Source organism: Pholcus phalangioides, unplaced genomic scaffold (assembly GCF_987345545.1).
Source record: "Pholcus phalangioides strain wild (caught in Gottingen) unplaced genomic scaffold, Ppha-v1.0 ptg000042l_1, whole genome shotgun sequence".
In the NCBI taxonomy this organism is placed as follows: Eukaryota; Metazoa; Arthropoda; class Arachnida; order Araneae; family Pholcidae; genus Pholcus; species Pholcus phalangioides.
The window spans coordinates 25,974,369-26,118,547 of NW_028301628.1; the positions used below are offsets into that span (position 1 = coordinate 25,974,369).

General features: G+C 35.7%; 2 protein-coding genes across 5 annotated transcripts; both read left to right on the forward strand.

The window, feature by feature from the left end:
* Positions 1 to 18,819: 18,819 nt before the first annotated feature.
* On the forward strand, positions 18,820 to 92,570 carry LOC149064699 (uncharacterized). 4 transcript variants are annotated; one of them, XM_089255218.1, is made up of 15 exons: positions 18,838 to 19,288; positions 57,755 to 57,823; positions 61,494 to 61,697; positions 62,951 to 63,042; positions 63,593 to 63,773; positions 66,748 to 66,858; positions 70,205 to 70,441; positions 70,626 to 70,877; positions 73,633 to 73,937; positions 78,373 to 78,557; positions 79,408 to 79,588; positions 80,139 to 80,243; positions 82,735 to 84,971; positions 88,617 to 88,849; positions 91,962 to 92,570. In XM_089255218.1, coding segments are annotated over exons 2-15 (4,362 nt in total). In that variant the 5' UTR covers positions 18,838 to 19,288; positions 57,755 to 57,786; the 3' UTR covers positions 91,964 to 92,570. The 4 variants fall into 4 exon arrangements, with proteins under 4 accessions (XP_089111346.1, XP_089111344.1, XP_089111345.1 ...); XM_089255219.1 differs by lacking the exon at positions 18,838 to 19,288 and adding an exon at positions 51,279 to 51,483; XM_089255220.1 differs by lacking the exon at positions 66,748 to 66,858 and having other exon boundaries at positions 18,820 to 19,288.
* A 7,917-nt stretch (positions 92,571 to 100,487) lies between these two features.
* Positions 100,488 to 117,406, forward strand: Pop1 (POP1 ribonuclease P/MRP subunit). Its single transcript, XM_089255051.1, has 9 exons — positions 100,488 to 100,739; positions 101,825 to 101,909; positions 102,139 to 102,320; positions 105,168 to 105,401; positions 106,307 to 106,394; positions 107,381 to 108,526; positions 112,121 to 112,282; positions 113,246 to 113,317; positions 116,265 to 117,406. The coding sequence occupies exons 1-9, from the start codon at positions 100,590 to 100,592 to the stop codon at positions 117,359 to 117,361; spliced, it is 3,216 nt and encodes a 1,071-aa protein (XP_089111177.1). The 5' UTR covers positions 100,488 to 100,589; the 3' UTR covers positions 117,362 to 117,406.
* Positions 117,407 to 144,179: the final 26,773 nt, after the last annotated feature.

Here is a 144,179-nt window from a genome sequence, read left to right on the forward strand (position 1 = left end):
GAATTGAGAGAAGGCAGACATCTTCAGCTATAAATTGAGAGAAGGCAGACATCTTCGGCTATGAATTGAGAGAAGGCAGACATCTTCAGCTATAAATTGAGAGAAGGCAGACATCTTCAGCTGCGAATGGAGCGGAGGAAGGTGGATCCAGGGCGATTGTCAGAAAATCGACTTATTGTGTAAGTGCATTGGGCCATCCCGTGTTTTACGGGACAAATACACTTCTCTTATATTATTCAGCACTTGGGAAGGCGATTGCCTCTATCGTCCTTTCCTCCCCCCCCCCCCGCATGTGCAAGCATGAATGTGAACGAACAGTGCGCAAGCATGTGATAGCCACAAGAGTGACCTAGAGAGCAAGGGAACAGGTCATTGAGTGACCAGAAGTGTGTGTAAGCATAGGAGTGAACAAAAGAGTGAGCGAGGGATGAAAAGAGTTACCCCTAGAGAGTGTGAAAGTATGTGAGTGATCAAAAGAGGGGCTTAGAAACGGGGGCATATTTAGGATAGGGTCGGATTAAGCGAACTATAGCCCAGGTCGGCTAATTTGAGGAAGGAGGGGTTAAAAAAAAATAAAAACTAGAATGGGTAAACGGCGGCACAACAGTAAGTCCGCCTCTGGAGGTATCAAAAAATGTTAGCAAAATGATTTTGCCCCGGGGTCCCCGAACCCATGGAGACGGCCATATATATATAAGCCACAAAATGAAACCGTTTGTTCTACATTGTTAGGACAATAAAAGAAAACATCAAAACGATGGCATGATTTAAAGTATAAAAAAAATAGAACGTTTCAGTGCTTTGAATCGGAGAAACCAGAGCATTAGGTCTCTGGCTGATGTAATGACCGTAAAAAAAAAAAATGGCTGACGTAATAATGGCCGAACGAAGTACGTACGTATTAGGTTATAAGACAACAACAAATGAACACACACAGAAAATACGTATTCAAACAAACCAGATACTACATCAATTTTAACAGGATCTGACTGATTTGGAACAATCTTGCTTTTGAAAAAAAAATAAGCAACATGAGTCATGGCTTCTAAAATAAATATACTCTCATTGGTGTATAACTGATAGCCGTAATATGTAAATTAGTTAGGTTTTCTTCTTCTTCTTCTTCTGGTTCAAATAACTGGTCAACACCGACACGATCCGTGAGTGTGTAAATAGAAATAATAATAAAAAACGCTTTTCAAGTTGTTTCGTTGAGTTACGAGAATAGTCGTAAATTATCTATGAAAGAAAATAATTATTCTCGTATGTTATGAATGAGGTCTCTGTATGCATTTAGTGTTGGGAGAAAAAAAGTTAAACATAGCCGTTTAGTCGCCTATTTTACTTGCATAATTTCGGGTGTTGCCAATTTGAATAGCTTTTAAATATTTTTTTTGACGTTACTAAACTATGGAACTGAACAATAGAAAGTAAATGGAACTCTCAAACAATACTCGAAAATGTCTTTAGGCGACACAGTATCTAAAAATACGAAGGGTCAAATTTGGCCCACATTGCTTTAAAATGGTGTGTTTCGATTATTTCAAGGAGAACCTCGAAAATACAAAATATGCAAACTAATAGGATACATCGTTGAAAAGAGGCTAGTCCATGTACATATACAGGGTACATAGGAAAGTCTACACAGAAAACTTTCTTAATGAAGAAATATCTGTGTTTCAGGGGAGGAAAATTCATCTCTACTTTCACGGAGTCCCCGACGAGTCCCCGTGAGGGCAGAGCTCAATTTTTGCTTCCCTGAAACACCGATATCTCATCATTCAGCCAGTTTTCCGTGTCTGTTGTATTAACAGGGGAGAGTGACGTCTTTCTACATAAAAGACCCTTTATCCTGGAATAACTCACGAACCGTTGTAAGAAGCATCTTTCAATTAGAAAAATTATCCAAATAAAACTTGTGTGTGTAGACCTCAAATACGTCATTCATATTGCAACGGGGGTTGTATAGTTATTAAAATAAAAAATTAACTTTTCACTTGGTGACACACACTTTGACCTAAAAACCTAATAAAAACAGTTATTGTCCTGTCTCTGTCTCTCCTGGGCCCCTGACAAAAACAATTCCATGCGCAATATTCGCTGAAGATATTTGAATTCGTTAAAAAATGCTAACTATATAGACAGGAATACGGCTTTCAAATTCAAATTTATTGCTCTGGTCATAAAACCAACTGCAAAGTAACATGGTTTTGACGGACCCCAAGCAAAAAAATTTTCTGGTAAATTGTATTGAGCAGGAAATTAAAAATAATATAAAAATAATAGTTATGCCCCTCCCCCCACAAGGGTGCGGACTGACAGGGCTCCACCCCGGACGGCCCGAAACGGTTTTCATCAATATTTGTTTCTCACACTATAAATTCACTATGAAGCGATCCGTGATAAATCGGACCTGGGGGCATACCAAAGAACCCAGCTTGGGGAGGGGCAGGGGCTGCTGCTGGATGAGGGGGGGGGGGGGAGAAGGAATTAATAAAGTCATCACGAGTAGAGAATTGAGCTCATGCTCTGTCCAACTCTATTTTGGACGGTAACATGTACATAATGTTGTCATTTTCGTACTTGACATTGGCCATGATCAAAGTCCAACGATCATTTTTTGTTTAAAAATTACTCGTTACGCTATTTGACAAACAGAAAATTCAAAATTATTATGAACGACGAAATTATAGACGAAAAATTGAGCACCCCCTGTTCCAGAAAACTCCAGAAGGAGTCCAAAGGGGGCCAAAATTTCTAAAAATAGAAAATTTTATTCGAAATTCCTGAGTATAAAAGTTATTTCTTCAAAGATGGCAGTGCCGAGACATTAAAATTTATTTATAAATGACTCTCAAATGCACAAAAACCGACCCAATTAATCGCGGAAATCTTAGAAAACCATTAAATAGATTCAAGAAGCAAAAAAAAATGCTCAGATAATACATATCTTTTCTTTTTTTTTCGAGGAATTCTAAAGTTCCGCATCGTCGAAACTCTAGAATGTGTCTTGGGTACGAAAAGAAGCGCCGAGGGGGATGGATGATGTTGATGCCTTTCTTGTTCCTCGTGCCTCTAAAAGTCTGTCTTAAAAAGCAAGAAGAACCCAAGCAGAGCAATGATGCTTTCTTAACTTTCCGTTCCGCTAGAAGACAGTATGCACTGTATATGCCTTTTCTGAGTTATAACTGAAATTATCTGGCCGAGGACCTAAAAATAGAGCTTCCGTTTCTCTTCATAGGTTCTCTCTCTCTCTCCTCCCAACAAATTCTTCATATTCCGAGTGAGAAAAAAAAGATGAGATTATTGCAGTTACCACGTGCAATGCAAAACTTACGAATGTAACCAATGAATTGCCGTCCCAGTTTCTACTGAAAATGCTTGGAAGCTGCCTACGGTATTGCTAATGTATCTATGTACAAGGTTGTGTTGATGAGTCCAGGAACGGGATTCGAAACTTTTCAGGGGCCCCGATTTCATATATTTCGGGAGGAAAACGTTCTTATATGACTACGGAATAAACAAAAGTACTGGGAAAACACCTATACAAAAATAAGGGCTCACTAAACTGAAAATATGGATTCAGGGAGAGAAGTAATTTAAGAATTGATAAGATGAAATATTTTAAAACAACTGATGATAAAGTTATTTAAGAATTAGAGAAAGAAATACTATAATTTAAGAATTATACGGTTGTGTAATGAATCAATCATGAAGTCATCAATGAATCAATCATGAAGTCATCAATGAATCAATCATGAAGTCATCAATAAATCAATCATGAAGACATCAATGAATCAATCATGAAGGAATCAATGAAACTTCAGTTCAGTTCAACTAACTTCAGAATTAAAGAAAGAGATAATTTCAGAATTAAAGAAAGAGATAATTTCAGAATTAAAGAAAGAGATAATTTCAGAATTAAAGAAAGAGATAATTTCAGAATTAAAGAAAGAGATAATTTCAGAATTAAAGAAAGAGATAATTTCAGAATTAAAGAAAGAGATAATTTCAGAATTAAAGAAAGAGATAATTTCGGAATTAAAGAAAGAGATAATTTCAGAATTGGTGAAAGTTTAAACTTAATGAAATAAATTATTTTAGAATTGATGAGAGAGAAACAATTTTTCAGATTTAATGACAAAAATAATTCCACAACTATTCAAAGAAATAACTTAAGAATTTTATTTATCTATTCAAATATACCAAGCTACAGAAAAAAATCCATATACAATAAGGTAAGACATAGAAATGTAAATACAATAAAAGTCAAACTGGATAAAATGAAATGCAAAGATATAAAATACAAAAAATAAAAGCAAATACAAAGCAATACAAATACTTAAAACGAAAGCCTATATGAAACCACCGATCATTTAGAAATAAAAATAAAAAAAAGCACACGAGACCATTAAAATAAAATAAAAAATAAACAAAATCAAAGCAATTTATAGCAATCACGTGCAAATCATTTACAGAAGAAAAAATCGCTCATCAATCGGAGAGAGAGCTCTTCGAATTTTCCAATAGGAGTAGTAAATACAGTAGAACCTCGATTATCGGAACACATCGGGGGACCCAGTGTTGTCTTAAGACATGAGGGAACGGCCCGGGGGCCTGAAGAGAAAAGGGGTCTCCCAAAAATGAGATCTGGTTGAAATTTCCGAGAATTTGCCTGGTAGGGCCTCACAAAGATCACTTGGCCCGGGGGCCCATGATGCTCTTAAGACGGCCCCGTCGAGACCGAAGGGTCGATTTCGAAACTAGTAATTCGATAATAACGAAAAGGAAAATATTAAAATTCCTCATTAAATTATAACTTCCCTAAAAGTACTTCATCCACCAACGTCAACATCATAATAAAAACCTTATGTTATGCCAGTAACAGGAAAATTCAGAAATTAGTTGTCAATCGTGCAACCTGCATTTTACTTTGATTTGCATATTTCCAGTAATTTTCATCCTTACAGCGTCCTCTATGGACAAAAACGGTAACATTTATACATTTATTTCGTACCAAAAAAGAATCCCCCTTCGTGAGTATAACTTTATCTCGAAAATCGCATTCTCAAATATAAAAATTCTTTCAATTTTTTTAATTATTTACCAATTTATGGGGCACCCGGTATTTAAAATACACAGATTATGATACAAGCTAGATTGGATATCTTAGTAGACTTTCAACATCCCCATATTGCATCGAAATGTTTAATTCAACATGATTACATGATTAAAAGACGCAACTGCAGCTGAAACGTACGGCTATTAAAAACAATTTCAGAATTTATAGTAATGCAAGTTGTATTGCCTATTGTTGTCGTATTGTTATCCTATCATCCCCGTGGTGGTGATGATGATGATGACAATGCCTTCAATATCTATTGACATCGTTAACATGACATTGGAATTGATTATTGACAAATACTCATGATATTAATCGATCGAAAAAATCTGAACTTTGACAAATATCGATAACAATAGAACGTGGTTTTTTCTCCTCTTGATCGATTAGTTAGGTCGATCGGATGTGTAATAGTGTGTAGCTGGTAAATACATTTTTTATTGTTATTGTAAGAGTCTGAAATACCTTTTTTTTGGTGACTTGCTGACGTCACTGGATGGGATCACGATACAAGTTTTAGGGCAGGGGATCGTAACCTATGTGTCGCGATCCCAACTTAAGGCGCAGGGACTTCCGAGATAAGTCGCACTGATCTCGGCAGCCAGGGGTTCTTATGAATCGTGACCCAAACTTGATTCTTAAGCCGGGTTCTCCTAGGAGTAGAATTTCTGCGCTGTGTACAGCGTGAAAACGCTGATTGGTTAAAAACTTGAAATTCAGGTTTTTTTTTTACCAATCAGCATCTAGTACCAATCACCTTAGAGTAATAATGGTAGTATATCTTTAGTATATGGGTCGCACAAATCCAGTTACATACACACAGCCGAAGGGTTCTTATAAGCTATGTGCCACGACCCAAAGATGACTCGCAGAGTGATGATTTCCGAGATGGGTCACACAAATCCAGTTACAGCCAGGGATTCTTATGGGTCGTGACCAAAATTTGATTCGCTTGGGCTTTCGAAATGGGTCATACACAAATCCACTCACAATCCTGTTATAAATGCACTTATTTCAATAATTAAAAAAAAAGTAATATGCTTGTTGATTTTGGGTCGTGACTGAAAAAAATTAAGAAACACTGAATTAGGGACTTCAGTGAGGTTCATCCTTATCATATAGGCCTAGTGTAAGGCAGGGCCACCCTTACCAACAAGCGGGGCCCGGTGCGATAATAATTGCGGTGGTCTCCTCGACAGTACAAATAATTTTCTTTAATTTCTTACACAGTGGAACTCACCGGCACATTCCTAGATAGTGGGTATGACCCAACAAACTGGGGGAGGGCAGGGAGGGCTCCAGCCCTGGGATTAATTTTTTTCCTGTTTTTCAAAAAAATTTACTTTGGATTGGCCAGTGAAAAATTCTGGCTTTGGAACCAACTAGGGGCCCGGTTACACGATGTGGGGTCCCTGGCTGGCGCCGTAAGCCTCCCGTTTTTTTTTTCAACAACGGCAGTGGCGTTGGAATCAAGGGTGCTGAGAGTGCACCAACATTATTTTTTAGAGCGTGGCTGACCCCGTGGAATAGGGCTTTAATTTCACAACCTTTCAGTTGACAATCCCCTTTACAGAGTTTTTGGGCCCAATGGTTTATGTTATTATATAGTTCGCTTTTTTTTGTCTTATGTTATTGGGAATTGGGTTGTTACATGGAATGTTTGGTTTCATTCTTAAAAAGCTCTCTTCGTGTTTTCCCAAAGTCATTCTTTTGCTTTTCCGGGGCTTAGTTCGTCCTGGACTGGAGTATGCTGTACCGGGCCATCTTAAGAGCATCATGGGCCCCCGGGCCGAGTGATTTTTCTGAGGCTCTCCCTGAAAAATTTGCATGCTTACTCTCAAAAAAATTTCAACCAGATCTCATTTTGCGAGGCCCTTCTTCTCTCGAGGCCCTCCCCCCCCCCCCCCGACAGTGCCTGGGTGGGCACATTCGTTCAGACGGCACTGATGCTGTAAGGTTTTGACTTGAGACCACATACTTACAGAGGCATAGACATGGTTGGGGGGGGGGGGTGCAGAGAGGAGCTACGCGTGCCCTTGTGGCACGTGTCTTTAGCTATAAAGAAAGACTTCATTTCTTCAATATGTTTACATTGGAAGAACGTAGGTGTCGGAGACTGGGAGGAACATGATCGAATTATTTAAAATTTTTAACGGGATGGATAGGATGGACCCTGAATTATTAATATGCCGTCAAGCGACTGCTTCGACAAGGGGACATCAGTATCGATTGGTAAGAGACAACTCCAGGTTGTGGTGTCGCATGGACTTTTCACTAATAGGGTTATTATCTTATCTCCGGGGGTTTGTGAATTCTAACGCAAATGACACGTATAAAAAGAAATACGATAAAGATATTGAATTAAATGAAGAAGCTATACACATACTTAGATAAGACAACCATAAATTTTTTTTATGGACACTGTATTATGTTTTAACATGTGTATATAACTCTTTAGTTTTTATTACAGCATTCTTAATTTATTGTGTTGCTGTATTTCAGAAATATATGACATCCATATTTGTTATGGGAATTTTTTTTTCAGCCACCTCGTTGGGCATTTTGCCTGTTGTGGCCTTGTATTTATATAAAACTATTACACATAATGTAATCTCAATAGTACACGAAAATAAAGAACATTACAAGTTTTTTTTCAGTTGCAAATGTTCGATACGTGAATGTTTCTTAACATGACAAGCATCTCATCTGTAAAAAATGAATGTGGTGCGACAAATATGATTAACGATCTGATCTGTAATCAAGTACATTCCACACACTTAGCAGTTTTACACAATATCAGTGGTTTTTAATTCTTCCGTTTCTTAACTGTTAATGGTTCTCTGATGCGTTCTTCAAGTCTACCGAGTGTTTTCAGGAATGGCAGGGCTGTCTAAAGAGCATCATGCCCCCCCCCCACGGGCCAAATGATTTTTCTGAGGCCCTACGTGGTGAATTATAGGAAATTCCAACCACATTTCATTTTTGTGAGGCCCACTTTTCTCTTGAGGCCCCCGAGCCGTACCCGGGTGGGTCCTACCCATGCGTTAAGACGGCACTGGGCAATGGTCGTATACAAACAATGAACTTGAAGAACGCTTCAGTGCTGCATTAAAAACCTTCAGCAGTGTAAAACTGCACAGTGTATTGCAGTTAACTACGAATGAACTCGATTTCAGATTAGATGTTTGTTGTGTTACGCAAGGCTCACACATAGAACATAACTGGAAAAAAAGAAAAATAGAGTTTGCAATGTTCTTCTTTATTTTCATGCATCACTGAAAATATTATGTTTACCAGTTTTTTGAAAAAATATATTATTTTTTTATAAAATCCGGTCCTTCATTTCTGCTAACCCTGTACATTGCATAGATTTCGTAATGAAGAAATAAATGTAATTATTAGAAGACGACCATGAATGCAGTCTATGTGTCTCGAAAATAATCCAAAAACTAAAACATTATTTGAAATAAATAAATTTTATTCAAATCATTATTACATAAAAATATTTTCCGAGTATAAAAAAAGAAGAAAAAGAGTAAATAATCGAATGGTCATTTCAATGCCGTCTATCAAAATATGACCTCGAGAGCTTCCACGAACGAAACAAAACAAAATAACAATCGCGGACGTCTTGGTCTACGTCCTTAAAAAAATAAATAAAAATTCTGGCCTTTCACTGGTTGAGTTTTTCGGAAGTAATAATGGTCGTTATTATAATAATGGCTATATATAAATAAATAAATAAACGTGAAAGAAAATGGCCGCCGCAGCCGCCGTATTTCCTCTGTTTATTTATTTTTCTTCTTTCAAATCCTCGAAATGCCGGAAACTTGGCTGTAAAAAAAAAATAATAATTCAGCCAAGCGAAGCTATTTTTTTTTTTTTTAGAAAAATAAATAAAAATGGCTAATGTAAGAAAAAGCGAACGTTCACCTCTTTGGTGAAAAAATAAATAATAAATGAAAAAAAAAAAAAAAGCACGCACCCATGAAGCGGTTAAATCCGACGCCGACGGACGCCATATTGTCGATTTTTTGTGTTTTTTGTCTATCTCTTATTATTCTTCTCTTTTAGACCGGATTATCTCTTTCCCATTGCATTTCTTTTTTTACCTTTTTTGAAGATTGTAAAAATTCCTATTGGCAAGAAAGACTCTTTCTACCCCGTTTTTTTTTTAAGGGGATCATGGGTCATCAGGTGCAAGTGAAGCATTCGTGTGATTATGTCAGCCACATGATTACTAATCACCGCTTAGAATAGTATCGAGAACACACTTCTTTTCCATTATATAGGAAGGAACCGGAACAGGTTTCTTTTATCTTTTACCTGTGATGATTTTTTATTATTATTATTATTATTATTCGGGATTCCGTCTAATAAGAAATCATCATAAGCTATATGCATACGTATTTTTCCATGAGTATGTGAATAATGAGGAATTTTCACACATGAAAGAGCCATTTAATGTCGATTTCTGAGATATCTTTTCATCAATTTTCGATTCTTTATGCATTTGTTGAATATTACGAGCTTATAAAAATAATCTCAAGATATGATTTCATTCTGCTTTTGAAAATGCATTGATTGACTCAATTTTTTTTTTTTTTTTGTGAAGAGCACTTATAAGAGGAGCCAAGAACCAAAGCCTCCTAAATGTAGTATCTAGAAGGTTTTGCAAGAATCTACTGTGCCATGCCGTAGTCAGGGCCGTCTCAATACCTCCATAGACCATTTTTCTGCGGTTCTCAACTTTGAGGCGCAAATGCGAGCCGATCTCCGCAATAAAAAGTCTCGCCACAGAGAGCATCAGGCCTACAAACAGTACAAGAATTCAGTCATTTCACTTCACTTCTGAAATATAGATGGCGGAACTGAAAAATCAAACACAACACTAGATACGCACTCAGACTGTTAGGTACACACACTTACACTTCCGGCACAACTCACTATATATTAAAGGCCATGGTGATAGACTTGAGTTGTGCTCGGTTTGAAAAAAAAAAAGAAGCTCCATAGACCACCAGGCAAAATGATATTTTGGACGTACGGCAGTTCATCCCCAAAATCCCAGTTTTCTCTGTGCATTCATATTTCGCGGACGTGATAAACCTGTAACACACACAAAAAAAATAGCAATCATCTGTTCATCAATAATTTTGTAATCAACCTCTCTACCATTGTCGTTTAAAAACCGTTTCTTCAATTCTTTTAAATAAATTTTCTCCCTACTTTACGAGCCGAAAGTTTGAATCGCTTTTTTACCGTCTCAAGACCAACAGAGCACCTATACCAATGGTTATCTTCACAGAATTGATCAAATAAGTTCACCTAACTGTATCTGTGCAACATTTGTGAATCTAACAATCGTTTCTTATTATCTAACAATCAGTGTTTCTCAACCACCGGGCCCTGATACCATTCATACCGGGCCGCGAGTGATTAGCCGTTTCATTTTTCCTCATTCATGTTCCATTGGTCGTGTGCTTGACCGGGCCTTTGACTCACAAAAATGAATGAAACCGGGCCGCGGGCTTGAAAAGGTTGAGAACCATTGATTTAGGTTGAGAACCATTTAAATTGACATTTAGGACCTAAATGGTCAATTTTTAGGGGGGTGCTTTCTGCAGAATGTAGGACTTGGCAATGATCAGCCATCTGACTGGCACACACTCATTCTCATTGAAGTGCCTCACGGTACTTTAATTAAAGAATTCAAAATTTTCATGAAAAAATGTAATAGATTTGATATCGGCTGCCTTCAACTTTTCTTTGAGCTGAGATATTTTTGCGGGATTTTTTATATTTTTTTTCCATCAACTAACAGTTTTTCTTTCTATTGGTGGATGATGCTGAGACTGTTTCTATATTGTACTTCTTTGCTCTGCACAGTTCTGTCCTTCGTGATCTCCTCGGCAAGTGATTTTGTCCAACACTGCACTCTAAAGATATGAAGAAATGCAGTCCTAGAGCCCTCAGTAGGCATAGAGGACGTTAATATGTATCTGTTTGGGAGACATCTTGCTGGACTACAAATTTGCATTCTTACTCTCGAAAATCATAGTACCAAATATCATTATAACGGCACCCCCTATGCACTTGAGGCTCCTCGAGCAGTGCCCAGGTGAGTCTATGTGTCAAGATGGCACTGACCACTTGTTGTCTCCGAATGGACAAATTGTTTTTTACCTTTATGTTTCATATTTATAATTTTATTTATTTATTTTGTCTATTTATTTATTTATTTTATTTGTTTATTCATTATTTATTTTATTTGTTTATTCATTATTTATTTTATTTGTTTATTCATTATTTATTTTATTTATTATTTATTATTTATTTTATTTGTTTATTCATTATTTATTTTATTTGTTTATTCATTATTTATTTTATTTGTTTATTCATTATTTATTTTATTTGTTTATTCATTATTTATTTTATTTGTTTATTCATTATTTATTTTATTTGTTTATTCATTATTTATTTTATTTGTTTATTCATTATTTATTTTATTTATTATTTATTATTTATTTTATTTGTTTATTTATTTATTTATTGATGGGATAAAAGGGCTTAAAATATTTGATTGTAGAGAGATCTGATTGAAGAGGAAATGGGCAGAGGGTGTCCTAGGCGCTAAATACGAGCCCGGGCAAACCGTTTGGAAATCACAATCGAATGATTTTATATTATAAGAAGTTCCAATTTTTATTAATAAAAGGTAGAATCCGAGGATATGATGTCACTCTCCGCTATCCGTACAAAGGTTCTCAACGGCTGACCGGGTCTTCCACTCGAAAAAAAAATACTCAACAGGGCCGCGAACTTCCAAAGACTGAGAACCGCTGCCCTAGACCACTAGACTACAGGGGAAACGAACATCGCAATCTTTCCTTGGAGCTCGTGTGCACTAAACGGGACCGTAAATGGACGGTATTGTATGGACAGCGGAGAGTGACATCATCTTCGGATAAGTCGCCATCTGGTTGCATTGTCAGCTATTGTGAGCTTTGGCCTGAGTTAGGTCCGGCCGTCCATGTACGGTCCCGTTCAGTGCACAAGAGCTCCAAGGAAAGATTAAGAGGTTCTTTGCCTCTGTAGTCTAGTGGTTTAAGGCGTTCACCCGGAACGTGAAAGGAGGTGGGTTCGATTCTCCGCAGGGGCAGTTGAATTTTCTCTCTCTCCAAAATATATATCTTCGCATCAGCCAGCTGTTAAAACCTTTGAAAAGACAGAATATAAACAAGTTGTATTATTACTTTTGTATTGCTATATTACTTACCACACAAATAACAATACTTACTACGTGTACTGTATATGGAAGTAAATTTTACTTATCGATTTTATTTAAAATTTTGTAATTTAAGTGATCCCTTTGTAATTGTAAAGATGAAAGCATAATCAATTACAGATTCAAAAATGTTATGGAATTAAAGATGTTTAAAATACAGGGTGGACGAGAAGAGTCCTTGGCCCATTTTGTAAATTAATAACAAATTAACCAACTGTCATAAAAAAAAGTGCTGTTTGCACTAAAATACATCATGGCCAAAAAAATTTTTTTTGTTGTTGTTAAATCAAAAAAGAAGTTCAAATTTCACTCACAGGTGGCACTGTAAAACAGAAAACTCGACATAATACATAAAATGCAACGCAAACGTGCGTAATTAATGTTTATGGCAACTTGCGTTTATATAAACCTATCACATTTCAATATGAGCGCTATTTTTTAGCACGGGCTTCAGCTAAACTGATGAAAGGATGCTCATATATATTGAAATATGGTGGTTTTATGCGCAGGGCCGGATCTTGAATCCTGCGAATTGCACGGCTGCAGAAAGCGCCGACATTTTAGGGTGGCAATTGAAGGGTAAGGGTGATTTTTTATCACCAAATATCATTCGCTTACACTTGAAAAATGTCCAGAACTGACCCTGGTTTTATGTAAAACAAATTGTCATAAACATTAAGTTAATTATGTATTGTTTGTGTTGCGTTTTAATTGTTCTGTCGATTTTTTCGTTTTACAGTGCCACCTGTGAGTAAAATATTAATCTTTTTTTTTAATTTCTAAGAAAAAAGAACAACTCTAAACCAGGGGTAATTTTTTTCCACCCGTGGCATCCCTCTCCTAATCAAAGCTTATCCGCTACTCCCCAGAGCAGTTTAACAAAGGGATTCTTAGAAAAACCTGACGAAGGTTGGCGGCGAACAGTTAGAGAACCCCTGTTCCAGGCCATGATGAGTATTTTAGTGTAAACCGCACTCTTTTTCTTTTAATTTCAGTTTCTCGATATTGGTTTTTAAATCGTTTCCAGGACTACTCGTTCACTCTATATCAGGCATCTTCAACCCGTTGCTCGCGAGCACTACGGTGCTCTCTGAAGCCCCCAGAGTGCTCGATGCTCGTGTCCAATTTCGTGCGTACGAGCACTTGATCAACGTTCCAGATAAACACCTTGTACAAATTCTATTGAAGGATTCAAATCATTCTGATTTTACGCATTGGAATGTCAAACTTTCCGTGAAGGTGCTCTTCTTTTGACGATGGCTACAAGCAGTGCTCACGACTATAAAAAAAGGTTGGAGACCTCAGCTCAATATCATTGCAATAAATTTAAGTTATGAAATATCATCAAAATTAAACTTGAGATAAAAGAAGAAGGAAAAAATCTAGAAATTTTATTTACACATAAAAATCTTTAGAAAATATTCAGTCATTAAATAACAATACAATACTGTAATATAATGACTTTTTTTTCCCCGTCCAACAACCTTACCTATCCGATGGGAAAAGTAAATATACAGGTCAATATTTCCGAAATAGTTTTTTTATTCCGTCGTATTTGGGACACTTGTTTACGAATCGATCAATGATGTCACCGATTTAGAAAAAACTAAAAACATTTTTATGATCAAAAATAGATAGAAAATTATTTCTTCTCCTTTCTGTTTACTTTTCCCGGGTGGTGATAAAACGATGAAATAGTGATTGAAAAGTTGTAAAAGGAGAGCAAATATTAAATTTTATTTTTCTTCTTTCCTTAATCTCTTATATCTTTAGTTTACCCCACGACGTGACTTGGCATTTATTATTTTGCTCCTGTTTCCACAATTTTTTTTATTACATGGAAGATAAATGATAGTAAAAAAAAAAAAAATCTAATTTTTTTTCCCCAATATATTGCCCATATCTTCCTTAGTCACATTCCATGCCAATGACTAAACTTCATGACGTCACTGTTGTGATATCACCATTATCATGATTTTTTTTTTTTCTGTCTCCTCTGGTTCCTGGTCAAGGACAATGGACGTTCGTCATTGTAAGATAGCATTCAATTATATTGAAAAGAAAGGATATTTTTCACCCTGAAAACCTGCGCGAGAGAAAAAGTAAAAATCTTTATGACCGGTTTTGTACTATTTTTAATTATTTGTGTGAGTGTTTCATTTTCTTATGCAATCCATGGAGTAAAAGCCCCGAGAATCTGAAATTAACCGACGGTATTCATGTGATTGAATACAATCTTATAGAATAAAACCTCGCTAAACGATACTCGATATAACGGAGCACCTAGAGTGCTCGATGTTCGTGTCCGATCTCGCGCTCGCGAGTGCTTGAATTAAATACCTTGAGTACCGCGTACTTGAATTATAAATAACTATCAATTAAATACCTTGTACAAGTTGCTTTCAAGGATTAAAATCAACTTGACTTTTCTTGCATACGTATGTCAGACTTGCTGTAATGGTGCTCTTCTTTCGATGATGGGTACAGGCCACAGAGTAAGAATAATATCTTTAGTCTATGGTACAGGCAGTGCTCGTGACAATAGATAGACCAGGAAAAAAAGACCTCTGCTCTACAACGATATTTTTTCTTGGTCCCTAGAGTATCGTTATATCGAGGTTTCATTGTATTAAATAATTTTTTTTCTAGTAGGTTAATCATTGATATGTAATAGAGGAGAAGGTTCAAATATGAGCTAGAGCAGGGTGTTCTCAAACTGTGCGCCGCCAACATTTATCAGGACCACAGCCCTCACTGCGCCCCTTGACAAAGGTTTTTTAGAAAAGATTCTTTGTTATCTTGATCTGGGAAACGGCGAATAAGCGTTGATTAGGGGGAAAAGGGGCAACGCTGACCTGCTTCAATTGTTAATGTTATAACGATTACGGGGTTTACTTCACCAAGCACTAACTCTGGTCATATAGCTATATTGCAATTTACTGCCATTGAGAAGATGGGTTGGAAATGAAGGCGCTGTCTATCGGTGGTCGCCTCAAGCTCGTTAGGGTCTTAGGGAAAATATCTTATCTATATCTTCCCTCGGTTACAAAATATCATATAAGCAAGTTTGAAGCAATTAAAGATAGAATCATTTTTTTGGATATTTGAAATGGTTTGACGGCATCATTTATCATGCGCATATGTATTAATTAAATGCATGGTAAAACCATTTTCTTTTCTTTTGTGATACACAGAGTGAGGGGGGTTAAATTTTATTATTATAAGGTTTTTGTTGCTGAATTTTAATTTATTCCTTTGCGTTATTGAATTAGTTTCGAAATTGATTTTCCGAACACCCTTCGGTCCCGATGTGTTCGGATAGGCATTCACTTCAACTGTCCCGTCCCTGGATTCACGCAGTTAATTCTGAGGATCGACGTCGCGAGTGCGAGCCCACTCAGCACGAGGGATGAGTGAAGACGCATCTCGCATCTTTGGTTAAATAAAATTAGATCCTTTCGCTTCAGGAGGGGAAAAGCCGGTCTTGACCCTTTGGGTCAGTAAAATTAAAAGACTCTCCTAGTCGGAGACTCATCGTCTTCCCTAAAAGACGCTCTGTTAACATTTGCCGGGTGTATCAGGAACACCACAACGGAAAAACTCGTGTTAATAGGACTCTACAAGAGTCTGCGAAGATCGCAGACTAACTTATGTACACTTTCTACAACCCCGACTAGCGTCTCGCAATAATATACGCTGTTCGTGACAATGACTACGAGTCTGACTCGTAGTTACTGTCGACTGAAGCCGAAGTTTCTTGACCTCCTTCGGGAGAGACAGCTTCCAGCAGTGCAACGGTGACCCGTAGGCAGGCCTGAACTGCGCTCTCGATTAGCTCGGCCACAGTTCACGCACTCGGCATCGCCGTGGCAGCTTGTAGCCTTGTGCCTCTCTTCACGATGTGTTCGGATAATCGAGGTTCTACTGTATCTAGATATTCTTACTGTTCCATGAAGCCATAGCGTTTGTGAAGATAGATTTAGTTAAATTTTTGCTTTTCAGTTAGCGCCCTCTAGGAGCAAAGATTACGATGCCCATGCTCGGGTAAGTCAATTTGAGGAAGAAGCGGATGCCCGTGTCTGACCACGACCTCCTATGTAACCAGGTTATGGTCAAACATGGGTGACAGTTAAATCACATGCTTATAAAGTTGGAATTCACTAATTATTTATCATCACATGCTCAATAATAATTTTATGGTAATGTTCTAAGCAAAACTGGGCTACTTTTCACCACCGAAAAAATCATGTTAAATAACCCTAGAGTAGATTTTTACTTTCACGCTCAATTCAGCTCGCATAACTGATAATAATAATAACTGAATATGTGTCTTTTGTATGTGTGCGTATGTGTTGATAAAATAATACCAAATTTCATTCATATAAGTTGCTTTTTTCACATGTTAAAAGAGATGAGTTGCACTTTAGTGAATTTTGATAATTTTTTTTAAATTAAAGGCCAAAAAAAATCATTTTCCTGTCAGTTTCCGGTCGTGCTATGAGGTAACGCAATGAATTTCAAGTGGGTCAACAGTAGTTAAAATATTGCCAGAAATAACCATTATATTAGTGTTGGAGCAAAGTAACCCACTCATATGAGTTACTTTGCACCAATTAAAGAGAAAAAAATCATAAAAAAATTGGAAAAAAAAAATAATGTGATCCCTTTTTTTATTGCAACATTAGCAAATATGTAAAGTAATTTTTGAAATTGATGTTGATATATTCCCAGGTGATGTGATATACATATTTACTATGCCTAACATGGCCCCCACATCCTTGATCAGAGCCCTTAGGCTGGAATCTTTAGCGGGCTTTCAAACCAGACTTTTCACGAGCCCTTCTCCAGTGAATTTATAGTATGAAAATACAAAAAAAATGATAGTAATTGCTCCGGGCCCTAGGGCTGGAGCCCTGTCAGCCCCACTCTTGTGGGGGGATGTGCTATACCTAGCATGAGTTTTTCCTAATAAAAATCTCAAAAATGGTGAAGTTTTACAGTACTACTAAACCATACATGCACCTCGTCCATATTCCTCTGAGGCATGGGCGGAGATACCGGGGGGGGGGGGGGTATGGAGCAATGCCCCCCCCCAGGCGTCAAAGGTGGAGTCAACTGATCTAATGTATATACGTATATATGAATTGACATCATCATCATCGTGCTTCTTCAGACTTCCAAGTCTATCTCCGCCTACGCTCTGAGGAACTTCTAACGATTTGTACGTGTTAGAATGTGTGTGTCCGTGTTGAGAACCCAATGTGAAGTTTGTTTCTGTGTAACGCTTGTTATATTGCTGCCACATCTGCTATCTATTTTTTAGTCTGAGTACGTATGTAGTGTCGTGCGTGATTTTTTTTTAGAGTGCTACCATGTATTTTTCAAACACTGAATGAAGATTTTACTGTTGTAGGCCTGTTGCTCTCTGTGGCGAGACCTTTTAACAGGGAGATCGGCTCGTATTCTCACCTTGAAAAGTTGGGAACCACAGAAAACGAACTTCAGCCCACCACCACTGCGGCAATGGTGTAAGAAGTTCGAGTCGGTGTTACAGTACTGTATAACTATTCCCGCAACAAATTTTTTGTCATTAAAAAAAACATTTCGACTTTCTGAGCATTTCTGAGCTTACGCTACCGAATACATGAACTTTCCGAATTATTGAATTTTTACTTTTTCCTATTACTTTTGGGTCATCGGATACATTTCTGAGTTCACATAACACAGAACTTCGAAATTCAGTTTCTTAACTTTGGGTCTGCGGAGATGTCTGAAATGGTCCACAAGAAGACGAAAATTTTAAATTCTAATAAAATTACTCGCGTCGCGGAGCCCCTGTAACTATGCCCGGAGAACCCCCAGGATTTTGCAGAACTACGAACGATATCTTTGGGGGGAACCATAGGTCTCCCGATAAAAAAACACTGAGTGTTTTCCAATAAACAGTCGTGTTGTATTTTATAACATTTGTGTGTAAGGCCGGGATTACACTATAAAAGTTCGTTTACAAAACTTGAAAAATGCAACCAATAGGCGTGTCAGTTAAGTTCGCTCGAATGTAACAGATGTGTTTATTGGTTGAATTTTTATCAAAGTTTTATGGTGAAATACCAGCCTTAGGCCGGTATTACACTATAAAAGTTTGATAAAATCCCTTTTATGAAACTTGAAAAATCTAACCAATAAGATTATTGGCTACATTCTAGAAAATGCAAGCGGTGACCTTATTGGCTGCATTTTTAAAGTTTTATAAAAGGGCATTTATCAAATCTTTATAGTGTGATACCGGCCTAATGAATAAAAAAGTTTTTTTATATTATATACGGAAAAATTTGGCAGATATTTTGGCTGCTAAAAAAACTTTACCTTGGCGATATTTTGGCGTCCGGCAACAGACGGGCAGGCCCAGAAGATGACGTGATCTCGCAGAATGTAGCATGACTTTTCGGTGTGATGTAGCATAGGTTTTTTAATACAATACATAAGAGATTTCTTTCCAGTTTTTCACGTACCGCGAGAAAGAAGAAAGCGCCCTACAGCCGACCTTATTATTCTTTCTCTTTCTCTTTCACATTTTTTATTATTTTCACGCAGTTGAACGGAAATATTGTGTGTCTTGTGTGAGTCATCGTCGTAACGTCGAGCTTTTTTTTGTTTTTCCTTTTATTTAACATTATTTATTTTTATTTTATTTCTGCCTCTTGCTAAGGGATTTCCAAGACACAAGATAAGGACTTTTTTGTGAGTGAATCTTTTTCTCAATTCCGATTTTTCTGTGGAGAATCATCGGTTTGACAGCTCCAGCCCGAAATTGGATAATGTTCACTTAGTTCTAGATTGTGGTGGCAAGAACTTTTTTTTGGACAAGCAAAAGAAAGGTATTTAAACATTTTTTTTTTTTTTTTTAATTAATGCGTGTTTTACATTCGTGTAAAAATTTATATTGTATTGTGATAGTTTTAACAAAATTTTATTTTACTTTGAAAATTCTAAAATTCGTTATTTTCAAGATTGCAGAATGTATTATTACAGTCAGGGCCGCCCTTAAGGGGGTATACTATAGGTGCGGTCGCACGGGGGGGGGGGCATGGTTTCGGGGAGCGTACTTACGGTTATTTGAAGTGAAAAATATATATATACTGTATATATTATATGTTTTCTTTTTGTAATAGCAAACGTTCAACTGATTTGGTTCTGGAATTTCGGAATTAACACTTTCATCAGGCTTTGAAATATTTGTTTCATTAAATTTCCATTAATTTTGAATTTTCATCAATTCTGGGGATTTTTCTCTTATTTCTGAATTTTCACTACAGTTCTGGGAATTTTTCTCATTAAATCCGAATTTTCATCAATTCTGGAACTTTTCCCCCTCATTAAATCTGAATTTTCACCAATTCTGGAATTTTTCCCCCTCATTAAATCAGAATTTTCACCAATTCTGGAATTTTTTCCCCTCATTAAATCAGAATTTTCACCAATTCTGGAATTTTTTCCCCTCATTAAATCAGAATTTTCATCAATTCTGGAATTTTTTCTCTCATTAAATCAGAATTTCCATTGATGGATATATATTTTTCTTCATGCTGGCATATTGTGTGCATCTTTGATGCCGATTCCTCTCCCCAGTTGCGTCGGAGCCGGCGAGTGCTCGAGCACCCACGGTGATTTGTGATACGGGTCCGAGCACCCAGAATTGCAAATACAACAACAACAAATACAACGCCACAACAGACAAATTGCCCAACGAGGTGGCTGACTTAAGAACATCATGGTTTTCGAGGCCCTACCTACTTTGATTCAAAAATCAAAATTTCCCACATAGTGCTCACGCCGAGCACTCTCAGGTTTGAAACACTTCCGACGCCACTGTCCCTCCCTCCAAAAAATGTACAAAATTGTGGCTAAAAAACACCCAAATTATCGCACCGGGCCTCGCGTCTTATAAGGGTGGACCTGGTCTGAGCTTCAACTACGAAAATGTAAAAAGTAATATAAAAGAGAAAACTTATTCGTATCGCGAAAGAGGGCAGCGGTAACTAAGGAAAGTCAGATGTATTTTTTACTCCGAGTGTTCTTTTCACCTAAAATCATATGAGGGAGGACACAAAAATAGATATTTTGCCCCCAGTTGACTAACAGCATTTTTATTTCCTAGTTGTTAAAGGGACCCAGAGACCCGAACCAAAATAGGGGACCTCAAACTATTGAAGGCTTTTTTGCAATTCTTCCATTAATTCTGAGTTTTGACAATTCTAGAATTATTTCTTTCATTAAGGGGACAAGGGACGTTCAGAATGAAGATAATAATTCTTTAACGTTTTCAGCAATTTTTTTTTTTTTTGAATACCGTATAAACACACAAAATAAATGTATTTTGGTGAATCTAATCAAATTATTTGAAAAAAAATTATTTTTAATGAATATATAATTTAAGACAATTGCAAAACTGAAATTAGGCCGAGATTACACTATAAAAGTTTGATAAAATTACATTTATAAAACATGAAAAATTCATCCAATAAGGCTATCGGTTGCATTTTCTCCAATGTGACCGATAACCTTATTGGTTAAATTATTAAAGTTTTATAAATGAACTTTGAAACTTTTATAGTGTAATGCCGGCCTTAGATATGTTTCTCCCCTGCGTGTCCTATTTTGATTAATCCATTTCACACACACACATAAACATTAATTTATAAACATACATTGTAGGATGTGTGTCGAACGCTATTTGGGAGGGAAAAAAACTAAAATAATCGATCAAACGGCAATTTTTTTGGCCTTTTTAACAATTAATTCATATTTTTAGCAGCAAATATTAGTAGATTTAAAAATGGATGATTTTTTTTATCTCAAATAGGTCATGAGAAATAAGTGTGTGAAAAATTTGGAGTAAATTGAATGAAATTTGGTTCGCAAGGGACATTTTGAATATCAGTTTGTGACGAAAAACGAACGTGGAGAAAACTACATGTGGAGATATTATTTCCCGCAGACAACCAGGGTTTTTAATTATAAAAATCGTACTAGAAAAATAACTAACCAACAAGATTTCAATGCGGTTTGTTGAAAAATATTTTATGCAAATTTTGCTTTTTTTTTTGTGTAATAAAAAACATTTTGTCATTTTCATGATTTGAACGTCCCGTATACTCTTAATTCAGAATTTTCAAAGATGCCAGAATCATTTCTTCCATTAATATTCTGAACTTTTCATACAATTATAGAACCATTTCTTCCTTCAATTCTGAATTCTTCACACAATTATAGAACCATTTCTTCCATTAATTATGAACTTTTCATACAATTATAGAGCCATTTCCTGTATTAATTCCGAATTTTTCACAAGATTATAGAATCATTTCTTTCATTAATTCCAAATTCTTTACACAGTTATAGAACAATTTCTTCCATTAATTCCGAATTTTCCACAACATTATAAAATCGTTTCTTCCATTAATTCTGAATTTTTCACAAGTATAGAATCATTTCTTTCATTGATTCTAAATTGCTAAATACTATTTCTTTCAATTATTTTTCTTCGATTCATCACACACACACAATTCGAAATTTTCATTATTCGTTTTGAATTGTTCCTTTCTTTTAAAATAATTTTCATTGCTAAATTTTCATCAGTTCAAATTTTTCATAGATTTTTATGTTAATTCACATTTAATTAAGTGTTTAATTGGGTTTTTTTTCCAATGCATATTTTTCAACATTCCTATCTATTTTCCAATAATATATGAATTTTTGAATTCCGATTTCCGTCCCCCACAAAACATACAAAGTCGGGACAAAGGTAGTCCCACACATTTTTGGGTGGCACCGAAACTATCAATCATGAAATCGTGAAATTATCCCGATTAGGCGAAGTACTAAATTCATTATTCAATGAATTTTCATTGTAATTCATAGAAAAGTTTTCCATAATGATAACTATTCGATTCTGACAACTTGACAAGAGGAAATCATAAACAACCGAAACGGATATGACGAAACAATAAAGGGCAAAAAAATCATGTCGGAAACGTGAGACATTAATTTTTTTGTTGCCGATATCGTTCATCGGTAAATTCCTGTACACCCTTCCGTTCTGTGTAATATATATATAAAATAAAAAGAACAATGCGGAAAAATAACGGTATTTCCGTTACCCTGTTACCAAAATAATTAATCAATATCCTTATTAATCAGAGCGAGCCACATGAACAGGAATAAAAAATAAATGGGTTTTCCCGCAACCAATAAAAATGCGTAGGTCATTTTCTTGAAAAGAAAACGAATTTCAATCAACGTAATTCTTATAGTTATAAAATCCTAATTACATTGAAAAAAGTCAGTTTTTCATCAATTCTAGTCAGACCGAAACGGGAACAAATACAAAAAACTTTCAAAATGAGAAAACTCGTCTTGACAAATTTGAACTTAAACATAATCAAATCGATTGAGTTGATGAGACGTCACTAACTAATTGCAATTTATCTGTTTTTCTCGAGAGAAATTTCAATCAAATTCCATTTTGATCACCCTTCCCTCCCCCCGAAAGGTTTAAATGCATATTTTTCTTGGGCCTTGGACCAGGATTACAGTATAAAAGTTCGATAAAAGTCCTTTTATAAAATTTAGGAAAAACAACTAATAATCTTATCAATTAAATTCACTCCAATGTAACCAATGTGCTTATTGGTGGCATTTTTCAAATTTTATAAAAGTACTTTTATAAAACTTTTATGCTGTAATACCGGCGTTAATTACACTATATAAGTTTGATAAAAGATCTTTTACAGATCTTGAAAAAACCAACCAATAAGCCTATTGGTTACATTCGCTCAAATGTAACCGATACGCTTATTGGTTGCATTTTTCAAGTTTTGTAAAAGGTATTTTATCAAACTTTTAGAGTGTAATCACTGCCTAAGGTATGAAAAAATACCGCATATTTGCCACGCGTACTGGAAAAGTTGTGCACCTCTGGTATATACCATACACGCACAACCCATGGGCCCGTGTGGCAATTGTAGATCTCGAAGTCATCTGATGTGGTTCATCACCTCCAACCAAATTTTGTAAAAATGAACTAAGCAGTACATTTACAAATCACTTGAGTGACCCGCGATGCTGAGCCACATCACTTTAGTGGCCCGATGTGCAGTCCCAAGGCACATTTCCGTGGGAATCAGGATCAAACAAGAACAAGATAAACACAAGAATTAATTAAAAGTATATTCTATAACGAATGTACTTTTAATGAAATTCTAGTCTTTTCTTTTGGGAGAAAAAAAAAATCCCTTTCCCGATAGCCACTTCTTAATTCCTGGGGGTGACCCCCTTGCTATCATTTTGAGGGGGGAACCATGGATGGCACATGCGAAAGGTATTCATTTGGACACACGAAATTTCGAGTTCAATGCGTTTTTATCGTGTCTAAAGTTAGAGCCATAACTAGGTTGTTTTTTTTTTTGAACTTGATTTTGCGGCCCCGCCCCCATACCAGGGGTTTCCAACGTAAAGTTTCTCGCGGAACACTTGATGGTGATGTCCCCCTCCCTTATGCAACGAGGTCTCCGCATGTCCCTCACATCTGACAGAGCTTCAGCCCAGGGCTGGAACTAGAGGGAGCGGGGGCAAAATTTAGCGACAATTTTTTAGGGGAATAAACTTATAGAATTATCGCATTGTGAAGTTGTGGGGGCGGCAAAGTAATGTTTGTCCCGGGGGGAGGGGGGGGAGGCAAAAATCCTAATTACCGCCCTGTATGGAGGCCATGGGTCCCCGTTCCATGACCGGATGAGACTCACGTGTTTAGATGGCCCTGGGTACCCCGTAAAGTACACGCAAATTCTGCCATCCAGGAATCCTTACTTCTTGTAGCTAAAAAATTTCCAAAAAAACGTCCTTTTTACAACTTATTGTATCCTGATGAATCAGGAAATGGCATCCACATAAACTAGTATCTGGTACGGAGATTGATTGATAAGCTAGGACTTTCGGTGCTGGTTTTTAACGCACCTTGGGGACTTTGGATGCATAGGTGTGTCTCATGGTTATTTGAGATTTGGCAGTATGGCTTTCAAGTATGAAAACTGGTAGGCTGCGATTTTCAACCATCTATGGTACATGAGCATCACTTGCCCGGGATGTCCATGATGCTCTTAATACGGCCCTAAAGTATATGCGTTGGCACTAGGTTGGAACCCTGTCAGCCAATACAAAGGCATATTGACAAATAAAGAGCTTTGATTACAACCATCACCAGAAGAAAAGCTCCCTTACAAAAACTGCAGGTGACATATTCTCCAACAGAAATATATGCCATGTATAAAAAATGCCCAAAGAACTGTACCTGTACGCCTCAATTATTGCTATTGGCAATTCATTTGACAATTAATAATTGTTATTAACGGGCATCAATTATTACTTTTGACTTTCAATAATTCTAAAATTATTCCTTTCATCATGCTATTTTTCTGCATTTCTGTTTGTTCTGTAATTACATACATGTTTAGATGCCGAATTTTCCCTCTCAAAATATACGAAGTCGTAGGGCCTCGAAAGTGTTTCAGCTCAGGGTCACCCGAATTCACTATAACGGCCCTTTTAATGTGTCAAATGCACAGCATTACTATTGAATCTGGAAAGTACTATATCCCTAGTTCCAAATACAGCAATTCAGATTTCAGTGACCAGCGGTCTTTAACGATTTTTGTTTTTTTGTAACCGTTCGGATCACGGCAGAAAGCTCCTAGGGTTACTTTTGTCACACAGGCCATGCCTTCCCTTGCTCTTGGATCAACGGTTCCCAGAAATTTGCGGTGTGTGCTGGTAGCTATGCATCCTGTTTACGCTAAAATGTTCTCCATTAAAATGCTCTTTTGTCAAAACTATGTTTTGTTTTGTCGGATAAGGAATAATTTTCCAAACACCACTTGTTCGAATGTCTCCAAATTTTTTGTGTGTCTCTCAGCACTCGATGTTACATGGTTTAACCTGAGAAATTTCTAATTAAAAAGATTTTTTTTAAATTTTATGGTACAAAATATAGGTAAATTTTTGTGATTTTTGAAAACGTTGCATGTTGTTGGCATTAAACTTCGAGAAAAAAGTAACCAACACCTAAATTCCTAAAAAAGCTCTCGTTTAAATTTCATAAAAATTTCCCCAAATTTGAAGGGAAAAAAATTGAGAGCCTAAAAAATGGGGATAGAAAACATTTAAATATTCCTTAAAGACAGAGAATTTTTCTCATAGGAAAGGGCTGGGGGAGCCAAGACCGTGCAACAACCTCCTTAACCTTTTTCAAATGTTTTTCTAGTTTCAGTTTTTTCCCATCGTTTTTCAACAGAATTTTCCCATGAGTTTCATAAAATATTCGCATATTTCCCTGACTTATGCGAAGTATTTTACGTTTTCCCTGACTTATGCGAGGTATTTTACGTTTTCCCTGACTTATGCGAGGTATTTTACGTTTTCCCTGACTTATGCGAGGTATTTTACGTTTTCCCTGACTTTCCTCAGACATTTTTCATTTCTTCGACTTATACCAAGTCACTAGGAACACTAAGATGTAGAGGTATAACAAACTAGCAGCATTGGAATTTAGTGCGCGCATACTCACACCCTCCTACGTTCCCAAGAAAGACCTCAAAGACTTCCTCGCTGTCTGAACAGTAAGTGGTATATTTAGGAATCAAATGGAGAGAAGGAAAATGAAGGTTAAAAAAAAAAGCACACACACATCCTAAAAAACATTCTGTCTGAAACAATTTTAGTTACTGACTCGCCACCAACGCAATCTAATCTAGTTAAAAAGGAATCGTTATGACACTGCTATGGAAGACACATCACGTAGACAGAACTCGAGCCAATGTACTTGTAGAATCAATGGATTGAAAATTTTTGAGATTCTCCTGTGAATTTGTTTAGAAGCAGAGCCGCCCTGAGGGGTGTACGACAGCTGCGGTTGCACCGGACCCCGCGTTCACCAATTCTTAAATTATTTTTTGCATTAATTCTGAATTTTCATCCATTCTAAAACTATTTCTACTGATGTTTCAGAATTTTCATCAGCGCTGAAATTACTCTTCTACCGTTAATTCTAAATTTTCATCAGTGCTGAAATTATCATCAATTATATTCTCTCATCAATTCTGGAATTATATTTCTCTCATCAATTCTGGAATTATATTTCTCTCATCAATTCTGAAATCATTTCTCTCATCAATTCTGAAATCATTTCTCTCATCAATTCTGAAATCATTTCTCTCATCAATTCTGAAATCATTTCTCTCATCAATTCTGAAATCATTTCTCTCATCAATTCTGAAATTATTTCTTTCATCTATTCTTGAATGTTTTTTCATGTCTATTGAATTTTTTCTCATCAATTCTGGAATTATTTCTTCCATTAATTCGCATAAACTCTGGAATTATTTCTTCCATTAATTCGCATAAACTCTGGAATTATTTCTTCCATTAATTCGCATAAACTCTGGAATTATTTGTTCCATTAATTCGCACAAACTCTGGAATTATTTCTTCCATTAATTCGCACAAACTCTGGAATTATTTCTTCCATTAATTCGCATAAACTCTGGAATTATTTTTCCATTAATTCGCATAAACTCTGGAATTTTTTCCTGTTAATCATGAGTTTTCATCAATTCTGAGATTATTACTTTGAAAAATTCTGAATTTCCATCTATGCTGTGTGTGTTGTGTGTTTGGAACTCTTTTTCCGTTCATTATGAATCAATTCATTCATTTATTCTGGAATTATTACTTTCATTAATTCTGAATTATATTACATTTTATGTATATTTTATATTATTTATATATATTTTATTCATCATAAATTTTTATCAATTCTGGAATATCCGTTAATTCTTAATTTACTCTGGAGTTATTTCTTTCATTAATACCGTATTTTCAATGATGCTGGAATTATTTCTAATTCATTCAATTAAGTCTGAAATTTTCATTGGTTTCGGTAATTTTTACTTTCATCAGTTTAAAACTACATTCAGTGCTGAATTTTCATCATTTTTTTGTGTTATTTGTAAAATTTACATCTAATTGTGTTTAAAAATTTTCTATGGGTATTTCTTGGCGTTCTGTATATTCTGAAATAATGGATACCGATTCCTTTCCACCAAAAAATATATGAAATCAGGGAAAAGGGGATCCATTTTTGGTAAACCGAAATTGTTGAGACACACACACACCTGACCCTGCATCTGGTGAGGGGGGCCCCTTGAAACAGTTTTAGTTACTGACTCGCCCCCAACGCAATCAAATCGAGTTGAAAAGAATCGGTATGACTGCTTGACTGCTGTAGAAAACACATCACATAGAAAGAATCCGAGACAATGTTCTTGTAGAATCAATGGATTGAAAATTCTTGAGATTCTCCTGTGAATTTCTTTCCAAGCAGAGCCGCTGTTAGAGGATGGGCGACAGGTGCGGTCGCACTTGAACTGGCCCCGCTTTTATGACGCCCCGCACTCATGATGAAGGATTTTACCAATTATTTAATTATATTTTTGCATTAATTCTGAATTTTCATCAAAATTCTGGCATTTTCTCTTCCGTAAATTCTGAATTTTCATCAATTTTGAGGTTATTTCTTTTGTTGATTATGAATTTCCATCAATTCTGATATTTTTTCTACCGTTAATTCTGAATTTTCATTAACGCTGAAATTATTTATCTCATCAATTCGGAAATTAAAATTATTCCTCTCATCAATTCTGAAAGTATATCTTTCATTAATCAGCAACTTCGATCAATTCTGAATTTTTTCCCTTTAATTATGAATTTCCATCAATTTTGGAGATTTTTTAATTAATTCTGGAATTATATTAATTTCATTAATTCTGGAATTATTACTTTCATTAATTCTGGAATTATTACTTTCATTAATTCTGGAATTATTACTTTCGTTAATTCTGGAATTATTATCATTAATTCTGAATTTTCATCAATTCTGGAATTATTACTTTCATTAATTCTGAATTTTCATCAATTCTGGAATTGGTGAAACATATTAAAAATATATATATCTCTTCCCGCAAAAATATGTAATATCGAGGCGAAAAGGGTCCTAAATATTTTTGGTGCCCCGAAATTGTCGAAATCCACCTGGCCCCGCGTCTTTTTAGGGCGGCCCTGGAAACAATTTTAGTTACAGACTCGCCACCAACGCAATCAAATCAAGTTAGAAAGGAATCGTTGTGACACTGCTGTGGAAGACACATCACGTAGACAGAACTCGAGCCAATGTACTTGTAGAATCAATGGATTGAAAATTCCCGAGATTCTCTTGTGAATTTCTCTCCAGGGGAGGGTGGAAAAAAGAGAGTAAAAATTCGTCTTGGCTTTTATTGGGTAGTCAAAGACACTTGTCGGAAGATGTCACTACAGCGAAAAGAAAAAGAAGAAGAGTAATATAATAATCCGTTTGGTGAGCAAGTAACGTACATTGTTCTTTCTCCACTTCTTCGTTCGTGTCCTTGTATCATCAGCAGTTGCAGCAGCAGCAGCATGCAGACGGTAGTAAAGCTTCTTCTTATTATTTTTTTTCCCCTTACGCCACTGCTGTGTCTACGCCATCACATCTTCCATCTACTCCTAAGAGACACGATTTCACTGCCGCTGTTCTTAAAGAAATGTATTTTTTCTCTATATATAATATGTCTGTTGTCCCTTAACACGCCCAGGACACAATCGAATGGTTGCGTAATGATCTACAAAAGCTGCACGGGAACGTTTTCATCATTGTTTTTTTTTTTTCTCATCAATTGAGAATCATGAAATTATACTTTTCTCTCTCTCTTTTTTTCCAAGTCCAAAGGCACTGACATTTCCAGAAGTCCAGGCTCTTGTTGTTGGGCGGTTGCATTTTTAGCCATATATTTTTGTTTGTTGCTGTCCTCTTAAATGGATATTATCCTGAAGACAATACCCCAATTGAAAATATAATGATGACGAGCTTAGGGTATACAGAGAATATTGATAACAACAATAATACTGTCGAAGTAATTAAGAAGATGAAATAAAAGAACATTGAGAATATCTAACAATAGGAAGTAATTGCGGGTTCGTACTTAATAATTAAATGTCTTCGTTATGTAAGGATCATCAGCATGTAATATTTCTTGTATTTGCATCATCAGGATGCAAAACAATACTGTTTTACTTCAGTACTTGTTGTTTCATGATTTATATTGAAATTAATTGCGGTCTAATTAAGGGGTCAGATCCGGGATTGTCATTTAAAGACAAATTATTTTTGACGAATTTTGTTTCTTGAGAGATGAACAATGGAAACTATTTCGAAATGAAGTTTAAAACCATGATTTATTATTTTATTGATTTCAATTACGATAAGATATGGTAATTGATGGATAGCTTTGTTTTGCAGAAATGTAATTTCGGGAATTTTCAAGATTAAATTATTTGTTTCTTTTTTTTTCATTATTAATTTATAATTTTCTTTTTTTTCAACAATTACTTTGATTTCATTGATCAAGAAAATGTGGAAAAAATTATTTTTATATCAAAGTGACATTCTGAGTGTTTTTCTGTTGATACATGTACACTATAAGCATGTTAAGATCTGTTCAACTTTCTAGAGTTCTATTCTTCAACATCGATCTAGCTCAGTGATCTTCAACCGCTGGTCCGCGGGGACCGGTCCATGGGAATTTCCTCCCGGTATCCGAAACATTTCGACCAATTCGTATAGCTGCTATATACTTTTAAATTTACGTAATTGAATATTATATACCATCTCTATACTGGTTTTTATTTGTCTTAACCGTAAGCAAGTGTGCGAATTATTTTTCCCATTTACTTATTTTTCGTGGTAGGCAAATTATTTCTGCTACTTACGGTATGCTTTGCCGGTCCGCAAATTATTTCTCCAATTTTCGCTGATCTGCAGTTGTAAAAAAGGTTTAAGAACACTGTTGTAGACCTCAGTAGATGGTGGTGTTTTTTTTTTTGCCATTTTCTCGAAAACCAAATATGGGGCTTTTAGCAGCATTCAGTACCTGCCTACATAAATAAAAACACGGAAAAATATACTCAAACTCAGTTATAATGAAATCGAAGATTCCGCGTAATTTCGTCGTTATATACGAGGTGTCGTTACAGCCAAGGCTGATGTTTTCAACCTTAGCTGTAACGACATTTTAATAATAAATAATACTGTATAATCAGATGCACTCAAGTAGTGTGTTTGAAATTGTTTTTTGGGTGACAAAAAATTTTGATCAGGGAAAAATACGGCAAATTGAAATCATAAATCCTCGCCAATTCTCGCTAAAAATGTTGTCAGTTATCGGACCAATGAAAAATGACCAATTATTCCTAATAAACACCTCTTGGCGGGAAATGCAGTGCTGCAGCAAGTCTACAGTGATTTAAAATTTATTTTACGGGGAAAAGCGGTGAACACGGCTAGAGCCGTCTTAACAGAATCAATTTTCCGTTAATGTATCGAGGAATGTGGACGAGGTGCATGTTGAAAAGCATACTTTTATTATATACGGAGAAATTATTATTTTGGGCGTGGTAGCCCGGGTCGATAAGATACTCGCCTGAAGTACCAAAGGATGTTTAGAGGTGTCGCGAGTTCGATATCCGGTTCGTCCTTGTCAGAAAACTTTCCTGACACAGAGGTACAACAAAAACGGCGAAGTGACCGCAGAAAAAATTGCTACCGCAGGCAGTCCCCTATCGAGGGGTTAGCGCACCAATCTCTCGATGGGTATAAAAAACAAGCCTGCCGTTCGGATTCGGCAATAAATTGTAAGTCCCGGTCTAATTAGCACTCGTGTACCGTGATGCGACAAAAATGATCAAATGAGAAATTATTATTTGGCCGTAAAACAGGGGTGACCGCATATACAAATACAAATACAACGCCACAACAGGCAAATTGCCCAACGAGGTGGCTGACTTAAGATATGAGGGGTATCCGTTAAGAGTGGTTTTACTGTACGTATTTCTAATCTCTTGCACTCCAAAACATCAGCTAGAAAATAATATTAAAATTATTTCAAGTGTGTTTCAAGGTTTACTATGGTCAAGGTGCAACAGTTTCCCCTATTTTGTTCCATGCAGTAGAAGCTTTTCCAGTGAAAATGTCACATACATAATTGGTTGACCACAAAGATCGACAGACTCTTTGAGGGCTTCTAAGAATTTATCGAAAGAGAAGTGGCTTTCCGTGTTCTTCAAATTTCCTGACGGAGAAAGAAAACCATTGTTCTCGTGGTCTATAATTCCATCCGATACAAATTTTATCTTATCACTTTTTCGCCTCTCCTTTCCGCACAAGACTCATGCACAAATAGTAGCAGCAGTATTGGCAGACGGAAGAACTTCCGCCTCGTGAATCAGCACTTAGTAATGTTTGCCTTTCCAACTTGTCAGAGAAGAAGATGAAACAATTTTTCCTCTCGATTTAAGGCTGTTATACCAGCTGCCTGTAGAAAAGAAGAGATAATTCTTAATCTGTGAAAGAGTGCTTAAAATATCAAGCCCACACAGCTGTAAGAGTGCGAGCGTGAACACGTTCGTGAGTCGATAGTGAATGAGCGCAAGGACAACTGTTTAACAGTGCTCTGTTTCTAAACAACATACACCATAAAAAAAAAATGTTAAACAATACAAATGCCCCTCTCAAGAGTCTTGTTAATCATCACGGCTGAAGTTTCCTAAGACAAATGAATTTTTTTGCATGTAATATATCATCTAATTAAAATATAGAGGGTGTGCCATAAATTCGTGAATACGTTGGCGTAGGTTTTCATGGCCGACGTCTAATTGAGAATGAGAACTTACCGGGCTGTTAGGTCGTGGTCTGCTATTTCTTTCTGATGTTTCTTCCACCCCCCTCCCCCCCCGCATCTGTATCACCTCTGAAGATGCCCGCCACAGCTATGGATGCTCGTGCAGCAAGCATGGAATGCACTCCCATGCTTGCGCAATTTCTTGGTTACTAACATGGTTGCCCACTTTGATCATTTGATCATTTTTGTTGCACCACGGTCATTTTCTGCACACGATGGCTAATGAGATGTGGGACCTACAATTTATTGCCAATTCCGAACGGCAGTCTTTCTTATACTCGCCGAGAGATTGGTGCGCTAACCCCTCGATGTGGGACTCTCTGCGGTAGCAATCCTTTATTGTGGCCATGTTGCCCTTTCCGTTGTACCCTTGTGTCAGGAAAGTTTCTGACAAGGATGAACAGGGTATCGAACTCGCGACACCTCTAAACATCCTTTGTTACTTTAGGCGGGGGTTATCTTAGTTACCTTATGGGGTACCACGCCCGCTTGCACACTCTCTTGGTCACTCACTTGCTTGCACACTTTCTCGATTACTAATATGGCTGCACTCTTTCTCGATTACTAATATGGCTGCACTCTTTCTCGATTACTAATATGGCTGCACTCTTTCTCGATTACTAATATGGCTGCACTCTTTCTCGATTACTAATATGGCTGCACTCTTTCTCGATTACTAATATGGCTGCACTCTTTCTCGGTCACTAACATGTTTATCACTTGCTGACCCCATCCCTAGTTGTTTAAAACTCTCTTTTGGTCTCATTCCCATGCCTACATACTCTATAGGTCACCCTTTTGGTTGCTCATTGACCTGGTCTCTCGTACCCTAAGCAGAGGTGAATTAAAGGTTTTACTGCCTGTTCGTTATGCGAATTTCGCCACCGTTCCCTCCATTCTACAAATTTTCTTGACCACTGATTCATCAAATTTGCCGCCCCTCCGAACTTGCCGAACTGGGCTATATAGCCCTCAAAGCCCCTTTCCCCCCTTCTAAAAACGCCTCTGCTAACGGCCATTTTAATAATATATTAGACCTGGGCCTATGGAATTTAGGCCTCTTTCCAACGGCTGTGCTTCATGCTCACTCGCCGACCGATATAATTAACGTCTTGTAAAAGATTATATGTATAAAGCATAGCGCTTTTTTTTTTTTTTGAAACCGAGCACAACTCAGGTCTATCGCCATAGGCAATTTACTACCTAGTGAGTTGTGCCGGAAGTGTAAGTGTGTGTACCTAATAGTCTGAGTGCGTATCTAGTGTTGTGTATGATTTTTCAGTGCTGCCATCTATATCTCAGAAGTGAAGTGAGTGATGTGTAGTGACTGAATATTTGTACTGTTTGTAGGACTGTTGCTCTCTGTGGCGAGACTTTTTGATGGGGAGATCGGCTCGCATTTGCGCCTCAAAGTTGCGAACCACAGAAAACCAACTTCAGCCGACCACCACTGTGGTGACGGTGGGGCTCGAACCCGGGTCCCCGCGATGCGAGTCCGTCACTATGACCACTCGACCACCACAGCGGCTATAAAGCATAGCTATACTAGACAGGACAACAGCTCAACGGTTTGTGGCCTCTAACATTTCGGACATCGGGGGAAAAAAAAAATGTTAGAAACAACAATGGCTTCATAAAAATGTTTGTACATACTTCATGCAGCCAGTCATTCGAAAACACATTTCACAGTTTCGACGCCCCCATTTAGTATAGCATAACAAAAAGAAATATAAAATTTCTGTAATTTAATACCTTTACGACACACTAATTAATGTAAGGAAACAAGAATAGCAATAAATAATTACCGTAGTATATTTTGTAATAAGTTATGCTTTATATAATCTTTTACAAGGCGTTAATTATATCGGTATATATATCTACATTCATTATACTTCAAGAGAACATTTCCTATTCTTTCTATTTATGCTAATTTGAAAGTGTTGCGAATGTTCTGCCAGAGATAAGTTAACCGAGCGTAATATTTTTGCAACAAATTAATTATTTCGATATTTACGCTCTATTTGATTCAAAATTAATCGTTTCTGCGACTGTATATTTTTTTCGAGTGGAAGCTCTAAATTTACAATAAAAAAAAACTTATTTTTTGTTTAGTTTGAAAATTGGTAAATTTTATTTGTGAAATTCAAATAATACACCTTTTATTCTTTCCTTAACAATTCTTCTGTTTTAAAATTTGCGATTCAATCATGCAAGAGTTGTTTTGTTTTTAAAGTGGCAATATTGCTGAAGAAACGTCGTGCCAAAGTAGTTCATACCAAAATTTCTTCAACACTGAATGGCGTGGCGATACGCAGGGCCGTAAAACCAAGAATTATTTTCCAACCGAATTTCAGGGTCATCCGCGACATTTTTCATAAATTGATATTAAAAATTAGGTGTAGTAAAATGTCTTTTGTCGTGCCAACACGGTTCACAAGATGCCGCAGCGTGTAACGAGGGCGCGTTTTACGAGTTCTGTAGGGTATAGGCTTAGACCATATCGGCGGTGCAATGAATCAGGGAAACGATAGAAGCCCCAGATGGTTTACGGAAACTTTGGTCCCTGGCAAATTTCGACCCGGACATTTTTCCTGCCCTGACTGCATGAATGACCAAGTGAGCAATAAGTGAGTGACCACACAAGTGACCAAGTGAGCAATAAGTGAGTGACCACACAAGTGACCAAGTGAGCAATAAGTGAGTGACCACACAAGTGACCAAGTGAGCAATAAGTGAGTGACCACACAAGTGACCAAGTGTGTAATAAGTGAGTGACCACACAAGTGACCACACAAGTGACCAAATGCGTGATCATATGAGTGACCAAGTGAGTGGATGATTTACCATACAAGTGGCCAAGTGAATGGATGAGTGACCATACAAGTGATAAAGTGAGTTACCGTATGAGTGAGCATGTGCGGTGAATGACTGTGTGAGTGACCAAATGAGTGAGTGAGTGAGCGGTCATTTATGTGACCAAGTGAGTGAGTGAGTGAGTGAGTGGCCATTTATGTGACCAAATGAGTGAGTGAGTGAGCGGTCATTTATGTGACCAAGTGAGTGAGTGAGTGAGTGAGTGGCCATTTATGTGACCAAGTGAGTGAGTGAGTGAGTGGCCATTTATGTGACTAAGTGAGTGGATGAGTGACAGTATACGTAAATGACCAAGTGAGTGACCGTATGAGTGATCAAGTGAGTTGAACATTTATCCCTGAACATTGGAACATTTCACCCCTGACATTTCACCTGCCCTGACCGTATGAGTAGCCAAGTGAGTGACAGTCACTCACTCACCCACTCATTTGGTCACTCATACGGTCAGGTATCGCCAATTGTGATCAAAAACGTTGTCAGAAGTGGGCACAATCACCAATTGTTATTAAAATTGTGGAAAAAACGTTGAACCTGAAAAATATCTGAGATGAATATTTATATTTTTTGCCATAATTGTCATCATAAAATTTATATATTATGAAAGCGCTGTGTATTCACAACTTCGGTAAATATTACGAATTCAAATAAACGGGACAAATATAAGAAAAAAAATCGAAGCAAAAAAAATTACAGGAATGTTCTGTAATCCGGGACACAAGTGGTCCGCCAATTTGTTTCAGACTTTTTGCTAGTCCTTGGGTTCAGAAGGGTTGAGAAACATTGTCATAAATGAAGGAAAGGAGCATTCTCCGTTAGTTTTTGCTGTTCTTTCATAACTTTTCTCCGATTTTTGAATTCAAATATCGTAGCGAATATTGCACTTAGAAACCTGTAATTTTTTTTTATTTTTTTTTTTTGGCATCAATACAAGCAGGACAACAACTTTTTAATTGGAAATTAGAGGACAAGGATATAAAAAATTTTTATACGGACAACCGTATAAAAATTTAGATTTTCTTACACATTGTATTTCCACTCTAAAAACGGTAATTTTTAAACGACCTTTTGAGTGTTTTTCAAATTGAAATGATACCCCCCCCCCTCACAATATATGATCGAATACAGCTATTTGATGGCAAAAATACTATCACTGTTTACCACTTATAAAACTACCTTAACCAACTTATAAGAAAACCAGGTTAATAACAGAACCCGCATCGTCTTACACTGCTGTAATACCCTCAAGCTGGGTGAAAAAAAAAAATATTAATTCAAGTTTATGCTTATGTTATTGCGATAACACCACGATATAACACATTATACAACACGACCTCCAGCGGTATATAAATAAAATATAAAAAAACAATCGGCCTTCTAAATCCAGACTAGGCTATTCATAGAAGTCCCTTTTGAAATCAAAAGCACTCGAGAGAAATGGCAGAAAATATTCATAATGGCTATGAGTTAAAGATATATATTCTTATAATTTGCATAGTATACGCTAGTGACGTCCAAAGCTTATCCTAGAAAATAGAAAACAGCAAACGTATATTTTTGAATTTGTCTCGGAGTCTGAATGCATATGGAGATGAAAGTATAATCGTGAGAAAACGGAGAAGAAACAAGTTGTTTCTATCAAACAGGAACAAAATCTAATGGAGGTATCGTTTAAAGAGATTATGTATTATGTATCGAGCCCTTGTTATTAGAGCATGTAAGACATTGACGGTGTCGGCACCGAAATATGATGGAAGGAGAAAAACAAAAAAAAAAAACAAGCAAATCCTCCTGTCAGGTGAGTTTGGTGTCAAGCCAAGCGGTACTGGGATTGGAATTTTATCATTTCTCACCGAATTTTCTGTTGGTTGAATTGCACAAGTCACTACCCCCCGGCAAAAAATATTTTGTCTGTATTTATGGAATCTTTAGATTAATCTCGGCGATATATCAACCGTTCGTCGTGGAGGTATGATTCTAATTTTTAAAAATGCTCACAGTGTGTTCAGAAATCACCCTGTATCACTTATTCGAGTGAATATACATTGTGTGTCACAGAATCTAAATTTGTTTATTTATATTTTTAATTTGAAGAGCTCAAGACAACGGCAATAAAAGTTCAAATTATATCCAATTCATCAATATAGGATGACAAAACTTTCACGAAAAGTCCTCTTGATAATTATAAAAATGTATCGGATGCTATATCACTTACTATGCCAGTTTCCTCGTTGTTGTAACTAGTGTTTATCCAAGGAGTAAATGATCACGAGGGGCGTCGGAAGTGTTTCTAAACTGTGGGTGCTCGTCTTTAGTTTTATATCGGAAATTTCAATTTCTGAATCAATTCTGGGGGTGCTCGGATACGTGCCACAAATTACTGTGGGTGCTTGAGCACTTGTTCTCATGAAGATGAGAGACATGTTGTGGGTTCTCAAGCACCCACAGCACCTCCGGCTCCGACGCCACTGATGATCACGAAAACTATTCCATTTGTAAAATTGTAATTTTTATTTGTTTCGTTTTTTGGTGTGCTCTTAAACATTGTATAAAATCTTTATTTGGATGATGGAAGATACAAGTTTTGAAATTCCAACAACCTTAATTTTTTAACATGTTCGTAGCTCCTGCAAGTTTTGGAATAGGAATATCTGTTGCTTTCGTTTAGATTTTTTTTCGCCACCTTCATAAGAAGATTCGATATTCAATGTGACTTTATTCTCTACTTCTTTCACCAGTATCCACATCCGTAAGTCAATCAAGATTTTTTTTTTCCTAAAGGTGAGCAAGCCTATGAACCTCGTGTAGACATGAAAAATGTGACTAGTCTACATTGATATTCCAAAATAAACGAACAGTAATGCTAGAGAAATATGAATCTCATCTCTGAAACATTTTACCAGACAATAAACTAGCTTTCAACACTCCCTATATTAGGGGTCCTTAAATCGTGGCCCGAAAGGCACAGATTAGGGAAGAATGAAATCAGCATTCCACTATCTGGAATTATGATAGCAATTCTTACTAACTAGTTTCCAATTTGAAGCAATAAGAGAGTTACAGAAAATTTAATTATATAAGAGCAATAGAAGGGAAATGTTACATCAGAAATTTTTTTTTATCAACAGTGGTTGAGGAGTCAAACTTTGGAATATATTTCTTGAGTAATTTACTATTCCAAGATGAAAAGTTTCTTTTTAAACATAGTCCTGGGTATTATTGGACAAAACTCTCAAAGTGAGCAAAGCTTTAAATATGTCATATTAATAAAAAAAATTACCTGATTATTAATATTTATTAATTAATTATTGGTAATTTTAATTTATTTACCCATAGGCTATATTGTTTTTTTTTGCAAAATAAATTCACAAATTTTTATAACAGCTATAGTTTTTTCATTGCATGGTCACCAAGAGAGAAATGAGGTGGTGGATGCTCAACCCCAGTGATTCACACCCCCCCCCCCCCATTAAATGGTGCCCGAGTAACTTCACGAATCTATCGGTTGCAAAACATTGAAGACCCCTACCCTATACAGAAGAGTGGATCATCACATATACTGTACGTAGAGTATAAATTTTCGAATTTCTCGAGTTCCTAGGTTCCTTCATTGCATCTGCCATTGGCAGGTACTAATTAAGTCATCTAACATCCGATAAAACTGCCAACGGAGAAACAAAAGCCAATGTTTTGAATTGGTGACAAAAACATCGCTTCTTACTTAGAGCCAGAACTAGATTCAGATCTTGTTGATTGATCGGATTTTTTTCGTGGCTTGACCCTGGACAGATCTCTTGGGTAACTAACATGAAAAAATATTTGTATTGATTATCTGCCTCTCTCATCCCGATTGTGTTTGTTTTTCCCCATTCGCTGTTTTGCCTCCCCCTCCCCCCCCCGTTTTATATGTTTATGTTAACAAATTATTAAAAACAATAATTGTAACTTTTAATGTTTTAATTTAGGCTAAATGTTAGAAATTAATGAACCACAGATGGTAAAAACCAATGAACCACGTAATAAAGGACAAGATGACTAAAAGAAATTAGCCGGTAATTCAGAGAATAAAGACGTTTTACAAATAACATACCTGAATCAAAAACTTCGAATTACCCAAATCATTGGAGGATAAAATCGAATTAAACAGGTAATATCAACATTAAATTGAATGAGAACCCCCAGGAGAATTATTAAAATTCAAATTCTCCAAACATTTGAATTAACTAAGTTCGAATTAGCCAAGTTAACTTTTACTACCGTGAATGATGGGTCCCGGTGCGACCCTCTCTAGTTTCTTCTTAAACGTGCATAGATTCAACAACATTCTCCTGTAGATCCCGGACTCTCGACAACTTTTCGGAGATTTCTGTTGGGACATAAATTAGTGCAATGTGTCCTAGAGTTCTCATTCTCACAATAATAAATTCTCCTCGTCTTTTTTCAATAGCTTTGATCATTATTTCATTTTTTTTTTTTTTTTTTTACCAGTGTGAAGGCATTCGGGTGAGAAAAAAAAAATGTCCATGTTGTGAGGCTCTTTTATGTTTTCGAAATTAGTCTCATTGTATTGCTGGACCGTTATGACTTATGCGACCCCTTCTTTTCATTTCGTAAGGTTGATGACTCTCGAGCGTTTTTCGGAAGATAAAAGAAAGAGCTTGTTTGGCAATACATATGCGCTCCACTTTTCATTCATTTCCGTCTATACCCTTTGACCTCACGTCATCCAAAAAGGTTAATTTTAGAAGTACCGCTTCCTCCATTTCAAGTGCAAGAGTGAGTTTATAAGTGCGTTCGCATTTTTCCAATTGGACTTTGGCTTCCTCGTGATCGAGTTTTTTGAGTCATCGTCACCCTTGAGCAACTAATTTCATCACTCTCGTCAATTCTGAAAGAGTTCGATTTCACTAATGGAAATAATAATTCACTAATGGAAGGACTTGATGAATCTCGAAAGTCCACAATCTTGATGTCTGCAGTTTTTGTAATTGGATAGTAAAAATTATACTGTATCATAATTATTATAGTCGGCAGTAACAAGAGAGAAAGTTATGTAAATTCCCGGTGCTGCTGTGTGCGAAAAATTCATCGACAACATTCAAAATGATGGAAAATCCACCGACAACAATTTACCACCACGCATTTCACCGGCATAATGAGTACGCAGATGAGCAAGTGAGTAATTGATCAAATGAGTCGGAAGTAAATAAGTGAGTGAGCCGGTGAACAAATCAGTCAGTGAGCAAATGAGAAAGTGAATGGACAGGTGAGCTAATGAGCGAGTCACTCATACGGATCTACTCAATTGCTCATCCACCCACTCATAGGGTCACTCACTCATTCACCTTGCGTCAATTATACTGTTTACTCGTGTTGGATACTCATTCACTCACTCCGGACTCACTCCTGTCACAAACTCATTCGGTCTCTCATTACTTTACCGCACACCAACTCCGATCACACATCGCCATATAGCAATTTCCAATCAGTGGAGTTTGGAGGGAAATGAAGGGTGTCATCTATCGTTGGTCGCCCCAGGTTCGGTAAGAACTTGTTTCTGACATTCTTGCCCGGATTCGAACCCGTGGACCTTGATTTTTCTCAACTTTTCTCAACTCAATATATCGAGGAAACATATATTTTTCTGGATTTTATGCCGAGGTGAACTCGGGAAGAAAAGTCATCTGGTCTCCGCCAGGATTCAAACCCATGCCCTCTTGCATACCAAGCAAGCATGCTACCATCTGCACCACTTGAAACACGCACTATGGCTGAGGCGCTGAAGTAAAGGCATTAGTAGAAAAAGCCGTGTATATCTCTACCGTCCCACCTGGGGGCTATTTCCTGAAATTAAGAGCGGCTGCTACTGCCTCTACTTCAGCCCCCTACGCCACAGTGCGTGAAATGAGGAAGGCAGGATCATATCTTCAGTGGTGTAGAATGTAGATGCTTGCTGTATGTAAGAAGGCCTGGGTTCGAGTCTTGGTGGAGACAAGATGACTCTTCTTTCCGAGTTCACTTCGTCATAATATACAGGAAAAAATCAGTTTCCTAAGAATGCAAACATAGTGCAGACTAGTTTCCGATTCTGCAAATCGGTGCCGTTACGGATTGGTTAAAAACTTGAATTTCTGGTTTTTTAACCAATACCGTAACAGCGCGGATTTGCAGAATCTGAAACTAGCGTGCAGTATGCCGCCCCCTCATTCTCGGTGAATTTTGCCATTTTGCGATTTTTTCTCTTTGCCGGTGGCGATGACTTTCGTTGCCGGTAAATTTACCGTAGGTGAATTTTTTTTTTAATCTAGTGCCGCCGCACACCCCTACAGGCGGCCCAGATTGGTCCGTAGACCATAAGTTGAGAAACGCTACTCTACCGGAATCGGTTAGGGCCGTCGCCTGTTGACTTCATAGCCGGGGTTGTCGTTATAACCGAGTTTGAACTGCATTCAAAAACTGATTGGATTTTGGAGAGAAAAAAAAGCAAACTACCAATCCGAAAACACAGGTAAAGCAATAGCTCTTACATATTATCGTTGAATGATAAGGAAAATGATCACGTGGTAATAAAAGCACTTTCACGTCTCTTTGATAACGGACTTTTGGAACTTGGAACTCTCTGCGAAAAATCTCAACAGAGATCAACAAAAGTTACCAAGTATTTTACTACACACCGTCAACGAAATGGGGAGGGGAAAAAAAAACACTCAAAAAACAAAAAAACGCAAACAAACATGTGATCGGTTGGAGGAATAATAATAATAATAATATAACATTGGCACCCATCTCTTTCTCACAACTTGGCGTCATTGACCTTAACCATGAAGATTCGAAATTCCTTTCCTCTAACAACGATCTGATAATTCCACATTTATTGCTTCGAATAATAAGAAAGAAAATCCGTGAGAAAACAATAGAGAAGAATATTTCTCTCGGCTGTTATTGATGTTTTAATTGAACATGAATATGATGGAAAAAAATGAAAAATAATGTGTTTTGTTTTCCCACCCTTCGATAAACTCGTGTATGACCATCTCGATAACATTCATTGGCATGCTCATCAGTATTCAATGTTAAATTTCGATCATATTTTCGATACCGTGAAATAATTACGAAGTTATCGTCGGGAGGAGGGGGGGGGGGAAGAAGTACGGGCATGAGTTACCGGCATGATAGCTGGCTCTAGGCCAGGGGAGCTCAGCCTTTAGAAGAGTGCGGGGCCAATTCATTGGTTTTTGAGAACGTGTCTCTCTCGCCGGCCACTTAAATAATCTGTAAATGTGCCGCGGGTGATCTTAAAATGTATCGCGGTTCACTTAAGTGAACTGGGAATGTGCCATGGGCCGCTTAAGTGCGCTGGAACTGTGCTGCGGGTGATCTGCAGATATGTCGCGGCCCACTTGAATCACGTGGAAATGAACCATTGGCCGCTTGAGTGATGTCGAACTGTGCCACGAGTCACTTAAGTGATCTGAAAATGTGTCATTGGTCGCTTGAGTGATGTGGAACGGTGCTACGAGTCACTTAAGTGATCTGGAAATGTGCTGCGAGCCTCTTAAGTAGTCATGCTGAAATACACCGCTAGCCACTTGACTGTTTTTTTTTTAGTACTTAACTGCTCTGGAACTGAGCCGTGCAAGTGATCCGTAGCTATGAGCGGGTCACTCAGGTGATCTGTATTTGTGCCGCGGGTCAAGTGAGCTGTAAATGTGATGTTTAGTTTATTTTTACGAAATTAGATTTGAGGTCGCGGGCCGCATCAAATAACTGTTGAGCGTGTATGCTCTAGACCAGTGATTCCCAACGTGGGCGTTAACACCCCCCCCCCTGAGGGGCGGTGGAATGTTCCTGGGGGGCGATAGAAGCTACGGGTATAACATAGAATCCTGTGGGCTGGATTGCGTTGGGGGGCGATGGGAGAAACAAATTTTTTGAAGGGAGCGAGATGTGGGACAAAAAAGGTTTGGAAACTATGTTCTAGATCAAAGTTTCCCAACCTTTTTTGTCCCATCGCCTCCTTCTTCAGAAATTTTTTCTCCATTCGCCCCCAACGCAATCTTCTCTATAGGATCCTATGTTATACCCGTAGTTTCTACCGCCTTCTGGAATTTTCCATTGCCCCCAAGGGGGTATTAACGCCCACGTTGGGAATCACTGCTCTAGACCATACGTGTTCAACACATGGCCAGAGGGTTAAATGGGGGTGGGGGGGGGGGCACTCGGAGTAATCTGATGTGTGTAGCCCGCGACCTCCAAATTAATTTTCTAGAAATGAATTAACGACATATCACCAGGTCACTTATGTGACCCGCGGTTCCACAACACTTAAGTGACCAGAAGCTCATTTCCAGGTCACTCAATTGAACTGCGACACTCTTCCACATCAATTGAGTGGCTCGCGATGCAGTTAAAAATCCCTTAAGTGGCCCGCGGTACATTTACAGATCACTTAAGTGGCCTATAGCAAATTTATTGACCACTTGAGTGGCCTGCGGCACATTTACAATTATTCCTCCTGTAAATGTATTTTTTGGCGGCCTGCAAATTATTTCTCTTTTTAATGAATTTTTTTTGCCAATCCAAAAATTATTTGTCTTCTCATTTTTTTTGCCGGTCCACAAATTATTTTTCATATTTATGTATATTTTGCATGTCCGAAAATTATGCCCGTATTTTTTGACGGTCTGTAAATTATTTCGCTTTTATTTATTTATTTCTTTGCCAGTCCGTAAATTATTTCTCATGTTCACGTGTTTTGTGACGGTCTGCAAACTACTTCTCTTTTTAATGTATGTTTTGCCTGTCCACAAATTATTCCTCCTATTTATGTATTTTTGCTGGTCCGCAAATTATTTCATTTTTTTTTCGTTTTTTTGACGGTCCCTGAATTATGTCTCCTATTACGTATATAATTGCCTGTTAGCAAATTGTTTCTCCTATTTATGTATTTTTTGACAGTGTGCAAGTTAGTTCTATTTAACAATGTATTTTTTGCGGTCCGCAAATTATTTCTCTTATTTATGTATTTTTGCTGGTCCGCAAATTATTTCTCTTATTTATGCATTTTTTATCTGTCCGTAAATTATTCCTCCTACTTATATATTTCGACGGTCTTCAAATTATCCCTCTTTCTTATTTATTTTTTTGCCAGTCCGCAAATTACTACATTTCTCTTTTTTATTTACTTTTTTGTGACGGTCTGCAAATTATTTTTCCTTTTTATATATTTTTGTCGGTCCGTAAATTATTTCTATTTTTTATCCATTTTTTTTGCTGGTCCACAAATTACTATGTTCTCAAATACAAAGCTACAGCAGGCAAAATGCCCAACGAGGTGGCTGAGAAAAAGTTGCCCATAACAAATACGGATGCCATATATTTCAAAATTACAGCAACCCAATTAAAAAGACAATTACAAAAAACTAGAAACAATATATATAACAATATACAAACAACAATATATATAAACAATATACCGTTTATACCCGTGTATAAGCCAACTCGTATATAAGCCGACCCCCCTACCCCCACTTCAGGACCACCAAAACCGCAAGAAATTGCAAACCCGTGTATAAGCCGACCCCAAAAATTCGTGCATATTTCAGAGAAAAAAAAAATCTTATATTTTCATGCAAAATGAATAGTTTTACGGAAATTTACAATAGAAAATGATTCAAACTTTTTAATCCGTTTCTTCTAAGTCTGCAAGCCAGGGCCGTCTTAAGAGCATCATGGGCCCCCGGACCAAGTAATTTTTCTGAGGCCCTACCAGGCAAATTCTTGAAAATTTCAACCAGATCTCATTTTTGTTAGGCCCCCTTTTTCCTTGAGAGCCCCGGGCCGTGCCCATGCCTTAAGATGGCACTGCTGCAAGCTCATGGTAATACATTAGATCATCATAGGGGGTGCGGCATCTTTGTTTTTATCCTCATCTGGGCTGTCATCGCTATTGTCACTTTCAAAGAGGATATCATCTTCAGTTTCGTCCATCGCATTGCTGATGCAACCCTTTTTGAAGGATCGAATGATAATTTCGGTGGAAACAGAATTCCACGCCTTAACACCAACTTCACTAGTTCAATTGGTGGAGTTGTTTTTTACCTCATCCACGAATCAGCTTTACGAACGCTTCGGTCACAGAAGAGACTAAAGGTATGTTCGGGCCCAATCATTCCTGCCGAATTGGTTTCCCTGGTCCTCTATCGACAAAAATGTAAACTACTCTTATTTTTCTGCATAAAAAAAATCCCCGATTTGTGAGAATAACTTTTTCGCAAACCGCATTAAAATATATCAATTGGTATTTACGAATTTATGGAACACCCTGTACATAAACTTACAAGAAAATTTACAAAGGACACACACGCTGAAAGTGATAGACTGAATCGCGGAAAAGTTTCTGCCCTGGGGTCCTGGCCAAAGATGGGGGAGGGGGGGGGTGTAAGAAGGCGTAACTCGATAGATGAACTTATTATTATAATACGTACATTATTATTATGGTTATTAAGAGAGAGAGAGAGATAGAGAGAGCTTGTTACGTATCATGACATCCGGTGGATCCTCCTTAACAGCTGTACATCCGGCCTGCCTGCCTGCTAAAATCCAAGACCACAGCTGGTACATGGACACTTTTATGAACGCATTCCAAGTCTAGTCATCAACGAGATGGGCATGGATGTTAGCCAACTGTAATAGTTTTTCGTATCTCTCCCCCCTTCTTTTGGAAAGGCAAAAATTGGAAAGTTATCATACAGTTGGCTAGCATCCATGACTATCTTGATGTTGATCACATGTTCTCTCACCAGCTGTCTTGTTAACTCCAAAAATATATATATATTAACATACGATTAATTGATAAGTATTTTTAATAGCATGTTTGGCAACCTCCAGTTTCTCGGATTATCCGGATAAGTACTGATTCCAACGAAAAAAAAAAGGGGGGGGTAACAAGTTTTATGTTTTCCATTGATGAATTTTCGGATCGATAATCCTATGTATTCGATCATTTGGTTGTTATTTATTGGACAAGTAAAAAGCTCTGAAGTTTTTTTTCCCTTTCAAAAATAGTTCTACTCCGGTCTATCGCCATGAGCAATATACTACCGAATGAGTCAAGCCAAAAGTGTGCACGTATACTCAGTCTGAGCACGTATGTAGTGTTGTGCGTGAACATTTTTAGAGTGCTGCTATCTGTTTTTCAAACGCTACTACTACTACTACTACTAAACCAGACATGCACCTCGTCCATATTCCTCTGCGGAACTTCTAATGAATTGGTACATGTTGGAATGTGTGTGTATGTATAGTAAACCTTCCGTGAAGTTTGTTTCTGTGTAATGCTTGTTACTTGTAGTGCTGCCATCTGCAATCAATTTTTTAAACTACGAGTTTTTCTCAAATCGTAGTTAGTTAAGTGTAATGAATGAATAATTCTAACGTTGTAGGCCTGTTGTGTTCTCTGCGGCGAGACTTTTTAACGGGGAGATCGGCTCTCGCCTTCGCCTGAATAATTTATTTCCACCTCGGAATCACTTTCCTGGTAAATCTGTCTTTCTATAAGATTTTGGAGCCATTTCATGAGAAAAAACAGTGATTAAGCTAAGAGAAAATGCATTACACATAAAAGGCCTCAGACTTGAATGGCATACGGTGAATCTTTTGATACCAAACTGAACAGTCTGGACATTTTTGGTACTTCTATATTTTCCATCTGCATATGCGGTGAGATCAGGACCACAACTGAGGGGGGGGGGCGGTGGATCTGGTGCCTCAGACGTCGGACCAGAGGGACGCAAATTTCACCCTTCAACCCCTCCTTCAACATTACAAGGGGGGTATTAGAATACGAGCTTGCCCCGGCTGACCAAGCATCTAGTTGCAGCTGTGTGTGAGAGAGAGAAATGAGCTGACTATATCGCATAGAACACACATACACACCACCTCACACATCATTTTTTCATTATGGATCACGCATTCGAATGCATACACTATACAGTGTACCTAATCCCTTTATAAATTCTCCTTCATCTCAGCCTTTGGTCAGTATTTGTATTTTTTACAGTGCTTCTCGGTGTTTTATGAAAGTTATCTTCAAATTTTGGGACGTTTCCGGCACGAATTAAACGATTTTCCATAGAAGCCTATGGAAAATCGCGTTTCGGGTAACAAACGTGATTCCGAAACGAACTATCTTCGTTCGCCGAGGTATCTCTGTACTTCGGTATGATAGAAATACAAAACATTAACTGTAACATAAGCTCACAAAATTTCGGAACGAACAAAACTTTTTTTTGGTGTTAGATAGAAATTGATGAGACGTTACAGCACATGAATTTTGGAAATCGATGAAATTTTAAAACATCGAAATGTTTGTTTTGAGGAAAGGAGGAGAGAAGGAGATTCTCTTTCTCCAACCCTCCTTGCTCGAGAGATTCTAGAATCTTCTTGATGTTTGTTCTTTGCTCCTCATTGGATCACACTTGACCTGTCAATAGACAGGGGAAAAGAAAAGTCATTTCTGATATTTCTTTGCAGCAGGAAGTTTTGTTTCAAGAAGGGCTTTAAAGACGAAAAAGAGGAGGAGGAGGAGGAGGAAGGTTTGAAGGAGCGTTCGGTTGATTGGCCATGAGAGAAATTATACTAGACTTCGCGTGAAAAATAACCTGAGCAAAGCAGCATCCGCCAACAATAAAGGAAAAAGAGAAGGAACACGAGTGTATATATAGTAATACCTCTATATGTCTTGCACTCCCTCGCTACAGTGGAAAATTACATTAGAGGTCGGGGATGGTACATAAAATGAATCGTCGCAGAACACAGCTCCGAAATCACAAATTTATATTTTACTACTAATTCTTTTCTGTGGACCAAAATTTTTATAACAGTTACCCAGGACCGGATTTGGGGTTTGATGGGCTCTAGGCTATTGAAGGTAATGAAGATCATTATACAAACCCACAGCTACGGGGGTCAGACGGGTCTGGTGCCCCGAGAGCCGGACCAGAGGAGGGGGCGCGACTTTGACCCTTTTACTCCTCCTTTAACATTACGAGAGGATGCCTAACTGTGTGCGTGCTCCGGCTGATCAAGCATCTAGTTTCTGCCCTGCCGTTATATCTAACTCCAGCTGTCCTTGTCGCTGTTTTTTGTATTGAGTTATTATATACTAACACTCAGAACACATTCCGGCATGTACCGATTCGTTAAAAATTCCGAAGAGGAATGTATAAGAGATGCAATATAGTACTTGTTGTAGTAATAGTAGGCCTTATATATTATTTCTGCTGATGCAGTGGTAGGAAAAACAGTTCGATCACTGAGATAGGGAACCCACTGGGGGCCCTAGCGGGGACCTGCTATACGGTGTGTAAAAAACAAAGAAACTATAAGAATCGTCCCAAGCATCTGGACTGATGGAGTTCCAGCAGTCCCAACCCTCGTGGGAGCTATGCCTACGGTTAAAACGAGTATAAGCACATATATACCTTAACAGGGACTATTAACTTCCTTTTGCATCACACTTAAATACAGACACTCAGCTTCATTTTGACCACGACGTCTAACTTGAACGACGGTCGTATTTTTCCCTCTGAGTAACCGAGAGTTAAAATTCTGAAACCAACCCAAATGGGAACCCCGGTCAGCGTGATAGTTGTTATTTATCTTCTAAAAACGGCACCCATTGTATGTCGAAACGCTTTAGGAGAGAATCTCGTGGTTTTCCTCTTTATTTTCTCTTTTGGTTGGTTTCTTCTGAGATTATATCTACTCTTCCCTGTTGGGCCTCAATTACTGCAATTTTATTATTATTTTCTACACCGTTGAGGATATGCATACAAATATCATAGAAGACCAAAAAATTGTTTAAGTAAACAGCCACAAATTATCTAAACGATCTCCACAAAATTAACCCTAGTACTCAACGTTTAAATTTATCCTAATTTATTTATTTTTAGTTTCAAATTCGAAATAGAGATGGTAATACTTTTAGCACATAACATAAACTGCTCATATACTTGAACAGTCGCAATTAGTAGGAGACATCTTATAAGCCAATGGCGATTGGCCAAGCTGTCAGAAGCTTTGGTGACCTGGAAGAATGTGTGGCAATTTCTATCCGAATAAATGAAGACTTTAAAATTTGTATGTATGTGAATGAAAGCCGCTTTTAAACTAGATAAAGCTTGAGAAAAAAATTTGGAGCATTTTTTTTTTCAAGACTCTAAAGCTGCTACATAAAGTCAATTTGCAACAAAAAAATATGCGTTGTAAGAATAAGATGACCATATGACCTGTATTTTGACGTAATTCTGGCCACACATTCCGACTTTTTTTTCTAACAAATGTCCCATTGTTTCCTGTATTTTCAAGAAAGTCAAACTGAATTTTTACTGTGGGGCCGTGCAAGTATTACGTCATCATCGATGGCGGGGGGGGGGGGGGGGTCCCGATTTGCTGACTTTTTATGACGGGGGGGGAAGGGTGTTTGGATAATGCTTAAGTCATCAACCACCCTTTATGAAAATATGAGTTAGGATTCAGAGGGGCTGAGCTGAAGACGAAATTTTGTTGGCAGGGGGGTCAGGAATGGCTAAAAATTTGCTTACGTAATACTTGAACGGCCCCTCTCCGCTGATATCCAAGGATTAAAATTATACTCACCACTTATTCACTGCTATTTTCAGTTGCGCTTCATTTCCCGCCAATGGTGTTTTTTTAGCAAATTTAGCAATAATTGGCAATGTTATTTGCGGTAGTAGTTTTCCAAAGGCGGCAAACCGGAGTTGTTCTCGGTTCAGAAAACGTAGTGCTTGATTTCTTTCAATCGTTGAATTTTCAGCAGTTGGCAACTTGGTTTGCTTTTGGCATCATTTGTGGCAACAGTTGTCAATTTCATGTATTTTAATTTCCAGTGGAAATATGGTCAGGTTGTGTATGAATAGTTTTTCAATACAGGGTGTATCATAAATTCATAAATAGTTTAAAAATTCATAAAAATTGAATGAATTTGAATGTGATTTGCCTGAAGCAATTCTCACGAGGAGAGGGGGGGGGGAATTTTTGGTGCAGAGAAAAAATTTATCCCACGTTTTTTAATTCGGGAAAATTCGGGACTGCCAATTTTTGTCAAAAATCATCCTGAAAAGTAAGCAAAGTTGCCAACCATTACTGAAATCACAGAAAAGTCGCCGAAATGGAGCGCTACTGCAAATTGCGGTGAATTAAAAAAGAAGCCACAACATTATCAGATGAATATTCTTATTTATAGTCGTAGTTATCGTGATATAATTTCTGAGTTGGGAAGATAATTTTAGTCGTTGATTTGAAGAATAAGCAGTTTAAGTTGGCTTTGTTGAAAATGAATGAAAAACCAGTACATTATTGCAAGGATGTCGGCATGGCCCCTACATCCTGGAGCGGAGCCCTCCAGGCTGGAATCTTTTGCCCACCCCCCTCCCGCCCGGTCAGACTTTTCACGGGTCCCTTCTGTAGTTAATTTATAGCTTGAAAAAGCAAAAAATGATGAGAACTGTCCCGGGCATGGCCCCCACATCCAGAAGTAGGGCTCTAGGCTCGGATCTTTCGCGGGCCCCTTCTGTAGTTAATTTATAGCGTGAAAAAGCAAAAAATGATAACTGTCCCGGCATGGCCCCCACATCCAGAAATAGGGCCCTAGGCTCGGATCTTTCGCGGGCCCGCTGGTCAGACTTCTCACGGGCCCTTCTATAGTTCATGTATAGCGTGAAAAAGCAAAAAATTACGAGAATTGTCCCGGGCGTCAGGGCTAGAGTCCTGTCAGCTTCCCCTCCCCCATGTGGGGGCCATGGATGTCGGGACGGCTGGACAAAACTGGGACTCTTCCGGGAAATACGGGCGTATAGTCAGGGTGAAGAAAATAGAATTTCGTGATATCTTTCGTGCAGTGCTCTCTATTGACGAAAATTTGAACGAAATTTTTTTATATATCAAAGCAAAAAAATCCCCTTCTTGAGCACAAATTTTTCGCAAGCAGCATTCCAAAGTTGCATTTTCTTCAATTTTACGAATTTATGGGACACCCTGTACAATTTTTATTTCAAAAAAAAAAATCCAATAAAGCACGCCAAAAAAAGAGCAGGATAAAGGCCAAAGCTGTCACATGTCTCCGAGTATGACGTCACCGTGACGTCACGATACCGCTGCCGCTGCTGTAAAACGAACAATGCGGCCTTGGAGAGAGGCTTGATGTTGATTACGCCAACTGCGAGGAGCCGGTAATATTGACATCTTATTATACACGGACTGCCGTCACTGGATCCAATTACGCCGCTGCCTGTAGCGAGAGCGACCTTTTTTTTCCCGTATGTGATGTTTACTTTTGAATACATTAGTTTCCCATGTCCGGCATTGACATGATATTAATATTATTAGAAATAGCTCTTATTGTGTTGTATTTTGTGAATGCGATGTCGAGATAGAAAGTATATCGGGGAAAAAGGAAATTAGTTATTCAATTTATATCTTTGTCTAGCAATTTTTTTTTTTTCAATAAGCGTCCGTTATTTCTATTGATTGGTTTATAGTGTTTTGTTTGCATGTTTTACGTGTGTATGGTTTCCTCTCATTTCCACCCCTTGCTAAGTTATGGAATCGTGGTTAAAGAAAAATTTATTATAAGGCTTTGTGTGTGTGAGAGCCAGTGGTGTCATTACTGATGCGTTAGTTAGGGATGTTCAGTTTGAATTGTCTTTTAAATAATCATTTATTTGAATGGTGACCATTTATTTATGATTGTTCCTGAAACGAAAAGTTGTGAGATGAAAATATCTATTTTACTGCCAATTTAAAACGGTACCAATGCTCTTATATCCTCGAGCAGGGCCCCCTGGGCTGGGATCTTTGGTGGGCTTCCAAACCTGTTTTTTCATGGGGGTGCCTTTTGAAAGTAAATTGAAGGGTAGAAATGGTTAACAATTAAATGTCAAAAAAAAAAAATCTGTTTTTCGGGGATTAAAGTGTCAAATGAGCAATGCTTTACAATGTTGATAATGTGGAAAGTGCCTGGCAGTCCTCTTAAGTGGTTCAAAAGAGCATGTAAAGAGGTCACAAATGTGGATGTCCCTACATTAAAAGCATAGAGTCACTTTTCATTTCATACTGTGCACCACCCAGGCTCTATCTACCATTGTCAATTTTTTTAGCCATTGTTCTGGATGAGGGAGCTGGGCGGTGGCATAGAGTCACATCTTCGGATCAGTCATTATCTGTTAGCGTATATTTTACATTGCTCACAGTGTCTATAATGTGAGCTTGTGGATACCATACATACATGTCTTATAAATATGATTGTTCCTGAAAGGAATAATTGAAAGAGTAAAATACATTTTACTCAGTTAAAAATGGTTCTTGCGAGAGCAAGTATTACAGATGTAAGCCTATATCACGGTTACTTTTATCCCCATACTTTTTATCAATTGTAGCAATTTGGCTTATCAGATGGGAAAAGTTGTAGCCAAATGCGAGAGAACCTTAGCCAAATTGGTGCGTCATAAAATGTGAATTCCTAAACCTCTCTCACACACACACACAAATGGCGACCTCAAAATTCAACCATCAAGAGACCAAATAGATGCACGATTTGGGGAATTTTATCTTTTATTTATTTGTCAAATGAAATATTTTGTTGTAATTTGTCACAATGGCAATTGGCAGCTCATGCTCCCTGATGTGCATAAGCATTAAAAAAAATTTATATTTTACTTGCTAGTGGAAACGATATCCTTGATGAATTTCCTTACATATTGAGGAATGAAGGAAATATTTGGAATGTGTTCCATGTCTACCCCCCCCCCCCCCCACTACACACACACACATCCTGAAGCAGGACCCTTAGGTAGAGATCTTTGGATCACTGATTTTGGAAATGGCTTGAAAGAGCATCATTCTTAATAACTTACGTGTCTTCATAATTTGCTGAGTGCATTGTCAAAGACAGTTGACGGACTCGACTGTGGAAGACTCCAAAAAAGAATGATATATATTATGAGGAGAGAGAAAAAAATCATCTGTGCTTGTGATTAGAGCCATAATTTGGATTTTCGCTGCCTGGGCCAAACATTATTTTGCTTCCCTGACAACTTTAAAATTCAATAATTTTGTAATAGTGCAATTATTCCCACTTAAAACTGCCACCACCCCTAAATTTTCTGCCCGGGGCAGTTGCCTGACACCACCCCCACCCCCAATATTTAAAAAATACCAATGTTAGACACCTTCGGAAGGACTGAAATGTGACGGGTTTTAAAATATATTGGAATAGGCCTATATATATATTGAAAATATATTAAAATGTATTTTATCTGCTTAAAAATCTCGTTAAAAAATAATGTTATAGTAAATCATATTATTATAGTTCATCATAGTAAAGGCTACAGGTGATTCCAAACAAGATTTGAAAAAAATTTGTTTGAGAGAAATTTATCACCATTTAGAGTATTATTGTAGCAAAATTTTTCATTGTGACATGCTTGAAAGATTCCGGTCTATAGTACTGTTGCAAAGTCGTTTAAATAACACTTCTTACCTGGCTAGAAGTATTTGCCTGCCAATTTACATAATCTAGAAAATTATAGCTGAAAACCTTGAAACCGATATTTTTTGACTATTATGCTGAGGTGGACTCAGAAAGAAAAGTCGTATTGTCTCCGCCGGGACTCGAACCTAGGCCCTCTTGCATACCCGGCAAGCATGATATCATATACACCACTAGAGACACGAGCCTTGACTTCCTTACTTCACGCACTGTGGCATGAGTTAACCTGAGCATAACATCCAGAAAATACCGGTTTCCCAAATATCTTGGGCTGAGAAAAAGCAGTCTATCTAAAAATCTCATTCTTACAAAGTCCCTGGAGCATGCGTGGCTGGGCCAGTGAATCAAGATGGCCTGGTGCTCTGAATGGCATCCAAAACCCTTCCCGTTTGAATAAACCCTGTTTGCATAATCCGACAGCAGTCATCCCAAAGATTCAGAAATCGATGGAAAATGAATTTCGAAGAAAAGGGAAATGTGCTCCCTTTTGAAAACAAGTTCCTCATTTATACCATTACAAGAACTTCAAAGATATTTGCAGTTGTTGATACAGTCGATACTTGTTATAACGATCCCCATTGTTAAATTGAAAATGAATGTTATATTGGGTGGTTGTTATATCGAGAGGGAAATGTATTAGATAATCGCTATTCAAAAAATTTTGGAACTAGTCTTCCCGGTTGTTGTAATAGAGTTGTCGCTATAACAAGCATAGACTATATTCCCCTTCCCATGATGGAAGATGCAGTAGCATTCATGGCCCTTACCCACAAAGCAACATATACCGAAAACTGTGGTGGTGTGTACGCGCAAAACAAATCTGAGTAATAACTTAAGAAAATAACTCTTCTGTAACACTATTATGGAATTTTCAGCCAGCTGAGGGCTTGTTGTAGAACATTTTGCCTTAGGGTGGGGGGTACAAACCAGGAATAAAACTCCACTGCCCCATGAATAATTAACTGATGCAGTCACAAAATATCTTCACTTAAACAGAATCGAAAATAAAAAGTTTAGTAAATTTATTATACAATATTGCATCATGTTTTTGTTCTCTTTCTGAGTTTTGGTTTGAAAATTTTTCACTGAATAGCTTTTATTACGGGTTTGAATGACTAGTTGTATGTGTATTATACATGCATCAGAGCAACACCTGCTTCTAGTATGTTCAGCATAATGTAGCATATGGTACTATGGAAGTTCCAAATACTTCATGACAGTTGTATCTTAGCTATAAAACGGTGAAATAATCTCACATCACATGTGGTCTATGAATTTATTGTCTTGTCAAAAATAACCATGACACATGGCATCCCCCACTCCCCCCCCCCCCCCCCACCTGGTTATTATTGAATATTGGTAGGCTTATATTATACAATGACAGCAATTCTTCAAAATTAGAAATGAGGTGTGAGTATTTTCAGAGAACTGAAATATTCTGAGAATATTTTTTCCTGGATGTGAAAATTGGAGAATAATTGAGAATATTAATTTTTCTTTTAAATAATGAATTTTTTTTACTAATTTTGTTTATATTATGAAATATAAATCAGTTTTCATTTTTCCTGAAACATTTAAAACAAAGCAATTTTTGGCATAATCACCCCCAATGACTTTAATAATCACCCCCAACTTTTAGTATGAGAATATTCCGTCTTGGTCATGATGAGAAGTTTTAAATGTTTAGTTATGAAGATTTTATATATATATAGAAACCTTACGCTTAAAACCTTAAAAAATTATTTTAAAATTAGATAAATTTTCACAAATAAGTTCACTACACAAAAAAATTAAGCCAAAGTTGATTGATAAAGGAAGAGATTTTCATATAATCACCTTCATTCTAAGATGATACAGAACAGTTGTGTTTTCTTCAATGTACAACATACACTTAAATTCTGTATCACTCATATTTCTTTAAAAGGTCTACAATTCATCCACGTTGGTTTCATTTTCTTGCTTTCAGAATTTTAATATTGTGAGTTACAAACTTCAATATTCTCGTCATCTTGACGGGAAGAGAAGAGAGACGGAAACGAGAATATTCTCTCGAACTATCACTATTGTAAATTACTACAGAATATTCTTATCGAAAATAATAAGAATTATTTTCAATTTATATATATATATATAAATTATTATAATACATGTTATTACATATATTCTTGAGAGTACTCTCTGGAAGGACTTCTATAACCGGAGACTATTCTCATCGAGGAGAATATTCTGAAAGACTGTTATTAATAACTTGAGAATGATTTTTATTATTTTCGATAATATTCCTCAGTAATTTATAGTAGTAGTCCTTCCAGAGAATATTCTAAAGGATATGTGTGTAACTATATATTATACATAACAGGAGAATATTCTCATCAAGAACTTATAAGAATATTCTAAAGTTATTTGTAATGGAAATGCCTCCAGAGAATATTCTCCTAGGGGCATGGTAGCCTGGTCGATAAGATACTCGCCTAAAGTACTGAAGGATGTTTAGAGGTGTCGAGAGTTTGATACCCGGTTCATCATTGTCAGAAAACTTTCCTGACACAGGGGTACAACAACAAATGGTGACTTGACCGCAGCAAAAAATTACTACCGCAGGTAGTCCCCCATCGGGGGGTTAGCGTACCAACCTCTTGATGAATATAAAAAATAAGCCTGCCGTTCGGAATCGGCAATAAATTGTAGGTCCTGGTCTAATTAGCCCTCATGTACAGAAAATGACCGTGGTGTGACAAAAATGATCAATGATCAATATTCTAAAGATTATTCTCGAGAATTTTACATCTCTAGTCTAAATTATACAATTGGCTGAGTTGAATTCTCATAAGTCATAAAATTTTGTATGCAAATACAGTGAAATTCCTATGCAACTATACTCAAGGGATCGGAGATATATATTCAGGACCTGAAATATATGTATCATTATAAAGGATTTATTGTAAATCAAGGGTGCACAACCTTTTTTTTTTTCAGTCCGTGTGCTAGGTATGCTGGATTTCTGTTGCTCATGGGGGGCCAGAAACTTGTATGTATAAGGTGATTTTAAGGAATATTACCATTTTAGCAGGATAGCTTTTAAAAAAAAAAAAAAAATGTCCTGCTTTTCCAGTATTTTCAGTGGAGCCTGAATTTTTATTCTTTACTGAAGTCTGAAATCAAGGATTGAGATTATTTTCAAAACATATAAAGTGTATGATATAACTCTAATTATCGTAATTGGTAATAGTCATATGAATATGTTTATATTTAAATGACTTATTTTTTGAACATTTTTTGGCAAATTACATTTTAATCTGTTGCAACTTGCAGCAGCCCCCACCGCGATTGGCAATTTTTCAACAATTTTACCTATAGTTGGCAACTTTACTAACCTTTGAACAATTCTTTTAGCTATAATTGGCAACTTTATTTGCCTCTGACAGTTCTTTTTGGTTATAATTAGCTATTTTACTTACCTTTGGCGATGTCTGTGAATGGTGGCTTTGTTTACCTATGACAGTTTTCTGACAATAATTGGCAGCGTCCCAAATGGGTCCTGATTTTCTGTAATTTTATGAAGGAAATATGGGTGACCTTTTACTACTGATACTTTTCCACCAGAGTAACCTTTTCTGGGCCGGATGGAACCCTTCCACAGGTCACATGTGGCCCGCAGGCTGGAGGTGTGTACCCCTGTTATAGATGGGATGTATTAACACTATGAAGAGTGAATCATTATATAGGATTTTCTTTATATCAAATATAGGTTTTGATTGGACCAACGTTTTTTTTCTTTTGCAGCATACAATTGGCCATATAGTTTTGGTGAAATTTCAACACTGATTGAAATTGTTGAACATTCTTTCTCTTTTTTTTTTGCATTGCGAAAATTATTTTTTGATTTGAGGGGAGGGGGTATGCAGGGGGGACATTGCAATTTACTTTACATGTTACATGTTTACTTACATGTTTGTTTTATCATGAGTAATTTATATTAAATTTGAATAATTATATAAAATATATTGTTGTTTCTAAAAAATATTTTTTCTATTTTATAGATCTTAAAACTGGGTTTCACACTGTGAAAAACATGCCTCGGCCAAATCCATATAGGCCACAAGCAAAAGGTATTGAAATCATTTTTATATATTTAATGTTGTGCTCATGATCCATTTTTTCACCATTGATCAGCAGTTGATTGTAATCAGCAGGGATACTAGATATTCGGTCAACCAGGGCAAGCATGTGTTTTAGTGCCCCTGTTTTTTGTTTTTTTTAATAAGCAGCCAAAGATGAATTCAGTGCTTTTCTTGGTTTGGTGCGCTACACCCCCCCCCTCCCTATAGTTTGGCCGTCTATGGTCTGTCTTGCTGAAATTAAGTTCTGTTTCACCAAAAACCAGGGCTAGACAAATCACAAAAAAATCTAAGCGGCAAAAAATTTTTCACTCGAAGAAAAAAGAAAATCCAATCCATTGCCGCCTGACAGTCCAGTGGTTAGGAAGCTAGATTCTCACTGTGCAGGTCTGGGTTCAAATCCCGGTTCGGGCATGGATGTCTACTAACACTAACAAATTCCCTGGACAGATCTTACAGATCTGTTGGGAAATACGTAAGGATTACGTTGTTATTATTGTTATAATGTTTCTCTTGATGTGTTCTGAGCATAGTGACCCTAATTCATGTTGGTAGACATGCTGCTATAAATTACAAACATTTTGTGCTGCTCTCAGCCTACAATTTAGTAACTACATGAAGAAAATTTTAGGTACCAATACCAATCATTTAGTCACCATGACGACCTGGCGATTGTCCAGCCTTGCAAAAAACAAAAACTTGAAATTTCATTTCTTTTTTTCCTGATGAATTAAATAGTTTTGCTTTTCACAAAATGAATGACCATTTTCACAAAAATAGGGCTGATGAAAAAGTTCGGACATACCTCTGCCTGTTTTTGGGTTCAATTCTCTTATTTTAATGAATTTATTCCGCTGTATATTTATGAGTTTAATTGAACTGAACATTGGAGATTCTTTTCTGTTGACAGATTATAGGGATTGCCAAATTTTGCAAATATAACAAGATAATTAGCTTTTATTGAATAAACTTTCCTTTGTAATATGGTGAAACCTCGATATAATGGCATTCTTTTTAGTAGGTAGGGGAGTTGTAGAGGGATTATATATTGTTATATATCGAGACGACATTATAATTCCAGCATCCGAATTTATGCTGTTGTCAGTTTTTCTAAATTAGCATTGTTAGTACCACTAGAAAATGTGCTATTATGTATTTATTCTCTGCAAAAAATTGCAGTTGTTTAATAAAATTTATTTTGATGCATTGCCCTCATAAATTTTTTTACCACATTGCACTTTCCGGTCATACACAGAAAGTAGCAATACCAATTACTTCGGTAGTGCTTTGTAATCCTGTGGTACTAAATACAGGTGTAATAAGGCACATTCAGAAGTACGAAAACAAGTGACAAAGTTGAAATCAAATTATTAAAAAATATCATTGTAGAGGTTTTAAAAATCTCAAAATATTGTTATAGAGGGATTTATCATTATATCGAGTATCGTTGTAGCAAGGTTTCACTGTAATCCATTCTTTTGCTATTAATACAGGACTTCCACTCTCATCATTGTTCAATTTCTAATGTTCAATTGGGTCATTTTCTTTTTCCATAGTATTCAAAAATGATATTTTTGCTTTACGCTGAAATCCTCCATTTTTTAATTATTATTCAGCCATTATGAGGAGTTTGAATTGAAGTGTCTAATGTGTTTTACGAATTACAATAACTTCTTAATGTGTAGTGTTCTCCACAAATCCCCTGAGAAAATTTTCAGCCAAGTAACTGTGAATCTGGTCAACAGAAAGAAACTGACCAAGAATTGAAGGGTGGGGATTTTTTCTTTCACATTACATTTGTCTGGGCCATAGGTAAGCCATTGCAAAAGTAGCTTCATGTGTGTATATAGAGTACATGGATTGTAGTGGCTAACTACTGCTCGGCTAACTATTACATATTTTGAGCCGAGTATGGAAATGTTTGTTAAGAAGGTGGAGTACAGCTTCTGACTTCTTAATATAGCCTTGCAGGTAGATATTGATAACTTATTGGGGGGGGGGGTTCAAATCTGAATCTACCTTAGCTTCAAAATGTGCAAAAAAAGCTTTCGACAGAGAAAAATTGATAATATAAACTGATAAGATCAGATGCTTCCCTCCTTACATCTTTTATAGATTTCAAGGGATAACATAAACCAAAGTCCCAGTAGTTATCAAAAAAAATTTCCCCGTGTTATTATATTGGTCCTTTTCATACTTTGTGAAAGTGATAGCAATTCCCGATTGATAACATTAACATTATTAGTGATCCTAACAAGCAGTGACTTGTATTAATAAATTTGAGTGAAGCAATCTTCCTTCACATACATTTAGGGGAAAAATATCAGTTCTTAATGACAAAAATATGACTGACTTGTGAAATGATGCATTTTTTTAATATTTTTTTAGACATTTTAATCATTAGACAATTATCAGAATTCACACACTTCACATGCCTATCCCAGTGAATCTTTTTCTCTTATTGCTTTATGCTTTTCAAATTACTGTAGTCATATTTTTAAATTGTGATAGCCATACAATTTTTTTTTATTATATAGCCTGTAAGTAATAGAAAACAAACACAAATTTTAGTAGATATTCACCACATTAATCTTTCTTTTAACAAATTATTGAAATCACAGTCACATATGTTCTTCAACAAACAAAGTCATCATTAATTGGGACATCTACCAGCGAATTCAAAATATAAAAGGGAAAGAATATGACCTCACGTTATGTGGAAAGGCGATTCTGAATTTTACCTTCAAACTGGCCACAGCAATAAATGTTTAAACAATACATATTCAAAGCTACACATTTAAGGGATAAATGCATCCTTAATGGATTTGAGTATGTCACGTATTCATCAGGGCCGTCTGAGCATTATGGGCCCTCAGGCAAAGTTACTTTTCTAAAGCCCCCTGCCTAGTAAAAAATGCTTACCTACCAATTTACATGTTTACTCTCAAAATTTTCCACCAGAACTTATTCTTGTGTGCCCCTCCCCTTTGCACTTGAGTGTTGACAGTAGTGTAAATTTGGTGGTGCACGATGATTCTCTCGATATAATTCCTCTACCAAGGTTTAAGCTAGATAAAAAATCCCTTTTGCAAAAAATCAAAAATGGAGAAAAGCTTTAGCAAAATGCTACAATGCTAATTATTGATGGTTGGATGTCTACTCGTTTCCTACCTCCTGTACGCATTTTTGTGAAAAATGCAACCGTAGGTTAAACCCTGCCCTCTACGATATTTTTCCTTGGTCTGCAGAATATTGGCATATATCAAGGTTTTACTGTATTTAAGTGCAGGTATCTGTCGCATACTGTAATGGGAATTCAGATAAATGGGTTGTGCCAGGGGTGTTTGATTATGGAAGAGGAAAAGTTTACATTAAATGTGAATCGGTACAGTATTTGTAAAAGTATTAATTTGATACTTTTATGCCTTAGATTTTTAGATCACTGTTTTACCTGTGTGTTGTGCTGACATCTATTTTTATGTACATATGACAGACTGCTGTCATGATGGAAAACAAATTAACAAATCTAATAAATTAACACTTTTGTGTTTGTGTGTGTGTGTTTTTTTATTCATATTGGTTGTAAGTATGCAGCATTTTGTTGGTATTATGTAAAAGTTTTGACTCAAAATTGTATATGTTAATTTTTTTCTCTCTGAAGACATGTACTGGTTTGCACACGGAGGCCTAGAGTCACCCGCAAATCAAAGTCAACAACCTCGCAGTAATACTCCTGGACCTGCTGGAGATACGGAGGACGAATCTAGTGAGAATAATTCATTGAATTGGAAAGCTAATCAGGAACGCAAAGCAAATTCTGAAGAGCCCCCGTTGTCCATGAACTCTAAGGCTTCTGATCAATCGGGTATGATAATATTCCCAGTATGTCATCACATAGGCAATAATCTAAGGGTGTTTTTTTATATAAGTGAAATTGATTTTATTGGAAATTAGATGAATATATAGGCCTATATATATTCACTGATAAAAAAAATTCACTAATTGGCCCTTAAATCGGGTTAATAGACAGAAAAAAAATTGACATATCCTTTCTGTATGTGCATGAGAAAATTGATGATTATATATTTGAAAATTGATGATGAATATTAATGATTTGTATCTCAAATCATCAATAAGTGTTTAGCAGCCTACTGATCTCATCAGCTATTTGCAATGGAAGCAGGTTAAGAGTCAACTACAAGTGTGACTCTTTATACATATTAATGGTTTGTCAATCAAAGGGTGTTATGATATGATCAAGAGCATCATGGGGGGACCCCATGCCAAGTGATTTTTCTCAGTCCCTACCTGGCAAATTCTCACAAAAATTCAACTGCTTCTCGTTTTTCTGAGGCCGCCTGGGTGGGCCCATACGTTGAGATGGCACTGCACATGATTGAAGAATCATGCAGGACCTAACAAATCCCAGGTGCTAGGTTGCCATGGCAACTGTAAAATTGGCATTGACGCCTAAAATTTTTTGTATTTGATTGCTAAATCAGTCTAAAAATCACAAAAAAAATTTCTGATTTCATGATGATCTCTCTTCCAACATGAAAAGGGGTCATCAAGATCGAAAAAAAAAACATTATTTAAGACAGTTTTTCTGGGGAAAAATTATAATAAAAATAATTATTCCACCTTTGAAAAGACCAAGAAGTGAAATGGGAAAAAAAACTGCAACACATTGTGAATGTCTCTTCAGCAGGCAGAATCAAATTTCATGAAATATTTATGGTTCTAACTTCAAACCACTGACAAGCGCAGATCCAGGGAAAGGGTATGGGGGCCAATCACCCCTCCCAAGCGCCAGAAATTGTGGGAAAAATCTATGTCCTTGGATATAATATCCTATGCATCTACACAATAAATCATCCTTCCAAACACATTCCCTCGGATCTGTGCCTGGTCACTTGTGTTGTTTGCTCCTGAGGTATTTGTCTAGAGTCTAAATTTTTTTTTTCCGATTTGTCAAGCCCTTGATTGAATGCAATGAAAAATAGTACAAAGAAAACAAAGTATTTCAAAATAAAAATCATAATTAAACTGCTGGTAAATCATACCATCTTTATCTTTCCATGCATTACATGGTTAATTTTTAGTTTTATATATTCCTAGATGGCAGTAACCATTCTGCTAGCCGTATAAATTCTGTGGACAAAAGACTAGCAGTGGAAGAAAGGAGAAGGCAGCTACAGGAAGCCGAACAGGTAATTCATTCTTAATAAAGATTCTGGACTAAAGATTTCTCCATTATTCTTGTGGAATATTTTTCTTGCAACAGTTTCATCCACAGCCATTTTGAGATTATGACGGTGTTCACAACCTCCATCCCACAAAAAGTGTTCTTTGTATCAATATGGTAATAGGATAGTGTATCTTATGGTAATAAGATTAATATATCATTTTGTGGTCCACTCCACTTGGCTATCTTCCTATACATCTGACCAGCATGCTTAATAACAATACAAAGGTCACTTGACTTGTAAGGCAGATGTGATTGTATTGATAATGATTGTCACATTTCCCTTGTCTGTGAGCAGAACGATAATGGTCATGTAAGCATTTAGCATTTTATGACCTATATCCCTCCAATCGTATCTGCCGAACAGCCTGAATAACCTCTGTGATGTTGTGGTGAATGACCATGAAAGCCTTGTATCATTAATCTCCTAATTTTTGTACCTATTAATTTTATTGGTGAAATAAAATGTGGTGATATGTATTGTCTGCAACTTTGCGACAATTTATAATTTTCAGGAGAAGAATGATGCTATTCTAAGAAAGCATGCAGAGCGTGAGGCTGCTCTTGAAGCCCGTCGAAATGCCCAGCGAAGTAACATATCGTTTGCATTTGGCAGTGTGCTTCCCCCAAATGGCGAAATGGATATCGTTCCAGTGCAAGTATCATCTTCTCATGCTGCTGTGCAGCCAAGAAATGGTATGTATTTATATTTATCCCCAAACAACTAACATTAACTGCTTAATGAGCTATTGTTATGACACCCACAGTTTTTAATGCTTATAAATAAAGTAAATTCACTAGTATGGTTTCAAGCTCAAATAGTGCAGAGTAGTGATCAGATTTTGCAGAGAGTGATCCCAAATACATAAATATCAGGAACAAGAAATGTTTATTTTCTCATATACCAAAATAATCCCTTTTAATTCAAAAATATACAGTAAAACCTCCCAATAATGGCTGATAACGGGACCATGAAAATGTGCCCACTATTGTTAGGTGGTCATTATTGGGAGTGGTAGTTCTTTCTAGTGGTAGTTATTTCCGGAAAAAACTAAAAATCATGATCTACGAAATGACGTGAAATGACAATCTATTCTGTAACTGATCACAATAGTTATATAATTTTATATAACGATTGTGATATGTATTTGGAGATGGTGATTATATTTTAATAATAATTAATAATTGATTAATCAATCTACAGCACTATTGTGACATCCTAAAATTCAGACTTGCAGTGCTCAGGTTGAACCCAACAAGCAAGAAAAACTGATAGGGACCAAGACGGTGTACCAGCAACCCCAAATAGCTCTTTGTTAGCATTGGACCATCAACTAAACCTTCTTTCCAGGGTGTTCCTAAGTCCAATCCAATAGCTGATGACATACATTCTTATTTAAAAAAAAGATTGACACATCCATCTCAAATAATTAATACCCTAGACATTTCTATTGGCGAGCATTTTTCTTTTTTTTTTTGGACAGAACCATTTCTTGGAGTAGGGAGTGCCGTATAAACATACTACTATCACATCCTGGTCAGCGTACTTCAAAAATGCCAACTATGATGTGGCCACTATTGGGAGGTGGTCATTGAACCCTAGGTGGTTCTTTATGCCAGACATGATATCCCCTTTGTGTACTATAACTGACAATGGCACTAAAAAAACTAAATATACTGTTCAAGCATATATGCATGTTTATAGACATAGACCCTTAGACATATAGAACCCTATAGACATAGGGTTTCTAGTAATTTCTAGTTATTCAAGTAATTGAATAACTTGCATATCCCTCTAGTGATTAGAGTGCTGACAATAGGTCTCTTCTGTTGTTCCCTATGTTAGCTCTTTTTTTCCCCTCTCTACTGCCTTCAATATACCCATCTAGCATTTGTACCTAGAAAAAGAAATTTTTTTTCTCCCCTAAGGTTTGGCGAAGCGGGAAAACTCCGTTAAAAATCAACCTGAAAATTATTTTTTCTCATCGTTGACCCTTTATTTACTGATGGTACTTCATACTTTCATTCTGTATCAAAGATTGTCACTTGAGTGTGATAATGTTTGCTAGTAGTAGTTACAGCAATTTGTCAGTTGAACTTCCATGAGACACAAAGATGATAGTAAATACTTATGAGCATTTTGCTATTCATTTTCTAATTCATTAGAAAAGAATGTATCAGAGGTGCATGTTGGTTAAGTAGTAGTTTTCTTTAATTGGTGGGAACTACCATAGATCCTGTTTGTAATGTTTTTGAAGAAACTGTCATGACAAAAATGTAAGGGGGGAAAATGCTTTGAATGGGAAATCTTAATGAGTATTAATAAGTGCGTGTGTGGACCACAAAAATCAGTCGTACTAAGCGAGAAATATTTAAAATGAGGTCAACTGTATTTTATTAGAACCTTACGTAAAGTAAAACAAACTGAAAATTTTAGTTAATTCATTCCAAACTATTAATTATAATTCTTTTATATTTTCTTTTCTTGCCTTCTCTTATATTTAAGTTTTTGTTTTCCTCCTCCACCAAATTATTAACGATCCTTTTCTGTTTATAATTTTTTAATGCGTATGTATTAGTGAATTGGCCCCCATAATAATTAAATACATTAAATTGTAATTTAATGTATCAAATTGTTAAATCAATCGCTTTTAAAAACTGATTTTCCTTTTATAATATACTCACATTATTCAAAAAGGTTTTCTAATGATTCAAAAACTCTTGTGAGAAGTACATTGGAAAGTTAATTTAAGATTCGGGGGGGGGGGGGTCAGTTTTTTCTTATTCTTTACATTTGCTATGCAGAATGTCATTTTAAAGTGCAGCTCATTTTCTTTTTGGAATGTGTATATGGTAAAACCTCCCATATTTAGAATCAAAATATTCTACATGTGTATGGTAAGATATAATATTTAAGTATATTACATTAAGTAATATTCTGGTAAGATGTAATATTTATGGGCAATTTTAAAAAATAATAAGGATAATTTGAGCTGTCTTTATGAGATTAGTGTGTGAGGTTTTTTTAATTAAACAATCAAAATATGTTGCATTTCCCCCTTTATTTTAGGTCTTAAATTAGCTCTAACAAAGGGCTTCTCTCATATCTGACATATTTCTTCAGCTCCCTTTATTTTTGATAAGAAGACTTCTACTGCAGTTGGCTGTATTCTTTATTAAATTGTGAGTCATATTCCTCCCATACTCAAAGAGAAAATTCCTCAAGCATTTATACTAGTGTGTCAGAAAGTGGGCTATATCACCCTCTGGGGGTGATTGAATGGTCCAGGTTGGCTTCAGTTGGGGGGGTAGAAACGATGGAAGAAAAACATTTGTGAAGAGGGGGGGGGCGATGTAACAAAAAGTTCGAGAAACTAAGATTTAGACTAAGAATAAAAAAATTATTATGTGTGGTTATTTACTATGATAATTATCTTATAATAACTATTAAATAAAAGAATAAAATATTTCAATATTAAAATATTTCAGGAATACACATCCGAATGTCTTGAAGAAACTTGTTTTGCTTAAATTATATTTCAATTTTAGTAAATCTGTTGCTTTTCTTTTTTTATGTCTCTTGAGGCAAAATTTTTTTTTTATCAAACTTTATTTGAAAATTATAACTAATTTCAATGTGCATGTATTTATTATTGCCAAACTTTTACAGAATTTTTTTTTGGGACGAATGAATCAGTGGATGGGTCTGAGATACACAATTCTTTATCTAGAAAACTCTTTTTTCCAACTAGCTGCCTCACTGGCTCTGGTGCACTTGTTGGTGAGTAAGGGTCAAGCACACTTCGGTGGTGATGTTTGCGGCATCTTTCAAATTGTTCTGGCAATGTTTCTCTAATGCTCAGACAGCGTACTAACTGTGTTTTGAATTAACAGCTTACAAGCTAACAGCACATGGAATACCAAATCATATCTTATTGCATATCTTCAGTGCTTGGCATACATATTTCCATCTCTGATGACATTTAAAAAAAAAAAACTTCTATCTTATATTCTAATTCTTTAGTAAAATTTTCTACTAACAAGACAGATATCCATGTATGTGTGTGTGACTGAAACCCCCCCCCCCCCATTTGTACCAAAAAGCTTGTGGGAATGCAGGATTTATTTTTATTTATTTTTTCTTGCTGTTTGATAACTTTTTCCTCATTGAATGCTTGTGCTTTGTGTATAAGCTTATTGTATAGTGTTACATGCAAAATGAAGTTTTCCTGTTCTGTAGATATGTATATATGTATGTGTACCAGTGTATATAATATGAGTATTACTAAAATTGCCTCGTGGGGATGGAGCAATGTGTTGTCTGAGTAGTGTATATCAGTGGTTTCAAACTAACTGCCCCTGGGTGCCTATCATTTTTTTGCTCGGCACTCAGGTGTGATTAACAAGTTGCTACATAACAATGGTAATATTGTGTTTCAGTTAATAAAGAAACTTTTTTTTTTGGGAAATTTAGAGGTTTGCGCCCCTGACACAAAATTATATGTATGCCCCTAGACACATGTTAGGAACTGCTGGTGTATATATATTATCACACAAATATTTTAATATGAGTAGTAATTTTTGTATTTCCGGTCTAATCATTTTTGTCAATTATTAGTTTTTCATTAATAATTTGAACACATTTCATTTTTAAAATGACCCAATTCAATTTTACAATGCAGTGATACCTTACTTACGCATTTTTCAGCTAAGATATTTTCAGACAATTTTCAGTCTCGACTAACAAATACAGATTTGGCTTAACGAACATGGCTGCACATACTAACATAAAACAGCTGTGTCATGAGCTAAATTTTTGTGCCGGTCAAAATTAATACGATGATTAAATGTCACTTGAGCCAGATTAATTTATTTCTACTTAAAATCGCTTTTCAGATGCACCTCTCTTTCAAAAATATTGGGAGCCATTTCATGTAAAATGAATGATTCAGCTAAGGAAAAATGAATTTTAAAAAGACCTTCAGAGTTTTTTAGATGAATGGTTTCAGTGGATGCAATTAGACTCTCAATACCAAACTGAACTGTCTGGACATTCCAGGAACTTATCTGCATGTGTTTGTGTGAGAAATGAGCTGACTGTATTACATAACACACCATCTTAGACACTTTTTTTTCACTATGGCTCTGCATATTGTGCATAGTACAAAATAGACACTCACTTTTTCATCTTCCTTTGAATTCTTTTTTATCAAATTGTGAATTGTTTATTTCAGTCTTCGGTCAGTGTTTGTCTTTCCCCACAGTGCTTCTTAGTGTTTTACGAATATTACTTTGAAATATTTGCCAGTTTCTAGAGCGTGTTAGAAAAATTTCTGTGGAAAATCATTGCGGCTAATGAACATGATTTCAGAACAAATTATCTTCGTTAGCCAAGGTGTCATTGTACAGTATTTGCAGCTTCTTTTATGCCACATAAATACTGCAGAACACACTTATTCATTAGAATCACTAGTGTTGACATTTGAATATTATTATGAATTTTACAAAGAATGGACCTTGTGATATATGATATGGCTGTTTTTCCATTCATTAAAATTTATGAATTTTTGGATCAATTTTGCTTTGAACTTTTGAGATATGATACTTGCAATGCTTAATCATACTGTTTTATCGGTGCTGTTGAATTACATGGTACATACTAAAGCTGTGTCTAGGAGAAAACTTACTTTCTTCATAAGTTTATCGAAGGAATTTGATTTTCAAGTGCTAAAGGAAATATACTGACGTGCCAAAAGTCATGGGGATACCTCTTAATATCGTGTGGGACCTCCTTTTACTCAGCAAAGTCTAGCAATATTAAGAGGTATCCCATGACTTTCAGCACTTCAGTGTATATTTGTGCACTTGAAAAACTTTTTCCCATTCATGTAAATAGATTCTGGATTATAAATTTTTACATAAATATGTGCTGACTCTCCGAGTGTTTTCCCTTGCATATGATCATGTCATATTCTTTTTGTCCCATGTTTTGTGATGTCTTTGTCCTTGGATGAGTGTTTGGAAGTGAGTATGGGAGTTATAGCTTGGTCCTTAGCTGGTTAATGAACTGCCTTATACTAAAGCAGTGTGGTTGTGGGGCAGTGTTCACATTGGGTTGTACAGTGTTCACATTGGGTTGTACAGTGTTCACATTGGGTTGTACAGTGTTCACATTGGGTTGTACAGTGTTCACATTGGGTTGTACAGTGTTCACATTGGGTTGTACAGTGTTCACATTGGGTTGTACAGTGTTCACATTGGGAGCATGTTATGAAGTCTATTAAAAATTGTATATCTTTAAATGGTCTTTAGAATCAGTTTGACAAAGAAAAACTTAACTATTGTTATTCTATCAGTGGTTCCCCCCAGTCCATGCTTTTGAATTGTGAGTTTCCCCCAAAGCAGAATATGCCAAAATCTGCAAAATCTGTGATGTGTGTCGCAGAACAATCTGGGAGAATTTTAAATGTGTATAAAACACATCATTATGTGGGAATTTTTTACTGCAGAACATTTCCAGTCATCTAAGGGCTCATTGCAGAACAATGCAAAACATTCTGCTTTAGAAATGAAATTGAGCAAAATTCAAAAAGAAATTTAAATCAAAGTTTACTAATGGAATTTGTCTATGAGTCAATTATTGAATCAAAGTGATTAGCTGTGTAAAACATCTCATTAAAATAAATTTGCTTTATGAGTTGAGCAAAACTTTTTCTGTTTTCATTTCAAAGAAATTTTTTAACACATTTTATACACAGATAAATTTTTTTTCACATGCTTATGTATTTGAGCAAATGGGCAAAGAACATTTTTTGCTCAAACCACTCTAGTGTCGAGGGCTATCGTACTCGACTTTGCCTTCCTTTTGAAGATGCTGAAGAAACAGATAAAATCACTAGTTTGTCTGTTTGTACAAAATGAAGAGTAGTGCAAAATATTTTCTGTATCTCTTCAACTTTGTCTCAAATTGACTATAATGAAAGATAAGCTGAATTTGTGTTCACTTGCATGAAATAATCGTTCAGTCTTTCTAGTTGAATCTCATTTTGTATACCACAACCACCAAACATAGATATTAACTTATTGTTTCTTTTTGATAAAACAATCCAGTATTTTTATTATTGCAGCTGGAGCATCAAATAATCTTATGACTCAGAGCATGACTGGATCCATCAGCACTTGCCGAGGCAGAAGGAAGAATGATTTGACTCCTACTGTACCGTATGATCGTGTTGCAGCACCACGTCAGTCTGCTCCTGTACGCAAGAGATCTGTCAGCATGTCTCGTCTGGATATCCTCGCGCAACCACGTAGGCCTTACGTAGAAGCTCAAAAGGCTAATAGCACCATGAGTAGTTCTTCAAGTATGTGTGCATAAAATATGTGTGTTTTGTTTACGTATATTGATATTATAACTTACTCAATTCATGATAGTATCAATTTATTCAATTTATGATAATGCTAACTTATTATGGTTGGTGTTGGGAAATCTGGTTGGCTGAAATGATTTATTATGAAAATTGATCTGTGGTTCTACTTATGTTCCAGGTAACAAGGATGTCCAACATTCTCCTAACAGGCCTCTTTCTTCTGCATCAGAGAAGGCTGGAGGATCAAAGACACATAATACAACTATTGTTTTGCGTCGTCCTCGCACAGCAGCTACTGTTAGGAAATCTAGACCTGTGAGCATCGCTGGCAGTGTTCCTGATGCGAAGAAGCCTGTGAGAACATCAACTCCTATGAGGAGTAACATCAGACCACAGCAACAGCCTGATTCTCCAGACATGAGTGTGATAGGTATAATTTTTAATTCCTTGAGACACATTTTCAAATTTTAACACCAATGTTTATGGTTTGGCAAATGATATGGTTTGGTTTTATCATCTATGTTACAAAAACTATACCTTCTCACAATTGTAGAATATTTCATAGCCATACTGTGGAATAAACTACATAGACAGGAAAAACCCACTGTTTGTGTAAGTACCTGTAAGCTGGCTCTCTACTTTATCTTCTACCTCCCCACCCCCCAACTAAAGAGTGATATTACCCCTTGAGAGAAACCTCTCTACACCTTAAGTTCTGATCTGGTAGCCCCTTGCTGTGAGAGATGATCGTAGTCTGCCAGTCACTGGAAGTTACGAAAGCCTAAGTGAAGGTAATTGCCTGCCCAATTTGTAAATTCGGAACAATTATGAATTGGAAGAGGGAGAAAAGTAGCTCATTTTTTAGTTTGTTCTTTTTTTAGAAGTTTCTCAGAAATGTTCATTTTAGTTAGCCCAACCTTTAATAACCTTGTAAGATTCTTGGAGAAAGAAAAAAAAAATTGAGAACTTCTGTGTATGTATTGATAGTATAATGAATGCCTTCTAATTTTTCAACTCTATTACAAAAGCATCGTTTTTGTATTTTCAATATTAGTTCATTGAGAGTGCATTGCAAATCACTCAGAATAGAGAGGTTCTTGTTGCAAGCAGCACTTGTTCTTTCAGACTTAACTGTATGTAAAATTATGCTACAAAACATGATGCATCGCACATGTAAAAGGTCTGTATTCCTCGATTATGTGCATAATTTTACAAATTTGGTTGGTATGGCACCAAGTCCCACTTTGCCACTATATGAATTCAGCAAATTATGATTCGAGGTGGAGACAAACTCTTTCCTTACCAGATTCCCATAATTCGTACTGAAATAAAAGTATTTTGTAACTCTTAAAATAAATTTGAGTGTCACAATAGTTTTATCAAGTAAATTTGAGTCATTTTGATTAATATTGCCCAAGGGTATTGCATAGTTTTTTTAATTGTAATTTCAAGTAACATTTTTGTTTTTATGTTGTTCTGTGCATTCTCTAACATTAGCAAAGTTAGTTCACAAGAGGTTCTGATTGAATGTTTTTTGTGCAATTAAGATGCTTTTTAACTAATTCTGTTTTTTGACAGTTCCAATCTTTTATTTCAGCATTGAGAATTACTTATTGCTAATTTAAAGCTTTAATTAACCATATATGCTTATGTATAAGCATTTTTTTTGTTCAGAAAATCTTATGTCGAGACAGTCGGCTTATAACAGTCAGTTTTTGAGTGAAAAAATTCAGTCCAAGTTTTATCAACCCCTCCTATAGCGAAGTGCACTAATTCTGACCCACAAAGTGGATTCAACATGACCCATGAAAACGGTCATGTTTCAGCATCAGGGAGTTCTCTGACCTAGAAATATACTGAGACCCCTGCAAATCAGACACAATTTATGGTAATTTCTAGGCAAAGTCATCTAAGGCCCCTCATGCACCAAGAGTCCCACAGGCAGTACCCAGATGAGCCCCTGCATTAAGACAATCCTACCTCAAAGAGGTTTCCGAAAATAAAAGTATTAATCCACACAGCATGATAATTACAGCAGCTTGTGGCCTGCGAACGGTAGCATCTCTTATGTTCAGCCAGCAGACTCAGAATTTTGTGCAACCATGCATTTTTTGCTCATGCAGTAGCCATTTATGTAATAGAAAACTTTTGAATGTTGTCTTGTAAAGTGTAATAAAGAGAAAGTGAGTAAAATGGAAGGAGCCCACACAATAACAGAGAAAGCTTGATTGCACACCACGTGATATGTGATACTATCTGGAGCTTTTTTCATCAGCAGCCTTATACTTTGATTTTTTTTCCCCCTCCGATCAAATGTCTTACACAAAGGCCACAACAAGCAAAATGCTCAAGAGGTGGCTGAGAAAAAGATGCCCATAACAAATATATGGATGTCATATACAGCCTATATACATAATCCTGTTTTAATGAATACTGTTATAGTGAAAAAATCTTGTTTCACCGAATGCGTTTCTAATCCCCAGATGAGTTTACATAGGAACAATGCAAAAACCTGGAATTCCTTTGTAACGAAATTTCGCTATAACAAAGTGATTTCTCCAGTATCTTAGAGTTTGTTATAACAGGATTCGACTGCATTTCTAAAATACATCAACCCAATTAAAAATTCAATTATAAAAACTAAAAGAAACTCTTCAAAAAGAAAATATGCAACTGCTTTTGAAAGTTTGTATACCCAAGATTAATCCATCACTGATTTCATCCACGATGATTATATTCTGCTCAAAGGCTGCGCAGGACATGTGGAGGGGGGGGGGGAAGAACTCTTCTCAATTGATTTAAAAAAAAAAAAAATTCGGGTTCACAGTGGGAGGGATTTCTGGAATCAGAATTTCTGAATTCCAAAAAGTTTGCGTGTCTGGAGGCAGTGGTGGATTAAAGTTGGTCGAGGCCCCGGGTGTAACAAACGGTGCAAGATCAAATCAAGAAATAATAATGACATATAAATTCAAATATACCTTGCATATTTATCTCCCCTCTTTTCATGATACCAAACCAAACATTTCTTCGAAAGCTTGGTAGTGAAAATTGTTTATTTAAAATTCTATGTTTTGAGGTTACAGTCAAGTTTGAAATTATGCTTTCGTCCTCAAACATTGTTCAAGATGCTGAGAAAAAATTAATTTTTTCTTTTAAAGCACATTTTGGATTATTTCATTTTTCAGCATCAACTTCTACTGCAAGAGGGCCACGTGCGAAAAGCGTAAGCAGCACAGATCGATCTCGTAAATCTGCTCCAGATAGCAAGCAGAAATCACCAAGCAAGATGTCAACACCCCCAAGAACAGTTGCTAAAAGCCACAGCGCAAAGCCTTCGCCGGCTCACAAGCAATCACCTACTGTACCAAAGCAAATAACTCCTAAAGTGTCACCAGTGAAGAAGCAACCAGCAGCCAAGAAACTTGCTTCAGTTCCTGTTGCAGCTGCTGCTGTTGAAAAGGAGTCAAAAACTGGAAAAGAAACTCCAAAGGTTATTGAATTTAACATACCTGTTTAATTTTTGATGATGATGAAGGAAAAAAAATCTGCATATTCATTGATTTCTACTTTTCTTGGTTCGTTAGTTTCTTCTATATTCTTTATTTTTAAAAGAATAACAACTCAAATTTTATTTTTAATTCAAATCAATCAACACTTCATGAAACATAGCCCATAATAAATTTTAATATTTGTTTGCAACTTCAATTATCATTTAAATTTATTATTTGGCTTTCAAGACCTGATTACTTTATATATCATGGAATGTAAAATACAGTAAAATTTTTTATTACGAATCAGGATTGTTTGGTTTAAACCCAGCGGTTTTTTAAACAAAAACCAATCTTGTTTTTTTTAAAAAAATCACATAAAAGTGGTCTAAATATAATTTTTTTTTCCTTTGAAAAACATCATATTTGTGCAGTATTAGTCAAAATTGTTAATTTTTACCACATTTTCTACTCCTGTGGGGTTACATGCTGATGGTATATCTTTAAAAGGTGTAAGAGATGCAAATTGTTTTTTTTTTTCAAAAAAATCTCATAAAAGTGGCCTAAATATAAATTTTCTTTCATATTTAGTATCTTAATTGTTTAAAGTTATATACAGTACTAAAATATCTCATTCTAATTAAATTTCCTAACTTTGTGTTACATTCTGATGCTTTATCTTAAGCAAATTCATGAATGAGGATTGCATCACATATCTAAATATGTGGTGGGAGGTATATTGTCTCACAGCGTTTTTTCTCCTTTTGCAAAGAAGCAGCAACAGTAGTGACTCCACTGTCGTGCTAAGGGTAGGTGATCCTGTAATCCTATAACAACACCAGCTGCCTTTAAAGGACAAAGACCAGTGTACTAGTAGTTACATTACCTCAGACATCTCCATTTTCCTTCTGTAGGAAGCAGAACATCTCATGCTGAATATTGAATTTTTTTATTTTTTACATATTTTCAGCACTACCCCCAGTTAATGAAGGTTCTACTGTGCAGTAGTAAAAGCCCAAAATTGGCCAGTTTGTGAAGTGGCTAGTGATCCCTGTCAAAATAATTTTCAGTTAGAAATTCCTTAGCATATGGATTGGATCACCATTTGGTTAAGATGTACAGTTGTAATTTATGAAAACTAATCAGCTATAGACAAGGTGATTATAACATAGCTGCCAAGTCTCCCGAATTTTAGCTTCATCTCTCGACCTCCCAAAAAGTTATTAAATCTCCCGAATTTTTACGAAAATTGCTAAAACCCCTAATTGTCCCTACAAATTCCCTACTTCATTTAAAAAGAATCGCCGCTTCTGAAAACAATCCCTAAGGAATTTCTTGTGTGGCAAAATGTCTTTTGCCTCTGTTTCTTCCCCTTTCGAAATGACGTCACACGTTGTAAATGGGGGAATAGTGGGAAATTCCTTTTTTAAGGAAGTTTTACAAACCCTCTGATGGTAACAAGAAAAGTTGTTTGTCTTATCGTACAGGGAATAGCTTAGCAGCCAATAGTCCTGGATAATAATTGAAGATTATAATGACGTGCATGTGGTCAAAACTTCCTCTTTTTTTTAAGTAACATACGTGTGATAACAAAATATGAATACTGATAAGCAAAAAAATATGTAATCAATTTTAAAGATACTTATTCCGATGAATTTCCTTTCATCAAATGTTCCAGAGAAAGGCTGACTTTTTCTTTTTGTACAAGTTGTGTTAAGGACATAAACATCGGTCATGGGGGAAACACTGACATCGTCACGGGAAATCAAATTAACATCAAGCAAGTGTCACAAAAAGTCAGTGTTGTTCAAAAATTGACACTTTTTTCTTCATCTTCTGGTGATTTTGGGGTCATTCACACAGAATGATTGTTCACAGCGTTTCTGATTGAACACAATATTTATTTTTTTAGATCACCATTTTGAAGTTTTGGCCTCCAATTTCATTTGTTTTTTGCATAGGGATTTTATTTCCAAGGGTTTAACTTCCACGTGTGTAAAATTCATATTTTAATTTGACTTCGGTTTTTGAGTAGGGATTTTATTCCCTATGCTTTAACTTTTAACTTTTATGTGTGGAAAATCCTTGTTTTATTTGGAAAAATCCCTTTTGTATTTATTGGGAAGTGGTTTTTGTATGAAATACGGGTCCGTGTGAAAATCTCCCTAATTTTCATTTTCAAAAGTTGGCAGCTATGTTATAATTAAAGTTCTGATTCCAAAACCACGAATAAGAATCGCTGGTCAGAATGGCTTGAAAAATTTGCATGAAGCAATAGAATTTTCTTTGGGGAAAGAAATAAAATACTTTAAAATAGGCAAGTAGAGAGATGATGCCGTATTGCTCCAGTGATATAATATATTTTGTGCAATCGCATCATTTTGGCACTTCGACAGAATTAGTGTGTGAATAGCAGGGCATCATTGCTTATATAAAGTGTTAAGAGACTTTTTTGTTTTTGATTTTGCAATAATATATCTTCCATCGGGAGAATGGGTCATGAAATCCCAGAAAAGTTTTAAAAAATTCCTCAGAACTGTTTTTCTTGTTTTTTTTCTTCGATTTGTCCAGCCCTGGTAGATAGCAAAACTTTTTTCAAGGTACACATAGCAACACCTGTGAAGCAGCTGCTGAAGAACCATTTTGACAATGACAAGGTGGCACGACACCTGGGCTGCCATGTTCACCTGACAGGTGAATGCAGGCAAAGCCAAAAGTTACTAGGGTTATCCCTAGTAACTTTTGGCTTTGGGATGCCCCAAAATGTTATGTGCAGTGGTCGGATTGAAAACTTTGGTGAATTGAAAGCACATCCACATCATTAACAAGTTGTTTTTCCACCTCATAGCCCGGACACAGTGGACAACGTATTTAACATGTCTTGTGTAAGTTGTAGTTGTTTGTTTAAATGACATCGTTTTGGTTATATTTCCATGAATTATGATAGCCATGCTAATTGCATTAGCATTTTGCCTTGACTGGCTATCGTTTCCATTCTGCAAACAAATTGCCCATGTGCTGGGTGAGTACAGTGCCGTCAATTTTATATTTGTAAGTATTTTTTCCCCCTTTGTCATACAAAATTCCCTTGCTTCAGTATTCCTGAATGCAAATTTTCAAGTCATTCGGACACAAGTTCTTTTTTTACATTGTTTCGAAATCCGAACTTTAGTTATAATCCACATGTATATTGTAAATCACTAATTAATCTGCATTAATTGTGCTTCATTAAACAAATTGTATTTGCCTAGTTTTTATCATAGTTTTTGCAAAATAGTGTCCTAAATTAGCATATTGAAAGAGTAACTAGGGGGGGGGGGAACATCTTTATTATATAGTTAATAATAATAATATTATTAATTCTCAAACACAAAATATTTCCTTGAGTTGAGCTATAAAATAACTAAATTGCTAAAGTTTGTTTTTATTAAAATGTGTAGTGGGTGGTATTTAGAGGGCGTAGTGGGTGCCCTGAAAACTTTCACTAGTTCTGAAATTATGTCTTTCATAAATTCTGGATATTCATTAATTCTGTAACTACTACTCTAATTAGTTTTTGATTGTTTTATTAATTTTCAATTATTTTACTTTAGTCAGAATCACATAAACATTAAATTTTCAATGAATTACGAAATATCATTTTCAACCAGAAATTTTTATTAGTTCTAAAGTTATTTCTTAATTTCTTTTGTCTTTTAGTATCTTTTTATAATGTATTTGCACATTTTGGGACAACCTAGATTTTTGAAACAGTGAAAATTAAATTAAAAACCTTGTCCTGTACGCGAGTACAGTATTTCTGGCAATATAAGTAGTACATTTCTTAAGGTTGAAATTATACTATTAAGTTATATAAGTTTCATTTTTCAAGTTTTATAAAACTTGAAAAATGCAACCAATAAGATTATTGGTTGTAATGTAATCCTGGCCTGAGACTCCCAGATGATCACTGTAACTTTGCATATTGACCTTGTCTGTTGAGCATTGTGTGGTCACAAGTAAAAAGTCTGTTACCAAGTAAAAAGTCTGTTACCAAGTAAAAGTAACTGTTTGCTCTCACTATGGGCAAGACTATTTTAAAGAGTTAAGGGACAAGGTTTATGCATTTTCAGGCTTTTTTTAAATATAATGAAGATTAAATTTCAAAATATATTGCATGCGTATGTGTATTAACGAAATACTTCAATAGTTTAAGTGCCCTTATTTTATTTGGGCCCATTTTTTACGACTTCTCTGATTACTGGTATCATAACACAAGCCTGCCTGTCTCGCCCTCTTTCATATACAACATAGCCCTGATTCAGGAGTACCTTCTTTCGGGAAAATGCTCCAGTCTTAGACCAGATAGATGCTTTATCGAAATGTTATTTTATTTGAATTGCGTAAAATTTTTATCAGAAAGAGGACTAATGAAATATTCAATATTGACCAATTTAGAGGAGTGCAAGTCCTGCACGGTCAGCATCGCCGGATGAGGATTCACTGTCAGATGAGAAGAGTTCCGGCAAGCGTATAATTTCTGAAGAAGAAGCTAAAGCTGCTCTTGCTGAAAAAAGACGTTTGGCTAGGGAGCAAGCAGAAAGAGAAGCTGAATTGGAAAGGCAGAAGCTTGAAGAATTGAAGTAAGATATTCAGTTTACAGACTTGTTACTAATTATGCTTGACGGTATTCCGATCATATGCTTTATTATACTGTTAAATGCCCGACACCTTTTTTTTGTATTGAAATAACATGTTTATAAACTCTAACTGTTTTGATTTTTTTGAGCTAAAGTACCAAAGAAAATACAACACCCACATGTGTCATTTTTACAGTCACTTTGTATTAAATTATGATAATAATGAGAGAACCTATGTTTCTTTGCTGAAGTTTTTTTGTTTTTGTGTTTTTTGGAATCACTGCCAAGTGGTCATAAACTCGCATCGCGCAAGGACCTGGTTTTGAATCCTGCTGTTGCCACAGTGATGGTTGGCTGAACTTGGTTTTCTGTGGTGTCCAACTTCGAGGCGCGAATGCAAGCCAATCTCCCCCCCTTATTGAATCATTGTTGACCTCATCTACATTGGAGCCCACGATGTGTAGTTTTTTGTATGTTCAGTAGTGTGCTACCATTTGTTCCAAATCTTGTCAATTGCTTATATCCCATTTAGGGATGGAGTGAGAGCCATATTCTGGTCTGGGTGTCTTCCGAATGGATGTAAGAAATCAAACGTACTTTTCACATTGTTGGCTGTCTTAAAACTTTCAGAGAAGCCAGCTGGTTTTATTTGAACAGAAACGATAAAAGTCGGTAGAATAGGAATGATGAAATGATGTTCATCTGGCAAATTCTTTGGCTTTCCACAAGCTCTTTTTTTTTTTTATTTTTTTTTTTTTCCTTTTTTGTTGCTTGAATTTTTCTCATGATCAGTACTTAAAGGATGTGTAATTATTTGCAAAAAAAAGATGCTCAATTTAATTTTTCATGACAGACGTCAGGAGGAAGAAAGAATACGTCAGGAAGAAGAAGAGCAAAGAAAGATGGAAGAAGAACAACTGAGATTATTAGAAGAGCACAGGAAGAATGAGGAAGAGAAACTCAAGAAGGCCATCGAAGAGCAAGAACGAAAAGAGGAGGAGGAAAAAACTAGAAGAGAAGAAGAAACTCGATTGGTAATATTTGAGAAAAACATTAAAATTTTCTAACACCTTGGTTTCTTTTAAATACCTTCAAAATCTTAATCAAGTGAGATCAATAGTATTATTCATAGTATTAACTAAAATTATTAGCGTTCAATTAGAGGTCATGGTGACCACAAATGTATAGAGTTTAAAAAAATACTAAAATTAGGATCCTACTTATTCTGTGTTATTTATAAAAAACTTCAACAAAAATATACACCATTAATTTTATGGTTAAAACACTTAGTGTATCAAAACTATTATCATTAAGATTGTTAGATTTCTTTTCCACTTTGAATTGACGAATGCTTTTTTATTTTACCTTGGTAAATAACATTGCTGTGTGCTACTTCTAGTTTTGACTGATATAACAGTAATTGTAATGTATTTGTTATCAGTGTTTAAAGTATTAAGTGGAATTTTATTTAATAAAAAAAATGATTAAGAAAAAGGGAAATTAACTTTATTTCTTGAATATTTTGCATATTATTGCCATTCATGAATTTATTTTTTGTGTAAAATCTTTTTTTTTTAATTGCAGAAAGCTGAGCAGGAGAAACGTGCAAAAGAAGAAGCTGAAAAGCAGCGAATCGAGTTGGAAGAAAAGCTGCGCAAAGAGGAGGAAGAAAGGGCAGAGCGAAAAAAGGTGCATTGATTTTACAAATGAGAATGCTAGTTTAGCCCCCAGAAATGTTTTGTATTTGATGTGTCATTCTCATGAAATAGGCCTAAATAGTGTCCTGATAGGGCCCAGCAATTTATGCAAAATATGTTGGGTATAATTTTTTTTAAAAATCATTTTATACTTCTATTCTCTTCTCTGATATGTCTCTCAGTCCTTACTTATAATTTTTTTCATCGAAGATTTTTATTTAAAATTTGCTTCAACAAAACATTTTTTGAAAAAACGTATTCTTCTCGTGGTTGTTCCTAGCCTGTTTTTCATATTTTAAAATAACTTTGCATCTCAAAAGAAAAATTCATTCCTATTTGTAACAGTATGCATTTTTAATATTAGTAAAAATGAAATACGAAATATCGTATTTCATTTTTTTGAATATAGTTTTTAAAATTATCAATAATTCATAGCAGAATGAAAATTTTCCCCCAACACTTTTTTTATTATTATTGATGACATTTGAAACATTGACTGCTTCAAGTAAATGTTGGGTCTAAACCTAATACTCGTGTATAATACAAGTTTTTTCCTGTTCAAAAATTTGTTCTTATGTTTTGGAGCAGGAAGGTCAGCTCATATGGGTCAGTTTTTGAGAAAAAAACCGCTTCATGACCAATTTTTTTGTTTGAAATTTTTATTTTTTCGTCCTATTTTGTGAGAATAGCCCATAAGCATTGAGGATGGCATTATTAGAAACAATTCTTTTTCAAAGGATGTTTTATTTTAAAGAATCTAAAGATCTGTATACTCTCTCTCTCATATTAAATTTCAGTCAGTTAAAAAAATTGATTTAACCCTTAACTGCTGACGAAATCTTATTCGATCCTTTCCTCAGTGCCACCCTTTTTCGATCACAAAGAATTAAGGCATATATACAGGATATTCTGTTAATGGACTGACAAACTCAGAGGGTGTTAGTAGACATCAAGAGGAACAAAAATTGCAATGGAACATGGTGTTGCATATCACGTTGAGAGAGTGAAAATCTTGAAAAACGCATGCAGGTTTCATAAATCCGTGGGAGTAAGAGGGGGTGGAGATCTCTTCTGAACAGCTCGGTGCAAGGCATCCCAGATATGTTCAATAATGTTCATGTCTGGGGATTTTGGTGGCTAGCGGAAGTGTCTAAAGTCAGAAGAGTGTTCCTGGAGCCACTTTGTAGCAATTCTGGACGTGTGGGGTGTCGCATTGTCCTGCTGAAACTGTCCAAGTCCGTCGGAATCCACAATGGACATGAATGGGTGCAGGTGATCAGACAGGATGCTTACTATGTACCTGTCACCTGTCAGAGTCGTATCTAGACTTATCAGGGGTCCCATATCACGCCAACTGCACACGCCCCATACCATCACAGAGCCTCCACCAGCTTCAACAGTCCCCTGTTGACATGTAGGGTCCATGGATTCATGAGGTTGTCTCCATACCCGTACACGTCCATCAGTTCGAAGCAATTGGAACCGAGACTCATCAGACCAGGTCAACAGTCCAGTGTCGGTGTTGTCGGGCCCAGGTGAGGCGTGAAGCTTTGCATCGTGCAGTCATCAAGGGTACACGAGTGGGTCTTTGGCTTCGAAAGCCCATATCGATGATGTTTCATTGAATGGTTCGTATGCTGACACTTGTTGATGGCCCAGCATTGAAATCTGCAGCAATTTGCGGAAGGGTTGCACGTCTGTCATGTTTAATGATTCTCGTCAGTCGTCGTTGGTCCCGTTCTTGCATGATCTTTTTCCGGCCGCAGTGATGTCGTAGATTTAATTTTTTACCGGATTCCCGATATTCACGGTACACTCGTGAAATGGTCGTACGTGAAAATCCAAATTTCATCGCTACCTCAGAGATGCCATGTCCCATCTCTCGTGCGCCGACTATAACACCACGTTCAAACTCACTTAAGTCTCGATAACCTGCCATTGTAGCAGCAGTAACCGATCTAACAACTATGCCAGACACTTGTTGTGTTATATAGGCGTTGCCGACCGCAGCGTCGTACTCTGATTGGTTCCATATCTCTTTATTTGCATACGCATGCCTGTACCAGTTTTTTTGGCTCTTCAGTTTATTTCCTGAAAATCGTGAAAAAATGCTTTATTGCATAAACATAGCGAAATATGCAGAATCATTTTAAAAAAATGCAGTCATAGAAATCCGAGCCGTAGTGATTACTAAATCAGAGTAAGTATGGCTGATAATTTTCTGATTTCATAATCAAGTTCCTTCCAACATCGGAAAGAGTCATTAAGTCCCAGAAAAGTTGAAAAAAAAAAACCCGTTATTAATACTGTTTTTCTTGCAAGAATACAAGCATACTTGTGGTTCCTAAGAAATTTGGCTGGTGCCTAAATTTTTTTCCAAGCCCTGATATTGTATAATATTTTCACTTCAAGAATTTTTGTTATGCTGAACAATGTATTATTGCGACATTGCTTAATCTTCAGATAATTTATATTATTTACAGCGTCTGGAGAAAATCATGAGCAGAACTCGTGGGAAATCATCGGGCACTGCATCCCCATCTGGAAGTGGCAGTGGTAGTGACCAACCAGACTCTGTTGAAAGTCAGCACGATCTTCTTTCAAGTGAGTTAAGCTCGTTGGAGAGTAACACAGCTGGAGGGGAACAATATCAAGCTGACAATACAATGATGAGTCAAAGTGTGAAGCAGTCAAGCCCAGCTGAGTCTTTGGATGTTGTAAATGAGACTCTGTATCTCGCATCACAGTCTCTGAGCAGTAATGATTTGATGATTCCATCCAGTGGAAATACTTCGCTTGATGGCAGCCTACCAGCCATTGCGAGTGATCATGCCTCCCTTGACAGTAACCAGGAATTGGGATTATCCGAGATTAAAACTGATTTGCAGAAGGATTCAGCTGATGTTGATGATGTCACTATATCAGAAGAAAGATGTGACGATGTGACTCCTGTTGCAAGCGAAGAGAGTATGCTCGCTATCGAAACTTTGGAGCCACAAATGACATCAGTCATTCCAACAGCTGAAACGACACCTGTTCAAAATGATATTATCGAACATGCAACCCTCGGTGAACACAACGAAATTGCATTGCTTGATGAGGAACAGCATTCTGTTTCTGAACCTGAAGTATCACAGAAAGCAGTTGATGTCAGTGATAGCCAATCACAGCTCAATGAGTATTACTCTCAGAATGAGCCCATAATTACTCAGCCTGAATTAGCCCAACTGGGATTTGATTTGAAGGAAAATGATATGTCAGAAAGCAAAGCAATATCTGAAGGTGAAATTATTGAAAGTGAAGAATTTTCTAATAAAGATCAATTCTCTGGTGTCTTAACTGAAACAATAGCCGATGATTACCATGAAAAAGATGCTTTACCAGAGGAGCCTTATGCCGATATCCAGAAAAGTATTGATGCTGAGTTAATGCACCGTAGTTTTGCTACTGAGGAATATTACGAACATGTGAATGATGGCAGTGAAATAAAGCCTGGTACTTCAAATATGAATGAAACATTTGAGAAAAATTATGAAATTTCTGAGCCCCTTGCAACTAGCAGTTTAGAATATCAGCCAACCAACAGTCCACAGCAGCAACAACAAGCTGATGTTTACGGTGAGGCTTCCTCAAATGATGATGAGCATCTTCGTGAGCTTGAGAAAGTTGAAAAACATCTCGATACAGAGCTTGTTGATTGCATGCCCCCACCTGAGCATAATTTTTCTGGCAGTGAGGCTCTGGATACAAACATAGAACCTAGTTTTTCCACAACATCAGGAAATACTGAGATGTTAGATGAGAAAAATGATTTGGTGAGTATGGCTAATCCATTTGGCTCTTCGTCCCATAATGAAGTTGAATTTAATGGAAATGAATTTTCAGAATCAGTGATTGCACACAAGGATTCTTTGATCTCGTACAAGGAGGATGTCAAAGCTGTTGAAGAGAATGAAAATCCATTTTACGAAAATGAGGTAAACACGATTGATCTCGAGTCAAAAAATAACCCATTTAGCAGCAGTGAGAATTCAACATTATTATGTCATTCAGATTACAAAGGTGATCAAGAAATGCACGAAGAGTTGTCGAATGAAAATGCAGCACTGATGTCAACAAATAGCCTCTCGAAACACATTTCTATTGCCGATGAAATAGCTTTCCATCAAGTTAGTTTTTCTAATGAGCAAGATGCCTTCGAAAAAAATTGTTCAAATGAAGATGCTTCTCTATTGAGTAGTGCTCTTGAGCAGGGTGAAGTCCAACATGTTTCTTCAGGTTCTAGCGAGATGTTTTTTAGAGAATTTGTCGACAATGATGCGATGAATCAACAGTCCACGAGAACCGATAATCCTTTCGGCGCCATTGATACGGCTTTCGAAGTGAACAAACCCATGAATCACTCTGACATTACAGAGGAACTCCTTGTTAGTAGTCTAAATTATGCTGAGGACAGTGAAGGTAGCTCATTGGACAGCAACTTATCTCAGATTTTAAATGTACATAGTGAGACTATTACGAACTCTGTAGCTCAAGACTCTGCTGTGCAGGAAGTTATTGGGAATGGTAGTACAATGTCGCCTGATGCCGTCACTCACTCAGGCCTAATGAACCACCAGGATGAGCTTAGAAGTACTTCAGAACAAATAATTCCTAGCAATAGTTTACCGAAATCAAATGGATATACCATAAATGCCAATGATAGGATATTTGATTGCAGGTGATTTTTATTATTATTACATTTCATTTGGTTGTGTGAATGAGAATTAGTTGTATAATAACTATTTGTATAAATACCTATTTCATAGTTGTTAATGCTTCTGGTTTACACAGAAGCCTTCAGATTTTTTAGCCTTATTAAAAATCTTCCGACCGGAAACTAGATTGTTCCAGTTTTTCATATTTTTATGGGAAAAAAAAATCCCGAAAACTCCTCACATTGTTTCTGGGACCTGAATTCTTTTTGATTTCTTAGGCTTAGGCCTCACATTATACGACCTCACAATGAGTGCAGAACTACAGCCGGATCCCAATATAATGAAATCAAAGAGACTGGAAAAATCACTTCATTGTTACGAAATCTTGTTATAAAGGATTTGAAGGTTTTTGCATTGTTCCTATGTAAACTTTTAGATTTTTTTTTTATTTTCCCCCTAAGCTTTGGCGATGTCGTGGCATCAATGACTAGTCTCCATTGGGGAAACACCCATAGAGGTAGAGATGTGATGTGGGAATATTCTTGTTCTCTGAGAAATATTCTCCTGGATGTAAAAATTTAAAAATGATCGAGAATATTCATTTTTCTTTTAAATAATTTAAATTTTTTTTACTGATTTTGTTTATATTGTGAAATATAAATCAGATTTCATAGCCTGAAACATCTACAACAAAACAATTTTTGGTGTAATCACCACGAATGACAACTTTTAGTTCGAGAATATCCTCCAGGTCATGATAGGTTTTAAAAGTTTGGTTGTGAAGATTTTAGAAACCTTTAGATTAAAACCTTAAAAAATTATTTTGAAATTAGAAATTTTCAGAAATAAGTTCACTACACAAAAGAAATTAAACCAAAGTTGATTGATAAAGGAAGCTATATATACGGAGTGATTATAAAAAAACTATTCTGACATATGGGCCCCTAACTATCATACCATTCACAGAAACTTAATGAAATTTTGGCATAAGGTATTTTGAGGTATGCGCTCAAGAATGATATGGAAAACAACAGTGTCACTCTAACAGTTACGGTTACAGTGAGAAAATTTCGAAAATATCAAATGGCAACACCAAGTTTTTTGTATTGGAATGCGATCTCCATACTGAAAAACACTAAATAGCGTTGGAATGGCACCTGTAGCACGAAAATCCCCGGAGCTAGGCAAGGAAAAAGTAAAAAGGACTTTGCCGTGCACCAGAGCATTAATGTTCGTTTCATTTGTCACATCGTTTCTTCGGCTGAGATCCCAGCCTGATTAGTCGTCCACAAGGTCATGTGGAAAATTTGTGAAGCACAATAAAATGCTTTATTTTATGCTGCTGCTCTGTCCTTATTGGTTGTCCTCACTTTTAGCCTATCTACCGCCGGTGATTTTCATGCTACAGTTGCCGTTCGAATGCTATTTAGGGTTTTTCACAATGGAGATCACATTCCAATACAAAAAACTTGGTGTTGCCATTTGATATTTTCGAAATTTTCTCACTGTAACCGTAACTGTTAGTGACACTGTTGTTTTCCATATCATTCTTGAGCGCATACATCAAAATACCTTATGCCAAAATTTCATTCAGTTTCTGTGAATGGTATGATAGTTAGGGGCCCATATGTCTGGATAGTTTTTTTATAATCACCCTGTATATTCTTATATAATCACCTTCATTCTAAGAAGATACAGATCTGTTGTTTTTTCAATGCACATACACATTTAAATTCTGTATCACTCACATTTCTTTAAAAGTTGTGTGATTCAGCCCTGTTGGTTTAATTTTCAGGCTTTCAAACTTCAATATTGTGATCTACAAACTTCAATATACCCATCTTCTTAACAGGAAGAGAGAGAGGGACAGAGTCTCAAATGACTACTATTATAAGTTACTAGAGAATATTCTTATCCAAAATAATAATTATACAAAAATAATTATTATTCTCAAGTTATTTATCGAGATTATTTATTATAATACATGTTATTACATATACTCTTGATAGGCTTATACTCTCTGGAAAGATTTTGGTAACTGAAGAATATTCTCATCAGGGAGAATGTTCGAGAATATTCTCTGGAAGGACTATTATTAATAACTTCAGAATAATTCTTATTATTTTCTATAAGAATATTTTCCCCAGTGATTTATGAAAGTAGTCCTTCCAGAGAATATTCTCAAGGATATTATATGTAACTATATATTATAAATAAAAGGAGAATATTCTCATCAAGAACTTATTATTACTTACTATTATTTATAATAGTAGTCCTAGCAGAGAATATTCTCCGAAAGATTATTCTCGAGAATTTCACATCTCTACATAGAGGGCAGCTGTAGTTCGCGGAACCTACCTACCATTGCCTCCTAGATACTGCTCGGTTGGCATCTAGGAGCAGGGCCATCTTCAGAGCATCATGGATCACCCCTGAGCCAAGTGATTTTTCTGAGGCCTTCCCTGGAAAATTCTCAAAATTCAACTGCTTCTCATTTTTCTGAGGTCCTAGACAGGACATCTGGTCGTGCCTGGGTTGGCCCATGCATTAAGACATCACTGTCTAGGAGGCTTTTTACCCACTCGATTAAAGATGTGACTTTCGTCAAGTAGCCATCAAAAACGACATGATTTTGTTTACTTGGCATTTATCAAGGGATGGACTTAGTTGCAGACATTCCTATATAGTATTATTGCATTCTATCAACAACCACGCAACAAACACAATAACAGAGAGAGATTGATTGTACACCCCGTGAAAAGTTCATCAGAGCTGAGAAAATACCCGATATGGTCAAGAAACTGTCCTGTAATAATGACTTTTGGAATATCTACTTTGGTTACCTTGGTTCAAAATCAATGGTTTGTTACTTTTTTAATGCTCCCAGTTTGTGGGGAAAAAATCCTGAGCGGTGCCAGGTAATTACTGCTGGTTTGCCATAGAATGTCAGATTAATTTTATTTTTTATAAAAGTTGAAGAAAATTTATTTAAATTATTTGAATTCCCCGGCGTGAAAATGTTTTTTTTTGGGGTGCCCCCACGTCAATGAATATTACAGAGAGGCTTGTTTCCAAGGTTGACATGTATGTTATCATCTTATTTTTACAATAACAGCGGTAAAACCATTTTATAATCATGTTAAATTCACTATTGTCTATATCCTTGCAAAAAATCATTTTCAACATCTTGCTTTCAGAAACTTCCACCTCAGTTTTGAAACAAGCCTCTCCCCTTCCCCCCTTTCCCTGATATAGGGGTTTCTAGCGCCCAGGAAAGTCAGGGAAATAAACAAATATTCAATAAAAGTCAGGTAAAAGTTCTGAGTTTTGCAAAGAGGAAAACACAAACAGGAAAAACAAATTTTAAATTTGGAAGGTAAAGATTTTTTGAATTATACTCGGTGTCAGGATCAAATGTCCCTAATTTCAAACAATGATTAAAAATCAGTAATGACACTTGGGGGGGATATTAGAAAATTTTGGCTGCCAAACTCTGTGAGCTTGACGGAAAGTTTTCTGAAAGCATCATTATGTATGCTACCATTGTTACGAGCAAACAAAGAGAAAAATATGTCGCCATAAGAGAAAGCGTAAACTTTTTGTGTAAACATTATCTTTCATATATTGACCAGTAATCTACATCTACAATTTTTTTCCCCCAATTTTAGATTTGAGTCTGCGGACCTAAAAGCAGACACAACATCTGTGATATCAGATGACTTTCATCAGGATCGACCTGTAAATGGAAAGATTGACACCAACGCAACATCTACAGTAGTCGATAATGTGGATAGTGTCAATTCGAACAAGGTTGCCTCGAATCCATTCCTTGGAGCGAGTGATTCCAACCCGTTTGCTGCGAACCCATTTCAAGTGCATGAAGAGAAAACATTTACTGCATGTAAGTCTTTTCATGATCATAATTCTACTGTGTGAATAGAGTAGTTTTTTTTAGATGTATTCCTTGGATAGTTTGAAACGGGTGAATAACCTCCACCCCACAAAAGTTGTTCCGTTAGATCATATTTCTTTCATAAATATTTAAAGATATTTCCAAAAACATTTTTGAAAGCAAGTAATCATTTACAGCTGAACAAAAAATTGTGAAAAGCAGAAAGGCAAGTTACCATTTGCCACTTACAGACAAAAAGATGAGTAGAGTTGCCAACTATCATTGAAATTTGCTGGAAAATTGCCAGTTGCAGAAAATGATGGTTACTGCAACTCAAAATGTAACTCACCAAAGAAACGTATGTAAGTTTGACACGGATGTGAGATGAATATATTTAAATGACCACAATTTATTACCATAATTATCATAATTTATGTCATGAAAATAATAAGTCTCAATTTCAAAAATTTAACTAAGCCTTGTTGAAAATATGGACATTTCACAAAAGAAGTTTGAATGATCAAAATTACAAGAATATCCTGTGAAATGCATGGCATATTTTCACGCTTTATATACAAGTTTCTGGCCTGCGAGTAGATGAAATACAGCACATCTGTCCCGCAAACTGGAAAGGTTGTGCACCCCTGATTTAAAACAATAATCTGAACAAGGTTTGCCCAAGAACTTTCATAATTTTTGCTTAGTGTTTTGGACAATATAACCAAATAGGAATCGCAAATGGACGTTTTGATCTTTATTTACCATATAAAGTCTGGATGTATTTGATATATGGTCAGGGTTGGCAAATCTATTTCCCGACATGCATGGGGCATGTTTTCTTTTGTTTTGCAACCACATGCCCAACGCTGGGATAAAAAATACTGATTCAGGCAGATTATTATTAGCTTATTTTCGGTTATATTCAAGGTCTGTTTTTGGAAATTACCTACCCTAATCTTCTCATGATGTTCAATAAACAAGATAAAAAAAACCGATGGTTTTGGTTATTCACAGATTTTCCGTATTTTCCCCCACCCCCACAATGTAACCCCCACGAATACGGGAGGGACGACTATAATTTAGAGTGGTATTGGATGCTTTAGAATTATATATGCTTGTGACAATGTAATCTGAAAAGACAGCTAACTTTTCTTTGTAAGGTTAATTATGGCATAACAACCAAAAAACCTTTTTCGCAATATTTTACAAGACAAACAAATCATCTCTCTCTGTAGAGTTATCAATCTAAAATCTTCAAGAGATAGACTTTGAGAGTGGCAATTTAATTAGCTCCAAAGCTGTATTAAGAGTAAGCATGTGAGTAATGTTTATAATAAGTGATGTGTGTAATAAGTAAGCATAGTGAGTCTCTATGGAGAAACCAGCTCTTGAATGAGTGTCAATGAATGCAGCAGCGGTGTCTTGTTATTGTGACTTTTTTCGGGCTTGTGATTGACTGCCAGCTTTGGAAGCGTTTTTTTTCCACACACACTGGTAGCAAAGTACAATTGACTGGATACTAAGCGAAAGGGAATTTAGGAAAGAAAATTAATATTTTTTCCTAAATTAATTTTAGTTCGGTATCTAGTCTTGTATTTTGTATAGTTGGCAAAGAGATTCATTGTTTTGTTACACTGTCACCTTTTTCGTTTTCTCATGTGAGGAGGTTGGGTTAGATTAGCTATGACTCATGATTTTTTAGGATCACAGTAGGTCCTCAAGACGACCTTCCATAAACAAAAATTCTCTTGAATAAACTAGATTGTTGAAACACGATTTGATGTAATATTCATTAGAGATGTCTGGGGGTGCAAAATTTAATTGTAAGTACAATGGATGAAAAAGAATTCAAATTCAGCAACCACGCCGTTTCAACCTGTATGTTTAGCCTACAGAACACCAGATGCTGCTACTTTCGATTCCGCTGCAATAGAATGGATACAATTTACTTTGAACCAGCTTTAGTTATCAGCAACAGCCATGTGTGCCGTTGCTTTTTTTTTTTTTTTTTTTTGGAAAATATGCCAGTAGTCAATTGATAGTGGACTTATAATTTAAACCAGTGGTTCTCAACCTTTTTGACTAAAAAAAAAATTATATGACGGAGCCCCGTAGGCCCATTTCTGAATTATTCATCAAAGTTACTAATTTATTTGTACTATTTGAAAATATTTATATATTTTTTTTAATTTTATTGTTTTTTTTATTTTCCTCAAGTGGCCACGGAGCCCCTGGAGAGTGCACAAGGAGTCCCCGTTGAGAACCGCTGATTTAGACTTGTTTCCCAAAAGGGATAATATAGCTCCCTGGGATTAATGGAATGGTTCAGGGCGTGATAGAAACTATGAATATCTTATAAGAGAGCTTAAGTTAGGAGAGCGATAAAATTTATATATGTATATACAGGGTCTTCATAATTGAAGTTCCACTTTGAAATGGCCATAAAAGGAAAACTACCAAACAAAATGTTATCAAACTTGGTAATAGTTTACAGTAGGTTATGGGATTTAATTTTCCGCAAAAAAGGTTCAAAAACTTGCCACCAGTGGGGAATGGCGCTGTATGCAATATTGTTAAACGAAATAAGACTAGATCGGTTTAAAATGTTTTTAATCGTTTCTAAAAGGTGTTAAAAAATATGTTCAATGTGGCATCCACCATTTTCTAAAAGCAAGTTAAATCGCATTACTACGTTCTCAACAGTAGCTCTTAGCATATCAGGAGGAATGTTATGGACATGTCTGTGTATCACATTTTTTCAATTCCACCAAATTGTTTGTTATCTCTATAAACAGTGGCTTCGTGTCTTATTTCATTTGACAATGTTGCATGCAGCACCATTCCCTGCTGGTGTTAAGTTTTTGAACTTTTTTTTTTCAGGAAATTGAATCCCATGACCTCCTGTAAACTATTAAGTTTGATAGCATTTTGTCCATTAGTTTTCCTTTTATGACCATTTCAAAGTGGAACTTTAATGATAAAGACCCTTGTATTTCTAGAAGAAGGGAGGGGTGATAGAGAGCAAAAAGTTAGGAAAACTGGTTTAGGATTAGACTTTATAATTTGTTTTTTTTTTTGGAACTAGTCAGTCTTTGTAACATGCATTTAATTTCTTTTCCAGAGTTAGTTTCCAGTAATTACCATGGATTTATACCCTCATACCCAACATTAATATCAAGTCATGGCTGAAACGTTCCAGCAGAAGCAAGGAATTTCTGATGTTGCATACAAAAAGTAAATCAAGAACCAATATTTACGGAATAAACATTTTTTGTTCTACGTGCTTTCTGGACATGTAGCAATATAATCGTTTTCTTTTCCACACTCTCGTAGTTAATCATCCTGGTGTGTACTGGCCGATTTTGGTGATACTTAATATCGTAATGGTCTTCCTTTGTTTTTTTTTTTTTGTTTTTTTTAAATTTGTTTTTTAAGATATCCAACATTAGAAATAATTTTTCCTAGACAAGCGTGAAAATATATATTTGCTCTCGTTTATTTTGATAATATGTCAATTTCGGCAGCATTTACTATTGAGAGTTCCTAGAAGCAGCTGAGCCGTTATTTTGTGATTGATCATTCGATTCATGTCACCTTTTTTCCCCCCTAAAAAAAATTAATCTAAGATTAAATTTGCCATGACATTCGTCAAATCGCTGTACGATTTAAATGAATTTTGCACTTATGCCTTTTCGATGCTTAACTGTATAAGTAAACGCTTTTCGCACGATACAAATTGTCATAGAAACAGTATTTTTTCTTTGTCCTTCGTTTGATTTACTAGTCAGGAAGAAAAAAAAACTCTATATAGGATTCATCGGAATTAATCATTTTGACACTCGTCCTATCCCTTGCGCTTGAAATATTATTAAACTTGGCTCAACTGTGCTCGAAATCGCGAGTGAAAATTTTTTTTTCTTCCGTGTTTTTGTGAATTTCTTTCTTTTATTTGTTAAAGATTTCAAGTGTTTATATGGTTTTTTTTTATTGTATGGTTATTTTGCCACTTTTTTTTCCTGGCGCAAACATTTTATGGCTGCTTCTGTCTTTTCTTTTATTTACGTGTGTGTGTGTTTCATACGTTTTTTTTAAATGAACTTTTAAATTATTTTACGGTAAGGCTTTGAAGAAAGAATTCCTTATCCACGATAGCAGCTCTGTGATGGAGGATGTATAGCTTTTTAATGTGGTATTAAATATCGTACGTAAAAAAAAAATTCTTTTTTGTCGTTGACTTGTGTGTTAATATTGTCATGTCTTCAGTTTTGGGAAAATCATTGTGTATCATTTGCGCTTGCCATTATAATTTTGTTCTGTCATTTTCAACTTGAATGTAAACATACAGTATGTTTGTAATTAAACTGATGGTTACTCAGAGCAGAGGGGGATTTATGGTTTTGCTGCCTCTGGGCTTTTCAAACTTTGCTGCCTTTTAACCCTCTGGCTGCTCATCTCGCGATTTCCACAGGCAACTCAAATGTAGCAAAATCTGCTCATCCCGCGACTTCCGCGGGCATGTGTTTTTCTTCCTTTATTGAGAAGCGCATCCTGTTTTTTCCCCGTTTAACCACTGAAAAAAATTATATACAGTATTAGACATTTCATTTACGTTTTGGCCAACAGATGTCGTTAGTTGTCCAATAAATTGCGGCATTTGAAGGCATGTGGTATTACCGCTCAAACTTCACTTTTGAGTGAAAAAAATTACGCAATTTTTGAAGCAATTTCGGTCCACAAATTGAGCAGTCAGAGGGTTAACCCATTGTAGGCCAATTTTCTTGATCACTGATTCCTCAAATTTGACACCCAGGGCTGTATCTCACTCAGCAACCCCCCCCCCCCCACCTCCCAATTCTGTAAATATGCTTCTGTTCTCTAAGTCACTCTTTTGGTCACTCACATGCCTGCAGCTCTGGAGTGAATTAATCTTTCAAAGGGATTTTAAAGGCTTAGGTTTTTGCACAGAATCACCATGTTTGTAAAAATTCCACTCGTAAACTCAATGTCATACTTTATTTCTCATCTCATTTCTTTGGAGATGTTCTGCCGGAGATAATCAGTTTTGTCACATGCATGGAAAATTAGCTTGTGCTCTATAATTTGAATAGAAAATGCCCTCTCTTGATGAATGTAGGAATTTTTTTATTCTACTCACAGAATTTTTATACCTTTACCCACCCCACCTATCAAATCATTCCGAAAAGTTTCATTACTTTCCTGATGGATAGACTACTACTACTAAGCCAGACATGCACCATGTCCATATTCCTCTGCGGAACTTCCAACGAATTGGTACATGTTGGAATGTGTATGTATGTATAGTGAAGTTTGCTTTTGTGTAATGCTTGTTATGTGTAGTGCTGCCATCTGCAATCAAGTTTTTAAACTATGAGTTTTTCTCAACTCGTAGAGTGAATAATTATACCGTTGTAGGCCTATTGCTTTCTGCGGCAAGACTTTTTAACAGGGAGATTGGCTCGCATTCGCACCTCTAAGTTGGGAACCACAATGATATAGTTTGAGATAGACTTATCAATGGTGGAGGTGGGGACACAATTTTATTGGCATGTACATGTATATAGTATATTGGATTACTTGCACTGTTTCACACATTTCATGTTGGGTACCTCTTGCTGTGTCTCTGCCCATGCCAAAAAGGCACGAATACTGCATAATAATTTATCAGTAATTTGAAGTCGTTTATATACACATTAAAGAAATATTCTAAATAGTGAAGCCACTCTGACTCAAGGTGGTAAAGAAAAAAGTGGGATTTTCAAGCGTACAGCTTTCACACGCTTGAAAATCTTTCCCTTACTAAGAAAGCTGAGAGGCACCGTCTTCCCCCTACACCATAATAGTGTTCAAGATGTTAGTCACCCTCGAATATATGCTGCCTAAGTTTCAGGTCACAAAATTATGGGGTCCTGTATTATTTTTGCTCAGTTCAATATTATTTTTTTTGTCCAAACATTGGGACCTCTAGTACCATCTATTCACAGACTGAAAAATAGGGTTGGTTACGAGATGTTCTTCCTTTTGATGACATTTCAAGTGTCCTATGTTTTAAAAAATTTGTCCTTTTTTTTCAACTTTCCGGAATTTTTTTATTTTTTTGCTGGGGATTTTTTTTTTTTTTTTGCTCTTGAACACATCTCTTCAGTGATTTTTTTTCACCCACTCAAATGTTTGACCAATCGCAGTCAAAATTCCCAGAATACAGGAACTCATTTCCTCCAAGCAAAGCAGGTGCTATTCTAACCATGGCGCAGCTTGCTTGTTGTGGGTAATGTAAAAAAAAAAAAAGACTCCATAAAAAGCAGCTCTGGAAGAAAGCCAGCACATTTTGAGAATATTATTTCACCAACAACTATATATATATAAGGGGCCATTCAAGTATTACGTAAAAAAAATTTCAGCCATTTTTGGACCCCTCCCTTGTCAGCAAAACACTGACCCCCCTACCTTTTTTTGTTTGATTTTTCAGCTCCTGTTTTAGTCATCTAGGGCAGTGTTTCTTTAACTTGTTCAGCTCATGGCCCCCAATGGATCACGTTTTTTTTCTCGTGCCCCCCCCCCCCGATCCTATCCAGGGCCCCCTCTACCCTTATCCAAGAGTGAGAAACTTTCTATTTTTTTTATTATGAATATAAAATTTTAATAAATCAGATCAATCTCTGGAATCCTGGCTAGGCACGGATTCAAATGGTGGATTATCTCTCCCAGGAGTAAAATTATATGAAAAAAAACGGGACGATCCAACGAACATGCACGATAAAAATCGACCCTCCCAACACACCAACCGTTGCTCTGGCGGCACTCTGTACTTAGCTGGAAGTAACAGATTACATATGAAAATCATACCAGATCCCATATAGTGCACAGTTCCCCTCCCTCCCTCCATTATAGATAAGAAGACCCGGGTCATGCCCACGTAGACCCAAGGGTTAAGATGCCCCTGGTTGTATGGACGGATCTGTGTGTGATGGATTCTGGAAGTAGTGTAATAAACCATTTCTTTTCTCTCCACAGCTCTCTATGACTCTCTTCACCACCTGCCGTGGATCACCTTCTGATTTTCATCCGTGGCCCCCCTAGAATATCCCAGGACCACAAGGGGGCCATATGGCCCCAGGTTGAGAACCACTGATCTAGGGTTACCAGATTCGAAAACAAAGGAGGACGCCTACTCTAAGACGCCTTCATATACTAAGGAGTATATGAAGGCTCCTTCATATACACTGCTCAAAACAATTAGGGGAGCACATGGTTTTAACAAAATTACGCAAAGATGTATACCGATAAGTAACATAAAATGAATCATCCATAATTTAAAGCCTAGCAGGAAACGGAAGAAAACTTCATATGCAAATCAAAGTTCATGACGTCAAAAACCAGAAAAAGGAGATAAGGGCAGAAATCGGGATGTTGCAGAAACGTCTGTTTTACTGCCGTAACTGTGAAATTCGATTGCACAGTATTTTTTTTTTTTTTTTGAGACAAGGTGATTTACCGGAATCCATGGCATGGCGTGGCGTGTGGCACTCGAAATAACCCCGCATTCGTTCGTGAAAGGTCACAATACAGACGAGCTGGTTGGATGGTATGGGGTGGAATCAGCATAGGCGGACGTACGGACCTGCATATCATTCGGAATGGCACTTTGACGGCCCGAAGGTATGCAGACGAGATACTGCGACCTCATGTCATCCCTTACGCTGGAGCCATTGGAAATTCCTTTGTTTTCCAGGATGATAATACCCGACCGCATAGAGCTCGTCTGGTGGAGAACATGCTTGAAGCTGAAACAATACAGCGTATGGAATAGCCAGCGTGCTCTCCTGACCTGAATCCAATCGAGCATGTTTGGGACATGCTCGGACGACGCATTGCCGCCTGTTACTGTCCGAGACTTGCAGATTGCACTTCTTGAGGAGTGGAACAGTATTCCCAAAAGTCTGATCGATAACCTCATCGCATCCATGGCAAACAGGTGTGCAGCAGTCTTAGCTGTTCGAGGAGACCACACGCCCTATTAAATCTCATGCATCATGTCTAAACAGTACTTTTTTTTATCGTTTACATGTAACCAAATTGTTGCCCTAAATCATCTTTTCATGTTTTTTTCATATTTTCAAAGAATTAAAGCTTAATTCCACATTTTTTTACGTCTTTTTTCTGTATTGCGCATTGATACGCGTGTACTATCCATTGTATGCCAATACGTGGCTGTCTCGTACGGTTTTCTTCACTTTTTTGCTTGCTCCCCTATTTGTTTTGAGCAGTGTACTACGTGTATTAAGGAGTTCTAGCCTACTCACGTACCCTCGGTGACGTCACTTTCGACTTACCCTAATTTCCTCAATAGATGGCACCACTATTCCGATTAATAAAACCGGCCACAACAATTTTTCCCAACTCTACAACAAAACCACTAAAAAAAGCAGAAGCAGAAAAAATTCTGGTAATTTCAATGGCTATTGGTGAATGCGTGTGGGAAGAAAAAACGCATCAATGAAGAAATATATGTTTCAATATCCGAAGACAAAAAAGTTTTCCCCAAAAAAAAAAAAAAATCCGGCAACACTTGAAGGGGACAACGGTGAATTTTCCGAAACGTAGGACGCCACTTGAAATGCCATCAAAAAGGAGGACACATATCCTAAACGAGGATGATAAACACCGAGCTTATGTCGGTAATTGAATAAGAAAATTTGTAATGGAAATTTTTTCGTTATAGTGGCGCCATCTGTTGGGAAAAGTAACATTAGGGCATATGGGCCGTCCTTTCTCAGTTTTCGAATCTGGTAACACTCAACTGAAAAACATTTGGAGGAAAGAATAACCACCTTCGAAAAACACCACCGAAAGAATGGAAACGAAACTATTATTTCACAGCTATCTGATGTTCATATCAATAGTATTGTTGCAGTAAACCTTCCATCGAGGAAATATTTTTCAGACTATGAAATTATATAAATCAGAGCCTCGCAACTTATTTTTGCAAAAGACCGACCATATTTACATCAGTAATGAACTGCATGGCTTTGAGAAACAGTAGAGGAAAAACTCCTGCATCGTGAATGTGCTGTCCTCTATAGTTTAGACATAGTACTATCTGGGCGTTTTTCGTTTGCTTCTCGAAAAATAGATGGCATTATAAGTCAGAAATGAAGAACTGCTTCAAACTGATATAAATTTAAATGAATTCAATGAAAAAGCAAGAGTGAAGGTACATTTATTGCATTTTTGTTTTGATGGACATATAAAACTTTTCAATGAGTAATTTTTCCACATGAAATTTATCAACACGATATATAAATTATAATTGAATCCATACCATGTACCGGGAGGATCCGTGAATTCAGTCAACGATTCAATAAGATGCAATGAATTCTTTCACATGCATTGAACTAAAAATATTAATTTTAAAATCCCTCTTCTTTTTTTTTTTTTTTTTTTTTGGCAAATTATAAATAATTGTTCGCATTGTAATTTTTCAAGGATAAAAAGAAAGAAAGAAAGAAAACGGGAAAATAACTGCCATCAGCTCAACTGAACAGATTACTTAACGGAAATCAATATTTGATGTAACTTGATGTAACTAACTTGTGGAGTTTTCACAAAATAACACCCGATTAGAGTTGTTATGATAGCGTGACGGGTAGAGTCGTAGCGTCAAATACAATACATACGGACTAGGGTGACCATACGTCCCGTATTTCCCGGGACAGTCCCGGTATTTTCTCTTTTTTTGGCCGTCCCGACTTTTTGGCAAAAGTGTCCCGGTTTTTCCCGTATTTCACACAACGCCTACTTGAATTTTTATTCTTTATTGAAGTCGAAGATTGAAATTATTCTTCAACTCATAAATTATTTTATGATAGTTACAACTATATATGGGATATTAATCTCCCACATTTGCCTTGGTGAACGTTTTTTTTTCGTGGAATAAATTTTTAATCCACTGCAATTTGCAGTAATGCATCATTTCCCGCCATTGTGACTTTTCCGTAATTTCAACAATATTTGGCAACTTTGTTTGGTTTTGGCATCGTTTTTGGCGATGTCCCGTATTTTCCCGTATTTGGAATCCTGATGTCCCATATTTCTCTCGAAGAAATATAGTCAGCCTAATACGGACAAACCATGACAGATTTGGATTTCAATCCGAGCTCCGCAGCAGCAGCAGCTTCATATTTTTTCTCCATCTATCTTACGTAAGTCGAACTATTTGTAAATGGTAATTTTTCTGAAGCAATTTTGGCGTCTTCAAAATAGACAAAATGACCATTTGTATCACGTCATTTTTGAGGCATTTTATGACTCTCAAAAAACTTTTCATTAACGTCAGGCGACAACTTGAGATTTTCCTTGTGCTGCCATCTAAGTTTCAAATTGTGATTGAAGTGTAATGATTGAATATGTAGCTCTCCGTGGTGAGATCTTTCTACGGAAGCAGGACCGCAACTAGATGCTTGGTCACCCGGGACAAGAGCGCCTTTTGACGCCTCCTTTTGTAATGTTGAAGGAAAGGTTTCAGAATGAAATTTGATCCCCTTCGGTTCCAGCGTCCGGGGCCCGAGACCCGCCTGCTCCCCCACTAGTTGCGGGAGAATCCGGTTGCATTCGAATCTCGAAGTTAGGAACCATAGGAAACTAACTTGAGCATACTACCGTCAAACCGAAAGATACCCAGGCCACATCGCCATATGGTAATATCGGCTCACTGTCCTCCGCCTATGCATTTGGTCACTCGAATCACTGCAGATTTAAGACTGACAAAGCTAGAAGTTACGTGAATTTATCCATATGATCCTCGGGAATGGCCAACTCGATGTGTTTGGCCACCTGGCACATTCTGCCTGACGCACTGGTGATGAACGTAGAGAATATATTCCCCAGATTCGAAGTGTAAATAAGTAGCGTAGTCTCAGCTTCTTTGTTAGCCACTGTGATGGTTGAGTGCTCATAGTGACGGACCCGCATCGCGGGGACCCGTGCTCGAGCCCCACTGTCGTCACAGGGGTGGTCAGCTGAAGTTTGTTTTCTGCGGTTCCCAACTTCAAGGCGCAAATGGGAGCCGATCACCCCATTAAAAAGTCTCGCCACAGAGAGCAACGGGGCTACAAACAGTACAAATATTCAGTCATTATACTTCACTTCTGAAATATAGATGGCAGCACTGAGAAATCATGCGCAACACTAGAAACGCACTCGGACTTGTTAGGTACGCACACACTTACACTTCCGGCCAGGGCCGCAACTAGATGCTTCTTCACCCGGGGCAAGTGCACATTTTGGCGTCTCCTTGTAATGTTGAAGGTTAGGGTTGAGAATGAAATTTGCACCCCCTCTGGTCCAGCCCCCGGGTCACGAGACCCCCCCCCCCCACTTGCGGCCCTGCTTCCGGCACAACTCACCAAGTAGTAAATTGCCCATGGCGATAGACCTGAGTTGTGCTCGGTTTGAAAGAGAGAAAGATTCTTTGTCCTCGTGTTGATTGGGCCATGGCCGTAAACTGGATCACAGGAATGTCCCGGGAAATACAATAGATATGGTCATGTGAAATCATAGAATATTATCAAGCAGTAATTTGTCTAAGAGGCCAAAACCCTGTGTAATGAGATCGAATTAGGAAAAAAATGAAGTCATAACCGTTCAGACGTGAGGTGAACACGTTTTTTCGCGGGGCGAAAATACAAAATAAGTTACCATATTTGTATTCGTGCGGGTCTAACCGCAGTGCATGACCATGGATAAGAAAAGAAAAAACGTTGAATTCGCGAACTTTAGTTTGTCGAAAATGATGAAGAGATCAGATCTCGATGGCGAGGAGGATGTCGTCGCAAAATCTAAGGAGTCGACATCGAGTAACGACGATGAACCTCGTGTTGTTGTAAGTTACGTATTATATTATTATATAGAGGGCTAGGAAAATAAAAACATTTTGAGCTTGTCAATAGCCCTCCCCCGGAGGCTGGGGCACTGTGAAAAACTCTAACATTGGGGGGAGTTAGGTTCTTAAGGAAAGATGAAGAGTGTACGCTTGCATATGTGTGTGTGCAGTGGCCCATTTACGGGGGGGGGGGGCTAGCGAGCGGGCTATAGCCAAGGGTGGGAAATTTGAGAAACGAGGGGGGCCTGGTAAATTAGTAAAATGTGGGAATGGCATGAACCATCTTTACCTTGGAGTTTGTAAGCATGTAGGAGAACAAAAGAGTGTGAAAGCTGGCCAGTTAGAAAATGAGTGACCTAGAGCATGTGAATGAACAAAAAAGTGACCTAGAGCCTGTACAAGGATGTGAATGACCAAAAGAGGGACCTAGAAAGGAGGAGGAGGAATGAGGTCAGCATGTGACCGAAAGAGTGATCTATAGAGTGTGTGAGCATGGAAGTGACCAAAAGAATAACCTAGAACAGCGGTTCTCAACCGGTGCTCCGCAGCAGCTCGAGGAAAGTAAAATAAATCAGTAAATTTGATTAATAAATAAATAAAAAAAAGAGTCCGAAGGATTCCACCATATAAGTTATATATTAAAAAGGGCTCCTCGAGACAAACTCGGGGCTCCGCCATAGAAATTATACTTTGGAAAGGGCTCCGCGAGTCAGAATAGGTTGAGCACTGCTGACCTAGAGAACAAGAGACCAGATCAGAGAGCAACCAAAAGAGTGGCCTAGGGAGTATGGGAAAACATGTGAGTGACCAAAACAGCATGCAGAGTGGTTGATGTGAAGGTGGGGAACATGTTATCAGGGAAAAATTGCTGTACTGAGCTAACTCGGCTCGTGATTGCCAAAAAAAGCAGAGGTTTTAAGAACCCAATATATTTCCATATTGCCAAAATAAAGCAAATCAAGTTTGACAGATAGCTCGTCATTGCAACTGTATGTCAAAACTTATTAATGTTGTTTTTTTTTTCTTATATTGTATACTTTGTATATAATGAGTAATTTTTGTTTTTTTATGATCTATCTTTGAAGATCCCTGAATTATCAAAATTGACTCGAGCGATTCTGAAAGCAAAAAATGACAATGAAGAGGAGCTGAAAGTCGATATACCGGATGGTATGAATAATTCTGCATTATAGGCCTATTGAATCTGTTTTAATATTATTTTGCGTCCAAATTTGGAAAAAATTATTTTTATTTGTTTTTTCTAGTACGAAAGGTACTTCTGTTTTGAAACAGGTCGGCAGCGCAAAGTGACTGCATTAAATTTCCGATTGAAGTGTGTGGGGGTTTTTTCCTCTGTGCTCTTACATAGATTTCTATAATGAATTTTTTTGTTTTCCAGCAATAAATGTCGTGAGGTTTGCGGAAGCTCGTGCAAGTGAGATAGCCACAATAATGAGCGAAATAAAGCAAAAGAGGTCCAAATTGGTTGGGCAGCAACTACCGCATCATATGAGGAGACGTGCGGGTAGCCATAACCCAAACAGAGTTCCAAGACGCCTTCGGGAGAGAGCAGTGAGAGAGGTTTGAAAAAAATTCATTCTTTTTTTTTTCTTGTTGAACGTGACGAAAATTTTTTCAGAGAAAAACCCCCATGATTTTTTAGAAATTGAAACTCTTGAATTAATTGGCAAATTTTGGGAATTTTTTTTAACATCTTTGATTAACCCTGGAGATTCAAGGGAAACAATGTGAAAATAGGTATTTAGGCTACAGCAGTAAAACTTTAAAAAAGGCATTTTCGGTGAAAAGGAGTTTAAGCACCCTTCTTGGCGCTGCTTTGGTGCCATGGCGCCAAGTAGTGCCTATTGTAATGTAATCCTGAGAAAGGGAAATAAAAAAATTTTTTTTTACCGCTCACCTGTTTTTTTCCCCCCATTCTGAACGGCACAGCAATAATCCATTAGAAACAATCCATGATGCACATGCACGTGAAATTATCCTTAGGACACAAACACGTAAATAATCCAAAATGCACTGTTGTTGAAGTTACTAGGCCTCGGCCCAACAGAAGCCATTTAACACCATCAAGAATTTAAAAAATTGGTGCTGAAACGCGACTGCGAGCAGAACATCCTGCAACAACGCGCGATGGAAGTGAAATGACACGCAGTTCAGCAATGCATTAGCGCAGAAAACGTTTCGTCCAATCGCTAATGAGTGTATGCGAATATGTTCGGGCTTGGCCACCTCGCTACGCTCGGACGTCGCTTCGCTCCTCCGGCCATTAAAGGGGGGGGGGGGCCCCGGCCTGTAATTATCAACTCTGTTTGCACCACAACCAGAAACATGGCAATATTATTTCATTAAGCAGGATACATGGCAAGAATATTTCACTAAGCAGGAATAAAGCCCTAGCAGCCGAAGAAGACAGTATAATCCAGTTAGTATTCCTAGACAGCTGAAGGTAAACAAATGTTCCCGAGGTGCCACAGTTGGCGACTTTCTGAAGGGGTCTAAACTGCATCCCACCCGTTTTCAAGAAAAAAAGAAAGTGTGTATTCATAAAATTAGAAAAAAACATGTTGAGCAGCTGAAGTTCCTCATTGAAAGGTGTAGTACATATATAGTTGCTCTCGCTTGAATACCAGTGGCGCCAAGCTGGTAATTTTTTAAAAATCATTTTAGGAGTTTAATGCTCCATTTTTCTAATTCATCCGTTTCTTTAGAAAAACTGTTCTCAAAGTAAGCTTCATGCCTCCCGGAAATATTTGCCAAACTGTCAAGACCATCACATTTTTAGTCTAGGATACTGTGCGTTCCTACAGGGGTTGGAAGACAAACACACAGAGAGAAAAATGGTGCCGTGGGACCACAAAGCAAAAGAACCACAGGTGTAGGGTCAGCTGAAGGCAAAATCTCTAGCCGTGCCGGACATATTTTTGGCACCCTATGCCACCTCCATCCCATCAATTCCCAAAAGAAAAATAATGTTTTTTTTCCCCTCTACTGACTCAAATTTGATGCCACTCTAAAAGCAAGCAAATATAGTTTTCCCTAATATTTTTTGGTCAATAAATTTTTTTTTGCACCATTATCTTGTTTTTTAATGCCCCTGCAAAAGTGTCAAATGTTTAGGAACCACAGATTTACAGAATTACAATTTTTATTACCTTTCCTAAAAAATACTTGCACGTTATTCTGTCCACGTTTTAATTTGCTGCTAAAAATTAAACAAATGCTGTCAAATTTTATATCCTGTATGCATGTTATTTTCCAACGATTTCCCCTCTGTCTTATGATACAAATGCACTCATGTAATATATAAATTAGTTTTTTTTAAACATTGTGTTGTGATGGTTGATTTTTTAGACAAAGTTGTAAAATTTTCCATATAGAAATGGTATGAGATAATTTAAAATGATCAAAACATCTGACTTGATGCTTCTAGTGTAAAGCCATGTCCACACTTGTGTCAAGGGTGGCCCAATATGTTTCATTGGCAGCAAGTAGTGTGGTCGTTCCACCGTTGGCAATGATTGTGAAATGTTGGAGGCTGGAAGATATTAGGGGTGTGACCAATTACCTTCCAGCTTTCAACCCAAGTCAAAGGAGCTGCCTTACTTCCACATCTTCCAATCTGTATGGCCACACATCTTTCAAAGAATGCCAAATAGTCTCAACACGTAGAGTGTTCTGAAAAAAAAACCTGGTTCTGTTGTCCTTGGCAAATATTCGCCAAAAAATATTGGGTCAAACTGGGCCAGTGCTGTAGCCAGCCTATGCTGTTGCTGCTTCTTTGCATTAGGGGAAGGCAAATAGTGGAAGCAAAATATTTGCAAATGACTATTGCACCAGCCTTGACATGAGTATGGCCATGGCTTTAAACTCGCAAATACTTTCAAGTTTCTTTTCCTCGCTTTGGTGATAATTTTGAGAATCATAACAAATTGTTATGGTGAATTTGTGAAATATCAATTTAAATTTCGCGTTGTGAAATTTGTTTTTTAGATATTGTTAGCTGGTATTTTTATAATTGAGAGTGATTTATGTTCATTATTGATATATAGCCTATATTGATTTTTATATCAATTATATATAATTGAGATTATTATTTTCTAAGATTGTACTGTTAAGCTTATTTACATATATATTTTGTGAAGTGGAGCAGACCTTTCAGGCCTGATGGTGTAACCGGAGCACACTTGCATGCTATGCAAGAGGACCGGGTTCAATTCCTGGTCAGGTCTTTGCTATGGTCCACTTCTTTTATAACATAATTAGATTAGTTTATTTTCATCGCCCCCATGCATTTTTCCACACCAAATTTATTGAGTCCATAAAAAATAATTCCTGCCTGTCAATGAATAATGTCTAGGTGTATGTAACTTTGTAATGATCTTTTGATGGATGTTGGTTGTATTTTTGTAGACAGCAAAAGTAAAAAAAGTAAAGCGCCCTAGTCGCAGGCATAGAAGAAGACCATCAAATCTCCTCAAGGATTATATTCGAAGACAGAGAAAACACGTATGGCTGGAAACTCACATATGGTTTAAGAAAAGGTTCAAAGTAGCCAAATTATGGGGTTACCAAATACCTTTGCATCCAAATGATAAAAATCAGAGATCCGCTCACAAATCGGTGGCTCAATATTCTCTGTTGATGGTGAGTAAATCATATGGCAGATGTGACGCTATATTCTACGCAGTTTTTATTTCTAATTTTTGAGAAAAAAAAATTCTAATCCTGCCGAGGGGGAGAAACTCCTTTGTCGCAACAGCACAATAGGTAAAACTATTACAGTTAATGTTTTTCTTTACAAACTCATACAGACTTAAGTAAAGTTTGTAGATGGGGAATTAAAAGAAAGTAATGACATTGTTTGTGATCATCAGACTAATTCATAAAAACGTGTCAGTTTGTGAATTGGGCGTTTTTTAAATTGAACATCAACTGTATCATTTTTGACATCTATAGAAGAAATGCATGTTGCTCTTTGCTTTACAAGCTTATTCATGTCATTAAACTCTTATCTTCAAGCAAACATAATTTGAAATTTTTTATTAAAATGTATTTAATTTATTCCGTAAAAACCAGTTAAAATGGACCAAAGACATATATGCAGAATAAAAGTGATTTTGCTTGTAGGACCAATGGACCTACATTTTACAGTACAGTCAGCTACGTGTCCTAAGCACCCTGGCATTTATATCAAATGAGTTTTTTTCTCTCATATTTCGGGCATATAAGTCCAATATTTAATTGCAGGATGAAGCATTTTCAGGTAATGGTGTAATTAATTGCATGTAACTAAACCCATATAACCCTACGGAATCACTGTATTCAATGATATTTTATGACAAAACAACATTTATTGTCCATTTTAAACTAATTGTCTATTTTAAACTTGATTATGGTTTTTCTGTTTGATGGTGTTACATCGATTCACGAGAATTATTTTTTTAAAATAAAATATGTTTGATGTATTTCTGATCTGTGAAGTGTATGGTGAACAAAATGGCCGATTCGACTATGTGGATTGATGTATTTTTTTTATGACTTCATTTCAGGATATGTCTTATATGTGCTGTATTCAACTAGAAGGTCTCGAAAATGACCTGCTTTCGAAATTGAAGCTTATTACAGATGGCTCAATTGGTGAGTTTTGTTTGAAAGTGTTTAAATGGTTTCACATTGTTTGATTCAAAAGAAATTCAGCAAGCTACTTGAAAGCTAAATATATACATCTTGTAAAGATGGGCTCCCACTTCACATCGTCCTTGAGGGATTTACTAAGCTTTTATGTGAACAATATTTCACAATATACAGGGTATTCATATACTGTTCAAAAAAAATTGGAGTGGTGATAGTACCTAAGGAGACTAGTAATATTTGTAATGAAACCTGTGGTCGTAATCCAACCAGGGTGCCTTAAAAGCAAAAAGTGAATTGCCTTTTCATTGAAGTTTCAAATGAGAAAAAGAGATATAATGAAATCATAAGTATATATATATACTCAGTCCCGTGCAGATTATCAAAGAGAGATGGGCAAAGTGATGTCTGAGGGTGTTGTTGCACTGTTCACGTTGGCAAATGAAGGACTGGCACACCCTCTCGTAGACTCCTGCTGTCATATTAATCAGTATTGCAGCAGTCTTTCATTCGCTGAGGTGAACAGTGCAGTGATACCCTGATACCCTTGAACGTCACTTTGAACATCTCCTTTGAGTCTCTTGCTGATCTGCACAGGATCTATAACTTATTATAATGGAGTTTTCATTCAACATGTAGGGAATTTGGTCCTCCTTTGATTGGTAGATGCACTATAAAGTTTTCTAGTAATGCTGTTTCAGATGAATTGCAATATTCTTGCTGAATATTCTTGCAATATTCTTGCTAAGCAATGTATTTTGGGAAAAAAATGCACACACACACAGAAGCATAATTCCCACCCTTCCACTGTTCACTGAAAAAAGTGTATTAGTGGCATGGGCAGCACAGTATAAATGGATATTTGCCCCCCCCCCCATTGCACATGCTATATAATCAGTTTTTGGAATTTTTCTAAATATGACATTGAAGCATATTATCCAGCAAATGAGTTTTACTATTATTTTCAAAGATGAATTGTTTTCTAATTACAGGCTTTACTTTAGCATCTAAAGTTCATCTGCAAGGCAAACGGGAAGGGAAAACCATTCTTTATCACAGAAATTCATTCCCGTTCAGAGCTATAGGGCCAGTTTCATTCTTATGGCAGGCTGTCCTAAATGAAGATCAAGTTACTGATGATAATGCATGTATTTGCAACACCAGAAATCGGAAACTTTGGATTTGGTGCCATCCTTCAATGCATACTGAGTTGGTTGATGTTCTTCTGGATATATTTCACATAAAAAAACCTGTGCAGGAAACAAATTTGACAGATCCGAGTTCATCCTCTGGAAATTTAGGGACTGAAGAAATTGCTCCTATGGAAATAGACGAAGCTGTCCATAGCAAGGGGTCCTTGAAAAACCTGGACGAGAAAAAAAGTTTCACTGATATTCCAGCTGTTGCACCCAAAAAAGTGATGGAGGACATTAATGACAAAGAAATTCAAAACAGATTGAATGATTCTCAGGAGAATTCTAGGTGCAATGATGTATTATGTGATATGTTTGATATTATGGAAGTTGTCGAAGGTTTAAAAGAAAGGGTTTTTGAATGTTTAAATGTTGCAGAATTAAAAAAAATAGAGTTGAATGACCCAGCAATCAATTCTGTAACTTTAGGTAATGTCAGTGTTATTAATAACAATGCTTCAACTGTTTCAGAAAACGTGGTTCTGAAAAAGCAAACAAAGAAGAAAAATGCCAAGACATCAAACAGAAAAACTAGTCAAAAACGTAAAACCAAAAGCTCTCCTATGTCGTCAGTCCTTGATCCAAAAGTCACTGCTTATTTCAACAAACCTGAATCGTTTCGCAATGAAGAAGGCACAACAATAACTTTACTGAAGGATCACATTGTCCGTCATCGTATTATCGGACCAAAAGCGATTACTGTTTTACATAATGCTCTGAAATCAGCTAATGTGGTTTGTGAAAACTCTCAGCATAGAAGCAGGAAATGGTGGGAAGACTATTATTCCAACAGGAAGATGCTTGAATGTCACAGCCAACAGGTGAAATTTTGGACAAGTCTTTGTGAGGACGCGCAAACACCTACTGGAATGGTGTTAGGATTAACAATGGGTGACCCAAGAATAGACATTCCTCCAAAAAAGATATTCCTTGAAGGCACAGAATGTGAGTTTTCAAATGAATAACAGTTTAATACATACATTGCATCATTATTCAAAGATATCTTGCTAGTATTGGAAATTTTTGACTATAATAAAACTTGTCTATTGCAGGGAACACCGACTTAAGTTGGCTTGATTTAAATCACTCAATTTTTTTTTAAAAAATGATTGATTTAAACAAGGGTGCAAGAGCTGCACCAAACTGCGCCAAAACGGTTCTCTTGCTACATGGTGCGCCAAGGCGCCAAATCCCTGCGCATTTGCGCCAATTCTTGTTTGTGGTTCGCTGAGGTACCGCTAATGCACTGTAGTGCGTCAAATACCTGGAATTTAGGATAAAGAAGCATGAAAATTCTGCCATTGAATACAATGCCACAACAGGCAAATTGCCCAACGAGGTGGCTGACTTAAGAACATCATGGATCCCCGAGCCATTTTTTGGAGGCCCTACCTACTACACCACCCATGCACACCCCCCCCCCCCGGGGAACCCCCAAAGAATCGGTACATGCGGGAGTGTACGTGTAGTGAAACCTGACGTGAAGTTTTTTGTTTCTCTGTAATGCTTGTTATGTGTAGTGCTGCCATCTGCCACCAGTTTTTCTAACTATGAGTGAAGAGTTATGATTGAATGATTTATCGTTGTAGGACTGTTGCTCTCTGTGGCGAGATTTTTTTAACGGGGAGATCGGCTCACATTTGCGCCTTGAAGTTGGGAACCACAGAAAACCAACTTCAGCCGACCGCCACTGTGGGGTTTGAACCCGGATCCTCGCATCGCTAGTCCGTCACTATAACCACTCGACCACCACAAACAATGAAACCTTCGCACCCTTTCTTGTTTTTTGCACTCCCTCTCATGCATTGCTGGGATGGTACATTACTCCCTCACATATTGCTGGGATGTTGCTTAACATTGTATCACCAACAGAACTATTAATTATGTGTGATGAATGGGTTTCACTACAATGCAAAGAATTACAAGAAGTGAAATCAGTTCAGAGAATAGATAGATAGATATTGGGCAGACATATTCAAACTTTGTAACCTTGAAAGCAGCCCAAAGTTTAAAATTTTGCCAGTTGTAGTGAAGGCTTCTTTATCTTTAGCACATGGTAACGCAGACAGTGAAAGGGAGTTCATTGTTAACAAATTAATAAAAGTCTGTCAAACATTGAAAAATTTGTCCATCCAATGCTTTAATGGAATAAGACATACAAAATCTTATGTTCAAGGGCATAAAAAATTGGAAAAAAATTGTCATTAAGATGCTGAACTTCTGAAAGCTACTCGCGTGATTCATAATCTATTAACATGCTATTAGGTTGAGAAATTGTTTAAGTAAATAAGGTATTTTTATATTTTTCTTTTTTTTGCATTTTGCTTTTAAATTGAATAATTCCTTTAAATTCTGTAAGAAGCTAATTTTTATCAGAAAAAATTTAAATGGATTTCAATTTGTGAAGGAAATTTATTTAGAATTATTTGTTTCAACCATTTTTGGCAAAACTTTTGGCATTTCACAGAAAAATTACTCCTTATATTGCAGATGTAATTCATTTTTAGTTCTGCTCCATTTTCAAAATTTCTGCTCTAAAAATGAAATTTGCTGCTCCGAAATAGATGAGGGTCGCTTGCACCCCTGATTTAAGTCACAAAATTTAAATTTTTTTTCCCCTTCATTTAACTGCAATAATATTGAAGTAAAAGTAACATGGTATGGTATGCATGTTATTGAAGTGTGGTGAAGTTTCTGATTAAAAGAAATACAGAGAGAAGGTCTCTAGTGAATATAGACATAATCCTGATTCCTAGATACAGTCCAGAAAGATAGTTGCTCCATTTCTAGATTTTTTTCTCTAGATTTCATGGGTGCGGTAGCCCAGTTCGATAAGATACTTGCCTAAAGTACCAAAGGATGTTTATAGGTGTCGCGCCTTCAATACCCGGTTTGTCAGAAAAATTTCCTGACACAGGGATACAAGAAACAGTGACATGACCATAGAAAAAATTGCTACTGCAAGGAGTCTCTCCATCGAGGGGTTAGCGCACCAACCTCTCGATGAGTATAAAAACAAGCCTGCCATTCGGAATCAGCAATAAATTGTAGGTCCGGGGTATAATTAGCCCTAGTGTGCAGAAAATGACAGTGGTGCGACAAAAATGATTAAATGATCTAGATTTTGTGTATGAAAAAATTGCAGAAAAATATGGGGAGCCGAACTTGATGTATCTCAGTTCAGCTCCCTTAGTGCGGCTACAAGTTTTGTGCATATATACAAAGTTACACTTTTTTTTCGTGTATATATATATATATATATATACAAAAAACTGGTAGCTGCACTAAGTATTTGCAATGTATTACAATGGGGCACTATGGTTCCCCCTGATAAAAAAAAACCCAGAAATATTAGTTTTTGTATAAAGTCTTGAATGCTCTAATTGCCGATTTAAAATGATAGATGTTGTACCAAAATATAAAATACAGTTGGACTTGAAATTTTAATACAAAAACTGAAAAGGTCTAGAGTTTGCTTTTTTTTCACCACAATTCATTAGATCCATGAAAGAATAGACATGTAGACGTGTGTAAATTATTAAGTAGCATCATGTGCAGGTCAGAAACTCATCATAATAAATGCACCCATCAATTGTGCCAGATACAATTTTGTCAATAGAATGTGTTTTTCGTTCAGTTCATAATGAATGACCCTCTGGCTGTGCTTCAAGTGAATTAAGAAATTCACTATGCAATATTCAGTTGCCAAGAGGTATTTACTACCTTGGTTCAAACAACACTGTCACCGCAGTCAGCTGAAGTTGGTTTTCTGCAGTTCCCAACTTCGAGGCGTGAATGAGAGCTGATCTCCCTGTTGAAAACTCTCGCTGCTGAGAGTGGCGGGCCTACAAGGTTACAATTATTCATTCATTACACTTCACTCGCTATGAGTTGGGAAAAACTAATAGTTAAAAAAATTGATTGCAGATGCAGCACTACACATAACAAGCATTACACAGAAACAAACTTCATGGAAGGCCACTATACATACACACACATTCCAACATGTACCAGTTCGTTAGAAGTTCTGCAGAGGAATATGGATGAGGTGCATGTCTGGTTTAGTAGTAGTAGTGGCCATTTACTGCAAGGGAAGGTGTGGGAAAGCACCCTCATGAATGAAAGCACTTCTACAAACAACGAAAATGTTAAACCATGAAGTTAGTTCAGACTTAACGACCTTTCGTGTTACATAAACGCAGACTTTTGGTGTTCATATTTCTTGCTTGCAATTTATTTGTTCATTGTTTGTTTGTTGGTTTATTCAGAAATCCGGAATTAAATTTGAGAGATTAGGTTAAAAAATATGCATTCCTAATGATTGACAAGATTTGTTTTAATTAATAAACAGTCAGTTAATTTTTAATCTAAATTTAAAAAAATCTGATTTATAAATCAAAACTAATTTTATTTAATTTTTGTAGAAAAATCATGATTTTTTTCAATACCTCCTTGGTCTATTGCATAATGATTTTTTAAAATTATATGCATGACTTCAATCTGTGTATGAGCGTTCATTCAGCATATTTTCCATTGCAGTACCTTGTCCTGAATCAAACAGCTCTATGCACGGCATCAATACTATTCCTGACAATATATCTTCTTCACCATTATGGTACCCAGAGATCCGTGATGAAGTTACTGCAACAAAGCAGAAAGAGGGTGATTTGAACAAGCAACGTTCAAAGTTCTTAGTTCCAGGTTAGTTATTTTCAGATAATTAAATACAAGTTACACCTCAGTTTAACACGGATTGCTTTTAACGTCAACCTACCTATAGCATCAGTTTTAGAAGTCTCTGCCAGGATCAGTCACTGATTAGGTTTTCTCAATGTTAAACCGTCCTGCTTATGATTCTCAGTGGAAACATTATACCAATGGTCTGACTAATTTTTTCCCCATATCAGTGCTTTGTAGACTAGTAAGTTTTACATAGGATGTTGTATGGGGTTTCAAACTCACTTTTCCATACAATATTGGTTCTCCACGGACCTTTAACACTGTGCTTACAAAAACACAGGTATTTGCTAATTTCACTTCTAGTATAAAATACAGATAACAGCACTTCTCAAACAAGAAACATGCTTAAGTCTGTCATAGCTACATCAGGGCCACACACTTAACATGCTCTGGCATGCACCAATTCATTAGAAATTTCAGGAGGAATTTTTATGAGATGCATGTACAGTTTAGTAGTAGCAAACAATATTGGCAGAATTTGTATGCTGCCTAGGATAGTAATCCTGAGAAGGAGAAGAAAACCTCACTTTTTTTCTTGTCAATTGAAAGTGAACAATAGAAACTATTGCATTATCAATGACCTTGTATTTTCTACTCTCAGTTACATTGTGCAGCAGGCTCATGGCAGCATCCATCATGAAGTACCACTTATTTTAAAAATTCAATTTTAATTTTAAATGTTACACATAACCATTATGTTAATGTGTGTGAAGCAGGCATTCTCAGGATTGCTATAGAAATAGACAAACTTTTGTGCTGCAGAGGACATTAAATCATATAATCTCTGATTATTTAAAAAATTTTGTTTCCTCATTTGAAGTGATTTTTTGATGAGATAATGATTTGCAAATCGATGAGAATGCTACGCACTATACCTGTTATTTCTGCTATTTTCCCCTCTAATAGTTTGCATGTTGATTGTAGGTTCAAGACTCGAGCTTGGCAGAGAAGAAAGCAGGGTTCCTGTAATGCTAATTCATCAGCCAGGAAACGAAAGTATGAAAACTTTTAATGTATGCGCTATAATAATAAGTACTAAAATATCTCCTGTGCATAATCTGTGAAGTATACATTAAAAAAGGCATATGGATTTCTTAGTGATGATTATAGAGTATACTTTTTTTTTGGTGAAGTGACATAAAAGAATAATTTTTTTTTAATCAGCACTAAGAAATTCATACAGCTTTTGCAAAAAATTTAAATTCATTTATAATGAGAAATCTGTTATATTTCTACAATAATTTTTCCAGTGATTCCAAAGTAAGCTTTCATTATAATGACCTTTTACTTGCACTTTCTAAAATGTTTATTTTATTACGGAAATATAACAGACTTCTCGTTATAAGTGAATTTCAACTTTTTGCTCTGTCAGGTGAAACTTGGTTATCATTTACCAGAATTATGATTATCTTTTAGATAATTTCTGTCAAAAATTGGTGAATAAACAGAATTCCAATTGTGAAATTAATTTTTGGCTCACAGAATTTCATATTCTCAAAACTATTTAGCCAACTGATCAAAAAACTCTTCTCAGTTATCTCATTTCTCAATTCCATGACTTCATGGAAATCTCGCTGCCGATCAAAAGGTTTTAAACTACATATCATTAAATTACATGTCATTACCACAAAGTGAAGTCACACCTAGCAAACATTGCCAGTTTTGGATAAAATTGGATAAAATTTGGTGTATAGTCAACCTAGCTGTAATTAATTTCTTTAATGGTCTTCTCTAATTAATTCTTTCTCATATCTGCTGTATTGGACGTAAAAGTTTGTTTGGCGCGTGTGCTGCCTCAGATAAGAGAGTTTCTTTCCTGGAAAAAATTACATAGCACAAAACAGGAGGAAACATCAGAAGGATCTCCTCAAGCCACTGACCCATTACTCATTTTGTCCACATCATGTGGAAGCTCAGTAAATCCCTTAAGTAAAAAATTTAGTGTTTGTGTAATCGCTGAGCTTGAGATTTTATTAAGACTGAGCTTACTCTTCTTTATTGATTTTGGAAGAATTTTGGTGCATTAAAAAAAAATGGGTAGGCTGTGTCGAGACACACCCACAAATTTTTAATGTGAATACATTAATAAGTATATATGAAGCATTAGCACCTTCAAATTTTTCGAAATATGCACCAGTCACTTTATCCTTTCAAATCGTTTTCAATGTTTCAAAAATAATTTATTAGTCATACTTCACGTTAATTTGGGAAAAATGAAAAATTTCACAGTTTTGGACCATAGCTTTCTGAAATGCTCCTTATTGCTTTTTAATTTGTGTAGAACTTGCTAAGACAAATCCAACAAGACCTCACATAAGGTGATAGCAGGCCAGGACCCCAAGCTATACAAATTTTCTATACGTGTCGCAACAGTTTTCATAGTTCATGTTTCGTAATTCTCACTATTGTTTTATATGATGACGTTTATCGAGATCAAATTATTATCACTAAAAACTTTGAATTTTCACCTTTCCAATGAGGTATTGAACATGATCTTCATTCTTGTTGTGCAGAAGTTATTGAGATTCAAATACAAATGCCACAATAAACTAATTGTCCATGTGAGGAAAAAAGATGCCCATAAAAAAATATGGATGTCATAATTAAAATACGGCAACCTGATATGAATGCATCTATCTCAAAAATAATTAATACTGTATTATACACTGCCCATGAAAAAAGGGATTATGGTTGTCTTATCTAAGTATGGATAGCTTCTAGATTTACCTCAATGCTTATTGTACTTCTTTTTAAACATGTCAATTGTGTTAGCATTCCTGACCCTTGGAGCTAGTCTATTCCATTTATTAACGACCCTATTAGAGAAAAATTCCCTGCTGCACCACAACTTGGCATTGCCCCCTACTAAACGATACTGGTGTGCCCATGTGGAAGCAGTTGATTGACAGGTAAGCACTGTAGCACAGGTCGATAAGATATTCACCTGAAGTATCAAAGGATGTTCAGAGGTGTCGCGAGTTCCATACCCGGTTCATCCTTGTCAAAAACTTTCCTGACACGGGTACAACAGAAACAGTGACATGACCACATAAAAACATCACTACCGCAGGGAGTCCCACATCAAGGGGTTAGCACACTAACCTCTCGATGAGTATGAAAAAAAGGCTGCTGTTCGGAATTGGCAATGATTTCATTATTGATCCCTAATGAAAGGTCCCTAATTGTAGGTCCTGTCTAATTAGCCCTTGCATGTCGAAAATGTCAGTGGTGTGACAAAATTGATCAAATGATGTGTTGATTGATGGCGTATTAATAACTCATGGTACTATTCATCCTGTTGAAAATTTTAAACACTTTGATTATATCCCCCCTCCCCCAACATCTGCATTCCCCCAATGTAAACATATTCAATAAATCAAGAGTCTCTTCATTGTTCACGCCTAGTGTACCAACAAGAGCACACGTAGCTCTTCTCTGCACCCCTGAAACTAAATGTATGTCCCTCTGTAGGTATGGCCTCCAAAACCTCAGGGCATACTTCAGCCTAGTATGAACTAAGCCTTGGAAAAGTGGAAGAAGGAGAATGTGAAGAAACTTTTTTAAGAATGATACTGAGTATTCTATTCACTTTTTTTTACCACAGCTGAACAATGTTCAGAAAACCCAAGCCACTCATCAATGAGAATGTCCAAATCTGTGATCATCTGGAATACCATTCAACTCGTAAGTGAAAAGTGGGTTGTTTGAACCTAATTGAGTGACCAAAAAGTTTGAATTTTTTTCATAATACTAAAAAGTCGTGCCAATTAATAAGTTGCATTCACACCAATAAAAAGAGGATTTGAGGTCAGAAAGGTATCACAATATATCTTACGTCTAAGGAAATATTTTGACTATTATCTAAAATGTACTGTTAGGCACTAGTATCTGTATGTTACCAAAGCTATATATATAGATCTCACTTTTCTTTTTGTTTACGCAGCTGGTTATGTGGAAGGATGGGATATTATCATTCCGACTGGTTGGAGTATGGCATTCTGGATTGCTTTCATATACAACGGTGCTCGTGCCTATGGTCTACGTGAGCTGAAAAGTATCACCAACAGTGCTGGACTGCCATTATTTCCCTTTGTTTGTCCCGATACTCATTCTGGTCAGGTTCAAGAAGAAGAGAATCGTTCAGAAAGTTTAGCCAAACACTTCAGGTACCCGCCAAATAAAAGGCCATCATTTGAAAAACTTGGCATCTCTACCCCGTTTTTTATTCCGTGGGAAGTACTCGTAACAGATTGGCAGAAGGAAATTCTCAAAAGTAATAATCGACGTGTTCCAGTTCCTGAAATGAGCATGGAAATAGAAAAAACTTCTGATACTGAAAGTGATTCAGTTGAAAACAACTATTTTGTGCTGAGATGTCGGAATCTAATTCTCAAGCTCAAAGAATTTTGTCAGCTTTTGAAAAAGTATTCATTTCAAAAGTTCCGAAGCAGTGTGAAACAAACGAACATAGCTGAAGAAAGTCTTGCGTATTTTGAAACCTTGTGTTATGGTGATATGTCGCGAGCGCTCATATGCATCAGGATAGAATGTCTTAACAAAGGTAAAGCTTGTGCAAATTCTGAGTTATATATTCCAAGCGAGAGTGATTTGACATTGGTGCTGAACGATTCATCTTATGGCGGCCCAAAAGAGCCTGTTCATATTGTTGAAAAAATTGCAAAAACAAAGAAAAAGAATAAAAACCATAAAAATAAAAAGGGTATTAATCCCGCTAATGATATCAAGACAAAATCAGATGTTTTGGAGCTTAGGGAATGCGATGATTTGCAACTCCCCAAAATAAGTTCAGTCATTTCAAATTGTGATAGAAAATTGATTGGCTGTATTAGTTCAGGAGGGTATTCATTCACCAATGGTTATGGAGTTGGCATTGGCCATTGCTCATTTATCGCTGTGATTGAACTTCTGAAGTTGTGTCATAGAATGAAAACGATGCCTATTGTTTTAATAAGACAGCAAAACAGTTTCCAATACAGATTAGCTTCAATTAATGTGATCGATCGTTTTGCTTGGTTGTGAAATATGTGAATAAAATTACTGGTTTCAATAAAGTATTTTTCTGCATTTCAATGTTTTCAGAGCTGTATTTCATTCTTTAACATTATTTTATTAGATCTGATTAACATCTACATATGAATCTTCCCCTCACTATGTTTGTATGACGGCATATTCTGTAACCGGAGGCAGGGCCACAACTAGAAACATTGTCAGCCAGGCAAGCAATAATTTTGTCCCTACCTCCTCGTAATGTAGAGGTTGAATGGTGAATTTGGTGACTCCTCTGGTCCAGCACCTGAGGCTGCCCCTCCCTAGTTGCGGCTCTGTACAGAGGCGTATTTACAGTGGCACCTTGACTAATGAAGATTCCAAAATTATGTTCATTAGCTAAAATGTGGTTTTCTGCATGTTTCTAAGTGTTTAATGCGTTCCAAGTTTGGCCCAAAATTTGATAACTTTTATAAAACACTAAAAAAAGACATGCCAAAGGCTGAGGAGGACAGCATCACAACTGAATGACGAAGGATTTAAAGGAGGGGGAAAAAGGAACAAAATCTGAAAATCGTTTTTTACACAATTTGTATTAACCAACTATTTATGGATTCTTCCAAAACTTCAGGAAGTCTACTTAGGGTCAGCTTGTCACAAGCTGATTAATCTTCTGAAGCTGGCCTCTTACCCTTAGCAGGAAAAGTTAAAAATCTGTCCAAAGTCAATTGAACCTCTCTATTTTTTTAATAACAATAACGTGACCACGTATTCCCAAGCGATCTTTACGATCTGTCCAGGAAATTTGTTAGTGTGTTAGTAGACATCCATGCCCGAACCGGGATTCAAACCCAGACCTGCACAGTTCGAAGCTAGCTCCCTAACTACTGGACTGCCAGGCGGCAAAAGTGCTTTGAAAGGGATTGATGCATTTGTCTCCAACCAAGAGGCACAATGTGCTTATTTCAGCTTTGTCCCGATGTCACTTTTTGGCCAAAGACTGAATATGCAAAGCGGAGTGCTATGAAATGCAGGTTGCACTATCATCGTATTTCTAAATTTTCCTGTTTAGCACTTGCATGAAGTTGTTTTCATTGTGATGTTATCATTGGTAAATAAAGTACTGCAGTCGAATCCCGTTATGACGAACTCCGAGAGACCGGAGAAATAACTTCGTTGAAACGAAATTTCATTACAAAGGAATTCTAGCTTTTTGCATTGTTCCTATTTTTTATCTGGGGAATTGGCAAAGTGTTCGTTATAACAAGATTTTTGCTATAACTGTATTCGTTAAAACGGGATTCGACTGTATTGGTGAAGTTATTTCACCTAAGCCTGCGAATCACCTGCCGAAGCTTTGGGAACGGAAGAGATTGAAGAAAGTTTCTCAGGTTCAATAACCATTGATTTGCTTTTGTGGAGTGTCCTCTATTGACAACAATTTTAACTAATTTTTTTTTTTCTGTACGAAAAAAAAAAAAATAATAATAATCCCCCCTTTTTGAGAATAACTTTTTCGCGAATCGCATTCAAATATCCCCCATTCCTTCAATTTTTTATGAGTTTTTGAACTATTTACGAATTTATGGGACACCCTGTAGCGAGTAAGTCAAAATACCTATATTAATTTTGTGTCATTCGGTTTCTTTTCCGGGCTCACTATTCATGTTAAAATGTTCGCATGAAATGGGGGTTGATAGAACCCTTTTTTGGAGGAAAAATATCCCGGAAGACGTCGCCCTATTTACCTGATTTATATGTATGTGTATAATCTTTCGTACCCCCTTCCGTGGGGTCACATAGAAAAGAGAAATTCCCTTCACTTATCTTGGGGGGGTCGCTTCCAACACCTGAAAATTTGTTACATTTACCCCATTTCTATTTATGTGTGTGTGTGTGTGAAAGGGTTTTCCTTCCCTTATACGTCCTATCGGAAATAATAATAATACGTATAATTTCAGGAATAGTTTGCTCAATGTGGAGGGGATGGATGGTGGTAATTTTATATGCTACGCAATATATTTTTCCGTTTACCGTACATATTGTTATTGATCGGTTTTCAAATATATGCTGGGGGAAGGGGTGGGTGCGTATTTCCTTTTGGTCAATCGTGGCCAGTGACTCAGTCGGTCCGAAAGAAAAGACTCACCGACCACAAACAGAAATGGAACCTCACTCGAAGCAAATTGATATTTTTTGTTAAGAAATAACTCTATATTAGAGGTGGCACTTGGGCAGGGGCGGCTGCACCGGGCCGCAAAATAAAGGGTGTCCCATAAGTTCGTAAATAGTTTAAAAGTTTATAAAAACTGAAGGAATTAGAAAATTTAAATGTAGTGTGTTTGCAAAAAAATCATTCCCAAGAAGGACTTTTTTTTTACGACAAAAAAAATTAGTTCAAATTTTTGTCGATGGAGAGCGCTGTAGGAAAGCATACCTCGATGTATGGTAAACCTAAGTATTAAGGTATAATTTCATTTTAACTCATATGAATGTTACTAATATCAATTACAACATAATAATTTATCAAGTATGCCTGCGCTCAAGTATTAGCCGCTGTTTATTCGAGTTTACAATTAATTAAAAAAAAATTTACATCATGTTCTTCCTTTCCTAATGAAAAAATAGAGGTGATGGGGCTCCACCCGAGAGGCTCAGAACAGGGCCGCAACTGGGGGGGGGGGAGAGCAGGCAGGTCTCGTGACCCGAGCGGTGGACCAAAGGGGGCGCAAATTTCATTCTCAAACCTTACCTTCAACATTACAAGGGGGCGCCAAAATTCGCACTTGCCCTGGCTCAGGATAAATCTTATTTTTCGTTAAGCTTTAAATTGACCATAGAAGGGCGTGTAAAAAATCCTGCTCCGAAGGCCCATCTCGATGTAATAGCCCCCTTTTTTTTTCGTTGACTAAATGGAAATGTTTTAATCCGATGTCAATTTGTAACTCTCACAGATGGCAGCACTATCTTCATCAAGTGTAAGGTTCCCAAAAGGGGGACGCGCGATTTATGGTATGTATTTATCATGTTGCACGAAATTTACTCATTTTTCCCAACTTTGTGAACTCAAATTTCACAGCGAAAAACTTCATTCATTTAGTTGGCGTCGAAAAAGAAATATTTACCATGAAATCGTAATCAATTCATTATCACGACGTTTTTCCATGATAAATTAAAAATTAAAAGAAAATGTTTTACCTTGTATTAAACATAAATTTTTGAAGTTGCATCAAAAAATTATTATATATATTAGGGCTGGTCCGATTAATCGGGTTGGTTAATCGATAAATTGTTAATGGCAGTTAAAAATTTTAGTTGAGTTAATCGACTCGATCAATTTGATTAAAATTTTTATTAAAAGTTTGTTAATAAAGTTGATTTTTTTGAAAAAAAAAAACTGATTAGATGCCATAAATCATGTTTTATAAAGAACATTTTGGATGAGTGACCATATTTAAAATATTTGAATCAATATTTTGATGAAATTACATTCAATGGAACTTGATGATTTCAGTTTCAAATTGAGTTTGATGAGAATTTTAGAAGACAAAAATCAAAATTTATTGTTTCCTCCATGAACAGTACAGTACATGTACAGAATAGATGAGTGATATCAATAAAATATATTTTTATGCCATCTTAATATTATATAATAACAAAAAATATTCGATTAAAATTCATTAATCGGTCGATTAAAATATTTGATTAACCAGCTAAAACTTTTAATCGATTTCCAGCCCTAATATATATATATATATTTGGTGCTTTCACAACGACACAGCCGTAAGTTCAGAAGTAAATATGTTCTTCGATACATAAAGGTTGACAAATAGTTTCCTTTTGAAAAGCCCGTGAAAAGTCTGGCTTGGGGGCTCGCCAAAGATCGCAGCCTAGGCAGGGCCGTTTTAAGAGCATCATGGGCATGGGCGGAGATATGGGGGGGGGGGCGTTTGGGGCATTGCCCCCCCCCCCCCCCAGCATCAAAAGTGGAGTGGGCAGATCTAATGTATATGTGTGTATATGAATTGACATCATCATCATCGTGCCACCCCAGCAATAATGACCTTGCCCCCCAGATTTCCAAGTCTATTTCCGCCTATGATCATGGGCCCCGGGCCAAGTGATTTTTCTTAGGTCCTATCTGGCTAATTCTCAAAAGTTTCAACCAGTTCTCATTTTTGTGAGGCCCCCCCGGGTGGGCTCATGCCTTAAGACGGCACTGAGCCTAGGAGCTCTGCTCCAGGATACGGGGGTCACCCTGGACGTACAGAATTAATTTTTTTCGATTTTTGTGTTAACAGAAAGTTTCTTCCGAAAGGTCATAGTGCAAGAGGAAAAAAATAACAAAGCGGCACGAAAAACTGAATAGCGTCTCTCAACAACAATAACGACAACAAACCCAGTATGTATTGAATAAAAGCGTCAGCATGGAATAAACGATCTGGAACACGAGTGACCGCTATAACCCGTTTCCGGTTGTTCTTAAACTTGACCGCCGTGACGTAAACAAAAAATAAGCAAATAAAATAAAGCATGAGCAAGAAAAAGCTCTTTTTGTCACAAAACAAAATCGAAATTCGTCTCTTTTCTTCTTCTTCTTCCGGTTTCTTTATTCTTTTCTTTTGAGATTTACGGAAATTTCACAACGAATACTATTTTATTTAATAATAATTTATTTCAGGAATAATATAATTATAATAATTTTTATTTTTGTTTACAGTGGCCGTCAAAATGACTTCCTTTTATAAAATTTTTGTCGAAATGTGTTGAGATTTTCTAGACCAGAAGTCTGTTTTACAGCCGCAGACCGGAGTAAGCGGGAGAAATAGTTTGCGGATAGACAAAAAACATGAGAAACAATTTTCTGACCGGCATAAAATAAATAAATGGGACAATTATTGTCCCATTTATTTATTTTATAAAATAATTATTTTATTTATTTTATCTGTGGTGTTTGGTCAGAACATGATATTTCCAAAAAATGGCTTTTTGATCTATAAGTAGGTCTTGCAAATTATAACTAATTAGAAGTGAGATAAATGCACAAATACATGCATACGGCTAAACAACATGCTGATGTATGATATTTTCATTTGCATTTGTGTGTATGCTTTATTTTTGATTTTTAAATGACAATGAAAATGCTTATATCTCAAAAATGTGATTTTGACGCTATCATGTTATGACCGAACACCAAAGACATGATTTGCGGACAAGCAAAAAAAAATAAAAAATAAAATAAATGAATAAAATAAATAAATAAATAATAAACTGGAGAAATGGTTGGTGGAAAAGAGAAAAAAATGATTTGCGGACCAGCAAAAAGATAATAAATTTGAGAGATGATTTGGTAATTTGCGAAAAATAAATAAATCGGAGAAATGATTTTTTTGCCGACCAGCAAAAAATAAATAAATTGTTGAGATAATTGGCAGACCGGTGAAAAATAATGGGGTGTGAAGAAATAATTTCTTTTGACTAGCAAAAAATAATCAGGAGAAAAAGTAGTATAAATAGCTCACTCGGGCTTTGAAGATTGACACAGTGAGTGCTTTTGATGATGAATTTCAAAATATTTGTGATTTTTTGCTAATATTTTATGATTCGAAAATTTTAAAATCAATTTTTTGTTCCTCAATGATGTTGAGATAATTTTTTAATGCAGTTCAAGGTAATTTTTGATGGTTTTTTGGGAAAACTTCAACGAATTTCAAGAGTTTTCAATGATGTTTGGAGAAATTTCAACGAATTTGAGGATTTTTCAATGATGTCCGGATAAGTTTTTAATGAATTTCAAGACATTAATTAATTACGGTGTTAAATTTTTATGATGTTTTGGAACATTTTCAATGAATTTTAAGCCATTTTTTGATGGTGTTCAAGAAAAATTTTCAAAGAACTTCCAGACATATTTTAACGAATTTCGACATTTTTTTAAGATGGTTGGGGAAATTTTTTAACGAAATTCTAGATATTTTTGATGTTCCGAAAATTTTTAATGAATTTTCAGCATTTTTCGACGATGTTTGGAAGATTTTTTTAATGAATTTCCAGTCATTTTTGGATGACGTCTGGTAAAATTTACAATTTTGAAATTTTATTAATGGTAAAAAATGAAAATATAATTGTTTTTCGGATCAGATTTGGAGTATGTCGTCCGAGATGTGCTATGAGCGGATAATTGTTTTTTATAAATTTCAAGAAATATTTTCATTTAATGGTATTTGGGAAAATTTTTTGTTGAATTGTGAGGTTATCTAATTATGTGAGAAAAAGATTTTTATAAAATTGAAAAAGAAAATACTCATATTCATAGTTTTTTGAGCAAATTTTAGTCATACCATTCTGCATTTCATAGATTAAACGATCCAATCTTTTCATAACAAACAAAAACATTTCTAACAATGATGAAAAAAATTTTTTTTTTACCCATTTAAGAAAATTTCATTCGTTTAGTATTTTTTCCCCTGAAAAGATGTGATTTTTTCTTATGGTACATTCTATACACTTCTTTGTTTTCATTCCTATTATTATTTTTCTTTCTTTCATGGTCTTCTCAATTATTGATGAAAGCAATTTAATGCTCGGTTTACTGAATGGCGTGGAAAAAACAAAGAGAAACCTTATTAAAAAAAATTGGAAACATAAAAAAAAAATCAGGTATTTATGTACAACACACACACAACACCTGTACCTGTTAAAAGTTCGATTGAACGAGAGAGAGAAAGATGGTTCTCGTATCAGCCGCCCTTTCGTTAAAAGCGGGCGTTCGTATATCCATGGATGATGGCAGAGAGTAGCAGCAGCAGCAGCAGCCAGACTTGCATGCAAGGTCAGGGTCATCAGGTAACTTCAGGTTGTTGACACATTTCCGGGTCTCTAAGGAGAAGAGAATTCTTGATGGTTCTTTTCTTCAAGAAAGCAGCCAAAGAGACGATCACGCTAAGGATAAGAAAGAAACAGTAAAAGTGGGCCTCACGTGTTCACGTTTCCCGAAGAAAAAAAAAAATCGAGGAAAGATGAGTTTTTTATTTGTATTCTCGTGACGCGTCACGTTTTTACAGAAAAATTCATTTTTAACCCTTTTTTTTTTTTGCAGCATTTTCGTTTTATTCTGTGAAGACTATTAGAAATAAAAAGTTTTTCGCAAATACAAAGTTTCCAAAAAAAAACCAAAAAGAAACATATGTATATATAAAACATTTTCAAGTCGGAATCTTTGCATTTTCATGTTCACAAAAAAATTTTCAAATCAAAATTTATGCTTTCTTTTGCGCAAAAACAACGGAAAAAAAAAAACCTAACAACCATCAGATCAAAAATTTTGCATTAATTCGCAAAAAACATATCAAACCAAAAATTTTGCACTGTTAACAAATATTTCTCAAATCAAAAAATTTTTTACACCTAGTATAAAAAGAAATTTTGTTACAGGTGGGACGAAGAAAAATTTCGTTGTCTGCAGGATAAATCAGAAATTTTGTTATAGGCAGGAAAAATTATAAATTTTGTTCTAGGCAGAATAAGGAAGAAATTTGTTATAAATAGAATAAGGAAGAAATTTGTTATAAATAGAATAAGGAAGAAATTTGTTATAAATAGAATAATGAAGAAATTTGTTATAAATAGAATAATGAAGAAATTTGTTATAAATAGAATAAGGAAGAAATTTGTTATAAATAGAATAATGAAGAAATTTGTTATAAATAGAATAAGGAAGAAATTTGTTATAAATAGAATAAAGAAAAGAAATGGTCATATGCAGGATAAATACGAAGTTTTATTATAGGTAGGAAAATGGAGAAATTTTGTTTTCGGCAGGATGAAGAGAAATGTTATTGTATGCAGGATGAAGAAAAATGTTATTGTATGCAGGATAAATAAGAAATTCGATTATAGGCCCGAAAAAGAAGAAATTTTATATAAGCAGGGTAAATAAAAAAATATTACTATAGACAGGAAAAAGTAGAAATTTTTTTATATGCAGGAAAAATTACAAATTTTTTTATACAGGAAAAATTACAAATTTTTTTATATGCGGGATAAATGTGTGTGTGTGTGTGAGAGAGAAATTTGTTATAGGTAAGGAAAAGAATACATAGAATAAAGAAGAAATTTTGTTATAAATAGAAAAACAGGAGAAGTTACACGCAGGATAAATAAGAAATTTCATTATAATCGGGAAAAAGGAAAAATTTTGTTAAAGGCAAGGAAAATAAAAAAAAATTGTAACATGCAAAGAAATCCTAAAAAATTGTCTTCGGCAAGATGAATAACAATTTTTTTGTTTTAGGCAAGATAAATAAGAAATTTTGTTATAGGTAGAATTAAGAAAAAAATATATTTTATTAAGATGAATAACAAATTTAATTTTAGGCAAAATTTCGTTTTAAAAAAATTTTGTTTAAGGCAGGATAAATAGGAAATTTTTTATAGCAGAATGATTGTTTTTTTTTAGCAGGCTAACGAAAAATATTTGTCGATATAATAAAAAACAAGTTTTTATCATTAGGATAAGAAATAAATTTGTTATCAGCAGAATGATGATAAAAATATGTTATCAGAAAGGAACAGAATTTTTGTCCGTAGGATGGGAATTTTTTTATTTGCAGAATGAGAAACTTAGGATTTTTGGATAAATGGGAAAGAAATTTTCTTTTAAAAGTTGATAGATAATGTGGTGCCTTGTCAGCAAAATTAGATGTTTTTGTAACGGTATTTTTGTCCTTTCATCAAAATTTTCCACCCCCTAAAGTTTTGCCGCCCGGCAGTTGCTCGTTCATCCCCCCCCCCTCTTCTAGTTTCGGCTCTGATTGGTGGAATAAAAGACAAATATATATATATATATATAGAGAGAATATATAAGATATTATTTGTCGGTAGAATGAGAAAGAAACTTTTTCAGCAGAACCATGAAGCAATGAAGTTCTATTTATTGAATTTTTTAGCGAAATGATGGATTTTCGAATGAAAAAAAAAATGTTGTTATACATACCGTAGGTAGAATGCGGAAGAAATTTTTTGTCGGAAGAATGCGGAAATTTTCTTTGGCAGAATGAAAAGAAAATTTTTTTTTGGCAGAGTGAAGAGGAAATTTTTTTTTGGCAGAGTGAAGAGGAAAGTTCCAATCAACTAGATCAGTGTTTCTCAAAGTGTGGATCGCGACTTCGAAGTCGTGGTGAGCTGGATATATATTTGTGTGCCTATTCATGCTTAGAAGTGGTTCTTTCATAGATGAAAATATTTGATAAGCTATTCTAGGGAGCCGCGGAAGAACCATGAATAAGGCAAAGGAGCTGTGGGTGACAAAAGTTCGAGAGAGAACCACTGAACTAGATCATTATTATTTCATTATAAATTCTATTCTTTAAAAATTTCGATTATATAATCGACAAATTGAAATTATTATTCAATATATATTATCTAATTGACGTGATAAATAAAAATTTTTAGCCAAGGGATAATTTTTTAAAAAGTACCAATTTTTAAACAATTTAGAAATTCTTGATAATTTTTATTAAATAACAAGATTTAATTTTTTCGTCAGAAGCAAGAAATGTTTCATAGGATCGACCTCGTATTATGTTTGTCTCGTACGCAAGAGTTCCCCTAGATCCTCTCAAGACTAATCGTGGGAACCAGTTTCTATATGGGAGTTCGAGGCCCCCCCCCCCCTTTTTTTTCTTAGGTTCCCCCTTAATCGTATTTGAAGGGGGAACCTAGGAGTTTATGTATGATTGGCACGAATTTTTTTTCTCTCCTTACTTTCCCTCAAACTCGAAAAAAAAGGAAAGAAAATTGACTATAAATTTTTTTGAGCTCTTCCTTTCGTAGATTTTCACTTCCCCATTCCAGAGCATATGACCTCATATTTTTTTTCACTCACTTTAAGAACCGTACCCTAATATCACGTGTAAAAATCCCGAGACTTTTTTAAAGGTGAAATGAGGAAAGTAAATGATTTATGTTCACCACATAAAATTCCGTGAAATTATTAGAATTTTATATATTAATTGAATTATTATTTTTTTTTCGGATATTTTTGTTTTATTTATTTATTGGTGACTAAAAAAATTCAAGTATCGAATTTTTAAATAAAATTTATTGATGAACTTATCGTGTACGCGCGATTTTTTGACGAAATTACTATGATTTTTTTTACTATGAAATTTTGAGAAATATTTTTGGTAGTGAATTTATTAAAAACTTCAAATTAATCAAAGAAATTATAGTCCTGGAATTTTTTTAATGAGTTACAAACTAAAATTTGTACTGCAAGAATTTTTTAATTTTGTTTTGAGAACCGTTCGATGAGTTTTGCTTTTTAACGAATTTCAAGAAGTTCTAAGAATATTGTAACGAATATCAAGGATTATTTTTAGAATTTTGAGGAGTTTATTTATTAAATTTTGTGAAATTTAGTTCCTGAAACAGTAAGAATGTATTTCGAAATTGAAATTTTTTTGATGAATTCAAAGAAGCATTTTAATGAATTTGAAAATATTTCTAATGGCATCTGAGGAGAAATTTTTAATGGATTCAAAGAAAGTTTTATATCCTAACGACGTTTGCGAAAAGTTTTAATGAAATTCAATTGGTTTTTGATCTAAAACATTTTCTGGTGAATTTAAGAAATTTCTGTTGAATGTGAGTTGAAATTGAGTTTTTTATGGTTTCCAAGTCTTTATTAAATGAAAATAATAATAAATTTAAAAAAAATTATTATTCTTCAATAAATAAAAGAAATTATTTAATGAGATTCGGGAAAATTCTTAATGAAGCGAAAGAAATTCTACAACAAATTTTAGAAAAAAAAAATTTATTTTCTCTTTGAAGAAACTTCCTTGCAAATTTTAGAAATTTTCTGCCGAAATTCAAGAAATTAGTTTTTTTCCCTTTCCAAACTTTTCTAGATTTGAAATTAAAAAACTATCTATGAAATATAATATCCTTTCTAATATCAAGTTTGAAGAAAATATTTTTGATGGTTTTTCAAACATTTTCAATGAATTTTCAAAACAAGAAGAACTAAATAAATAAGTTTACATTAGAAAATACCTGGGAAATTTTTAATAAATTTTCAAATTTTTTTTGATGACGTTTGGCAAAATTTCAAACGAATTTCGAAAAAATTCTGAGAATTTTCGGAATAAATTTGAACGAATTAAAAAAAAATATTTCAGTGATCTTTGAGAAACATTTCTATGAGTTTTTGAAGCAATTTGTTTTAAAACTCAAGAATTCAACGCATGTCAAAAAAACGAATTTTTACAAATTTCAAGAATTTTTAAGAACCTTCCCAACTTAATGAAAAACATTTTCAAATAACTGCAAATTTTTCGGAATATTAATTCACAATTAACACAAATTACTAATTGAAATTCCTTATTCAAAATTAATTTCAAAGTTCTCCATACTGCTGGTTCAAGACATTAAATGTCATTAACCATTCATGATTCCGTGTATACTATTTACACATTTACTAATATACATTTATACTAAATGTATACTAATATACATTTCAAAAACATGGGTAAAAAGCCCATTTTATCTAGAAAGAGTTGATTCCTTGTATGTGTCATTTTTTTGATAGCTGCTGAAATTTTATGCGTTCTGAGATTTACAAAATTGCTCGAAATTGGGGGGGAATCGGAAATATAAAATTCAAAGTGAAAATTATTCATCGTTGCTGAGCAAGATTTTATGTGTTTATAGATAACATTAAAATCAAAGCAAACTGTATACTTTGCCTTTAAAATTAACCATTTTAGCTGATTAAGAAATCCACTCCATTTAATGAAATTGTTCTGTTGATGTATTATTTGAATCAAAAATATTCTAACAGCAGACACATTTACATCCATTCAAAAGAAAAAAGTTCAATACGTCTTTATAAGGGGGGGGGGGCGAGGTGAACCATAGAGAGGTAAATCTCAGACATAATATTACAGCGGCATCCACTGAAAAAAAAAACCATCACAAGTTAATTAAACCAATTAAACTTTCCTCATGAAATAAAGGACAGGGCATTTTCACGGATGTCATTATACCATGTACTCTCCAAGGAAGAAAATGCGCCATTTATCTCTTTGAAGAGTAATGCCGAGAATGTTGTTGCCTTTAATTGCTATCACCTGAACAGAGATCAATATTAAAAAAAAAGAAATAAAATAAATATATGTTTATTATGGTGTATAACGATACTTGTGTTCGATAGAGTTGTTGTTTCTTACATCTTCTTAACCCTTTCTTTTCTTGTTGAAACCCTAAAGGTGGATCGATCACCCAGTGACCGTCAAAGTCCAAGGAAACGCCTCGTCTGGTTCGGTCTCCAAGATCATGGCCGAACATGATGTCGGAACACGAATTTATTCATGCACGTGAGACACGCACACAAACGCATGTACATACATACGTATTGCGTGTATAAATCTTCATATTATTTGTTCGTTCTTCAATGGCCGTCTGATCTTCATAACCACTAGACAGTGAAAATTTTTAAAGAAAACACGTCGATTTCAAAAGGAACGCATTTATTTTCACACAAAACTAGAAAAAAAAAAAAATGTTTGAAAAATTTAATCACATGAACTGATTTCAATTTGTAAAAAAAAAAACGACTAAAAAATAAAAAAAAATGCATTTGCGGAGTACCAAAAAATATACAATACAGTATAAATATTAAAAAAAAAAAAAAAAATGCAATAGGGAATATTTCGCAGTGTTTCGATGTTATAAAATTCGATGTTTAAAATTTAAATAAATGTTAAAAAATATCGTGAAATTATATATAGAGGAAAAGTGAGCCATGATATTTTTATTTTTGTACAAAGATTATTCAGAAGATTATTATTTTATATTGGGAGGAGATATTGAATTTGAAAACTTTTACACAACCTTAAATTAAAAAAATTAATAATTATTATTATTTACTATTGCACCCAGAAAATAATTTAATAAATTCTTAAAAATACATAAATAAATAAAATTCTTAATGTTTACTAGTTTTTTTGCATATTAATTTGCTCTTGATCCTTAAACCCATGAAAAAATCCTAAAGAAAAGCATTCCTAACATACTTTACTTGAACTCGATACACTTAATTGATCGATTTTTTGTACGGCCTTGAATGCCTATTTATATATAGGTATGCAAATATTACTTTTTACAACCCCTTAGAGCAAAGGTCTTCAACGCCTGGCCCACGGGCCATATTTTGCCCGCCCAGTGGACATTTTTGTCATTGCCCGCCGATCATTCTCAGAAAATGGTTAAAAACATTGAAAAATAATTCTAGATGCAATTCTAGAATCAATGAAAAATATAATTTTGGAACTAATGAGAGAAATAATTTCGGAATTAATGAAAGAAATAATTTCAGAATAAATGAAAGAAATAATTTTAGAATAAATGAAAGAAATGATTTCGGATTTTGAGAAATGGTAAATTGAAGAAATAATTCTAAAATAAATGAAAGAAATTCCAGAATTGATGAAAGAAACAATTTTGAGATAATAATGTGAGAAAGAAAATAATTTCAAAATTACCAAAATTAATAAATAATTGCAGAATCATTTGAAGTGATCTGAGATTAAAGTTAATCTCAGAATTGCTTAATTCAATCAGTAATTAATTAAAAATTGCAGAATTAGTGGAAAAATTATTTCAGAACTAATCAAAACTAATAATTGATAATTTCAGAAAAAATGAAAATTTTCAATTAATTTTTGTTCCTTCTATTAAGAGATCACTAAATGAGAGAGAGAGAGAGAGAGAGAGAGAGAGAGACGTGAGTTGGTGGCCCGCGTGGTAAGTTTCAATTTGGACCTCCACGCCGTGTCTGAAATGTTGAAGACCCCGCCATGGAGATTAGTGCAACGCTAAAAAGAACCACTCAGATGTACTACAAATTTAGTAACGATTTCTACAAATTTTCTTCTTTTTTGTTGATCATTTTCCCCAGTAAAACTTAATTTTGAGAATTATCATTAGTATTTTTGGACACTCTTTCATGAAACACACGGTGTATTTCCTTAAAAAAAAAAACAGGATCTGATCCTACTACTGACTAGAAGCAATAATGAGAAAAAAATATATAAAAATGGAAACCGAATGAAAATCGCAGAATGTGTCTGTCCAGAAGCATAATGAATTTTAAACATGAGAAAAAGGAAAGAATCATATGCTAAATATAGCTTCAGTGATTGAGGATAGGTAGGTATTTAATGAAAACAAATTTACCACGTGACACTTTTAAATCACAATTTTATGATTTTTGCTACTTTTCAAAGCCCGGGAATTTTTTTTTGTATCCAAAAGACGGGAAAAATCAGTTTTATATAATCACCGATATCTCAGAAAATTTTCATCCAAATATTGCGGGATAAATTTCTTTGAATAAATTGAAACACCCATTATACAGTTCCCGCAGCTTATTATAGAATCACTTTTAACTACCCTCTACAAACTTCTACATGAACTCTATAAACCCTATATATTGGAGAATTCCGTACATAGGTGTGTGCGCGTGCGTGTATAATCAACGTATTTAATTAAAATCAAGCACATAATTAAACGTATTTAATTAAAATCAAGCACATAATTAAACGTATTTAATTAAAATCAAGCACATAATTAAACGTATTTAATTAAAATCAAGCACATAATTAAATAATTGAAATAACTGTGATGCACTTTTACTGATAATTTTCCAATCCGATGCATTTGCAGTGCAACTGATAACATTATAACAAAATTAACGATAAAATTTTTCACTGTGTTTGAACATAAATTATTTAAGAATATAATTTTTTTTCAAACGTTCGACATAATGGCTTTTTTTAATTGAAACGAGGGAAGAGGATCGTTATAACGTTAATTGAATTAAGTTCACGAAAAGGTTGAATTTAAATCACCGATATCATAGCGAATTTCCATCGAAATATTGCCTGAAAAATTAATCTTAATAACATGAAAAAAAAATGAAAAACACCCATTATATATTTTTATAAAAAAGAAAAATCGTAACAGGAGTATCTCATTTTCCACTACTGACTAGAAGAAATAGAAAAAAAAAAATGATAATCTCAAAAGAAAAAAAAAAGAAAAATAGAGGAAACATCTGACCAGAAGCATGAAGAATTCCAAACACGAGAAAGCGGAAAAAGTCATTTACCAAGTCTAGCCTCTCTCAGGTAAGAGGATGATAGGTAGGCAATAATGGCGTTGGTGGTGGTGAAGTGGAAAATGAATGGCCGTCCACTGTATATATATATATATATATATAAAAGCTTTGTATGGTAGAAATAAGAAAGAAAAGAGCAAAAAAGGTGAATGTCCTCGAGTAGCCGAACGTGAACTTGACAGTGATGATCGCTCAGTAGCATTCGTTTGTTGTTGTTGTTTGTTGTGGAAGCCGATTAAAATGTAGGTTAGCACTGCAACTAGGGTTGCGGGTCTCTTTCTCTATTTTTTCTTCTCACAAATATGACGCTCAGCGTCACGTCACTAGAACAAGAAAACAACAGAAAAAGCAGTTTTTTTTTTTCCACAACTCTCGCATATACATACATGCACACGCAGACAAGCCATAGCGGCAGTAAATAACATCGAAATAAATAAATATAAAAAAAAAATGTCTGTAGAGTTCAGTCCGAACACCAGGTGGGAAAGGGTTAACAGGGTAATGATGATCGATATTTTTTTCTTCTACCGTGTATTTATAAAACACTATTTATTTATTTTTTTTTAAATCCTTTTATTTTTAGTTTTGGTTTTCGATACTACGAGCGCGGTAATGGTTAACTTCCTGGAGAAGTTTGTTCCGTCCGTCGGTCGGTTCCCATTGATAATTATAGGGTTACGTTTCGGCCTGGGCATACCGACTAGAATTGCAATGAGAATGTGTGGTGGTAATCGTATCTCGCGTCTCGATGTTCTCTTACTTCGCCGTTATCAAAAAAGTTTGGTGAATTATACAGGGTGACTATAATTAAAGTTGCGATTTCAAAACGCTGTGAAATAAGAACCACTGGTCGGAATGACTTGAAAATTTGCGTGAATACTCCTGTAGCAATGGAATTTTTTTTGGTGAGGGAAAATGAAAAGTAATTAAAAATTTTTCGATAAGTGTGACTGTACTCGTGAAACACGGGAAATCCGCTTGCAGAATGGAAACGATAGTCAGATGGAACGAAATGAAAATTTAATTAGCATAGCAAAATTTCATAATTCCCAATCTCTCTCATGGAAACATCACAAAAATGAATTTACAAAGCAAACTCCTACTAATTACGCAAGAAATGTTCAATGCATTGTCCCCATGGTGTTATGCTAAGAGCTGGAAGAGCAAAACTTATGTTCTACAACACACAGACCAAGTGTGCAGGTGGTAATGCTGTGGATGTGTTGTGTGATGCGGGCCTTCAACTCAGCCAAGCTCGTAGCATTACCACCCGATCTGTTGTGGATCTCTTGGGTGTTCCCGGAATATTCTAGGGGGGGGGGGGGCATACGCGGTGAGACCTGGTACCATAATTTCCAAGTGTGAGTATGCAAATATGTTAGCTGTTACTTCACTGAGTATGGGAACCCAGAATATCACTTTGCGCAGGGGGGCAATGATTTTAAGCGCACCCCTCCAGGACAAGAGGGAAGCTCACTTGAGCTCTAGCCCAACGGTTGGGATATCGACTTTATTTACAATTTTCTTTTTAACTATAAAGGGGTACTGAAAAAATATAAATTTATTAAATAGAAAGGGTCTCGTTCCTAGATGGCGACGAAAGGAAGAGGAATGGGGGGGGGGGGAGGGACTTTGAGGAAAAACTATGATCCAAAGTAGACGAAGAAAAGTTCAGAAACACTGCTCTAGAGCATAAATATCGTTTCAAGGGTTCTCTAGAAGAGTGGAGGAAACGGTAATAGGCCGTTCTAACGCCAAAAATAATCAGAAATCATGGAGAAAAACACATGAAGTCATAAAAAAGTGCAAAAAATTGGTTATGATACAAAAAACTGAAGGGCACGCGAATTTTTTCGCATTTCTAGAAATACATAAGACATGCATACGCATATCTAGGGAAAAGCAGACATATTCGTGTTTCTAGCAATACCCACGCTTCCTACGAATTTCAAGAGGTGCGTACGAAAGAAAGAAAGAAAGCATTCAACGCTCTTTTAGGGGCAAGCTAATTAATCATTTCTAGGGCTATGTACACCTTCTACGCATTTCTAGGGCTATGTACACCTTCTACGCATTTCTAGGGCTGTGTACACCTTCTACGCATTTCTAGGGCTATGTACACCTTCTACACATTTTCAGGAGTGCGCCTTTTTATAGTCTCGTAGTGTTGTCGGTGGCAAATTGTTTTTACAATTCTAATACCAGTAAAGAAACAAAAATTTAAAAGATCGTATTTTTTATCCATATTCTATTTCGATAAAAGGGAGAATTTGTTTTCAAAAAAATATTGGAAAATTAAATCCAATCCATCATTTCCGGATATTATGCAGAGGAGAACTCGGAAAAAGCGTCATTCTCTCCACCGAGAGAATCAAACCCAGGACCTCTTGCATACCGGGCAAAACGCACTGGCCATTACACCATAGACAGATGATACTTTTATTCCAAAAAAAAAAAAAATCATCCATCTCTACTATCGCCGCCTAGAGGCCATTAGCTGAAGTTGAGAGGGGCTGCAACGTCTCTACTAAGCAAGTCATGCTGCTGCTGCGCGTGTTTTAATGGAAGTAAATGATCGTCTCTCTTTGGTCAGAACTATGAAAAACTAGCATGAAGAAAGAATTCTTGTATCTCTAAAAACGTTTAAATGCAAAAAATAAATAAAAAATATCACTTGCAATTCATAAATCCACGGAATAAATTTCCTTTAGCGTTGAATTACATTCAAATGACATGCATGTGAAATCGAATGTTAAGAAAAAAAAAGTCAAGGTATTCGGTATTTCTTTCACAGGTGACAACACCTGTCACTGACGTCACACTATAACACTTTTCCTACATTTCTCTATTTTTCTTCCCTCTCACCAATTTTCTATTATTTTTTTCTTCTCACCTAAATCCAACGTGAAAATGAAACTTTGGTTGGGAAATATATTTCTGTCCGGGTGACATTTATTGACGTCATTCAGAAGAGAAAAGGACTCTTATTCTATTACATAACACTCTTATAGGAATAAGCCATCCATGATGAAGATAGAAGAAGGAGAAAGAGGAAAGAAAGCATAAGAAGAAAAGGAAGAAAGAAGAAATAAGCGGCCATGTAGTTTTTGCTTTTATACTTATTTTTCGAAAGTTCATGAGGCCCTCAAAAAAGGTTTTTCACAAATAAGTATAAAAAAAACCGTGGTTTTTACTTTCTACATAAAATTATGGTCCTTGAGTAATATTTTTACAATTACTGAAAATTTAAAATAAAAACTAATCTCCAAATTTACTCATTTTAGATGCTTTTATTATCATTTTAAAATTACGTAAATCCTAATTATTCTACTGAAAATGCAGATTTTAGATTACAGTAGGTAAAATAAGATGTGTTATTTGTTAAATGTTGTATTTTTGATTATTATATTATTTTTGATTATTATATTATTTTTGATTTTTAAATAACTAATAATTTTATTGTAATTTAAAATTAAACTATTCGTAAATTCTAATGTAATTGCGATCCTCAGAATTTTCCTGGATGTTATTAAAATTTGGAAACGAATGTTAAAATAGCAGAAACTAAAGAAAAACTTCCAAAAATTATTTTAAAAGAATGTAAATATTTTTTAAACATATGTGGAATATTACTCTATAATCAATGTATGAGAACTATTTAAAAAAAAAATATTGATTGTTACTGAATTAACATCAAGTTCAGTTGGTGGTTCTTATACAACAATCAAAGGTTGGTGGTTCTTATACAACAATCAAAGGTTGGTGGTTTTTTCATAATATTGTTGTGAGAATAATTTAAAGTGTATTGTTTCATAAATATCCACTAATAATTTTTTCACTTAATTTCATTTCCATTCTTTCTGTCTTACTAATTTTTAAAACGGATGAAATATGTGTGGAGATTCGCAATTTTCTCATTGCATTTCAATACAGTCGACACCGCTTATTATAATCACGGTTAGTGTTATCATTCGGGTATTGCTATCGATTTTGCAAAGAATGGAACGAACCAATATCATAACATGGGAAAAATCCGCAACGGGACTTCACAGCTAATAGATGGCTTTTTTCTTAGCCAGAGATATCAAGGAAACAGTTATTTTCCGGATATTATGCTGAGGTGAGCTCGGAAAGAAAAGTCATCACGTCTCCGCCGGGACTCGAACCCAGGCCCTCTTGCATACCGGGCAAGCATGCTACCATCTACACCACTGGAGACACATGAATCTGCCAGTGGTGTAGATGGTAGCATGCTTGCCCGGTATGCAAGAGGGCCTGGGTTCGAGTCCCGGCGGAGAGGTGATGACTTTTCTTTCCGAGCTCACCTCAGCATAATATCCGGAAAATAACTGTTTCCTTCACAGCTAATGTTATCAAATTTTTTTTCATTGGAAGTGTTTTTGCGCATTTTTCTGGTTTAACCAGACTAATTTCTTTCTTCTCTATAAGCTATTGGTATCAGGCTGCAAGACTGTGTTGGAAAATTTTAGACTAAAAATTTTCAAGTACATTGAGTTTCATTTATATTCTAAAGATTCATTTAAGTACATAATATGTGACAAAATATTATTTTATATATTTACTATTATTATTTATTATTTTATATCATTTTCTTTTTACCCACCCCTCTCCCAACTTTTCCGGGATTGCTTTAAAAGTGCGTGACGAAACAACTTCCTGAGGGCAGCTCTGGAGGGATCTATGTTCCTATGGGATTTTGGATTGTTACCGTTTGCCTCAATTGCCCTTTCATTTCAGTTTGGTGATATTTTTCTGAATAACCCTGTATAGTACTATACAGGGTTATTCAGTACGTGAGTACTATACTGTACTACTTTAAAAATAATTTTTTTTCAATAAATAATCGAAATATTAATATTTAATTTTTCCAAAATTGATATCTTCCATAAGATGTAATTACTGATTTTATTTTATCATATTGAAAAAATTCTTAAAACTGGATTTTCCTTTCTCAAAAACAAAATATAATAACTGAAAACAGTTCGTATTATAAAATTTACAATAAATAAATTTAGTAAATTTTATCAAAATTGCCTCTAATAGTAATATAATCATTCACATTTTACATCTAAAACGTTACGTAGTGCATACATAGTAATGATATTTACCTTTGATTCACTAAAGATGGCGTCACACGATCAGAAATGCATTTCTAGGACCGGGACCTATAATTTATTTCCGATTCCGAACGGCAGGCTTGTTTTTTATACTCATCGAGAGGTTGGTGCGCTAACCCCTCGATGGGGGTTCTATAAAAATGTTTATTGATTTTATTCTATCATTTTTGTGAAAATTCTTAAAATCAGAAAAAAAATCCGTACTATTTTTCGCGTTAGGTTTCATTGTTTTATGTATTGGCATGAGTGCAATAAAAAAGATGGGACCGTATAAGAATATAAGTTTTCCATGATGGAAAAAGCGATGCTAGAAGCATTTTATAATACATAAATGTGCATAAAGAATGTTAATATTCATTTATATACAGTCGAATCCCGTTATAACGAACGTCAAGAGACCAGAGGAATCACTTCGTTATAACGAAATGTCGTTATAAAGGAATTCCAGGTTACGTAGCATTGTTCTTGAGTAAACTTATTTGGGGGATTAGAAAAGTGTTCGTTAAAACGAGATTTTCGTTATAACGGTATTCGTTAAAATGGGATTCGACTGTATTTCTATAAAAATGTTTATTGATTTTATTCTATCATTTTTGTGAAAATTCTTAAAATCAGAAAAAAAATCCGTACTATATAGAATTTCAAAATAAAGTTTGAAGAACTTCCAATGTAATAGAATTATTCACATCTGAAACTTTACCTAGTGCATAAGTTACGGTAAATGTGATAAATCGGTTACAATGCTTATTTACCAATCGTCCTGGTAAGTTTGATCAATTTATCACTTTTACCAGGACAATATATATATATATACACACCATTTTTAGTGTATTTTCAAAAGGCGAGGGGAGCAACGGCCCCTCCTGATCCCCGCAAATGACGGGCCTGACTTTTACCGGCAAATATTCATAATACCCAAGCATCGTTGGTAAATTTGATAATACTAAAAAATTATCAGTTCTGTAAAAGTGATAATTATTATAAGGAAATTATGCATAATAACCAAGTGTCGTTGGTAAATTTGATAAATACTTGAAATTTATCGCCTTTATCTGTGATTATGTATGATACCCCCAGTGTAATTGGTGAATTGGATAAATATAAAAATATTCCAAATGAGCCAAGTATGTGTAATAAAAATAGTTGGACCCCGATAGTATATGGATAACGTTTTTACGATCGTATCCCCCGATATAATGATACAATGCATGTATGAATTATCATGTATAGTACATCTCATATAGTACGATTTATCATGTTTATCAACGACGTGACGCTTGGGTACTATGCATAATCATTTCATTATCATATCATTTTTGTCGCGCCACGGTCATTTTCTGCACACGAGGGCTAATTAGACCGGGACCTATAATTTATTTCCGATTCCGAACGGCAGGCTTGTTTTTTATACTCATCGAGAGGTTGGTGCGCTAACCCCTCGATGGGGGACTCCCTGCGGTAGCTATTTTTTCTGCGGTCATGTCGCCGTTTTTGTTGTACCCCTGTGTCAGTAAAGTTTCCTGACAAGGACCAACCGGGTATCGAACTCGCGACACCTCTAAACATTCTTTGGCACTTTAGGCGAGTATCTTATCGACCTGGGCTACCGCGCGCATAATCGCCGGTAAAAGTGGTTAATTTAGGGAAATTTACCAAACTTTACCAAAATGCTCAGTGATTATGCATCGTAGCCGGGTTTTATGTATAATAACCGGATTTATCGCATTTACCGTAACACATACAGAGTGAAGATAATTATCTGTGATTCACTAAAGATGGCGTTACATCATCAAAAATGCATTTTGAGGAGATGAGGATCATCATCTATTTTATCACAATTGTTATAAAAGTTATTTTTTTCGCGTTAGGTTTCATTGTTTTATGTGTTGGTATGATTGCAATAAGATGAGGCCGTATAAGAGAAGTTAGTTTTCCAAGATGGGAAAAGAGATGCTGCTATAAGAAAGCCCAAGTTCAAGGTTACTCGCGGTTATTGGCACAGAGAAACAAACGTTTTCTTCTTGTGTTTTTGTTCCGCCGGAAGCAACAAATTCATAATAAAGATGGCCGCTGTTTCTTAATAAGAAAAGAAAAACTCATTTTCTTTTTTTCTTTTTCCCTTGCTTGCTCGACGTTGCGTCACGTTTTCTTAATTTTTTTTTTTTGGTTGAAAAATGGTGACGTCACTTGGTAGAAGACGTCACGCCCTGGAGGACATTATTCACCACCGAATTTATTTTTCTCCGTTCGTTATGACCTCCGTTATGTTTGTTATTTACACGTGGTGAAAGATGGAAGATAGAATTGGTTATTATGTTTCGGTGATATTTGTGGCCTTTAACTTTAGAACTGGTCACAATAAGACAAGTTTTGGTTTTTCTCATTCGTGGCCATTGTTTGTTATTACTATGAGGGGCAAAATTGATGAATTTTCTTGATGTATGAAGTATTGGTTCCGGTCGGTGTCGAGTCAAAACATCGCGCAACAAAAACATCGCCAGTGCTACACCATCTACTTTAATTATTTCTAATCTAGATTTTTCTAAATTATTTGCAGTCAATTTTAATTATTTTAAAATGCTTCATTTGACGCAGTTCCTCTCGGAGTTTTCTTTGTCAGAACGATACTTTGACATTTAAAATTTTAATAATAATGTCGTGCTTCAACATCTCAAAATAAATCTCATAAAAATATTTAATGAAATAATTTCATTAATTTCGAACTGATTTTATTAACTTGACATAAATAAAATTAAAAAAAATGCAATAGCTAAGCCGCACTTATTTTTTTTTTGTTTTGTCGAAAATTTCTCGTACTAGGATATCATTCTGACCATAGGATGCAGCGCGGCACAGAAATAAATATTAAATACAATCAATGTAAAAAATGTAATCAAAATGTTTTTTGATTTCTTTTAACTGAAGTTAACTTGATTTCCTTTCATGAAATTAAGAATTTCATAATGTGATTAATGTAGTTTTAAAGAACTCAGTTGAAACTACAAGCAGAGAAAAATGCCAATAAGTAGCAATCCTGGTCAATTTCCATATCGAATAATGTTAATGAACTTTTATTGCTTTTATTCGATGTCAACGTCAGTGAAATGTTAACGTTGAAAGTTTTTTAAAAAACTAAAAGGAAAATTACCTCGGATACTACGACGTATTTTAAGCACTTTTGATTTCGATTTTGTGGTGCTTTTCGGAAATTTTTTTTAAGAATTAGAGCTTGATACATTAAAATGACATATTGGTCTGCTTTAACTATGATAATAAAAACATTAAAATTGCTTCTGAATAAAAATTGCTTCTCCTAGTTTTGGTGGATATTTTGGAATAAGAACTACACACCGATAAAAAAAAGGATCAATCGGTGGAGATAATTTTTTTTTCATCATAATATGAAATCCATTTGATTACAGGAGGAATAAAGAATCACTGTAAAACACACATAATCCTTGAAGTCAGGGCTGAACTCCTGAGGTGCAAAAAAGAATATCTGCAGCGGGAAAAAAATGACCCCTACTTTTGTGGTATCTGGGTCTGAAAGGATTAAAATATACATATAAAAAAACTCACCGTGTTAAAATTAAACTTACTGTTAAATTACGCATTTAAAAAAAAAGACATTAGTAAGATATTTAAAAAAATCACTATTAAATAAATAAAAAAAACTGTAATAACATTAAAAAAATGACTTAAAGTCTGAAAATATTTTCAAAAATTACTGTTGAATTAATAAGGAGCTACTATATTAAAATTTTTAAGAAATCGCTCAAAATATAAAAAGTAAATGTGTTAAAATATTTATAAAAATCACTTAAATGTATAAAGAAATCGATGTGTTAAAATACAAAGAGCAGAGGAAAACATAATTTTCTCGTCTCTTTGTAGCTTACTGAGGCTAGAAGAGTATGATAAAAGTTGATATTTAAAAAAATAAATAAATATCACTTTCGAAATATAAAACAAATATTTTAAAACATCACTTTAAATATAAAAAAAATATTTTAAAACATCACTTTAAATATAAAAAAAATATTTTAAAACATCACTTTAAATATAAAAAAAATATTTTTATAAATCACTTGAAAAATATTTTTTAAAAATCTCACGGTTGAAATTGAAAAAAATAAACTAGAAAAACCACATAAAAAATATTTAAATTTTTTTTATAAATCACACAAAACCAAAAATATTTTTCAAAGTATTAAGAAATACCTTTACAAATCACTTAAAATGCTAAAAAAAAAAATCGCTTTTAAAATATTTCAAAAAAATAAATGACTGTTAGTATATTTAATTGAAACAAAAACCAAGAAAACTGTATAAAAGTTATGGAGAACGGGACATATATGGTGTGAAAAATATTTTTTGTGACGACATGGTAAAAAAAAAAGAAAAAAAGATTTGGTTGTTCGATATTCGGCACGTTTTAGCGCGAGCGCGTGTTTGAAACCAGAACCGGCCGGTATGTCAGTGAGTGAAGGGTTACAACATGAATCGGCGCGAGATATACTGGTTTCTTCTCTTCGGTTTTCAAGAAAAAATAAATGAAAAAAGAAGAGTCGGAAGTGTTCGAAGATTTTTCTTTCTTTTTTTTTTCAGCCTCAAGGTGAAGATGTGGAATGGGGAGTAGGGTTGGTTCGAATCCCTGTCGCGTTTAGCTGCACTGGGTAACGAGCACAACGTCCCCGAGTAACCTTAACCGTTTCTCTTCAAAAAATAAAATGAAAATAACGTCTCTTTTACCACGTTCTTTCTCGTTTTTCCATTTCCGTCTCAGTTCTATTTTCTCTCGAGAGCTGCTCTTGATTTCCATTTTATTGGATCTCATACCTTTTAAACATGATCCAAAAAAACCTCACAAACAGTTATCTAGTACAGGGGTTCTCAAACTGTGCGCCGCGGCTAACCTTTTTCAGGGGCGCCACGGAGCGGTGACCCTGCCAAAGGTTTTCCAAAAATATTTTTTGTTAGAACGCTCTAGGGAGCCGGCGGAGTTCGCGGATGAGCATTGCATAGGAGAAAGGGGTGCCACGGGTGGAAAAAGTTTTGAGAACCCTTGAACTAGTAGAAAATATCCTATGAGAATATTCATAGCAAATCTGAAATAAATAAGGGGGTTAAATAAGCCGCCAAAAAATACATTTTGAGGAAAATATATTTAAAGTTTCATTTCGATGGATGAATTTGTATTTTACCTCTTTTAAAAAACTCCTGACGTATATACAATGTCATCTTTCTTCCTATTTTTCTTTTCTAACTCATATAAAATTGTTCTTTTAATTTTTTTTTGCTTGCAGAAATACAGCAGATCACCTATATGCTGCATTAGGCTCTGTGCTTAAGAGAAAAGACAGAAGCGAACCTGAAAAAATGAATTATTAACACCTTGCGCGTATGATAAAATACTGTAGCATGGAAATCAATATAATTGAATAAAATTGGATTCGAAATAGAGAAACTGTTTTCGTTCATAAAATGAAGGAAAAGATTTGAGATCAATTTATTGGTATTTAAATTATGAAAAAAACTTAATTTTTTTAAAATTAAAATTTATAATTTAATTTCAAATAAGAGTGAATGAAATTTCAATGCTTTGTTACATTTCATGAACGGAACACTTTCCTTTATTTTGAACCAATTTTTATTCAATTATATTGATATCATGAATTTTTTCTTTTAGCCCAGGACAGACGGGCAACAACTTTCTAATTGGAAATTAGAGGACAAGGGGACCATATAAATATTTAGATTTGTTTTTCGCAAAAAATATATATTTCACTCTCACAACTGGTACAGGGTAATTTTTGAACGCCTGTTGAGCATTTTTTAAATTGGAATCATACCTCTACGACAGGCTTTTGATGAGATAAAGGCTGCATTATAGCACTTACAGGACAACCTGTATAGCATGCATGAAATGTTTCATAGGTTTATGACGACAGAATTGAATATAAATTCAAAATTCAATAAAACATTGAACTAAAATGTGAAAAAATAGCCAAAAAAGGTAGAAAATGAGCTATTATAATTTCGTTCCTGTAAAATGATACTTGACAAGATGTTTACATTCAATTATTAGAATTTTTACCTTTTTACACGTATGTGAAAAAATTTCACTCCTTCAAAATTTGAATGAAAATTCGAGATATTCCGTGATTGAAATTTTTGATTTTTCACGTCTTGAAAAAAATACGGGGTATTTCGTAGAAATCGACAAAAATCAAAAATTTCATTCACAGATATCTTGGTGGGTTTGCGTTCAAATTTTACGAGATAAACATTTTTTTAAAAAAAATAGTGAGATATGCTTCAAATTAGAGGAGAGCAGATAATATAAAAAAATTGATTTAAACATTTCATCGAATTTTTATTTTACAAAATCAATACTATCCACTTTGCTCTTTTTTTACTGGTATTTTTTGTGTATTATCTCAATTTCAAAAAAATAAGTTGTGGAATTATAATTCTTTTTTTTAAACGGAAATTGAAAATTAGATAGATAGATTTATTAATGGTGTTA

Coding starts and splice junctions, on each gene's coding strand:
- Pop1 (XM_089255051.1), top strand. CDS start 100,590: ATGACCATGGATAAGAAAAGAAAAAACGTTGAATTCGCGAACTTTAGT. Junction 101,910..102,138: donor GAAAGTCGATATACCGGATG/GTATGAATAATT, acceptor TTTGTTTTCCAG/CAATAAATGTCGTGAGGTTT. Junction 106,395..107,380: donor TATTACAGATGGCTCAATTG/GTGAGTTTTGTT, acceptor TTCTAATTACAG/GCTTTACTTTAGCATCTAAA.
- LOC149064699 (XM_089255218.1), top strand. CDS start 57,787: ATGCCTCGGCCAAATCCATATAGGCCACAAGCAAAAG. Junction 57,824..61,493: donor ATATAGGCCACAAGCAAAAG/GTATTGAAATCA, acceptor TTCTCTCTGAAG/ACATGTACTGGTTTGCACAC. Junction 70,442..70,625: donor CACCATGAGTAGTTCTTCAA/GTATGTGTGCAT, acceptor CTTATGTTCCAG/GTAACAAGGATGTCCAACAT.